This window comes from Ixodes scapularis, unplaced genomic scaffold (assembly GCF_016920785.2).
Source record: "Ixodes scapularis isolate PalLabHiFi unplaced genomic scaffold, ASM1692078v2 ptg000712l_1__unscaffolded, whole genome shotgun sequence".
Classification (NCBI taxonomy): domain Eukaryota; kingdom Metazoa; phylum Arthropoda; class Arachnida; order Ixodida; family Ixodidae; genus Ixodes; species Ixodes scapularis.
The window spans coordinates 143,809-284,373 of NW_024610026.1; the positions used below are offsets into that span (position 1 = coordinate 143,809).

At 47.4% G+C, this 140,565-nt stretch overlaps 2 pseudogenes; one reads left to right on the forward strand and one right to left on the reverse strand.

Moving 5' to 3' along the window:
- The first annotated feature begins 24,993 nt into the window (after positions 1 to 24,993).
- Positions 24,994 to 89,801, forward strand: LOC121046545 (annotated as a pseudogene).
- A 7,265-nt stretch (positions 89,802 to 97,066) lies between these two features.
- On the reverse strand, positions 97,067 to 97,690 carry LOC120839931 (annotated as a pseudogene).
- Between the last annotated feature and the right edge of the window lie 42,875 nt (positions 97,691 to 140,565).

Here is a 140,565-nt window from a genome sequence, read left to right on the forward strand (position 1 = left end):
CTGATGGCAGAGTCGGAAAATTCTTAAAGGATTGCAGAAACTCCAGCGACGGTGTTTGTTGGGACGAGGTTGTTGTTGCTTGACCACTCGCGTAGGAGCTGTTGCTCTGCAATTTCTTGTGTGGAGGTGGAGGTTTCACTTTCTTGGGTGGGATCATGCGTTTGGGGCAATCATTGCTCGTGGCAACGTGTGTCCCTCCACAGTTGACACATTTGGGTTGCAGCTTACAGTTCTTGGACTCGTCGTGTTCGTGTCCGCAACTGCTGCAGCGCTTGATATTTATAGGACAGACGTCGGCTTTGTGTCCAAGGAGGTGACAGTTATAGCACACCAAGGGCCTAGGTCTGTATGAGGTTACCCTAAAGGCCTCGCAGGCGTATCGGACGTAGTTTGGTAGGGACCGGCCTTCAAAGGTAATGAGGACCGTTCTTCCTGACTGGCCGATGATTCTGGCCGAGGAGATCTGGTGGGTTTTGCACTCCAGTTCTTTTGTTAGCAAATCAGGAGTCTCGCCGTTGTCGTATCCTCGCAGATAAATGACTCTCTTGATTTGCGAGCTTGAGGTTGCCACGTATGGCTTCATTTCAAGCGTTTTTCCTTTGAGGTCGATTTTGCCGATTGTCATGAGCTTGTCGATGGCTTTACGGTTCTTCGTGGTGATAGCGATGGTGTTTGAACGTTCATTCGTGTGAACTGAGCATTCCTTGTCGCTTACGCCGGTCTTGGTAATAGCGTCGCGGATGTTCTTGCTCGCAATGTTGTAAACGTCTTCGCGACACACGGGCTTGAGGACGACCGTGTACGTGGGTGTCTGTGACGTGGATTTATCGGGCCGGTTGCGTCGGCGACGTCTCGTGTGTTGCAGCCACGTGCCATCTTGGGGTGCTATGTTGCGCTTTTTGGACTCCCAGGAGACTAGGAAGAGGGAAGTGACGTCAACGACACAGCAAACACAGATTGAATGTTGACAGAAGAAAACGAAATCAACACCCAATCTACGTTTGCTGTGTCGTTGACGTCACTTCCCTCTTCTTACCGCCGAATTCAGAAACCTCACTCAAACTACACTCAAACTGAAGGGCCCCTCCACTTCCTCGAGGAAGGCGCAAGGACCGGCGCTGGCCAATCGCGACGGCGGATCCGTCCTCGCGATTGGCCAGCGCCGGCCCTCTTGCCTTCCTCGAGGAAGTGGAGGGGCCCTTCAGTTTGAGTGTAGTTTGAGTGAGGTTTCTGAATACGGCGGCTAGTCTCCTGGGAGTCCAAAAAGCGCAACATAGCACCCTTGGTTCTCTTGTTCCATGGGTGCCGCAATACCATCGCCACCGGCGAGATTTGGTGTGCCCTGGCTCGAAGCGTCGGTGCCAGGAGTCAAATGTTGTAACTCGGTGTTGTCGCTGGAGATTTGGTTCATGTAGTTATAGAACGCGTTTTTGTTCTGCAAGAACATTGCTATGTCTTTTTCGTGCTCTTCATAAGCGGTGTACTTCTTTTATGTTCAGCTCTATGCGAGCGTATTCTTCTTTTCTTTCTCTGAATGCCTGGAACTCTGCCCAGTCCTCGTCGGAAATAACAATTCCTACCTTCTTTGAGGTGGAAGCTTCCTCCTCCGTTCTTGAATATGGGCTTGCGAACGCCATGTTTCTTTTTGGGGGTCGAATCTTCCCCGCGGCTTGAGAGTCCTGTGTAGTGGGTGGGAGGGCCTGAAAATCCTCTTCGATGCCGTTGACTTCCAGAGATAGATGGGGGGTCGGGTCCAGGGTTTCTAACGGATCGTCAGGTCCCGAAATCGGGATCCGGCGGTGAGCTTGTTAGCTGTGAACCTAACGTTCGATAAGCCTTCTTCCTCTTTCCTCTTCCGGAAAGGGGATTTATCATCGACGGAAATAAAAGTAATGAAAGAAGTTTAGTTTTGACGGTCTTTGCATTCTTCCTTTGAGAGCGCAATGATTTCAAGCTTCCACCGTGCTATTTACAAACACCATCGAACTTGTTGTTCGCAAGGTAATGACGTCACAAGGGGGAACCATAGGAGGGCGCCACCAAAACATCTCGCCGCTAATTACAAAGGGTGGCATCACTCTAAACAGAAGGTCATTGAGGCACCCTTGTTCGGATTAGCCGCTTTTTATGAAAAACACGTATCGTTCCAACGCTAAGCTCGACCGGCACACTGGTCAAGGTCATAGAAACGATGGAACGCCGGACTATATTTTTTACACTACCTAGACGCCAGGCTTCACGTACATAAAGTCACCGCGACTTGTCTTGTCGTCACAACGCCATGCGACATCAGGACGACGCCTTGACGTCAACGTCGTCATCGACGTAGACAACATGCGTTACTCGACATCAAGACTGTGTTCTGACGTCATATTCCGTTGACAACGACGACGATGTCAACGCTGACGTTGATGACGACGTCACGGGACGTTAAGGCGATTGCGTCTTTTTCAATCCAACGTCATAAGGACGCTTGGTGCCAGTTCGGTGACGTCGTTGTCGACATGACGCCACTCGACGTCACGAAGACGGCCTGACAGCTTCACGACGTTGACTTTATCGTCGACGACGTTAAACGACGTCAAGACTTCGTCATGACTGCGCGTCGACGTTGATGCTGGCGAAGGCGACGACGTTACACGCCATCAAGGCTTCGTCGTGACGTTGACGCTCACGGTGACGTCAGGACGACGTTAACGTGAAGTCATAGCGATATTTAACGTTGCGTGGGGCGTCGAAGTCAACGTCGGCATTGAAGACCACGTCCATATCGTTTTCTGTGTGGCGCGCGACGTCATGACCACGTTACAAGGGCGACTTGATGTCGCGAAACAGCGTCGTCCTCAACGCGAGGCGATTTCACGACCGCGTCACAACGGCGACTTGATGTCGCGAAACGGCGTCGTCCTCAACGCGAGGCGATTTCACGACCGCGTCACAACGGCGACTTGATGTCGCGAAACGGCGTCGTCCTCAACGCGAGGCGATTTCACGACCGCGTCACAACGGCGACTTGATGTCGCGAAACGGCGTCGTCCTCAACGCGAGGCGATTTCACGACCGCGTCACAACGGCGACTTGATGTCGCGAAACGGCGTCGTCCTCAACGCGAGGCGATTTCACGACCGCGTCACAACGGCGACTTGATGTCGCGAAACGGCGTCGTCCTCAACGCGAGGCGATTTCACGACCGCGTCACAACGGCGACTTGATGTCGCGTAACGGCGTCGTCCTCAACGCGCCGTCACGACCGCGTTACAACGGCGACTTGATGTCGCCAAACGGTGTCGTCCTCGACGCGACGCGATGTCACGACGGCCTTACGACACCATCTTGGAGTCGCGTAACGTCTTCGGCGATGACGTCGTAATGTCGTCGTGTCGTGGTGCTTTGACGTTACCTCTGACGTCAAAATCATAAAAAATACAATATAGCCCCTAAGGGGCTATATTGCCCATATGATCTTGACCACGGCCGTGTCTTGACCTGTGTCGTTGCTCGATCGCAGCGAAGGTGGCGTTGCGATCGAAGTGGCTTGGCTCCACCTGATCGCTTTCCACATTTTGAGGTACAACTGAAAGCATGAGCGGGGCCTGTAGCTCTTTCCACTCGTTCCTTCTAGTCGGATGCAACCTGAGAACAATCTTTTAGCCAGGGGGGGGGGGGGGGGGGGAGGAGGGAAAGGGAACGCGGCGCAAAGCGGAAGCTGCCATATTAAAACCGCTTACGTTGTCAGCATAGGTTTTGCAGCGGAGAAGTTGCTACCATATACGGCGGACTGAGTTTTACTTTCTTTTTCGTTTTGGAACGAGAATGTATTGTTGTGCTAAATAAGTCCTCCTCCATACAGACAACGAAGTTTAATTATATTTGTCTTGTTTACTTGGTTTGAAACCCTAAAACCGGGTTTCTGGCGACTTATTGCTTCCATCATTTTGGAATAGGCAAGACAGTTATCTCGCTGTTCTGGTTTCGGTTCCGAAAGCAAGGCAAATCGCTCATAGTTCCCGCCCTCAATACGCGTTGGACACCTTCCACACTTTGACACCGGATAACTGGATGAACAAAGATTTACATTTACTTCAGAGGTAACTTTCGCCGCTTCCTCACCGTCGAGCAGCCAGATTAGCTGGCGGCAAGCCGCGGATGAAAGGCTTGAGCATCAACAGCCTATAGAGCCACTTCAACAGCCCAAGTGCGCTCAGTGCCAATGCGGGCAACGCGGGCTTCTGTCAACCCACGGGCGGACCCAATGGGAGGGGGCGACGCGGACGGCCCACCCTCTTCCAAATAATTGACAACCTCCCCCCCGCCCCCTTCTCGAAGGCCGATTTGACATGGGCGGATCCCCCGAAATAAAACCAACTACCGGCCTGCCAGGTGGTAGGAGGCTCGGTACTCAAGGACGAGGGTTCGAAATAGGATAGGTCGCACCCTAGCAGGCACACTTGTACTCTGAACTTGGAGAACCACTCCGTCGCTTCAACCGAGACTGAAGTTCGCGGCGGCGGTTTCAAAGCACAGCTTAGAACCAAAAGTCGGCGACGCGGCGCACATCTAGGGGCTGTCGGCGCAGTGTGGTTCTGCGGCGGTTAAAACAAAAGGCGCAACCCGAGTCCTGTTTACCTTGCTTTAAATTTTCCCTCCCCCCCCCAAAAAAAAAACAATAAAAATAGGAGTTCTAGATCCGCCCCCGGGTCAACCGGTAGCCCAGCACAATCCGTGAACGTTCCAGCTCTTCGCCATGACACGGCGTTGCAGAAAGCAGGGTAAAATACAACTACAGGGACCACCGAATCAAATGCACTGTTATCGTAAATATTGGCTTCTGATTGCGCCTTTGTAGATCATCTTATTCGTTTTGCTGGAGAGACGCAACCGACGGGCATAACAAAATCGTTTGCGTATTCCGCATACCTCGCAAAAGCACTTACCCAGTCACCTTGCAAAAAGCGCGAAACACGGAGTCCGCACCGCCCTGACTTCCCAGTATTTTACCTGCTTTAGAGCAGTTTGTACCTGCTAGTACGTACGTCGAGCGGCGGAAACATGTGGGCACCCTAGATATGTCTACTGAAACTGCAACTTGAAACTAGGGGCAATGCCAGAGAGAAAAGAGACAAAGTTGGGAAAGCATGCTCGCTCTCTCCAATTCTGAACTTTCAAGTGATTGTACCATGATAAATTCCCCAACACCTCTTTCCAAAATAAAAAAAAAATGCTATGTTCACTACGTAAAAAATGGTCTCAGTTCATGCATCCGCAGACAGGTAGGAAACGTTGCCCTAATTTATTCACACCGCATGACGAGCGCAACAAACTCACACGAGATTTACAAGAAAATATCGGTGGTGACTTAAGTTTCCCTGAAATTCTGTATGATCGGTCATTTGCAGGACCGAATCATCTACTCGGGCGGTGTGCGTCGCTGTGCAAACGCTAACAACACGAAGCATAAAAACGGCAGGTCTAGGACAACAATCCGGAGTCCATTGTTCAATTAAAACGACGTAATTTTGTTGAAAACGCCCGCAGCTTTTTACTCACGGTATGCGTCGAGAATCTTTCACACTGTGAAACGGAACGAAGGTAGATTTATTTTTAAAAGCGCTCGCTGCGTCCTCCCGGACCAGCTGAACCGGATCAGCTGACGACGACGAGACTGAACACGTTGAATTTCAACCCCACAATAACCAATTTGCGCTTCGTGTTAGTATGGGCTTCTAACTCCAAGCACCGCACCACACACCACGAACGTTTCAACTCTTTGTCGCATCGCCGTGTTGCACCAAACCTTTCTCTATGCACCAAACAGAACGAGATCGCCGAAGTCAACGGAGCGCTGTCGTGAACCTTGGCTTGTGCCAATACTGGAGTGATATATTCGTTCCCTCTTACGTGCGGGAAGCGTTACGTTGGGCAGACGGGGCGCTGTCTCAATGACAGGCTCCGGGAACATAACTGCAACGCCATTAACGCTAACTCAGGCCATCTGGGCATTCATTGTAGAGATTGTGGATGTTCCCCCCTTCTGGGCAATTGCACAGTACTGGGACGAAGCAGCAACAAACTAACTCGAGAAATCATCGAAGCCGCGAGCATAGACCTGCTAGACGGAGTATGCGTTAGTACCCCGTCGATTAGCTTATCAAGAAAAGAGTTATATTATTTAGGAAAACCTCCTCAGTAATTTTACTGTAGTAGGACTAGATCTTATTTTCTTCCATTTCTTTCCATATTTCTTTCCTATATTAATCTTTCCCCTTTCTTTTTATTTTTATTTTTCTTTCGCTGTTCTTCCTTGGTTAACATTTATTTCTTTTTTAGTGCGTAAGGGTGAAAGATAAGAACGAAGATTAATATATCCGAGAGTTGACAGTCAGCGCTGTGTGAGTGTTGTTTCTTTGTGTGTATCTGTTTTGATGGTGTGTTGTCTGTTGTGCGCTGCGAAGTATTAGCTTGGCTTGTGGTTGCGCACTCGTGGACCCTGTGACTCCCTTCGCTTTCAAAGCACACCCGACGATTACGAATGATACTTTCCGTCTTCCGGGACCATCACAGGGGCACTTCTCCGGTCACGTCTTCGCTACATGTGCTCGTAAACCGCGACAAACGGGTCAAACCGAAGCTGCCGAAGCAATCCCGGCGCCATGTTGAACGTGCGTTGTTGCTAGATTTTCTCCCACCAAACAAAAACAACGAAAGCAAACCGGCTCTAGCTTCCAGCGTACATCGGCGTTGCGCCGTGGCCAGATTTTCTCCGTCAGCTCTAACTTAAAGATGACCTACAAATGCAGCAACACTGGTATAATTAATGAAAAAACGGTTAAAGTACAGGTGAGCTGGTGGATATTTACCATGATGGAACTTAACCCGAGACTGGGGTAGAAACAGAAACTTAAAAGTAGAAGGGACAGAGAGAAGTGAAGAAGAGAACGTCTCAAACGCAGCTAAAAAATTTATTTAGTCCCACATCCTTGTGTACTCACAACCACAAGGTCACCCAAACACGCAACATGCCCCTTTCAAAAACACAACACACCAGGAGAAAAAAAAAAGCCATAAACACTGTCGCTGTAAAATATTGAACTGTTAATCCGCATTACAGCCAAGGCACGCCATGCCGAAGTCGTTGGACACCGGCGTCGCCTTCATGCACCGTGGGTGTGTAAACAAAAGCGTTCGGAACAAAATAGACATATGGCCATTTTGCTCCAAACGGTTTTGTTTGTGTTTTCTTCCGAAGCGCGTGAAGGCTAGTCCCCGGCACGAGCTCTTGGCATTCATGGTGCTACCACGGCGTTTTATTATCAATATTGTTCTTTACATAGAAACTGTACCGTTTGCAACCGGTACTACAAATAGAAAACCAACTATTAAGCGGGTTGTTAACACTGTGGGGTTGATCTTCGGTGAACATCAACCTGAGTGGCTGCTAGTGCTTGGGGAGTTTTCCAATTTCAGATACATTTATTTACTTCCGCCTCAGCCAGTAAGTTGGTGTCTTTCAGGGTCTGGATCTAATGAGTGCATGGCGCTATGTCTCATTGTTCAAGACTAGGCAATAAACAAAAACAAATGGTGTAGTTCTGTGTTAACGCCTCCAATTTGCACGCAGCGCACACAGGCTCGATTACCGCTGGCGGCGGTCGACCTTTTTCAAGATTTGGCAACACCGACGACATTGCCACACTACAACGCCAACTAGAACAAGGACAACTATTACAGCTACCGCAACTACATCAACAACAGACGTCATTTAAAAAAAAAAAGTAGTCGTTAGTTGTTCATACAGCAGGAGTTTAGTCTGCCAGAACATGGCGACATTGTAACCCACTGTAGATAAGCAATTTAGCCAGTGCGTTACAACCGCTCGCCTGGGGTCTTTAACGTGCACCACGCAGTAGTGATACACGACCGCACGCCGGTACGACGCTCATCCAGATCGAAACGGGCAGGGGTGGGGCTCGAACCCAGGAACCCCGGGTTCTGCAGCGCGAGCTTTCGCTCCACTTGTTCTAAGCTGATGTGCGCTAGCCCACTCGGCCACCGATCACCCTGACGTCATTATCAGTTTGGTAGGAAGACCTCATTAGAGCCATCGCAGTAAAAGACGAGGAAAATCGCAGGGCAATTGCGTTAATGAAAGATTCCCGGACCCGTCTATCTATGCTGGAACGCAAACTAAATGATGTAGAAAACTGCATTGGGCACTGATCGGCTCTTCTCTCGGGTCACGTGACATGACGTTGAAATGTAGTTTTTCCCCTATGCAGTTCGAGCTATGCTCGTAAAATGATGCAGTTGGCGGTGACGTCAAAATGTCGTCACGATGCACTTTGACGATGCAGTTAACTGAGTGGTCGAGACGAAGCCAGAGATCAATCTGCATTGTAAAAGATGGCGACCCTAACATATGTATCTCTACTCTAGGGATCGCTAGCGGATCGAGTTTGTAGAGATCACTGGGATGCTTTCGAGACGAGCGATGCGAGGTTTGTGGGTGAATACCGGCTGACCAAAGGAGTGACTCGCTGGCTGTGCAACCAGCTTCGCGGAAAGCTTTAGCGTTGTCGTGAAGGGCCCCGTGTGCTGACGGTCGAACAAGAAGTCCTCGCAGCTCTAAGCTTTTGCGCCGCTGGCGGCTTCCAGGGAACCGTCGGGAGCAACGAAAACATTGGTGTTCACCAGTGCTCTGTGAGTCGCGTGCTTGGTGATGGCACCAACGCTATCATCGATTGCCTCGGATCGAAGTGGCTGTGTTTCGAACAAACTCAAGCAGAGAAGGCGCTCACAAAAAGGAAGTTCTTTGAGCGATGCAAGTTCAGCGGCGTGATCAATGAATATTCTAAATACTCTTACACTATTCAACACGATTCTGTTTTCATTCGAGTGCACCCCATATAAGCGATTTGGCTGAGCGAAAAGCCAAGCAAGCAACGGCAACAGGCTTAAGTTGAGCTAGTTCGTTTATACTTCAGGTAGAAGAGAGGGAGAGATATACTTTATTTTAAAGCAACTACTTCAGGTAAGGCCATGGCTGAACTAGAATAAACATACACATAAAGAAAAAACCATACACACCGTGGTACTAACAGCTGATTATCTTTTTCCTCCTCTTCTGCTACAAACCCAACTTGAGAGAAATTTTCTCTTTTCTTCTTTTTTTCTTCTTACTTCACCAAAAATTTAACCCCAGAAGGAACATTTTTTCTTTCTCGTGCATCACGAGAGAAGTTGTACTAACGCAGTCATACATAGTCAAAAAGTGAAATTGGTCGTTAGTTGTTTATACAGCAGGAGGTTAGTCTGCCTGAACATGGCGACATTGTTACCCACTGTAGATAAGCAATTTAGCCAGTGCAGTACGACTGCTAGCCCGGGGTCTTTAACGTGCATTACGCAGTACTGATACACGACCGCACGCCGGTACGATGCTCATCCAGATCGAAACGGGCAGGGGCGGGGATTGAACCCAGGATCCCTGGGTTCTGCAGCGCGAGCTTTTGTTCCACGTGCTCCGAGCTGGTGTGCGCTAGCCCGCTAGCCCACTCGGCGACACTCCGAAATTCCCTGTAGGGAAAAAAGAAACGATGTAGTTTCAACTCAATCGCCACTGTTCGGCGACGTCACCGGCCACGTCACGGTGCAGTTCTCTTCCGATGTAGTTTGTTGGCGATGGAGATTAGGCTCCTTCCACCGGCGGCGTCACGATGCAGTTTCTCCACCGCTTTTTCCAGTATAGACAGACCGTGTACCAATTCGCCGCCCGTCGTCTGCAAGTATCGGAAATCTGACCGCGTGAAGCGTGATAAGGTTTGAACAAGTCGTAAATTAAATTTAAACCGCTTGTTTGTTATTAGCGCTTTGTTTTGGAAATCTTTTGTCACTTATAATAATTGTTAAAGCGTCCTCACGAAACCAACAGCCGACATACACAGATTTGTCAAAAGTAAATAAACATTAAAACACATCAATACAAATTCCTTGTAAAAAGAAATTGCAGTTTCCCTTATTTTCAAAATCTTATAATTTATGAAATGAATTACTTGGGCATAAATCGTTCACATATGTTTAGGTGACATTAAAAAAGACTTTTCGGGAAGGGAAGAACGCACTGCTTAAATCGCCTGGCTTAAATATCTCGTCAAATCAAATTGAGGTCCGATTGCATTTGATGAAGCGGATGGGATGGGGCTTGCTCGTGTTGGTCGCATCAAAATGGGGTCGTCTAGCCCACAACTATGTTTTATACTAATTCGACTGATTACTTCTGATTTAGATTGATCTTACAGGCGATGTATGTATAATTTAGTTTTAAACGGAGATACGGTGTCAATTTAAACGATTTTAATTAAATATTTGTTTAAAAGAGCAACAGAAAGTAATCCAAGGGCAGCCAGTAATTTTACTTCAAACTCTATAAATAATTTTTAATTGTAGAAACAGGATAATATCGAATTGGAAACCAACTTGCAACTTTAGTATTCTGTCATCTTGCCGTGACGTTAGATGTATAAATATCAGCGCATTTGCAGCTTGAGCCGGTCTTGCCCAGCGTCAGAAGCCGTCAGAAGTCTGCCGCGATCCTCCGCGGGAAAAAAAACGTTAAGTAGTCTTAAAAGAACGTGTCGGAGTTGAGCAGTATCCAGCAAATGTTTAAATAGTTCCAGCACGATATTTCGAACGATTCGCCATTCGCGTATGATTCGCCGGCATCATTTATGAGCGGTCTATATCCCCCACGTCTGCATACGCAATTTGCCGACAAGTCGACCTAGATGCAGCTATATAACCAAAATAATATGGAAGGCTTTTTCTTTTTTTTTTTTCACCATTCTGCGAACTGTCGCTTACCACAACCCGAACGCTGGGAGCCAGCTTTTGCGTTGGCCTTCTCAAGCTCACTTCCCTTCGCAAATACGTCTCGGTCGGAAGCTGGCGTGATGTCACTCATCTACATGTGATTTTTGGGTACTTTCGCACCTCATTAGTCAGCACTACCTCCCCCATTTTTTCTTTCAAGACTCTGGACCCTGGGAAAGTAGCGACATAGAAATAAAACAGCGCAAACGAACACAAGGACAAGTAGAAGAAGGGACACAAACACAGCGCTGACTCACGACTTACTTTCTTTCTCATATTTTTAAAACATATCAACATAAGAAAACAAGAAATGAAAGATAAAAGAAGAAGAATCCAGCATGTAGGACATCCTCTCTGTCATATGTATGTATATGTATGTATATGTATGTATATATGTGTATGCATGTATATGTATATGTATGTATATGTATATGATATGTATAGTTATATCTTTTGCTACTATTTACTTTCTTCGTTTTTTAATTTTTTTGTAATGGTATATAATGTATAGTTTCTGTAAAAACATCCTCAGATGGCATATGACAGAGGATGTCCTACATGCTGGATTCTTCTTCTTTTATTTTTCATTTCGTGTTTTTTTATGTTGATATGTTTTAAAAATATGAGAAAAAAAGTAAGTCGTGAGTCAGCCCTGTGTCTGTGTCCCTTCTTCTACTTGTCCTTGTGTTCGTTTGCGCTGTTTTATTTCTATGCTTACAATGCATCACCGACTAGCCCACCTCCAAATATTACTGAAAGTAGCGACATTGCCTTCCCTACCTGCTAGCCGGACTCATACCGATGCTAACATACAGACAATCACAACCACGCAAAGCGATTAGCTAATCTGTCTACGTTGCCCTGGAGATAGACATCAAAGCCGCCAGAGGGTTGTTCTAAACCTGTCCCGCCAAGATCATCACGGAGCATCATCGTACTAGAAGCCTTCCTCGCTAACATAAGCATCTTTGGCGCTGTGTATGCAATCAACTCATCAATCATGCACATCTCCACAGATCTCTTACAATCAGATTGTTCTCCTTGCGTATTTCAAAAACGTAAACTTATTTTCCATCGCCTCCAAGCGCCGACACAGCACGTGATGGCGACACGACGATGTCCGCTTGTTTCGCCGGTGTGTGGATAGAAAAATTTCGCTTTACAAAAAACGTTTCCATAAAGCAACACGTCACCAGCCAAGTTAGATCGGCTCACCAAGAACGGACGGGTAAAGTAGAAATTGCCCATTTAATTGACCAAGACGGCCGACCGTACCCGCTCATTCACACTGGAAGCGGATCTGCATTCGCAAAGCGGTTGCGAAAGCGGTTGTATGAAGATCCAGCACAATAGACCATTTGCAATATTACCCAAGCATCGAGGAGAATGCAGGGATTAATGTTCCACGCACCACACGCGCACACTTCCCCTGTACAAAAGATTCGAAGCAAATAACCAAAATATAGCGTTGACGAACGCGCGTGCAAGATGCTATTTGTTTTTGGTATTTGCTTTAGAAAAGTTACTACTGCTGACGCCCGCACGTGCGGCGCATGTAACGCCAATCCCTGCATTCTTCTTGATGCTTGGGCTATGGCTTGGGTAATATAGTAATAGGTCTATTGTACTCGCCATTGATGTCATCGAGTGCGCGTGCAATTGCACTGGATCTTTATACAACCGCGTTCGAAACCAATTTGCGAACGCGGATCCGCTTCAAGTGTGAATGAGCGGTTAAGCGCGATCCACACCAACGCTTCTTTTTGCGCCTGTAGGTCGTGCGGCTGCGGATGTGACGTATTTTCGTGACGTCGCGCCGCTTCTTCGCTCCTTCCGGGCGCGCACAAGAAAGTTGGATAATTTCAACTTCTTTCTCAACGCGCACAAAAACGCGCGGTGACGTATAGGGCGCTCCTGTGTCCCGGCCAATTGGTGGAGGGCAAGCTAGTTCCGGCTCTGCGTTTCTTCGCCGTCTGGCTGCCCTCTCCTCCCTCCCTTTTATTCTCTTCCAACATGACAACGCGATCTCTCTCTCTCTCTCTTTCTCTCGCCGTCTGGCCGGCCAGTCTGTCGCAGTTGCACTTTGCTTGTGCGCTCGTGCCTGCACGCGCGCGTGCGCGCTCGCCCGAAGTTTTGCCCGTCCAAACCAAAGAGCACGGTTCTGACTCAGAAAGCGCGCCCGGAAACAACAAAAACTTCACGAAATGCGTCACATCCGCAGCCGCACGACCTACAGGCACAAAAAGAAGCGTTGGTTTGGATCGCGCTTTAAGCGCGATCCAAACCAACGCTTCTTTTTGACTCGACTCGACTTTTTGACTTGACTCCCACTAGTGCCAGTAAGCTCGTGTAAAGAGAAAAATATTTTATCTGAATATCGTTGCACAGCTCCTTTAAGGCAACCTGTTTTGCATGTCTCAGAGACAAGTCTACAAAAAAAAGAACAAAAACAAAAAAACACTTGTTTATTTTTTTGTCCGCTGTTTGCATTCACAGAACCGTAGCTTTTCCACCTCTGTTCTTAGAAAGTAGTTCAATCTTTTAGGGCCGAAGAAGAGTGCCTTGATTCACAAATATTCGAATAGCAACGGTTTCCGAAATATACGAATATCGAAAGAAAAACCGAAGCACAAACAAATAAATGTTCGAATATAAAAGCTTTAGACATGTATAGACACCGAACATTTACACGAGGATAGTGCCGCGGGTAGTAAATTTAAAGGATTGATTGAAGAAGTCGAAGGTCAGCTTTATTTTGCAGAATGCCGCGGCGTAAATCCCCGCCTATTTCACATAAAACACCCGATGTCAGCACCATTGGTTGGTCGGGTCGGGCCACTCGCGCTGGACTGGTTGTGCGCTCTCCTGACGAGCTCTTTAATAACACGAGAGTTACTGTCGCTGCGCTCTCAAGTCGAGCGCGTTAACGTCGCTGCGCTTTGAGTCGCGCGCTCAAACGTCGCGGCGCTCTCATGTCGCGCGCGCTAACGTCGTGGCGCTCTACTGTCGGCGCTCTAATGTCGGCGCTCGTGTGTTGTGCGCTCTAGTGTTGTACAGCCAGTTCTGGCGTTACTGTCGCTACTTTCCCAAGATCCAGGGACTTTAACCCCTCCTCCGCCCCTCCCCCCTTCTCCTTCCTCCTCCGCCCCCTCCGTCGTATGCGTCAAATAGCGTAAACAAGTCAAAACTTGTAAGGCCACAAGCGCTCACTATTATTACAACGCACAACGCCGTAAAGGAGGGAGCCTCTGCCCTCGGAAACAACATTTGACGTCACGACCTATCCTAGTGCCGCCGCTGCTCGGACGTGCAAGTAGAGCTCCAGCAAGGGATTCGGAAATATACTGATATTCTTCAAACCTTGTTATCTCGTGAAAAAAAAAAAAATGGGTCAGATATATTTTTGTCATATTCAGGAGTGAATATGTAGTGCCTTGTGAAAGACTTACACATGTTTTTTTGCTGTGCTGATCAAATCTCTTTATTTTGCTATTAAAAAAATGAAAGCCGTTTACAAGTCCCTGTAACGCATAATTAGAGCGCAGCTGTTGAGGAGGAGGAGGGGAAGGGTACCAAGGGGAAAGTATATCCTTCCTCCCTCCTCCTCACCTCCTCATCCTGTCTGCTACTCTCTCCGAGCGGCGTCGCCATTGTCTCACGAGGGTCACGTGACCCTTAAGAGGTCACGTGACGATGGCGTCATCACTGACGTCACTGATGACGTCATCATCACTAGTGACGTCATCAGTGACGATGACGATGACGATGCAAATGCCGATGCAAATAAGTGACGTCATCAGTGACGTCACTGGTGACGACGACGACGTGGATGCCAATGACGTCATCAGTCACGATGCCGATGACGTCACTGATGACGTCATCAGTGACATCACGCGTCCCGTAATGCACCGCGCGATTACGCCGACCGCGACGGCGACACCGCTCAAGCCGGAAACGGGTGCCTAAGAGCTGCGCTCTAATATATAATTTGATTTCATTTAATCGAGCTATATTTTCGTGTATTACAATATTATGTTTCGACCAGACCGCCCTCTTTAGAAGCAACAATATTGCTACAACAGATTGCAATTTATTCGTCTGTTTAGAAAATTTTATTTACAACAGTGGTGTCATGCCCAGAACAAAGCCAAAACCCGAAAACGCGCTATGTACAGTATATACAGGCTTTCAAGCTAGCCAACCCCGTGCCTAAGGCGCGGGCACGCACCCGCCGCTCGGCAAAGCGCCCGTCCGCGCAATCACTCGCGCAAAGAGGCCCCCCAACCGGTACCGTACTCGCACTCGCACGTCCCGCCCCTGCGACGCCTCAAAGAGAGGGCCGCATCGCGTCCCGTTCCCCCTTTCTCCGCCTAACGCTGCGATCCTTGCATTGTTTGTACAGAACGTCATCGCACCGCACTGGGAGTCTGTCCTATGTGTTCTGGCCGAGAGAAACACCTTAAGTGGTGTGAAAGAAAACTCCATCGGAAAAACGTGCTCAGCGGCAAGGTCACCACGCAGCTGACATAAGGTCAGACCAGGCATGAAAACGCACCAAATGTGACGGTGATTTGCAACAATCCCGTGAGATAAAAAGTATGGCAAAAGCAGCAGTCATTTCTTGTTGCAATTTCTCACAAACTCTGATTTCTACCGCTCAAGCAGTCTGATAAAATATTTTCGCGTAACGAATGCGGGACGCAAGCCAATGCGTTATTAATACTCCATACGTTGAAATGTCGATTCATTATATCACCGGGAACCCCTTAGTATGAGTCCAATAGACATTTATTGTTAAACTAACAAAGCATCAAGAATAATGCAGGGAATGGTGTTCCACGCGTCGCACGTCCTGGTGCCCAGGGTGTCGAACCGGAACCGAACCGAACCGAAAACCGGAACCGAACCGTTATTTTTTGCCGAACCGAAACCGAACCGAACCAAAATGCTCGCCGCCATCTTGGAACTGAACCGGAACCGAACCGAAAAACAAAATAACGGTAACCGGTTCAGAAAACAGTTCAACGGCTTTTTTGGCAAGAAAAGTTAGTTACAGTACCTGCGCGCCTTAAAGAAAGGAAGAAGCAAACGCTTTGTATCGAGATTGCGAGTTTCCATCGTTCAATTCGTGCAATTACGCTTTTTTCAAGTGACAAAACTATTTATAGAAGGGTGAACAAAATAAAGAAACGGTCGTCCTACTTTGGGGCAATAAGTGCCCGGGCGTGCTAAATGAAGGCATACGCAATCACTCAATCAATCCTTTCGCTTTCCTCGTTCGCGGTGCTGGTGCCGAACTGAACTCAAAATATACTCTCTTACCGGAAGGGTCAATAAACGTCTACTCAATCTAGAAAAAAGAGATGTCCACACACGCGCGCGCGAGCTTAAGTTTTTTTTTTTCTTCTCAGTTTTACGTAAGCTAGAGCATGGACAGAACTCCTCCAGTCCGGCTGTTGCCATGCTCCATCTCTCCTAAGAACCAAACCTACGGGTCGTCAGGTCCAATCACGGACCAGTTAAAAAACACGTGGCAGATAGCTCCGCTGTGCGTATCATCGAGAGAGTAATATACCACTTAATTTCTAACTGGCTCGTGATTGGACGTGGCGACCCCGTAGCTTTGTTTCTTAGTCCATCGTAGGGTAACACAAAGTACGGAGAAACCGTAATTTCCGGTCACATGCGTGTAGAAGAAAAAAAGAAAACCTAGCAGCCGCGGAGTCGGCATACGATGCAAAAGTGTCGAACAGCGCTCAAGGCCAAAGGTTCCTTCTGTTTGGAGATCGTTGGCGTGCTTCTATCTTTCCATCAGTTTCTTCCCTCGTTTGAGGTGGCGAGGTGGCGAGGTGGGGGGGGGGGGGGGGGGGGGGGGGGGGGGGGGGGGCTAGGCCCCGTGAAGGCGTGAGAATGAAGCACACAAAGCTTTTTTTGTTTAGCGTATTTTTAGTTGGCAGGTCTCAAGGGAAGGCCGTGCGTATATCGCGTCTGCTAGGTCAAGTCGATATTTTTCTTTTTTGTTTGTTTTTCTAGAGTGCTCGCGTTACTAGACGTCTTAGGGTTAAAAACAAAAATGCCAGGAAAAAGGAGGATTGGGATGGAACAGACTTGTGCCATGTTCAATCCCCTTATTTGGTAGCAGGGACGAGGTTCATGACCAAAAAAGGAGAGGCCAGAAGAGGTCTTTAAAACGAGCGCGAGTTTTCCCTCTTACCGAGCGTCGAACATTACCAAAGCAGGAGATGTTGTGTCTTTGAGGGAAAAGAGGGAAGTGACATGTTCCTGGAGCGGACACTTTCCCTGGCGTAAGATGAAGTTATATAAAGGGGCGAAAATATTTCTGCGGGCACATTATCAGCGAAGAGCCACCCTGTGAACAGCGACGCCTCTGCCAAAGGTCACCCCTTGTAGCCAACAAGCCGGATCTTTCAACCAACCATCCAACCAACCAACCAACCGTGCAGGTAAGGAAGTGTCGATTTATGGCGATTTGATTTCTTCGGGGTTAACATCAAATGCGATGAAATTAAGTAGGTTTTGCTTTTCCTTGCTTCGTACTCTCTCCGTGATACGTGGTCGTTTCAGCTGAACAATTTCAACGCATTTCTTTTTGTTTTACAAACTGCTCGAAAAAAACAACAACAATCATAATTGTTTTCGCTTTACCTCGATTTTTTTTTATTCAACGCTGGAGAGAACTGTTCGCTCGCATTCTTATTTTACTTCCAGTTATAATTGACTGCGGTAAACCGGCCCATCTATTTTCCTTCATAACCACGCAAAGCCAGTCACTAAAGAGTTGTAGTAGACCGCACCGCGTCCGCCGTCGCGCTAAGCTTACCGAAGCTTACCACGACCGGAAACGAGCGCGCGCCTCTAGCCTTGACTGCAGAACTTCGGGCCTCGTTTACGGTCGCGGTAAACTTAACCGGATAGCGCACGCGGTCTACTACAACTCCCTATTGCAGGGGTGGAACGGCTGCGCCATTTGCGCCATTTTGCGCCAGACGCATTTGTCTGCGCCATCCTGCGCCATTTTGCGGAAACTGCGCCACAGCCAATACCTTGCGCCATTATGCATCAAATCGCACAACGTGCGCCAAACAAATTGTATTTTGTCTTGGTTTCGGTTTCTATGGACTCTATTGGCAACAATGAGCGCGTTTAGCTTGGTCGGCCTTGCAATCCTTTGTTCTGTTTATTCTCCGTGTGTATTCCGAGTCGGAAGCGCGCGGAAAAACTCGGGGTTCGGATTCCAAGCGCTACACCACCTGCGATTGGATTGCTATTCTTCAACCGTCAGCGGTTAAGCAAGTAGGCCAAGGTGAGGTCGAGTCGTTAAGCGGCAGATTGCCTGAGGCTCTGCGGCCCAGGATCCGTACGTGAGCGCAGTTGAAAACAAATGAGCAAAGGATTCCTTTTAGTACTTCATCGTTGGAAGTTGGAACCGCATTCCGGCAAGATAAATTGTGATTTGATAGAACTGAAACGCGGTCCGATGTGAAACCTTGCCGGCCAGCAGCTCTCAGGCGAGGGGTAGATCTGCTCGGCGTCCTTTAACCTTGCTCCTTATAATCGCTTTGAATACGATAAGTCTGTTAATCGTAGTCTGCTGCTTCGATATTGAGTTGCTCAATAGGATAAACTTGAAATTTGTGTCCCTGTTCCTCCACGCAACAGCACGTCCATTGCTTACGCACGTCACGTGGTTCGCACATATAATTACTATGTCGAGCACGTGAGTTGTGCGATAAGCAGTGTTGGTTTGCATTTTGAGCAGCTGAAAGCCACTCAGAAAATATCAAGGATACCATCTTCAGAAATATATGGTACTTGCTTTTTGGTTCTCATTAAGGCTCACAAAGTTTCAAGTTTTCGCATCTGCTACACTCTTATCCCATCTACCTAGGTTCCTAACCACTCATGCTCATCTGTGCTGCTAAGCACTATTGAAATTGCTCCCGTGCTCGTCTAAGACACAAGCAGAAGTGCAATGAAAACTGATCTGAGCTGCTCCTAGCCTGCTCCAGAATGTAGTTTCAGCTGCTCCCAACCTGCTCCAGAACAGCGGTTAGAACTGCTCCCGTGGCTGCTCCTAAGTACATTTCATGAGTTCCACCCCTGCTATTGTGATCTGCGGAAGAACGGTCTGACAATGGCGTAAACATTTTCTCTACACTTTAGACGACCTTATTTTCTCGGGCTCGATATTCAGCGAATTTAGAAAAGTGATGGTTTGGAGAATATTTCGCGGGCACAACGTTTCCCGAATCTTAATGGCATTCTTTGTATTCGTGACCACCGTGCGCTTTAGTCGCGTGATAAATTTTTCTCAATTTTTATCAAATCGCGGAATTCAAGGAAAATTTATTCTCGCGCACATTAGGTCGTTTGCAGTAATAAAAAAATTTAATGTGGCTTTGCACAGCGCAGACGGTGTTTCACATTGCCCAGTTTTGCAGTGCATACATTTGAAGGTAAATGTTTTCTACCCCCGCTGTTGGTTCGGTTTCCTACGCGAGCTGAAGATTATTTCTCCTGAATTACGATCTAAGCGTGCGTATACATGCACGCGTATACGTAAACTCCGTCGCTTGGAACAAAAATATGCCTTTATTTTGTTTTATAGGCGATCTGCAGCGCTATAGAGGCTAGGCGAGCGAGCACGTTGCCAGACAAAGTGACTTTTCTTCTCGAGTTCTCATGTAAATAAATAAATAACCTCGTGTTGCGTTTTTGCGATCGTGTCCTTGCTAACCCAGGTAATGTTTATCTTTCAATTGGAGCACCGCCTTCAGAATATTTTATATTACCTGTGTCGATGTAACACGTATGAAAATCATCACTAGCGAAAACAGTCCTGTTTTCTTATATTTCAAGAATTTCGAAAGTTATTTGTTAAAACAGGTTATATGAGGTTAGACAGCGGGAGCTATCTTCTACCTGAAGATGGCATCCGCTGAGCGGCAACTGAGCCACTTCAGTACACTCTCAAGAAAAAAGGGTCTCAAAAGGTGTATTCTTACACCCTTTGTCCCATATAATACACTCCAGAATTTCAATTCGACATACAGTGCCCTACAGTCGAACATTAGGCCCGAAACTTTACGAGGGGCTTGATAGCCGTGTGGTACAACATTTTAAACAGCTAAAGTACGTATCAAAGAACACATAAAGAAAACACCGAGTTTTTACAGTAGGGCCAAGAAAACCCCGATTATTTTTCTTTGTTATCAGTAAAACGTACATTAGCTATTTTAATAAGTTGTACCACACGGCTATCGAGCCCCTCGTAAAATTTGGGGCCGTCTGTTCGACTGTAGGGCGCTGTATGTCAAATTGAAGTTTGGGGGTGTATTATATGGGACAAAGGGTGTAAGAATACACCTTTCGACACCCATTTTTCTTGAAAGTGTACCACTGGTAACGCCAGGACTTCAAAGCGCAAAGCGCAGTAGTAATATGCTCCAGTTATACATTACTGCGGGATGTGCTGGCGCGCCCGTTCATATCGAAACAGCTGCGAAAATCAATGCCAGGCTACAGAAGATAAAGTTTAAATATCAGATCTTTCTTTCTAAAACAAGCAGTCCAAGGCGCAGAAACTCATTGGTTTTCGCTGCAAATAGCGATTTTTTTACTTTGACTAAATACTACTCGGGACTATTCTTTGACGTAGATAAGCTACGAAAAATACATTAGTTTTTCTTTCTATACTATGGCAGTCGCAGAAAAAAATACAGTAAACGAGCAGCGTTCATATCCTCAACTCGGTGCCAGAACAAAGTGCCACGTGATCTGGTGCTGATTCTATGCTGCCAACGTGAATCTTATGGCGAATTCCACTGGTCGTTTTGGAGCGCGCCGGGATCGACTTTTCTGGAGCGAGCCTATTTCACCGGGCGATCGGGATTGAGACCGACATGTTTCACTGGTCGTTTTGGATTAGCTCCCGCTCCAGATCTCGATCTGGATCCGATGGCGAATTCCATTGGGTGTTTTGGAGCGCGCCGGGATCAGTTCACCAGATCCGAAATTTAGCTCACAATCCGAACGGGGTCGCGCCGGCGATGGATCCCCCGTGGAACATGACCACTGCTCCGGGATCGGCATTTGCCTTCATGTCATTCAACTGCCGGGGAATCCCCTTTCCGCGGCCGCCGCGGTCGTTTCGAACACGTTTTCGCAATCACGGCGCTAACGCGTGTTCGACGCACGAGCGGCAGGAGTGGCTCAGGAGCTTCTAGCAAAGATTGCCGGAATGCCCGTAGCGCGGCCCCCAAAACCTTCTCTTCTCCTTCCTAAAAAACGAACCGGCTGTCGAGCCAAGGGGTAAAGACCCTGTCACACTGAGGGGACAGATGGACAACTCTATCCGACAACACGGGGAAGTCGTGTTGCCGGCGACCCTGTCACATCGCGGCAACAACAGTCGGGCAACATATTGCTGCCTCCCGGCAACAGTGTGCCCGATTTGTTATCCGACAACGCTGTCACACCGCACTGACGGCGAGGACAATACGGGGAACACTCTGCCATCTTGATTGTTTACCTTCGTTCGTGTGCGGCGCGGAATCGCTGGAAATGTGACTCTACACAGTGCTAGTGCGTTCGAAGGGCCGGGAATTACCACGGCACGACATCAACCAGTGGCTGTAATTCGAAAACTTGACACGGGGAGTAGTTTCCGCTCTTTATTTTACCGAGATGTTCATCATTCGTTGACAAAGCAGATAGCCCTAACCGAGGAAAGTGACATCGCTGATATATGTTCGGCATTTATGCCACCGTATGAAGTGTTTCTGTCCGGTTCTTTTATGCAATTCCTATTTCTACTGTGAAATTGCGTTAGCACCGGCAGTACCGCAAACCGTCTTTTGTAACGTGGTGTTGAGCTGAACTGACAGTGCTTCAAAACTGCGACACCGACACCATCGGCCTTCATAACAATCGGTGGAATAAATATTTTTCAACGCTGTCTACTTGTCTACCGCCTGCTATGTGATCGAGTCATTGCCCCAAAACATCCTGGGTATTTTTGAAACAAACCAGGTGTCTGGTAGCGGCTGGTTCCAAGTATCAACGTTTCGCAATCGCGGCGCTAATACGTGTTCGACGCACGAGCGGCAGGAATGGCTCAGGAGCGTCTAGCAAAGATTGCCGGACTGCCCGTAGCGCGGCAAAACCTTCTCTTCTCTTCTCCTCCCTGGAAAACGAACCGGCTGTCGAGCCAAGCGGTAAGCAAGCGGCCATTACCATTTCTTCTGAGGCGAGATCAGGCGAGATGCCCGCGAGAAAGGAAGTCACGTGTGTGCGCCGAGGGCTGACCCGGCTGGCTTCCGGTTGAATCCGCCAAAATCGGGGGAGCGACTTTCTCGGATCCAGATCGAGATCTGGAGCGGGAGGTAATCCAAAACGATCAGTGGAACACGTTCGTCTCGATCCCAATCGCCCAGTGAAATAGGCTCGCTCCGGAAAAGTCGATCCCGGCGCGCTCCAAAACGACCCGTGGAATTCGCCACGAGAAAAGTCGCTCCCATGATTTCGGCGGATTCAACCGGAAGCCAGCCGGGCCAGCCCTCGGCGCACACACGTGACTTCTTTTCTTGTGGGGCATCTCGCATCAGAAGAAAAAGAAGCACGTGGCGGGCTGGGCTCCTAGATTGTCTCGACATCAGAAGAATTCGTAATGGCCGCTTGCTTGCCCATTGGCTCGACAGCCGGTTCGTTTTTCAGGAAGGAGAAGAGAAGGTATTTGCCGCGCTACCGGCATTCAGGCAATCTTTGCTAGAAGCGCCTGAGCCATTCCTGCCACTCGTGCGTCAAACACGTGTTAGCGCCGCGTAGCGAAAATGTCTTCGAAACGACCGCGGCGGCCGCGAAAAGGGGATTCCCGGGCAGTTGAATGACGGGAAGGCATCCGCCGATCCCGGAGCAGTGGTCATGTTCCACGGGGGATCCGTAGGCGGCGCGACCCCGTTCGGATTTTGTGCTCCAATCCGGATCTGGTCGACTGATCCCGGCGCGCTCCAAAACGCCCAGTGGAATTCGCCATTAGCCACGCGCTGGTTTTGCTAAGGCAGAGCGCACGTGCTGAGCTCCAAACATTGTTCGAGTTCGGCTATTCCCGTCACCGCAGCGATTTGGCACGAGCCACTACCCGAATGTTCGCCGAGGCATAGAGTATTACAAGCAGAGTGCTCACGCAGTGCTCGTGTCTAATCCATGAACCTCATTCGACTCGCGTCACCATGGGTTGTGCCGTTCTGCGATTCCCCCGAAATACGTCATCAAGCTTTGCGAAGGAGAGATGGACAGAAATTGTCCGCTTTTATGCTCCAATCTTACCGCGACGAAGAAGCTTCTAGGGCAGTGGCGTGGCGCGAGTATGCTTGGGTAATAACTCTGACCAGTACGCCTGTGTAAATATAGGAAGATTGCAACCAGATATTGTTGCACAGCCCCTTAGCATGTGACCCTGTAGAAACATATATACTTCGTCTCACCCTAACATGGACTAACTGCGAAGGCTGTGCAAGCGCGAGCGGGTAGCCCTGACTGCCTTGACTCCATGGAGCACTCGCTGTGCGAACGGTCGCGCATGCAGCCGCCGAGGCTTAATCCAAAGTAATTAGCTCGCGCTTTTAGAATGCGCGGCTAACAGTATACTAAGGTGAGATAAAGTATAGTAACTATACTCCGTTTCACCTATGATGTACCGCAGGAAAGGGTATATAAGCGCGAGCTCCTTGCTCTAGGGCACATCCCGGCTGCACGAGTTTTCGCGCAGCAAGAGCAGCTGCCAACGCCATGAGCTCGCGCTTCTAGCCTTCGCTGCGGTTCAACGTAAGGTGAGGCAAGTATAACATCATTAGGAGACCAGAGCGCTGATGAGCTTTGCTCTTGGCTCCGCTTCATGTGTAGATTGAAGCTTGCACGGGTTCTAGTCTTTGGCTATGGCTACCGTCTATAGACCTTTCGAATAAAGGGCTTCAGGCCGGTGCCATCTTCAGCGTTCGTGCGAATGGCGCCTTGGTTTCTCAAGCGACGAACATGCGCGTGCTGGGCTGTGAAGATCGCACGCTGGGCTGTGGATTTGTAAACATTGGAAAAGTTTATACTCCGTTTTATAGACCTTTTCAATGTTTACAAAATCAGTCCAGCGTGCGATCTTCACAGCTCAGCACGTGCGTGTTCGTCGCCTCGGAAAGCGAGCAAAGCACGCGCCATACGCACGAACACTAAAAATGGCACCGGCCACACGCTCTTTTCTGGAAAGGTTTATACCACAACGCCGTCGAAGCTGGCTGCGCGAGGGCGTGGCTTGGTTCAGCAAACCATTGGCGCGAGAGCGCGTGCGAACGAAATGCTACATAGATCCACACGCTCGCGCTGCTAGCTTTGACGGCGTTGTACACCTTTCCAGTGTGTACAAATCCACAGCCGAGCACGCACATGTTCGTTGCTTGAGAAACCGGGCAAAGCACGTGCCATACCCACGAACGCTGAACATGGCACCGGCCTGAAGAGCTTTATTGGAAAGGTCTATATGAAGTATGAAACGGAGTATTCGCCTCGAGGTTCGATCGTCACGGGCGCCGTGTTGAAAAGTGGAACTACGCTCTGTTTTACACCTACTTTGAGGAAAGAGTACGCTACAGTCACGACGTCGAAGCCGTGAGAAACGCGAATGCAGGGCACGCGAGTTGGTGCACTGAAATCAACTGCAAACGCTAAGAGCTCGTGCCTTTACCCTTCTCCTGGCTCCATTTAGTTAGTGTGGATGGCTGGTATCCACCTGCTTTGTGGACACGAGAGAATCACCACGTGGTGCATGGAAAAACCATAGGTAAACAAAAGCACGTGTCCACGCTATTCATCTCGATCTCGAGGCGGATAGTGCGCTCGTATTTTAGGTCAGGGACGGCTTTCTGTGATATTTTAAAGAAGAGAAGCCTTCCCGCTGGGTCACTGCAGAATTCAGTCTCCGATTGTTATCTGCCTCACGAGTTTTAAAATAAAGTAGTGACTGTATAAAGATCAGAATAAAATTAACTCCTTGGATATAAATAAACTTATTTAGGTGGTTTCTTTCTTTCCAGGAAGATCAGATGCCCGCTCTAAACAATGGGACGAAGCAAGCAAAATCCCGTCCGGAAGTATTTCAAGTACGACCTGAAGGTGGACCAGTCGGCATGCCAGATAGGAGAATGCAACGTGGTGATGTCCGGTAACCATGCTGCCAACTTGGAGCGTCATATACACAGGTGCCACGCGAGGGAGCATGTTCAGCTCGAGTTGGAGAAACCGTCAACCAGCAAGCGTGCTCGGGACGACAGCGTCGAACTGCAGCCGAAGAGACGCGACCAACCGAGCGTCAGGGACGCGCTTGCCAAATCTCCTGGGGCCGTGGTAAATATCACCTCAAAAACTCTTATGGACGGTTGCTTAGAGCTGGTAACGAAGAACGGTCGCCCATTTCGTTTAATCGACGACAGCGGATTTCGGAAGATTGTGGATCCTATTCTGAAAGGCCTAAAAGAAAAGACGTCCATCAACTTTGAAAATGTGCGAGGTAAAGTGAATCAAAAGGCACAAGAAGCGAGAGATAATATATCTCGCTCTTTGAAAGACCGCCTCATCTCCCTGAAAATGGACTGTGCAACCCGCCTAGATCGGGCCATTCTCGGAATTAATGTACAATACATAAAAGATGGAAAGCTTGTCCTGCGGGCACTGGCCATGAAAGAATTATTCGAGAGGCACACGGCAGAGTACTTGAAGACTGAAGTGATGAAAGTCTTGTCCGCATACAACGTCAAGGTCGAGCAGGTGTACAGCATTACGACTGACAACGGGGCGAACATGCTGAAGACTGTAGAGCTGCTGAAGGAGTGCTCTGCCGAAGAGGCTGAGTCATCCGATTCAGAAAACAAAGAGTCCGATGAACGTGCGAAGTGCGCCGGGGAGTCACGTGATGCCGTCTTTGGGAGCTTTGAAGGCACCATTACCCTCGACGATGACGGCCCATTATTGCAGGGCATGAGATGCGCCGCCCACACACTGCAACTAGCCGTTCATGACACTCTGAAGGAACCGACCCTCGCTGATTTCATAAAAAAGAGCAGAATGATTTCTAAGAAACTCCGGAGCCAAACCACAATGCTGCTAATAAGAAAACTGAAGTTGAAGAAGCCGGTCATCGACTGCAGCACGAGATGGATGTCAACCGTGCTTATGTTGAGGCGACTTCTCGAGCTGAGAGAATTCTGCGACGATCTCTTCTCAGCTGACGACGAAGTACATTTCACCGAGGAAGGCTGGCTGAACACAGAACGAATCGTGCTTTCCTTCAGCGCAGCAGAAGCAGCCACGAAGGTTCTCCAACGAGAGCAGCTTACGATGGGCGATTTTTACGGCACTTGGTTAAAGTGCAGGATGCAGACATCGAAGGTCGACTCGCCCATGGCGACTGCGTTGGTTGCCTTCATGAAAAGAAGAGAGAAATGGCTGCTGGGGAACAACCTATTCTGTGCAGCAATTTATTTGGAGCCTCGCTACCACGTTTATCTTTCGAGTGATGAGAAGAGCCGTGCAAAGCAACACCTGATGAGGACCCGGGAGCAGATGAAGACTGCGAGCGAACAGCCAAGGGTACGCCTCTTAGACTCCCCGGACAGCTCTGACAGAGCGGAGAGGCTTTCCGCCGATGACGACCAGGAGTTGTTCCTGAAGGAGAGAGAAGAAGGCTCCTCAGAAAGTCGGACGAAGTCTTCCCGGAAAGCGTATAAATTGAGCGACTTCTCGAATCGTTCGAAAGGGAGCCCCGCATCAAGAAGGAAGCCAACGTCCTGGAGTTCTGGAGAAAAGAAAAACCTCGGTTTCCGGAGCTCTTCCAGCTGGCAGTGGTCGCACTCGCGGTCCCCGCAACACAAGTGACCGTTGAGAGGGCCTTCTCAGGCCTCAAGTACATACTCTCTTGTCAGCGAACACGGCTCACACCAACGACTCTGGACGACGTTCTCCTCCTACGTTCAGTGTACGCCAACAAGCAGCCCTGATTGCGTATTTATAACAAACAACGCTGAGAAGTCAACAGCGTGCCAAGCCTTTGTGTCAGAAGAAATCTTTAAATAAGTTAGAATTTTGATAATAAACTTGTTTATCATATTTGCTTGGGAATTAAACTTCTTCGGGGAACTTCTCGCCAAAGCAAAAGCAAATAGAGCTAGCAGAACTAAACTAAAATCACGCTAGAAATGGTGGGGATCTCAGCCTCTCAAAATTAATATACAGTGAATGATATCTCAATAATGAGAACAATGAACGGACTTTTGAAAATATGTTAGGGAGCACTGTGATTTTGCTACGCTATGCGCGATTACGAGCATGGAGCTTTCTTTACCGGGATGATGTATGTACAGTCGGCACGGAATGGAACGCGAACAGAGAGGGTCGACTGCTTTCAGAGCACCGCCGGCGCTAGGTTAAAGCTTGGGATGTGACAAGCAAGGGTCTAACACATCCTACTCCGATGTGTCAGACCCTAGCTTGACGAATTCCAAGCTCCAGCGTAGCGTCGGTGGCGCATTAAAAACCATCGACCCTCTGTTCGCGTTTCATTCCGTGCCGACTGTACACATGAAGAAGTGACAAAGACTTGCACTACGAGGGATAGATTTCATAGATCGTCTCCGAAAAGGACCCGTCACCCACACAGCTTTAAAAGTGCCTCCCTTAAAGGACCCATGAAACGAATTTTGGGCTGGAGTAAATCAATTTATATCGGGATTTTACTAATAGCACATCGTTCAGTGGGCCAAAAGAACAAAGGTAGAAAGTCAGAAGGCTGACTTTCGCTACGAAAATTTGCAAAACATAGCGGACTATTTCGTACCTCCTTCCCTTCGTAAACTCTCCGCCTTTTCACTGTGATACATCCGCGGACCCCGCACCGCGTCACCGGGCTACTAGCCACCATAACCGGGCCCCCGCAGCGCGTCACCAGGGCCCAAGCGCACGTCACACGACACCGGACCTCACTTAATCCCTTTACCCCTAAGCTGACATAGCGGTGGAAGCTACGCGCTTGCCGGACCAATCAGCCGTCTCCCTTTCATCACCTGACCTCATTCTCTGCGGGTCGGTATACGCGAGAGAGCATGATGACGTGGAAAATGTGTGGCTGGCCCAACGAGCTCGTAGCTTCCACAGCACTGTCAGCTTCGGGGTGAACGGGGTGGGGAAAGCAACTAGTCGAAATTTTGAGCGACGGGCTAATCTTCTAGGGGGACAATGGCTGTGTCCGGCTACACAAGCCAGATTCCGAGCAAGAGGGGACTCCCCCCTTTCCGACTTCTTGAACTGCTTGGTACAATGCGCGATTTATGAGTTGAGGAGGAAAGCTAAACAGAAAAAAGTTGAAAAAGCGTTTCATGACTCCTTTAAACCGCTGACACTTCTAAGGAAGTAAAGCTTCATAACACCATGCATGTCAACTATTTCTAAAGTCTCTTTCAGTAACCTTCGGGTTCCTACTCGAATCCAGCCCACCCAGCAACGCTCTGCATCGGCTTTTCCGCTCTTTCCTTGGGTCTCAAACAAGAAAGAAAGCCGGTGAAGCGGGCGAAGAAAGTAGGCCGTGGAGCGTAAAACGTGGTAGAGCTTTCTATTTCAATTTTGTATTCTTGCTCTAGAGCCCGGTCGCCCCGGCGCTCTCACCACCTTTCCAAAAAGCCGAACTCAAGGTCGCCAAAAAAGCGAAAAAAAAACAAAAAAACTATAGCGATAAAGTTGTTCCTCTTTCTCTGTGCCTCTCTCTCTCTCTCTCTCTGTCTGTCTGTGTGTCTGTCTGCCTGTGCCTGTCCGCGTTTATGGCTTTCATGCTGAAATTTTGCTTCTTTTACGACCACGTGACTCCGCTGAAAACGTCGAAGGCACTGTATGCGGAAACTTTGGAAGCTCGGGGCGCCACAGCGGTGCGCGAGAAGCGCCACTTCGCGTTTTTACTTTTCAGTCACCAGGTCGAAGTGACAACTGACAATGCTCGCGGTGCTCGATGTGCCGCCACATTTCAAGGACAGACTAACCTCGTGCTATAGCAGCTGTTTAAACAATCACGACGAATTTGACTTTGAATTTTTGTCGAGCATAAGCGCGTTTTCGTTAGTGTTTTGTGCTTCAACTGATGGACAGAATGCCAGCAAAAAGGTTCGCATTGGATATACACCGCTTGCGGCCACCTTTAACATCCGCCCAAATGTGCGTATGAATCGACGAAGGCGGCTTGTCTTGCTTAAATATAGTCCGACATAGCGCGGGCCCGCACGCTCTCGGAGCGTGTAAATATGTTGATTGCTCGCAGATCTCGGTCCTGTGCTCGCAGGCCAATGAAAGCAGCGCGTGGTGCGCTACGCTGCGTTCAACGTCGGAGCACCGTGCGTTGGAGTATGAAGGCGCGAGCGGTGGCTAAAGTCGGCTTCGTCACGCCGGTTACGCGGTTACGCCGCGCACGCCAGCAAACTGAAGTTGGGTGGAGCGCTGGCGAAGCTACAGACGCGAGAGCACTCTCAGTTGAAAGGGAGCGAAAGGAGTCTCCATAGTGCGCAATAGTGACTCCTCCTTTTCAACTGCGTGCTCTGCGCTCTCGCGTCTGCTGCTTTGACAGCACTGCGGCACTGCACCCAACTTGTAAGACAGCGTATACACTTCAACTTCTCCGACGGCGCGCCGCTACCGGACGCATGCGCAAAACGCTACCTCGAGCCCGCGCTTTTCTTGTTCCTGCGAAGCGCCGGTCGTGCCTTGCGTTCCGTGCGGACGCGCCTGCACCGTCGCGAGCGAGTGCATTGTTTGATCGTCACTGTGAACGCCGAATTGCTTTGTCGGATGGCCTGGACATACGATGCACGGATGAAGATGGTGATAGCATTGTTGTTACATCGCCTCCGCCGCAAGCGCAATCGGTTAGAAATTTTCGACGAGCCTACGACGCTTGGAGAGTACCACTGTACCACCACCTCGTACAGGAGCTCCGGCACAGCTACCCAGAGTACCGCTTCAAGTACTTCAGGTGACTGAAAGCTTGCTCTAAGGAAATATTTAACGCGTGGTGGTTTAGGGCTTTTCACTAGTGACCTTCGAAAGTCTTCGAGGCTGGTCCGGCGGCTTCGGCGCGGCCGGCGCGAAATGGCTCTACACCCATTTCGCGCCGGCGTTGCCCGTGCGCGCCAAATGCCGCCGGTCGTGCCGGCCGCGTCAAGACGAGTGCCTGACTTTCGCCGACGCAACGTCGCCGTGCCGCGCGCGCGCGCGCGCATCTGTTATCCGACTCTGCCAGAAAAGTAAGCCTTTTCATCGGTAAGTGGGATTTAAAATGTTTTAAAAATATAGCCGACTTTCAAATTTGCCTAATATCGTTTGATGCGAAGATTTCCCGCGACTTTATTTCACCTTCTCCTCGTCGGACAACTCGACAGACGTGCAACCCCCGGTCACATGCGGCAAATAAAATTTATATCGAGTGCACGGCTTAAACACGTACTTCGTATGCTACGACATTTCATTTCGTCTTCTTCAAGGGCTCCGCTTTAATAAAACTGATATCTCAGATAAATAGCACGTAGTCTAAGTAAAAGTGAATTCGTGTGAATATTTTTCATTGAAATTAAAGTTTGATAGTAGTAAACAAAACTGGATTTTTTGACGGACTATTTTTTTACATTTATGTTTCTATATTCCTGTTACTTCTGAGGAAACAAACCTAGCTACATTTTTTCTCTAGCGTAAAATATAAATAAAAGTGCAGTGGCAACTATACAAGCAGAAACAAGTTGCTCCATTGCGACTGGAGCAACGGTAAAAAGATTTGGAATAAATTAATAAACTTTAGTGGTTCGAAGCACTGGTGGAGCTGGGTGGAGCAAAAATAACGGTTCAAACCGGTTCGAACCGTTATTTTTGCTCCTCGGAACTGAACCTGAACTGAACCGATAAGCGTGAACCCAAACCCGAACCGAACCGTTAAGAATTTCGGTTCGACACTCTGCTGGTGCCAGCAGTGGTAACTTTTTTAAAGCAAATGCCTAAAACAAATGGCAACTTGCTTGCGCATTTCTAAACGCTTTATTTTGGTAATTACTTCGAACCTTTTAAACGGGGCAGGCGTGCGCGTGTGGCGCGTGGAACACCATTCCCTACATTATCCTTGATGCTTGTGTAATTTAAAAATAGGCATATTTTGATAACCGATTTGTTTACTTGATAACTGCAGAAACTTCATGGCAAAAAAAGCGACTTCCGTTTGCCCAGGAGTGTTCGCTCTGCGCTTGGCACCAAAACAGCGACCGTTGCACCGCGCTGTAGGTTAGCTTGTAGTCAAGCAAATGTTTTCGGTGGTTGACCCAATAGCCACTTGAAAGACTCATCTCCCACATTTTATTATCGGGATATATTCAATGACTTTTGTTGCGTCACGTGATGTATGAAGACAGAGTGATGGCCGAGTTCCGCTAGGGTTTTTCTAGTCGCCACTTTTTTTTTTTTCATCTTTATTTGAACTTTTTGTTTGAAAGTGTTTACTTTGAAACAATTTTTTTTATTTACTCCGCATGCATTGAGCTACGGGTGTTCGCGTATTCCGATAACGTTACCCTATTTTGTGCCGACGAAAATAGCATAACTTAGGCAGTGCGCATTGTCAACAAGTTTTGGAAATATAGTGGAAGTGATGTAAATTCGCAGAAATGTATAGGTTTCTGGCTTAGCGAGTGGGATCATAATAAGCCTAGTTTGTCTGAAATCCTTATTTGGGTAACCACGTCACTTCACCACATAGAATTCCTATAAACACGCTACTTCTACAGTGACCCGTATAGGCGGAATTCGCTGTTTAACTGCGCATAAAGCCGGATAAGCGTACAGGGAGGCATCTGTTGATTGTTACACATGCCACCGTGTGCAATTTAGTCGTTCTCATCGAGCTTACAGCATGTATTGCAGGTATTCTTCTGCTCGCGTGTAAATGTATCAACACTGCATCGTATTTTTTTCGATATTCTCTGGGAACGAACGAGTCAAACGAGGATTTTTAGCGCGTTATGTGGCAAGTTTTATTATATAGACACTTTTATTTTTGCGGCAAAGTGTAATCTTTTTTTCTTTATCTGAGAAAAAAAAATTTTTTTACGCGCGACGGGCAAAGTGCGCCAATTCAGAGCCTTGTCTGAATTTATACTGTTTTGTGTATGTGGAAGTGAGATTCAAGGTACCTACAAGAAGTTGTTTTTGGCGGCTTGTCTTTTGCGCACATGTTTTTTTGTTGTTTCTCGAATATTTAAGCAGCATTTTTCCACAGCAACTCTACAGGCACTTAGCGGTTCTTGTGCGCTCTCTCTCTCTCTCTCTCTCCCCCCCCCCCCTCCCCCCGTTAGTGTTGTATAGATCTTTCTACCTACAAGCCCGGGGCAGAATGTTCTCAAACGAATTTAAATGGCGAAAACTACCCTGTGTTCAGAAATGTTTTAAAAGTTACATACTGGAATTTTATTGGCTACGATGTTGATCGCACAGAAGGTTTTGTTCGTACCATGGTGTCTCAACACTTGTGAAAGAGACCGTTGACAGTAGAACATGTCTTTTTGGATTGATCGGAGGTACTTTTTTAGGATGTGCTTCAGTGTGCGTTGCGCAGGCTCAAAAATAGCTAAGGCTGATTCGCACAGTACTGTTTTCTTACGTTACTTATAGGTCACCGAAATATGCGTGTATAGAATGTCGCGTTCAAGGCTATCCCCTTTGAACACTGGTAGCCACGTTGAACATGGAGCAAATATGCCCTGAGGACTTGTATGTAAGCGTTCGCAACGTAATATAATGTTAGAAAATGGGGCTGCGTTAATTAAGGCATACCCTTCTTTCTGTACCTCTCTCCAGTAAGCTTCTGCGCATGATTGCACCCCCTCCTTTGGCCTTGCTTCCCGTTGTCGCCATTTTCGCAGAGCCAAATTGCTGGTCTAACAACAGTTTCAGTACGTATCTTGGCATGGAATTGTTCATTTTTCGCAATCTTTCTTTAAATATACGCTGGTTCGGGGCATAAAAGCAACGAAGGTTAATACAACGGCTCGTTTTGATGCATTCTGACGGGCAAAGGCGCTTTGGGCTGCCCTTGAATTGCAGTTCGAAAACACCTCCGCGAACGGCGCTCGTTATTGTAAAAGATAAAAAATTTGGGTTGTGTGTATGTTTATAAAGCCTAGAACTTGGTCTCTCTTAACGGGTGACGAGTCTACCAGTTGTAGATGAGAAATTTATCCAGTCCAGAACAACCGCCAGCCTGGGGTCTTTGACGTGCATCACGAGTACACGACCGCACGCCAGTACCACGGCCACTCGAGGGATCGAGTGGCCGTGCCAGTACGATGCTCATCCAGATCGAAGCGGGTAGGAGTGGAGATTGAACCTATAATCCTAGGCTCTACAGCGCGAGCCTTCGCTGCAAGTGCTCCGAGATGGTTTGCGCTAGCCCACTCGGCCAGTTGGCCACCGATCCCTCTATACTTATCCAGTTAAAAGAGGGAAAGTGTGCGGATTGAACACGCTTCACATGCTCTGAGTTGCTGTGAGCGAGCACGTGGATTGTGGTAGAGTAGCGCCTTGCTTCCCATGAATTTCTCCATGACGTCTCCATTCTTCGTGAGCCGATATAAATTCGCGGTGACGGATAACTTTATAAAGCTTCTTCTTGTATTCCGAAATTTCGCTATCCACACACTACCGAAACAAGCGTACATCTTCGTACCATCACCACATGCGATGCCGGAGCTTCGAAGCATTTAAAAAAAAATTTCCTGTCTTAAAATACGCAGGAACAAAACAATACACAGATCTAACTAAGCGTTCGGCGTTTGCGTGACGCCGCCATAACATTTGTTAACAGGAGGTAGACGGCTGTCCATGCTAAGGCTTGTGCCGTCTTGTGTTCTACATGCGCAGAGCTCCAGCGAGGTTGTCGCCCCTGCAGAAAGACTAAAGTTCTCTTAATGCATGGCGACAACGGTGACGACGTCAAATTGGTTTGTGAGATCGGTCAATTGTAAGATATCAATGGAGGTGGGCATAATTAAGGTATTGCAGGCACACAGTGCCAAGTTTGCTTATATTGGTGAGGAAAGCCTTCAGTACGACGATGCTGTATAGTGATCTTGGTGCGAGTTTAATGGATCGACCCTCTCGAAGCTTGGAAGATTTCAAAGGGCCGAAATGGCGATTGCATGGCAACAGAGACCGATGAGCCAATCGCCACTTGAGGTTTTGGCTGTCTGTATGTTAATATTTCGTTGTGCTTGGCTAGTAGGCAGGGGAAGGCAATGTCGCTTCTTTTCCAGGATGCTGTGGATTTAGCACACGTATACTCGAAGAACGCGGAGGGAAAGCTCGCGCTGCAAAACCCAGGGATTCTGGGTTCAATCCCCACCCCTGCCCGTTTCGATCTGGATGAGTATCGTACCGGCGTTCGGTCGTGTGTCATTACAGTTAGGGTGCCTTCATGTGCGCTTTGCTTAGGGTAGAGACATCTGGCTATTTTGTTCCCACTTTTACATTTATTTTTTGTTCAGAAGCGCGTGAAAGAGCGTGTCCCTGCACGCGTCTGTGACGCTGACTGTGCTATGGCAACATTTTGTTTTTGTCGATTTCTTTGTATTTTCCCCGTGAGCGCGTGCTGTCGGCATCGGGTACTACAAAGGGTGGCATCACTCTTAACAGAATGTCATTGAGGCACCCTAATTACAGTATGGTGCACGTTAAAGACCCCAGGCTAGCGGTCGTACCGCACTTGCTAAATAGCTCAGCTACAGCTGAAACACCAGAGGCCCACTGAGGCAGATTACTTGTGGTTGTGTAAACATTCACACACCATTTTTAGGGGCGAAGCCGTATGTCCGTCCGATGTCCGGCGTTGGGTGCTCGTGCTCACGAGCACGTGAGCACGTGCTGCCGTGCTCGTGTAGGACACAAAAAAAAAAAAAAGCAACCGCATCTCTACGTGGTGAATGATGTTGATTGGGGCGAAGCTCTGGTGGTGCTTGTCTGCGTAGACGGTGAGCCGCAGCATGCCGAGCCTTTCGTTCGTTTTCATCCATGACAGAAAGAGAATGTGTGGTATGGAATGTGGTTATATACGCATTTGAGCATTTGACTACAGCGTGACATGAATGAAAACGAACGAAAGGCTCGGCATGCTGCGGCTCAGAGTCTATGCAGACAAGCACCACCAGAGCTTCGCCCCAATCAACATCATTCAACACGTGGAGATGCGGTTGTTTTTTTAATCATCATCTCACGGGGGTGCATTTGTGTATCTCTAAACTGTGTGATTTAACAGCCCATGCTACCAGTAGTACTGCACTGTCTAAATATACCACCAATGGAGGAGGCACGAGACGCACATTGGTGTGTACTAACGTTTTGCTGTCCGACTTAAAAGAAGCACAATTAGTTACGGTATGTTTGATATCCCACTTTTAATGTGGTAGTATGGTTTTTAGGGGCGAAGTTCCTTGGGGCCTAGCCTTGTCCATCCGTCCGGCGTCCGTGCTCACATCAATTGCCATCCTATCTGTCTGTCATGAGTGAAACGTTTCATGTAGCCGCCCATGTCTATACAGAAGAGAGCGCTGCATTCAAATGCGTATATAATCGCGTTAAACTTTGTGCATTGGCTCAACGTTTATAAATGAGAGGGCGCTGCGGTCAAATGCTCAAATGGGTATATAACCACGCTTCATACCACACATTCTCTTTCTGACATGAACCGTTGACTTAAGCGGTGGAGATGCATTCCCACGGCTTCTAGCGGATCCAAGCTGATCCGCTAGAAGGACCACTGGCTCTGCATTCCACCGACCATAAAGCAATAATAATGAAGTCGAAAAGCAACCCGGAACTTAGCACTACATGTGAGCAATAAAAAAAGGCCAGCACCATCAGCACTAGCTATAAACAATAAAATTAGTATCATATCAGCACCACCAGAGGTTCACCCCAATCAACATCATTCACCACGTGGAGATGTTGTGATTTTTTTTTTTTTATGTTTCAGTACCCACAGAAGTTACCAACCTCCGTGTCCTGTTCCGAACTCCAAGCTCGGTGTCTTTGGCCTGGAACAGACCTCCTGCGGTGTTCGAAGGCTACAAGGTGATCTTCCGCGGCTGTACAACACTAGAGCGCCGACAGTAGAGCGCCACGACGTTAGCGCGGGCGGTACGAGAGCGCAGCGACGTTAGAGCGCACGACTCGAGAGCGCTGCGACGTTAGGGCGCGCGACTCCAGAGCGCTGCGACATTAGCGCGCGTGTCATTAGAGCGCCCGTCAAGAGAGCGCACAACCAGTCCAGCGCGAGTGGCCCGACTCGACACATCGCGTCCTTTATTTATAATAGGCGGGGATTTACGCCGCGGAATTCAGCAAGGACATTACGATTGAGTCGACAAAATGTTTGCGTGTGAAAAACCAACAAGTATCACAAAAACTGACAGCAAAACAAAACAAAAAAAAAAAAATGAATATAAGTAGCATTTTTTTCCGCAGTAAAAAACACATCGGAGCTGACCTAGGTTTATTTGTTCTTTGATTTTAATTGATAAAGTTCACCATCGACCTGACTAATTTTTATTTAAAATTATTTTAAAACGTTCAGAAGGAAAAAAAGCAACATGTAACATGCTTAACTGTATTCTGGGGTTTTCAAGATCAATTTCGGGGAAGGAGCTCTCGTGCTATGTGTCATACGGCAAACATTCATATTGTTACAAATGACAGTTGTACTAAACGCTTAATCCGGGAACCTGTGCCGACAACGAAAATGAAATGTGCGTTGATGTCAGCGTAGTAGAGGGATATTGCGCTGGAGCGAGGCCGACAGCATTCGGTGCGGCAGGCACCATTTCCTATGCGCTTCTCGGAATCTCGCCGCTATAAATCTTGACGCATGGGTTCTGTCTGAGGAGAAGTTTTTGTCGGAAAAAAGCTGACCTACGAATCCTACAATCAATCCTTTAAGTTTACTACCTGTAGCACTATCCTTGTGTAAAAGTTCGATCTCTATTCATGTCTAAAACATTTCAGTTCGAACTTTTATATCTGTTTGTGCTGCGGTTTTTTCTTCGATATTCATATATTTCTGAAATCTTTGGTATCCATATATTTCTAAGTCAAAGCGTCCTCACTCGGACCTAGAAGATTGGACTACTTTCTAAGAAAAGATGTGGAGAAGCTACGGTTCCATGCAAAATGCAAAAAACGGACAAAGCGATAGACAAGCCTTTTTTTCTTTGTAGGCTTTTTTTTTGGGGTATTCAGGATGAACATTGCCTTTAGGTTGTGTTCTATCAACAACAGAAGGTGACGTCGTCACCGCACCCGACGCGTTAACGAATCAGGATTTTGCAAAAAAATTCTCAAATATATTCCACAGATTTCCAGGAGACGTTTTTTCTGTATCCGTCAAAAGGCTGGAAAGTTCTGCATTATATAAAATTGCGCTGAGCTTTGCTTCGATGAGTTCTTTGCCGAGAGATTTTTAGCGGTGAGCTTTCTTCATTACGATCATGGACGTCACAATACTACTTAATATTATGTGAGGGGCGTCTAAATAGCCACTAAATAAATCGGAGCCCAAATGCCTGTAAAAATAGACGAAATATAGCAAAAAGGAAACTATTTATAGTATATCCGAGAGGCGCAGCGCAGCAGCGTGAAGAAATCTCAGACTCCCTGCTCCACCCAACTGCAGACATTTTCGGTACCTATATGCCCCACTCCCTTGCCCCTGCCCGTTTCGATCTGGATTAGCATCGTACCGGCGTGCGGTCGTGTATCACTACTGCGTGGTGCACGTTGAAGACCCGAGGCTAGCGGCTGTACCGCACTGGCTAAATTGCTCATCTACAGCTGGGTGACTCGTCGCCCTTGGAGGCTGACCAAGTTCTAGGCTGTATAAACATTACGATAACCCATTTTTTTGCCCCCTTTCCTCTCCGATGTCAGTAAACTATTGGTTAGAAAAAGTCGTACCCGTTTTATTTTTATTTTTTATTAAAGGCATATTTAATCAATCAAAAGTCACCAATGCTTCAATCCGATGAGTCGCACAATTTTGTTCTGACTGTGGAGCCGCGGGTACGTCCCGCATTTTGTGGTGTTCGTTCAACTGGGGTGCCCTCTCGCACGGCAAATCGAATGGCCGTGCCTCTCGTGTCGTGCGCTCAGCTGGTCGTGCGCTCTCGTGTCGCGCGCTCAACTGGTCGTGCGCTCTCGAGTCGCGCGCTCAACTGGTCCTGCGCTCTCGCGTCGCGCGCTCAACTGGTCGTGCGCTCTCGCGTCGCGCGCTCAACTGGTCGTGCGCTCTCGCGTCGCGCGCTCAACTGGTCGTGCGCTCTCGAGTCGCGCGCTCAACTGGTCGTGCGCTCTCGCGTCGCGCGCTCAACTGGTCGTGCGCTCTCGCGTCGCGCGCTCAACTGGTCGTGCACTCTCGCGTCGCGCGCTCAACTGGTCGTGCGCTCTCCACTCGCGCGCTCAAGTGGTCCTGCGCTCTCGCGTCGCGCGCTCAGCTGGTGGTGCGCTCTCGCGTCGCGCGCTCAAGTGGTCCTGCGCTCTCGCGTCGCGCGCTCAGCTGGTGGTGCGCTCTCGCGTCGCGCGCTCAACTGGTCGTGCACTCTCGCGTCGCGCGCTCAACTGGTCGTGCGCTCTCGAGTCGCGCGCTCAAGTGGTCCTGCGCTCTCGCGTCGCGCGCTCAGCTGGTGGTGCGCTCTCGCGTCGTGCGCTCAACTGGTCGTGCGCTCTCGCGTCGCGCGCTCAACTGGTCGTGCGCTCTCGAGTCGCGCGCTCAACTGGTCCTGCGCTCTCGTGTCGTGCGCTCTAGTGTCAAGCGCGCTACTGTCGCAGTGCCAACTATTTATGGTATATCCGAGAGGCGCAGCGCAGCAGCGTGAAGAAATCTCAGACTCCCTGCTCCACCCAACTGCAGACATTTTCGGTACCTATATATGCTCCACTCCCTTGCCCCTGCCCGTTTCGATCTGGATTAGCATCGTACCGGCGTGCGGTCGTGTATCACTACTGCGTGGTGCACGTTAAAGACCCGAGGCTAGCGGCTGTACCGCACTGGCTAAATTGCTCATCTACAGCTGGGTGACTCGTCGCCCTTGGAGGCTGACCAAGTTCTAGGCTGTATAAACATTACGATAACCCATTTTTTTGCCCCCTTTCCTCTCCGATGTCAGTAAACTACTGGTTAGAAAAAGTCGTACCCGTTTTATTTTTATTTTTTATTAAAGGCATATTTAATCAATCAAAAGTCACCAATGCTTCAATCCGATGAGTCGCACAATTTTGTTCTGACTGTGGAGCCGCGGGTACGTCCCACATTTTGTGGTGTTCGTTCAACTGGGGTGCCCTCGCACGGCAAATCGAACGGCCGTGCCTCTCGTGTCGTGCGCTCAGCTGGTCGTGCGCTCTCGTGTCGCGCGCTCAGCTGGTCGTGCGCTCTCGCGTCGCGCGCTCAACTGGTCGTGCACTCGCGTCGCGCGCTCAACTGGTCGTGCGCTCTCGAGTCGCGCGCTCAACTGGTCCTGCGCTCTCGCATCGCGCGCTCAACTGGTCGTGCGCTCTCGCGTCGCGCGCTGAACTAGTCGTGCGCTCTCGCGTCGCGCGCTCAACTGGTCGTGCGCTCTCGAGTCGCGCGCTCAACTGGTCCTGCGCTCTCGCATCGCGCGCTCAACTGGTCGTGCGCTCTCGAGTCGCGCGCTCAACTGGTCGTGCGCTCTCGCATCGCGCGCTCAACTGGTCGTGCGCTCTCGAGTCGCGCGCTCAACTGGTCCTGCGCTCTCGCATCGCGCGCTCAACTGGTCGTGCGCTCTCGAGTCGCGCGCTCAACTGGTCCTGCGCTCTCGCATCGCGCGCTCAACTGGTCGTGCGCTCTCGCGTCGCGCGCTGAACTGGTCGTGCGCTCTCGCGTCGCGCGCTCAACTGGTCGTGCGCTCTCGAGTCGCGCGCTCAACTGGTCCTGCGCTCTCGCATCGCGCGCTCAACTGGTCGTGCGCTCTCGCGTCGCGCGCTGAACTGGTCGTGCGCTCTCGCATCGCGCGCTCAACTGGTCGTGCGCTCTCGAGTCGCGCGCTCAACTGGTCCTGCGCTCTCGCATCGCGCGCTCAACTGGTCGTGCGCTCTCGAGTCGCGCGCTCAACTGGTCCTGCGCTCTCGCATCGCGCGCTCAACTGGTCGTGCGCTCTCGCGTCGCGCGCTGAACTGGTCGTGCGCTCTCGCGTCGCGCGCTCAACTGGTCGTGCGCTCTCGAGTCGCGCGCTCAACTGGTCCTGCGCTCTCGCGTCGCGCGCTCAACTTGTCGTGCACTCTCGCGTCGCGCGCTCAACTGGTCGTGCACTCTCGCGTCGCGCGCTCAACTGGTCGTGCGCTCTCGAGTCGCGCGCTCAACTGGTCCTGCGCTCTCGCGTCGCGCGCTCAGCTGGTCGTGCGCTCTCGCGTCGCACGCTCAACTGGTCGTGCGCTCGCGTCGCGCGCTCAACTGGTCGTGCGCTCTCGAGTCGCGCGCTCAACTGGTCCTCCGCTCTCGTGTCGTGCGCTCTAGTGTCAAGCGCGCTACTGTCGCAGCGCCCTCGTGTCGCGCGCTCGAACGTCGGCGCTCTAGTGTCGCGCGCTCTAAAGGCGCTCTCCCATCTTCCGCACGAGCGGCACCAGAATAGGCACATGCCTCAACGGAATCACACTGGACCCGAGACAGACGCAGATAACCTGCGAGAACCTAGAATCGCGCACCAACTTAGACGTGACAGTTTTCACGCAGAAGTCGTCCTCGTCGTCTGAAATCTTAGCCGGAGTTACATTGAGCGACATCTAAGTGCCAGGGAAAGGTAGGGCTCCTTCAAATGCTTCGTAAGGGGTGTAAAGAAAATGGGAGGGAGATGGAAGGACACAGGTAAATTGGCACAGTCGCAATTGAACTAACAAACGAAAACCACTATTGAGCAAGATTTTTAGCTTCTCTCTTTTTAGTACATGCTCGCTTGGACACAATGTCCCAGGAATGATATCAACAAATATTCCAAGCAGCCGGTTGTGAGCTCGAAAGTATTTTTTCATGCACCTGGTGGAAAGGATTCGCGTGACTTTTGCCTTATTTAACCTGAACATCTTCTGGGATATAATGTGTCTCCAAAAACTGTCTAAACAAAAAAGAAAGACCTACGCTACAACGGGCTCGGACACCGCAGTCACGAAAACGTAAAACGGGAGCGTTTTGCAGAATCCAGTGTTTGGGGGTTAGACCAACAATTTTGCGAAAATCTCGAAGTAAGACGCAGAAGGACACAACAAATCAAAGCAACGGCCTTTGTGCTCCTCCTTGCCCCCGCAGCATCCCCCGACACCTCAAATTGTGATTGACAGTTGCGCAGGGTGTGGCGAGCTCTGCGCATCTTATTATCGTTCCTCAGCCAGTCAAGCCTGTTCTATTACCTGACAAGAACGCCGAAGCACAAATCAGAAAGCGAGACGCGAATAACTAATAAGCCATACATTGTCTTCTTTAACTGTCGCAAACTCTAGATTACAAGTCTGTACACTGGATTTCTTTACGTCTGCTGTGACGAGCGACACGCATTGGCGAGTACTGACGAGTGACCGCTCCTAGTCTAGATGAAAATTGTGACACACAGGGCGCTCTCGGTGGCATCTTGCCTGTGCGCTCTTTGAAACCCATTCGCGCACCAGCGTTTGACTATGTTCTCTCAGGCTACGCTCTGGAGAGACCAAATTAAATTCACTGGCTCACCCTTGGTTCCAATGTCACATACAAGTATACTCAAATGTCTCGCCACGTTTCATGCCAGGCACGGGCGCCTAAGTGACTCGCGGTTCCCACTCGACGTAAGCCCTCACAAGTTTTAACTAGTGTTCTATATTTTGGAGGTTCATTTTTCTTCTAGTTTGGGGGTGCTGTTTATTGTCGAATTTTGGTGTCGGACAAAGAAAAATTAAAAACGTTCTTTTTTGATTTTGAGGTGGAGGAGGGGAGGATACGGACGGGAGGGTACGCCCCTTCTCGCTCTCCGTACCCTCCTCTCCTCATCCTTTCCCCATTAGCGTATAATTTTCGCTAAATCTCTGCTCTAAATATAGTGAAAATTTCCCCGCTAAATTTAGCGGGAAAATTTTTATACTAAATGTAGAAGGAGGTATGGAAAAAATTTTCCCGCCAAGGTTAGCGGGTTAAGTTTCCCCGCTAAATTGAGAGGGGGAATTGACGTCACATGACATCAACACCAATTGTTTCCCCGCTAAATTTAGTAGCAAAAGCTGCAACGTCTCACAGTGCAACGCGCGCGGTTGCGCTGACGCCGACGCCGCTCAACCCGGAAATGGGCGCCTAAGTGCTGCGCTCTAAAAACTCTGGATTGTTTTGGTTTACCGGGGCTTAATTCGGGCTTATACTAAAGTGCCTCAACTCGGAGAAAGTAGCGCCATTGCTTTGCCTGTCTACTATCCGGGCAAAAACAGGTACTAAAATACCGATGACAAAACCTCGTAAGCTGATGGGGTCATCTGCTTAGGCTGTCATGACAATTGCCATTTTGGTCCATTCATATCGTTGAAGGTTCGGAAGGGCCGTTCTGAACCAGTCGCACCAAGATCGCAGTGGAACATTATCGCACTGAAAGCGTTCCTCTTCAGTATAAGAGTTTTGGCACTCTACATGCAATCAACTTACCAATCATGTTTACCTCCACAGATCTCTTACAATGGCATTGTCGCTCTCGCGTATTTCAAGACGGGAACATTTTCTTTTTAACGCGGCCAACCACAGATGCCGCATGTGATGGTGACGAGAAGGCAATCCCTTCATTCGCCGGTGTATGGGTAGCAATATATCTGTATTCAAGAAATGACTTTATAAAGCGACCTGTCAAAGGAAATTTTTATTGGCTCGCCAAGAATGGAGGTGTCAAGAAGAAACTGGATGGCAATTCCATGAACCGAAATGGCGGCCATGAGAGAGTGTTGTGCTACTTTCCCAGAAAGCAATTTCATTTATTCAACCCTTAAAGGCCCAATGGGCATTACATAAGGGAGGGGGGGGGGGGGGGCAAGGAATATAAAATCAAAATACAGAACACCGCACGAAGCGAAAAAAAAAACATCAATTATACATTTGTACACGCTATAAAAATAGCAGGGGAAATCCACACAGAAACAAATGAGGTCAAAACTCACCAACATATCGTCTATGTAAGCACTCGACAAAAAATAATATTAAAAGAATAAAACAAAATAAGAAATATATAATAAAATATAAAAATAAGGTAGCCACCTATGAAAACAATGTAGATATCGCCTCACGGAACAAGCCGGTGTCACTAATGTCGACTATGGTGTTGGGAAGGTCGTTCAAATCGCGGATGCCTCGCGGGACAGCGGAGTTAATAAACGCATTAGTTTTACCGGTTAGGTGCTTGAAACTTTTGCTATTAGTGGTTCGATGGGAAGACCTGTTAGGAGGCTCAAGAAAAGGTATATTATTATCGTGATAGTAGAGCTTATGGATGAGGCACAGAAGAGCAATTTTACGGCGGTTTTCGAGTAGAGGGAGAGAACACAGATTTTTTAGAGTAGAAACACTTATGTTATACGAATAACTCGATGTTATAAAACGTGCCGTTCGATTTTGGATGGCTTCGATACGTTTGGTTAAGTAGACTTGATGGGGGTTCCAGATTGGTGAAGCATAATCAAGTTTTGGGCGAACGTAAGTTTCGTAGGCTAGTTTACGGAGTTGAGGATGTGCTGCCTTGAGGTTACGCTTAATGTATCCGAGGGTTCGAGACGCATTAGCAATTACGTTGTTAACGTGGGTGATCCATGAGAGGTTAGAAGTGAGGTGAACTCCAAGATATTTGTAAGAAGAATCAACGCTAACAGGCGTGTTACCAAGAGAATAGGGGAATAAGGAAAGGGTTTTCTTGCGAGTAAAATTATGCAATTTGCATTTTGACGTGCTTAGGGGCATTAACCATTTGTCACACCAATTATGAATATTGTCGAGATCTCGCTGAAGGATTAGATGGTCATTTGGATGATTAATTTTTCGGTATAGCACACAGTCATCTGCAAACAAACGTATGTTAGAGGACAGCGAATTAGGAAGGTCGTTAATATAGATAAGAAACAGAAGAGGCCCTAAGACGGTGCCTTGAGGGACTCCCGAAGTTACGCTAGAAATGTCAGATCGAAAATCTCCATTGACAGTAAACTGAGAACGGAGAGAGAGAAAGTTTCGAATCCACGAGAGAGTTAGAGAATCAAGATTGAGCGAGGAGAGTTTAGATATTAAACGAAAATGAGGTACGCGATCAAATGCTTTAGAGAAATCAAGAAATACGGCATCGGTTTGAGAGTTAGTGTTCATATTAACATGAAGGTCATGAGTTAATTCGAGCAGTTGCCTATAACAGGAGAAGCCTTCTCGGAAACCATACTGATATTCATAAAAGAAATTGTTAGATTCAAGATGTGATGCAACATGAGAAAATATTATATGTTCCAACAACTTACATACAACACTAGTTAGTGATATGGGACGGTGGTTTTCCGCTGAATGACGATCACAGCTTTTGAAGATCGGAACGACCCTCCCAATTTTCCACTCATGCGGGATGCAGCCGGTGGATAATGACTGTTGGAATAATAGACTGCATATTCAACCTGCAACTTCCTTAGTATTTTTTAATATCTTTGAATTAATTGCGTCGACTCCGGCAGAGGTGGAAATTTTAAGTTTATCTATTAAGTCTACAATCCCTGATGGTGTTATCAGGATAAGCTCCATATACCTAAAATTGAGCTCTGGTACGGAAGGTACGTTCAAAATATCCTCGTTCGTAAACGTTGATGTAAAGAAATTATTAAAAACCGAGGGGCATTCGGCATCGGGGATAATATTACCGTCGATGCTTGTCAACTGTATTGAACGGGATGGCTCGTTAGGGGAAATAAGCTTCCAAAACGTTTTTGGGTTGTTCTTCAACATTGTTGGGAGGTCGCAGCTATAAAATTTGTCTTTAAAGAAACGCAAACTATTAATATAAAGTTTGGCCCAGGCGTTATAGTTAGACCAAGCAGTTTCAGAATTATAACTTTTTGCCACCTTAAACAGTCTTTTCTTTTTGTTACTCATTGTGTTCAGAGTTTTATTATACCATGGTTTATTGCTGTTGTTACGAATGCGAACACGTGGAACAAAGGTAGTAGTAAGTTCGAGTAGCTTATTTTTAAAAAGACTCTTGTCACCAACTGTACGACAAGAAAAACCCATAACATAAGATTAAAAAAACTCCAAAAGACCAGCATTAATCGTATCGAAATCCGCCTTATTGTAATCCAATATAAATTGGGAACCAGTAATATTCCTACTAGGTGCAAGTGATACAGTCATATGAATCAGCTTGTGATCACTAAACCCGTCGATGACAGAGACAGACTTAACTATCTCAGGGACTGATGCCAGACAAAGGTCGAGAATATTGTTTACACGTGTCGATTCATTTATCATCTGAACAAGGTTGAAATCAAGAGTTAGATCGACAAACATCTGCGCTTCTTGGGAGGATGAACTTAGAGTAGACCAATCGACGTTGGGAAAATTGAAGTCGCCGAAGAGAAAAATATTGGCGTTGGCAAAAACGGCTTTTAAAACAGATAACACTTTCTGCAGTTCACTACAAAACGTTCCATCGCAATCGTGTGGCCTATAACAAACGCCAAGAAGGCACATCGTCACGTTTGAATATACCGAGACCCAAAGAATTTCAAAATGACTATCTACATGAACACTGTTACTACGCAGGTCTTTCTTTGTCGCAATTAACAGCCCCCTCCCCTTTTATCTAATCGATACCGACGATAAATCTCAAAGTTGAATATGAACGCGCTTAGTTCGTCTCGCTTGGAAAGAACGCTGCGTATGTTAGTGAAAGATATAAATAGGCTTTCCTCACGTCGTGTGTTTGCAGAAAAAGAAGGCTTCGTACAGCGCGCTCGATTAGAGTTGCACTTGCGTTGCTATCTGGATTCCTTTACAGAACCAGAAGCGGGGTCATATTCAAAAACCTTGTTATCGATTCTTAGCTTGTCAAAGCGAAGTTTGAAAGGAACCTGTTTTACTTTCGCGAATTCAAGCAGTTTATTTCTTGCGGTACGCACAGTTAAAGAAAAATCTTCCCTGATGGCGAAAGACGAGCCTTTTAATTTGTACCCCGAGCTCAATATACCTTCTCTGTCTTTAGACCGCAAAACTTTAACGATAATGGGACGATCTTTGCCGGGTGCAAACCTACCCAAGCGATGGTCCCTGTCGATAACATCAGTTGTAAGATCAATACCAAGTTGCCCCATACAAAACTCGATGACTTTAGCTTCGGGTGCGTTCCACGATTCATTTGGATTATCTGCAATACAGAAGAACAGCAAATTACAACGCCTAAGTCTATTTTCAGCGTCGTCGCAGCGGGCTTGTACGTCGTTAAGCTTGGATGTAACCGCTGTCAAATTCTCAATTGGTATGGCATTAGCTCCAGCTTCTACTGTTTTAGACCTTTTAGACGTTTCAGTTTCAATGGCAGTAACCCTCGTGTATACCAGCCGTACATCATTCTCTGTCGCTTTCTGTTTTTCCCGGAGTTCCTTTATCTGGGCAAGCACGGCGCTCTGCCCTTCCTCTATTCTTTGAACGGTAGCGAATACGTTTGCGAGGACGACGTCCATGCTTGCTAATTGGACTTCATCGAAAAGCCCGGGATTTGTTTCGACATCGCCCGACAACGTTAACAGAGAATTTCTCAAAGCTGCGGACATGGCCGCCCGACACCAAAAGCACACAGCACGAAGACGACACAACCAATCGTTGGGGCACGATACCACTACACGAAAGAATTCGTTGATTTTGAGGTTTCTAAATAACTAACCTGTAGCAGAAAGATGCGTGAGTGCTCCATCATCGACGTGGCATCGTACCCCAAGTGACCGGCGTGGTAGGCGGGCTCTTGTAGAGGACTTGTTATCGTTGGCGAAGACCAGTGTTGCCAGCGCTCGAACTGTAAATCCACCAAGATCGGTTGCGGGAACTGTTGATTTCCCCGCGCTGACTCATGGAAAGCAGGCCCAGTAGCGTTTCGGACACGTTCCAGTGTTCCGAGCACGTAGTCGTCGAAGTCGCCGGCGGTGGTCAAAAGCAGGATCTGTAGCAGAAAGATGCGCGAGTGCTCCATCATCGACGTGGCATCGTGCCCCAAGTGACCGGCGTGGTAGGCGGGCTCTTGTAGAGGACTTGTTATCGTTGGCGAAGACCAGTGTTGCCAGCGCTCGAACTGTAAATCCACCAAGATCGGTTGCGGGAACTGTTGATTTCCCCGCGCTGACTCATGGAAAGCAGGCCCAGTAGCGTTTCGGACACGTTCCAGTGTTCCGAGCACGTAGTCGTCGAAGTCGCCGGCGGTGGTCAAAAGCAGGATCTGTATCAGAAAGATGCGTGAGTGCTCCATCATCGACGTGGCATCGTGCCCCAAGTTTTTGACTTTAGTTCAGACATTTGCAACAGTTTCGTTCGCAACGATAAAAAAAAAAAGAAGTGACTAGAAGACCGGATGGACCGTGACTCCTAATGGCTTCGCGAAGCTACCTTTCGCATCACTTCCCGCGCTGCAAACGCCGAACACTTGGCCACGATGCTTCGTCGCTGCTGTCGTCTAGTTTGCTACGAGCGACACCGACACAGGAGTACGAACTAGCCTTTTGTGTAGTACGTACATCCTCCAGAAAAAACGTGCATGAACAAAACGAGGTCAGGTGTGTGGTTAGCGACAAAATATGGATTATTGCGGACAGTTGATTGGGGGTAGTGTTTTGAGTAAATACCTAAAAATTCTTTGCGTCAAGCTTCCGTTTGGTTATTCAAGTACAACCTGAATCCGGTCTTTTTTTTTTAAAGTTTAAGCTAATTTTGACAACCCCCCCCCCCCCCCGCAAAAAAAGAAAACATGTTTGGGAGTTAATTGTCCGTGTTTATCGGTATTTACCGAAACAAAAACTGAACCCCTATTTTTATTTTACAACATATTGAAACGCAGTCTTATGCCTCTCTAAGGCCCATCCACACAGTGGCGTCTAAATGTATTCGAGGACGTTGTGACGTCTTAGCCGAGTTACGACAGTGAATGACCGAGGCATTCGAGGTATGCGTGACACAAGGCAGTATATCAAAGAACAGCCAATGTGTACATGACCTACAGATCACTTGTGTCCAGTGAATTGCCATCTTGTAATGTCAAACATAGTTAATCCTTAATCACTGAATAACCATTACTAATATCTATACTTTGTTTGCTACTCACTACTACCACTTTTGAAATATCGACAAAATGTTTTTCTAACTTTATTCCGTCTTAGTTCCGTCCCTTCTATTTACAGGGGAGCACGTTACAGGGCCTTGAAACGACATTGGTTAGGTGGTAGGAATATTTCTTACTTTACACCAGCTTCCTGGAACTAGTGGGACACAAGAATACTCGAACGCAACACCACTGACCAAGAAGCGTCTTCGTCGCGGCGGAATTCAAAGGATGAAAGCGGAGTTTTTCTTTCTGCCTCTCCTCCCAAAGCCGCCTTTTGCCCCTTCGCGAAATCTGATAACGGAGCTGTGGGGATAATGGCAACAGTACGATCCCCGGCAATGCATCGTCGAGCTTTGCAATCCCAGCTGTGACGATATTCAAATGCTGCTCACACAATGGACGCGAAGACTGCGTACGCATTCGATCTGGGCTCGTGACAATCGATGCCTCGACATGCATTCAGGTAGTGGCCCGTGTCCAATTGCTGCAACGACGCCAATAGCCGAGCCATATTAATGTCTGGAACTTAGCGGGTGTCCTGTACTTTGCCAACCTTAGCGCGTGGTTATGATCAACATTGGCGGCATATAACCGGCTCCAGATCCCGTGGCCGGTTGTTCGGGCTCCGAGTTGAGAAGGTGAGCGGTGCTCATTTTTTTTTCTACAACTTTTATTACGTGGGGTGAAAAACGAACGCGTGTTTTATATGTCCTTAACGTCAGGGATCGGTTTTAAGCGGTATTTGCGCAAACTAAAAAATTGCTGCATCGCCCCTTTATATTGCTATTGATAATATACCCGGCTATTGCCCTCTAGTGCAAATAAAAGTATCTCTCAAACTAAAAGTTTTCTTCGTGGCGCATTTTGCTTGTCTGGTTGATGCGACACCTAATTCAAGCAAAAAAAAAAAATGAATCCCATTTTTTTTTTTTATGATCCGGACCAGTAAACGTTGCCCTGCAGAAAGCTAAAACTGCGTCAGAATATGAAGCTAGCGATGGGAATAAGATCTGAACGTTTGAGGGTATGACGTTACCTGATCAAAAAAAAAGAGAAAGACGAAGATGAATATAAAGGTAAAAGGCGAACACCTAAGTTTAAACTTCTGGAAGAAAACTTAAAGAAAAAAGAGAAAATGAGAAGAAGTTTGTCCGTACCTTCTCATTTTCTTCCTCAAGTTTTATTAGACAGTTTTCGTGGACCGTACGCTATAGCTTTGCGTACGCAAGGATATTGCGGGTCGTGAGTGCGCGTGCGCAGAACGCAATAGAAGGGCTAGCGTATTGCGTACTCACGCAACGCTGGGGATTTTGCGTTGCTGGTTAGCGGGCCTTGCGGGGCGCTCTCGAGAGATCTCGGACCCAACGAGAGCGCCACTTTCAAGATGGCGGTTGCCTCGACTGGCGCAGCAAGGGCGACGTGGTGTTTTCGAAATTCTGTGTTACATGAAATTGCGTGGTGTTCAGCTCGGTGGTTCTTTCTGGGGCCTACCGCGGTCGAATCAGATCACCCTGCAGCTGAAGGAGTGCGCAGTGCAAATGTTCGGCGCTCGCCGTGTGCGTCGACGCTGCGATCTGCTCAACGCTAAGCCTATTCCCACAGTACATCGCCGACGGACGAACGGCTCTAAAAGAAATCGCCGAAGCTCTCGCTATGCACTGGACATCAGGGTCATGAATTTCATTCCGCGATAGCATTGATAAAAGGTGCCGTTTCCACGGGACGACTGACGGAGGCTCTGTGATCGAATTTGGCTATGCACTCGTACTCGTAGCCTCTGTACCCCGCAGAAAAGCGCGTTTGACCAGGCAGCTGTGGCTTGGTTTCATCTGAAATAAAATGATTGGGCACTTTTTCTTTTTCAATATTTCTTTCCAGGAGCTTGGCTGCGCTATACGCACGCGGAATTCTACGGCTCTAGCAAATTTAACCAAGATCATGCGCGGTGTTCACTCGAAAACGTAACGCACAACTAAATTCGGTCCGAGCAGGTCATTTTTAGCGTACGCTATACTATTGCGTATTGCGTACGTAAGATCCAGCAACGCTATAGCAAAACTGTCTATTATCTATACTAACCCGCTCGTTCTGTCCTTACCTAAGTGTAATTTTGTCAAACAAGGAAATAGTAGTATGGGAGCCTGTGGCATTAATTCTAATCACGAACAAAGCTTTCAGCAAGAAAAAGAAAACAACGTTGTTTTTCTTGTGGACAAAACCTTTACACTGTTATAAATACCACAGGTGCCAGCAGTAATATTCGTTGTTCTTGACAAAATAAGAATGAGGTAGACGTCTGCTCGCAGAGAAATTTTGTCTTTTCCTTTTATTGTATGATCCAGGTAACGTCATGTTCTCAACCTTGCGCATCTTATCCAACTGGGTCGCTAAACTCCTCGAGCACAACTTTGTGCCCAAGTACAGTGTTCCCGAAGTTTGGCGAACGCGCTTATTAGACTCTAGCGACGCTGACGTCGCGCCGACCGAGGGGCCAATCATTTGAACGCTCATTTCTTTCAGAGCTGCCGAATGCAGCAAAGTTCATCGAGGCGCGCGTGCAGCACGTGAGCGACACAAAAAGCCCGCAGATTCAATGACTTCGCTGATGACGTAGCGTCCGTGTGTCCCTACATCCCTACACCAAGCTAACATTAGTGCTCTGCAGGTCGTCCCTAGGTGACCTGTTGACGCTCTACATCCCTCTAAAGTTTGTGTAAAAGAAAGGGATTAGAAACCTCGCTTGTCAAAGTTGTCGCTGACGTCAACATGACGTTTCGGAACTTTGCGAGGGTCGTGGTTTGAGCCCGAAATCTTCGCTTCGGATCGAGGCGAAGTTAAACTTTGTCAACATGGCGGTGCCGTACGCTGCGGCCGAGCGGATCTTGCGCCGCCACCGGCGTCGCTACCGAGACTACCGGAACACCTTTCAACTTCCCGACGACGACTTTCGGCGTCAATAACAGCTACCGAAATTCGTTCTTCGTTGACTCTGCGACGAGCTTCGTACGGAGCCCGGGTTTCGAGGCGGCGGACAATCGGGACTACCACGATCGTGGAACAACAAGTTCTCTGCGCGCTCCGGTTCTTCGAAATCGGTAGCTTCCAAGACATGGTGGCGACTGACGAGCACCTGTCAGTCTCCCCGATGACTGTGAGCTGGGCTGTCATCCCGCTCATCATCGAGCCTCGTCATCCCACTCATCGACTGGGCTCGAATGGACCCAAATGCCGTCGAGGTTGATGGCCCAGTTTGAAGAGAATTTTCGGCCGGTGGCTGAAATAATTTTGGCAACTCTAATAGTGGCTACGACGTGCAAATTATTGGCCCACCAACTCTCGACCTAAGTATCCTTATCTTTAGAACCTTTCTTGATATACGCTGTCAGATTTATAATTTTCATTCAAATTTTCTGTGACCCTTTACATGGCAGCAAGATGGTGCCATGTAAAGGGTCAGACTCTAGGGCATTTAACCCCGCAGGGGGCACCTGTGAAAGCAGGTGTTTGGAGAGTGGCGTCTCCACGGACCCCGAGCCATGCGGGTTCGCCCGCCCACGTATGGCTGTGCGTGGCTTTCCCGTGTCCGGGGAAAAGGGCATCCTGGTGGTTGAGCCGAGCCCGGGGTAGGTTTGGACCCTTCGGGGCCCCCCGGGTGAGGCAATACACCACTTCGGCCCCTGCTTCTCGTAGACGGGAGTCCTGGTAAGGCCCGGCCAGGATGATTCAGTCTAGTCGCCACTTCCACTATCCCCTCTCTGCTTTCACCCTTGTCTTCTCCTCCTTTTCACTCTTCTGAATTCTCTTCTTTCCTTTTCAACTCCTTTGGCGGCAAGGGCTAACCTTGGGTGGCGACAGACGCCTTGTCCAGAACCACTCTTGGTTATAGAGACTGGGCAGCACTAATAGAGTAACGTCTTCAGCCAAGCCATTCTTGTTATGGAGCGTTACCTATTCCCTTGTTGGGCTCGGTGGTGGGCGGTGCACCCCAGTTTCCGAAAACCCTCCCCCTTCATATGGGTTCTCAAGCTAAAAAACCTTTTGATCGGGCCCCGAAAAGGGTCCGCACCGAAGCACTGCAGATAGAAAAACCAACATACACATTTTCAAAGTTCCCCAAGTTTCTAGTCATGCACTCTGAGGATGAAAAACCGCTTGGCAAGTTGTCCCCTTTCCTCATTTCAAAAGTTCTTGAAGGAGTGATTGGGAAGAATTACAATGCAAAAAAGATGGCATCTGGTGATCTCCTAATGGAGATACACAGTAAGCAACAAAGTGATTCACTATTAGCACTAAACTGTGTGACTGATTACAAAGTCATGCACTGTCACACCTCATAGAACACTTAACACAATTCAAGGAGTGATCTCAGAAGACGACCTGCTCGAGTGTACAGAAACCGAAGTAGTTGAGGGCCTTTCCACACAAGGGGTAATCGCTGCTCGGCGTATTACCCTTCGCCGCGATGGTGTTGAACGCAAGACGAAACACATCATCCTCACATTTGAGTCAACTACACTTCCTGAAGTTGTGAAGGCAGGATATCTCCAGTGCCGCGTCCGCCCCTATGTGCCAAACCCTCAACGGTGTTTTAAATGCCAACGGTTTGGCCATGGGTCACGGAACTGTCGAGGAAGTGACACTTGTGCCAAGTGTTCTAGCAAGGAGCACGTTGCTGATGTGTGCGAGAATGAGCCCCACTGTGCTAACTGTAGCGGTAAGCACCCAGCGTACTCCCGATCCTGTCCATTATGGAAACAGGAAAAAGAAATCCTGACCTTGAAGGTTACCGAAAATATTTCATACGCTGATGCAAAGAAGCGTTTCGCCTTTGTATCCAAAGGCTCTTATGCCGAGGCCGTACGCAGGGGACCGGTACGGCCAATGGTTTCGACGGGAACGCAGACGTCTACGGACAGTCTGCGCATCCCGTCGAGGTCTCCGTCCTCGGGAGCGGTGCCAGTGACACCGCTTTCGAACCGTAAGGTGGATGCTGCCTCTTCTGCATCCACCCCAGGGCAGGGGCTGACCCCCCCTGCTCCACCTGGCCCTTTGGCCCCTTAGGGCCGAGGCCTACCCCCTCGCTCCTCTGCTCCCCAGAGGAAGCCCGGTGAGACGTCGAAGCAGTTGGCCCCTAAAAGTCAACCGACGACACCACCGGAAGAGCCCATGGAAGAGTGTGGGCTCAGATCCGACGACGAGGCTATCCTCTCGGGATCGGAGTCCTCCCTCGCCGCTCCCACTACCTCTAGTGGGAATCAGAATGACTGCGCGAAAAAGAAAAACGCTCCGCGCATAAAAATCGATTTTAAAACTTAGTAACCCGTTTTTACCCATTCTTGCAGTTTATAAGTTAAAGTTTATTTTAATTTTAGCATTGCTATGAGTAAACAATTAGGTATCATGCAGTGGAACTGTCGCGGCCTTCTTCGTAATATTGATGACGTTAATTTTTTTCTCGATGAGCTTCGTCCTGTGGCACTCTGTTTGCAGGAAACCCATCTGACCGACAAACACACATAGGTCTTACGCCGGCACCAGGTTTTTAGGAAGGATCGCCTTTCTCCTAGCCCTTCTGGTGGTGTCGCAGTTGTAGTGCAGAGCGGGGTTGCGTGTGCTCAGGTTCCTCTACAAACACCACTCGAGGCAGTAGCAGTTCGCGTTCTCCTTGACCGACTCGTCACCCTCGTCTCTCTACCTGCCACCCAACGTTCCATTGCAGCTCCACGAGCTACAAGGACTCATAGATCAGCTGCCTAAGCCTTTTTTAATTCTAGGTGATTTTAACGCCCACCACCCACTGTGGGGTAGTGTTCGTCAGGATTCCCGTGGTGGAGTTTTAGAACGACTTTTATTATCCTCCGGGCTCTGTCTTCTGAATAAAAAGGAGCCAACGTTTTTTAGTGCTGCTCATAACACCTTTACATCAATAGACCTTTCCATATCATCATCAGCTTTACTTCCATGCTTTTCATGGAAGGTTTTAGATAATCCATTTGGAAGCGATCATTTCCCCATAATTTTAGAAAGTTTAATACCCCTTCCTTCGCTTTCGACCCGCCTTCCAAAGTGGAAATTAGAGAAGGCTGACTGGGCTCTTTTTGGTTTAAATGCCGTACTGGATCCATCGCTTTTTCGCAGCATGTCCCCCGAGGAGGCGACGGTGTTTGTCACTGAATGTCTAATTAATGCTGCTGCATCTTCTATTCCGCAAACATCCGGCGTCCTACCCCGGAGATGCAAACCCTGGTGGAATGAGGACTGCACAGTCACTCGCAGGAAACAGAACAAGGCATGGGGTATATTTCGCCGTTATCCCACTGCTTTGAACCTGATTGAATTTAAAAAAATGTAGGGCCAAGGCACGTTGGACACGGAAACAGGCAAAGAGGACATCATGGGAAAAATATATATCTTCTCTAAATAGCTTTGTCCCAGCTAAAGAAGTTTGGGATCGCCTGCGGAAAGTCCGAGGAGATTACCAATCTTTCCGAACTCCTCTGTTTTCTTCCCCCTCTGTATCCCTGAAAGATCAAGCAAATGTTCTTGGGGAGCATTTCCATCTTATCAGTAGCTCCTCTAATTTTAGCGAAAAATTCAAGAAGTTCTAGTCGACTGTTGAAAAGCAGCCCATCTCGATGTCGGAGGGTGGTTCATTTTTTTACAATAGACCATTCACAATGTGTGAACTCAAAGTCGCTTTTGGTGCAAAGAAGCAGTCTGCACCAGGGCCAGACAGACTCCACTATGAAATGTTGAGGAAACTGTCCCCTGAATCTATGAACGGTCTGTTAACTTTCTTTAATCATCTATGGCAAGCTGCTGCCTTTCCTCTTTGCTGGAAACATGCCCACATAATCCCTTTTTTGAAACTTGGGAAGGACCCTTCCATTCCTACGAGCTATCGTCCCATCGCACTCACAAGTTGCTTAGGGAAGACTTATGAGCGGCTTGTGAATCGTCGTCTTGTCCATTTCTTAGAGACTGAGAATTTTTTTGATGTAAACCAGTGCGGCTTTCGGGAGGGACGAGCGACCACCGATCATTTGGTTCGCCTAGAGACCGCTATACGTGAGGCATTTGTACACCGGCAGGATTGTGTCTCGGTGTTTTTTGATTTACACAAAGCATATGATACCACATGGAGGTATGGAATACTTCGTGACTTGTACAACTGTGGTGTACGGGGCCGCATGCTTCAGTGCATACAGAGCTTTTTCAGCGAAATAACCTTTCAAGTCCGATTGGGCTCCACACTTTCAGATGTTTTTTTCTCAAGAAAATGGTGTTCCTCAAGGAGGAGTGTTGAGCGTTACCCTCTTTGCTGTAAAGATTAACAGTCTAGCTAAGGTTATGCCATCATCAGTAACTTACTCTCTATATGTGGATGATGTGCAAATCTCTGTGTCTTCCTGTAACCTCTCCAGTTGTGAACGACAGTTGCAGCTTACAATCAATAGAATGTGTAAGTGGGCAGACGAAAACGGCTTCAAATTTTCTCCTGAAAAAACAGTCTGTGTTCCTTTTTCACTACGCCGGGGATTGTCTCTTGATCCTTCCTTGCATCTTAATAGCATTGAGATATCAGTCCAACAAGAACACAAATTTTTGGGTGTTATTTTTGACAAGAAACTTACCTTTGTACCCCATCTGAAGAATTTGAAACGGAAATGCTTGATGTCATCAAGCATCCTAAAAGTGCTATCGCATATGTCGTGGGGTGCTGATAGGCGCTGTCTTCTACGACTGTATAACTCCTTAATTCGATCCCGCCTCGACTATGGTGCAGTAGTATATGGGTCAGCGCGGCCATCCGCTCTTAAGATGCTTGTCCCAGTACACCACCTTGGACTACGACTTTCTACAGGTGCATTTCGCACATCTCCTGTGAAGAGTTTGTATGCTGATACGCGTCAAATGTCCCTTGAGAAACGGAGGCAGTACCTCAGCGTCTCTTATGCTTACAAAGTATTTTCAAATCCAAAGCATCCCTCCTACAGTGCCCTTCACGCTTGCAGAAGTTCACAGCTTTTCGAAAACAAGCCGAGCATTGTTAGACCATTAAGCCTCCGTTTGCAAAGTACTTGTCAATCCCTTAATATCCCCCTCCATGAGATTCCCTTGCTTAAAAACACTCATAGGGTTGCTCCATGGGATGTTCTGCCGATTTTCTGTGACTGGTCACTCGCAAAATACAGTAAGAGGGTCATTTCACCACAAATCCTCCGGCAGGAGTTCCTCTCCTTGCAACAAAAATATGCAGACTACCTGGAGTTTTATACAGATGGGTCCAAATCGTCGTCTTTTGTAGGGTGTGCTTTCTATTCCGCCTCCTACAGCAAAGCCACACACGTTGACTCTAGGGCAAGCATTTTCACTGCAGAGCTTTATGCTATTTTACTAGCGGTCGAACATATACTCGACAATAGTATTATGAAAGCTGTAATTTTTGTCGACTCACAAAGTGCCTTATTGGCTGTGTCCTCCCTGATGCCCACAAAGAACCGCCTTGCACAACATCTACATGGTAAGATCAATAGCGCCCTGCGACGCGGTCGGGACATTAAGTTCTGCTGGGTGCCAAGCCACGTTGGGATTTTGGGCAATGAAGAGGCGGATAAATTGGCGGTGTCTGCCCAAGGCTCTTCTATAACATTCAATTGCTTACCTTACCAAGACTTGAAACCACTTCTGAGGAAATCTATTTTTCTCAAATGGCAGCTGGAATGGGATACAGAGAGGAACAACAAACTTCACATTATCAAGCCCGTTCTGGGCGTTTGGGAGAGCTCTTACAACAGGGAACGTCGTGTGGAGGTTCTTCTATGCCGTCTAAGAATAGGTCACTCCCGTGTGACACATCAGTATCTGCTTCGTGGTGAGGATGTTGCACTATGTGAACATTGTGGAGAGCTTCTGACCGTGTTGCACATTTTGTGGCATTGTTCGTCCCATCAACCACTCCGTCAATCATGTTTTCCCGAACTTTATAGGGATCATCTCCCATTTCATCCCTCTTTTTTGCTTGGTGATAAACCTTTAGTTTCATTCAGCCGTGTCTTAGACTTTTTAAAACAAACTGGATATTTATACCATTTGTAAATATGTAGCCTCAAAGTAAACTTTTGTTATAATATTCTCTAAATACATTAAGTTTGGCGCATTATGGCCCTCGTTGCTGCTGCGCCAATAAACTCCTAATCATCATCATCATCATAGGGCATTTAAGCAAGGTTTTGTTTCACCATGCACAAGGGCATGCAACAATGTTTGGGGGGGTTTTCCACACCGCCAAGCGGTGCATCATAAAAATCGGCATGTGAATGCAAAAATAGTGTGATTTTAACTGCGGTCCCAGCAGTGGCCCGCCGCAACCTTGGACTCTCTCCACACCAAGGATTCCAAGTATTCGCTCCTCCTTCGGAGTCAGAGGCGAACCTTGGGGTAGCCCTCCTCCCGTGCCCCTCCCTTCAGCACTTAGGATACCTGTCTTGCCCTTTTCTACTCTAACTTTCGCACTCCAAAACTGCTGCCACTCCGCTCGAGACTTCCCTTAGCGAAAAGTCGTTCAAAATCAGTACACTCGAAGTGTACTGAAGTATACTAAAAGTATACTTTCAGTGCGGTCTTTGTACTGATTGTATACTTTAAATGTACTTAAAGTGCACTTATAGTATATTAAAAGTACACTCGAGGTGCACTTATGTTATACTATATATGTACTTGGGGTGTACTAAAGGTATACTATTTTGTTTCATAAAAGTGTGGAACTAGTACGATTTCAGTACATACCCCAAGTTCACTATTAGTATACTTTAATTATACGGATTTTGAACGACTTTTTGCTAAGGGTTGTCCGCCGGCCCCTGGCTGTTTATACGCCGCATAAGCTCGGCCCACTACAGAGTTCGCCGATCTGTGAACTCTGCGGTGAGCTTCGTGCAGGCCCCCGCCAATTGTGGGTGGTCCTCCATAAAGCCAATCAAAATATCAAATTTTTTGAAGGACATTCGCGGTTTTAATGTGTTAGATATTGAAAGACCCGGCGAAGCGGGCGGAGAAGGTGACGGTGCCTTTTTCTTACGCGTTTGTCTGGCCGTTGCCACGATTGCAGACGACATTTTGCCAATCTGTGCAGTGATGGAACTACTGCCACCTTTTGTGTCAAAGGGCACCAGAAACGCTCAGTCGACTCAAATACCACTAAAAATATTGTCCGAAAAAAGTTTACATGCCTGCGTCACGAAGGCGACGAACTTGAAAACGAAACTGAAACCACTGAAACTCTCATCGAACTTGCACCCGTGGTGGGGTTTTGGTACTTCCGTTTGCTTTAAGACATATGAGAAGTGGAACTGAAGACGCTGCAGACGACAGGCTTTGCTCGATATTGACAGTGTGGTGCTATTTAAGTTGTCATCGCGAAAATTGAATGCAAATGAACGAATTAGGTCTAATATAGCACTGACACCACTGATCTTTTAGTAGGCTGTATCGTGGATAGAGGCCTGCATAGCTGGGTTCGAGCTGCACCGACAGCACTCATCGCTTGACACGAGCTAATGCATGCTACGGGAGAAACGAGAATGCTGAATTTTCGTACCTTAGCATGTTGTTCTCGACCATGAAACTTCTATCGTGTTTTCTGCAAATAACAGTTAATATTGTGGGCAAGAATATTAAACGCGTTAGAATACCAATCTTTTTAAAATAAATGTGGTGTGGTTGAGGGTCGAGGGCGACTCCTTTGGGCGTAAACTGTGATGTGTTTAATAAGACAAGGGTTACCGAGAGTTATTGTGGAGTCATTCGTGATCTCCAAGTCATCAGAGCTTAGCAAACGATAAGTTAGAAGACCTTTATTGGGGACATTAGCATCGTTTTACCCACTTGTACATTGTAATTCTGGTGAAAGCGTTTTCTTTGAACTGCTAGTGTGGAACTAGTACGATTACGTGACGAACTAAAACTCGGAGCTTGCCGTTCAGTCGCTGAATGTGTCATTTATTTAGCAACCGAAGCAAGCGACGTTGGTGGAGTCGGTGATGCTCCGGCCCATTTTTGAAAATCAACATTCGAGCGCTTGACCAATGTATATTTGATCGCTAAGCACCCGACATAATTATTGCAGCACATAAAAAATATTCGCCTTCGAGCACCACTTACAAGATTAAATATTCCCACTTTTGCCTGTTTCTTTCTTAGACTTGCGTGTATTGCCTGTTGTCAAGCAATGTCCTCCGGTGATGCCACCGACGGGTTTCCGATCCGCGATTCAGACTTGCACTGTCAGAGTTCTAATGCATCGCACCCGCGGAGTGCTGCACGGAGAACCGGCCCCGAACGAACTTGCCGAATGCACTGAGTGCAGTGGATGCTGTCGCCACAGATGTTCTACAAGAGCACCGACCTCAAATCGAAACAAGCGCATTTCTGTTCGACGTGATGGATGGGAATGTGAGAGTGTAGTTGCTGCCAGCGTTTATCTATAAACGCAAGTTGCTGCAACGTGTAACTTATATTTCCGATGACTTCCAGTTAAGCAACTTGGCTGTCAGAAATATTTACAGACGGCATAAGTGTCCGAAAACAGCTGACTACAAAACAGCACGCACTAGAGAAAATTGATGACACTGTACGCGCAAAAGCTTGCTCTGTTTTCAGCATGCTATTATGAGCGAACCACTGAAAGGATACCCCTACTGAAAAAAAACATTTGAAATTCAAACGGGTGGAAACTGGTAAATCAAACGGGTGCAAACTTGTCGACCCGTTTGGATCAAACGTGTTAATGAGATACGGGTAGCCGTTTGAAACGGTACCCGCTCGAAACGGTACCCATTTGATACAGGTGCCCGTTTGATACAGGTGCCCGGTTGATACAGGTGCCCGTTCGACCTTGCACGTGACCGCACGTTTGAACGTGCCATTCGAATCGGGAAATTATGCGCTAGCCCTAAACGGGGATCGTCTGGTTATCTTAAACTTTTTTAAGACGTTCCGAAACTCATAAACCTATGTACAACATGGAGGAAACACGTAGAACAAATGTGCTCACGTAGGTACTAGCAAATGGACAGAAAAACAGACACAAAAGATTGTTTTCAATTCTCCTCAAAGTTTATTACGTCTTCTGTAGACAAGTACAAACGTGCAAGCGATCTGTGAAATGTGAGAGGCACTCTAAGCTTTTATACAACTGCGAAGATAACAAAGCAAACAAGAACCGAGGTAATTCTAGACTATGAAGGTAGACTTTCGGGAAATTATTCGCCCGGCTGCTGCGACAATGGGCCTCCTGCGTTGCCCAGGGGGTGCTGCGAAAAAGGACTTGTTAGGACTTGTTTTGGGTAGTACAAATTTTAGCGTCTCAAACTGTCACGCAATCAGAAGCGTGCCTGCTCTGGTGCGGAGCGCGAGATCACGATGAAAATACAAAGAAACAACCAAAATTCGAACGCCGTCAAAGCTAAGACGCTAAGAGCGTGAGCCAAGAAATGCCGTTTCACTTGTTCCAAAGTAGACATGAAAAAGAAAAAAAAAAAAAAATGAACGCGTCGCGACGCAGGTCTTCTGACGTTACCACCCAGAGATAAGAGACGCGTGCCCTAGCGGTGGTGTCATGCATTTGGCACTTTCGATTGTCTTGCAACGTTGAGTCTGGCCGATTTCTGGCGTCCAAATGTGTTTTTTTTTCGTTCTTCAGCACCACTTAGAATTAAAAAAGCTCAACCAACGTGCCATAAGTTGTGCGAGGCTCAATCAGGTGAGCTTGTACTACCCAGAATGAGGGCGCTAGAGTTTGTTCAAAGCTTCAGCGCAGGAGGCCTATAGTGGCTGCATAATTATATAGATAATCTGGAACAGTACGAGTAGAAGAACGGTCAATCGTTGCCAAGAAGCAGGTTGGAGTGCACTTAGCATAAAAATAACGGACTTGAAAGATGTAAACCGTGATATTTGTCGACACGGTCAAAGCAGGACAACCACACAAACACAAACGAGAGGGAATCGGCTCCTTGGAAGTTTCAACACGATGTGCCGCACAAGCAGTCATTTGCCGAACCCAACCAAACCTCAAGAATTCCTGACTTCTTTGAAGAATCGCTTGTTGCCCATACAGACACAGGACTTTTTCGAACACTGATAGCTTTGGTGCACATCCAATACGTTGTCAAGAGACATCCTAATAAGACCGCAGGGCTAGGCGACAGATCAAAGCAGGTGGACGCGCGAAGTTCGAGCTGGAACTGACAACAAGCAGACAAAGAAAAAAGCGGCTGCTAGGCGCACCCTTCCGGATCTCGATGCTTATCAGCGTGTAGCTCGCGCGTGGCCGCGAGTCACGTGACGGGTGACAAGAGAGGAGGGACGGGGCGAGGACCACAGGGACAGTTCCTCTCCCTCTCCCCAGGCATACCAGTAAGTTGTGTTTTTGTAAGCTAAAAAAAAAAAAAAAAAAAAAAACGCGCGCGCGCATTTTAGCACGTTCGAATCTTGGAAATGGCGGCGGGGCGGCCAGAAGCTCGGCTTGCGCCCGAGCGAAGAAAGTACTCAGCGCGAGCTCGTTGTTTGACTGCTGCAACGGCGGGCGTGCTCTCGCAATGCTCGATGTTCTTGCAGCCGCGTGTCCGCGTGCTATCTTCGCGGCGTCTTGAATTAAAGTGAAACGGAGTCTAGACGTACATTCTTTCACGCGGTCGCGTCTTCTGCGAGAGAGATTCGGGCTAAATAAGTACATTGAGGCAACTAAGATGGACAAAGTTTTAAAGTTCTGTCAAAAATATCGGCTCACCAACGTCGCGCGTTTACGTAAAACAACAACAAAAAAAAAGGTGTTAGTTTTAGTTGCAGTATAAGCGAACATCAGCGCAATTGAAATATAAATATAATTACTTGCATTACGCGGACGATCTGAAATCGATTAACCGGAGCTCCCAGCCTTCCGGAAACATGGGCTGCCACGGCTCGAACAGCTAGGCGTGCCCAGGCCGCCGATCTGTACGTTCAATATCAAACGGGCTCCGGAGAGCCGTTTGATTAAACCGGTACAGTTTGCAACATGGTCGCCGGTTTGAGCAAGCGTGCGACAACTTTGCCCAAACCAGTCGCCCATTTGCCCAAACGAGCGACCCATTTGCTCTGACAAGCGGCCCATTTGACAAAGGAGTGACCTGTTTGCCCAAATAGGTGACCGTTATGGCTCATGCGGGGGACCCCTTTGAGCCATACGGGCGACCCCTTTGACAAACTGGTGACCGGTATGGTTAAACTGTTACCGCTATGGACCCGTTTATTTTCATATAGGCGCCAAATGGTTTTTTTCAGTTGGGACGGCTTAAATCTAGTGGGTTAGAATATCTGGCAATACGTTTCGTAAGACTTTTTATTTCCCTGGTGAGGGCGTCGAAGAACGAGAACTTTCTCAAACAAAATGCGACGGGGCAAGATAGCTGGCTTTCAATTATGATTTTGCTCAAGCCTTGGGTAACGTCTTTATGTTTAGCTTTCCCGGACGCTTCGTGAATGCGTCGTAGGTTTGTGCTGTCGGAGCTTTGTTGACAGATGTTCCACTTTTTACCTGCACTCGGATGATGTGAGATAACGCGGCCTGTGATGTGTGTGACCTAAACCTTTCATTACACACTGGTAGGTTTCTGCGCCTGTACAGCACATAGCGACTCAGATTTCACAAATAAAGCACGGGTCGTCGGTTCCCCACTCCGTGAAATATCGGACGCTTACAATTCAAACTCACGTTGGAGTTTGTAGCCCACGGGACGCGATTTCTAGCAGAAACTCTACTTGTTCTTTCAGTTCCGCTGTGCGAATGCCGCATCGTAGCAGATGAACTCCCGTCATCTGCTTCGCTCCTCGCCTGAGCGAGGCATGACGGGATTGACGGCGCTGGGGAGCTCAAAGACAACGAACAGCAAGCGAGCGCCGTGAACGCTTGCCTCCCTGCTCTGTCTCGTGCTCTCGTGTACTGCCTAAGGATCACGGGGGATTTTTCGTCTCTTTAACGTCAAAAGTTGCAAAGCTGAAGCGTTTTTGAATAGTGGGAGGAGGAAACTTCGCGGCGTTCGTTCGGTCACACCCCCTGCTACGTCAGAACGCAAAGAAGGTTTGTGTTCCACAAATTTAGCGACCCCGGTATGTTAACAGGCCGGAGTGTGGGGTATTTGCAATTCGTACATTATTTATCCGAACCGAAAAACCATGTTTGATTATCTCGAAAAAAGTCGGTATAGAACCGCGTACAATATAAAAAAAACAAAAAAAAACAAAAAAAAAAAACAGCATAAACAGATTTATTAGAAATGATATATATATAGGGTGTCCCAAGTCACCAGGTTCGATCTAAATTTGACAGTCAAAATTGACACCTTCACGTAGCAATCTAAGCTCTTCTTCGAAGGTGTATTTCGCAAGTCGGTTTCCTTGTAAAATTACAAAGCGTAGCTTCCTTTCTGTATAGACGCTTTCAGGCAGCTGTGCATGGGCGCCGCCATAACCGACCTTCAGGATTTGTTCCCTCTTATTCCGTTCGCTCCAATTCATCATTACCACAACAGGACAGGTTATTGCCATTTTAAGTGTTACTGTGTCCTTCTCCCCAGCATAGGTCCTTGTGGAGACTCGTCAACGCCCGCTTCAGTGGATCGACATCTCGGTAAGACAAGAGAAGGTCGGCTATGGCGGCTCAATCTGGCGCACGCTGAAAGCGTCTATAATATAGGGCCCAGAAACTTACCAGCGTCTACGGCGGGCGGCGATGCAGACGCCCGAGTCGAGTAGCGGGGTGTGTTTGGCGCTCGTATTGATAGATGGCGCTACCTCTTTATCAAGACTGCTGGCGACCACAGTGGCTTATTAAAATTAACATTTCCTTTTTGTAATGTACTATCGGGGAAAAATGTAATAGGAACAGAGGAGCGCGTGGCTCGAGGTACAGGCTGCGCCGCCTAGTAGTGAGCCTAGGGGCGAGGGTGTGCGGCCTTTCCCCGATGTGTATAGACGGTTGCAGACAAGGCGACTGGCCGCCATCATCTCCTTGCTGGTGAGGACAAGTTCGTGCAGTTGTAAGCTTGCCAAACCTATGTTAACGCGCCAGCTGCGCGTGATTGCAAGCACGGGGCACCAGTCGGGGCGCCATGCTTGCAATTGTCTATACGTCCTTCGCTTGGCACTTCTTAAGCTTCGGCATTGCTCCTCTTAGTGCGCTGAAAGCTGTCACCGCTGTCGTTGCTCGCCCGGCGAATGCCGTGCGAGGAAGCTCGGCGCTAGTAGCAACTAGAGCACGCGCCCAGCGCTGCTACTAGCGCCGAGCTTCCTCGCGCCGCAAGCGCCGGGCGAGCAATGGTAGCGGTGATAGCTTTCAGAGGCGCAATGCCCGAGCGAAGGACATATACAAATCGGGGTAGGCCACGCACCCTAGCCCCTAGGCTCACTTCCAGGTGGCGCAGCCTGTACCGCGAGCCACGCGCTCCTCTGTTCGTATCTTATTTTTCCCCGATACTTCCTTTGGTTTAAAAATAAATGCGGACAATGAAATCAAAACAAGAAAAAAGTGTTTCTATAACGACGGCGGTTTTGCTACCAACGAATTCCGTCTCCTGACTTACGCTGGTCAGCTACTCCTTCGGATGCTGCTCCCGACGCCATCTATCAATACGAGCGCCAAAGGCACCCCGCAAATCGACTCAGTCGTTTCCCGCCGTTGACCCGGGAAACAGGGGGCTTGTTCGAGGTCTCAATGTTCTGCACGCCGAACCTTCTACGCCGATTATTCCAGAAGCCCACACGTGTACACAAGGGGCTCCGCGTGGCGATCTGCAGTCAGTCTCGCCCCAGCTTTCGACTCTGCTGTTACGCCGACTTCGACGCCAGCGACCTCTTTTGTACCCTTTTATTTTTGGCACAAGTCCGCCACATTAAACGTTTATTTCTTCCTGTTTATTTATTGTTTTTTTTTTTTTTTTGGTCACCACCCGTGACAATATTTCCTACTTCTGCTTGTATGGCCTTTTTTGAGCTCTGATGAAAATGTTCAGTATATCGGGTCTCCCTTTTCTAGCATTAACTCTGAGAACCCTGAAGTACAATTTCGCGAAACAGGCTGCAACGTTTCGAAGGCGTGTCCTCCTTGGCTGTGCTGTACTGCACCTCCTGGCTGTAAAAAGTGAGAAATGAATTGCCTTGCTTAGACATCCCTTCAAATGCATTAAATGCGCGATCACAACTGAGTTTTTAAAGAGCACCACTTTCTATCCTAATTTGGTGGAGATATTTCCTCGCGAAATTTATCGGCGAAGCTGTGCTGTCACGTCACTCGACATTATGACGAAACGTTACCCCTGAGGTCCCGTGACACTGCAACGTGGCGTATTACCATGATGTGACATCGCACTGTGATGTCACTTGACACAAAGATGTCGCGTGATATTGTGACGTCATATGGTGAGACCAACGCGAGAAAGACATTTCCGTCGAAGGTTTTCAAATAAACCAATTTTCGGTATTCACTGGACGCAATTTTTGAGCGCACTTTTCTCTGGGCGTGCTCAGTACGGGCTCAACATATAGGCAAGTAGACCAACCGGGCAATAGTATAATTGGGATCAGTTTTGTGTACAGTAGCTTTGCATTTTGCTCCGGTTCCGTTCCGGTTCGGTTATTCATTCGAAAATAACGGTTCGGTTACCGGTTCCCTCAAGCCCGAACCGGTTAAAAGCGGTTCTTAACTTTAACTTAGACCGCGGCCGCCATTGCATTTCTTGCGCTAAACCAACCAAAAAGTGCACAGCCCTCAGCCCTAGAAAAAAGTATAGCAATAATAATAAGAAAAAAATATTGTTGACCAGAAGTCTCTTTCTTCATTAATCTTAAATTTATCAAAACGCGATTGAATGCAAATTATTTAGTCATACGAGCGTTTGGGAAGAACACCATGTTGCAGAACTCACAGATGTGAAGTGAAACAACTAGCATACAAAATGACGCCGCGACAGTAGAACACACCGAACTCTCAAACTACCGTAATCAAATAACTGACCGGAAGATCACAAATACAGCAAAAACAAAAAAAGTGATTCAAGCAAAAAAAAAAAAAAAAAAGAGAAAGAAAGTGAGGAAGAGAGAATGAGAGAGAGAGAAAACAGGCGGCATGCTATAGTTGACTAAACCAAAAGAAAACACCAATAATTTCCTCGGGCAGCGTCAAAGTCCAGGCGACTGGCGGCCCGGCGACGGGAACCTCGCCGCTTCTGTGGCGGCTCTTTCTTGCCCTTGCAGAACAGACACATGCCAACAGCCGTTGATTTACTCTTTTTTCATTTAATTTGTACCGTTTCTTTTTATTCCTTCGTATTGTAAGCCAAAAAGAAAAACACATGTATAGATATGATAGCAGTTTACCCTCTTAACACTGTAAATATACACAGCTTTGACCTGACGGAGAGTGCTGGGCGCTACGTGTCATCCCAGTAATTCCAGCGACGTAATCGTTTCACGCAACTACTCGCCACGCGAGTCACTGCTCCCCTCCCGAAGGCAACGTGACAATCACGCGGTATCGATGTGACTCCGTTGGCTCGTAGCTTTCGCTGCGTTCCATCGTGAATGAAAACGGATCGTAGGCTGCGTTTCCATGGATGCGACAGTAACGCACAGAATCACACGATCCCAGTCCCTCTCTTTCTTCCTGCCAGGTCGCAATAGTAATAGTCATATGTGGATTCGATGCTCTACTGCTGCATTTATATACCCGTGACTACAGAAGTGTAGGCCTCCGCGCCGACGCCAAGTTGTGCTTCCTATACACGTTTAATTTGTTTATTTGTTTCATTATTGTTCAGTCGTCCTTCCGTCACTGTAGGTTCTGTAGACAACAATGTGCCGCTCACACCACCGTCGCGAATATTAAATTCACGTCGCGTCGACAACCGCAAAAAAAGACAGGGCTCACATTTCATTACGTCGAACCTTTTTCCAATGAATCGGTACGTAAGATTCCGGCTCGTTCCGGTTCGGGTGCAATATCAAATTTTTGTTTCGGTTCACCGAAAAAAGACGATTTAGTTACGGTCTTAAACAGGCTTCACGTGCAGCATAAGACGCTTTACACACGCGCCAAATTACAGCCGCCATTGCTGACCTTCTCTTGTCTTACGGAGATGCCGAGCAACTGAAACGGTAGTTGACGATCCTCTACAAAGGCCGATGCTTTAGAAAAGGACACAGTTGAATCTAATATGGCAATAACCTGGCCTGCTATGGTAACGATGAAGTGAAACGGAATAATAGGGAACAAAAACTGGAGGTCAGTTATGGCGGCGTTCATGCACAGCTGCAGCAAAGCGTCTATACCCCGTTTCACCTTTCGTTGTAACGCAGCGAAGGCTAGAAGCGCGAGCTCATAGCGTTGGCAGCTGCCCTTGGTGCACGAGAGCTTGTGCCGCCGAGATGAGCCCTAGACCAAGGAGCTCGCGCTTGAAGCCTTTCCTCCAGTACATCATAAGGTGAAATGGGGGGATCGGTGGCCGAGTGGTCTAGCGCACACCAGCTCGGAGCACGTGGAGCGAAAGCTCGCGCTGCAGAACCCAGGGATCCTGGGCTCGAACCCCACCCCTGCCCGTTTCGATCTGGATGAGCATCGTACCGGCGTGCGGTCGTGTATCACTACTGCGTGATGCACGTTAAAGACCGCAGGCTAGCGGCTGTACCGCACTGGCTAAATTGCTCATCTACAGCTGGGAGACTCGTCGCCCTGTGAGGCAGACCAAGTTCTGGGCTGTATAAACACACACAGAACCCAATTATTTATAAGGTGAAATAGAGCATAGTGGCGCGGCGGCATGGATGGCGAGGTTTCATTTCACATGAGTGTTTTCTGCCGTTGCAATGGCCAGTGTGGCCTGCAACGAGGTGGTGCGCACAATCGGTTACAGCGGCTTCTAACAACAATTTTAATGGCTTAGTTTTCAGTTTATGTTAATAAACCTTAATAAAACAAATCAGAAACCGTTTAAAATGCTAAATAAACATTTTTGCTTATTTGTTTATGTTTTCTTTTTTTTTTTAACTTCGTTGTCGCGGAGGAAGAAACCTCGGATCATCCTCGGCAGCGTCACGAGCAGTGTCTTCTTCGATGTAACAGGGAAATTATAATGGGCAGGAGGCGGCATTCCTATGTCCCCCCAATACACGACCTACTCTATACTAACGACTACTCCATCTAAAAACACTCCAGTAGGCACCTCCCGCAGGGCCGAGTTTCAGCGGCGCCTCGTGGCAGGTCAGAAACTCGGTATTTGTTTCGTCTTTTTCCGCTCTGCACTAGGTTGTGTTGGCCTCTATGGCGTTGGCGGCGCGCGGGCGGTGCGATTACGATCTGGTGTTGGCTGCGCAAACTAAATAAAATGCGAACTAATTAGCGAATTGGTTTCCTTCAGTATGCCTTACATAGAAAAAACATGTTACAGCGTGAATGCGCTTGAAAGCAGAAAGCGCGAACAGGTGGCACGCACCCACGTTTAACAGAAGAACCCGAGGAGGTAGGAGTTAGGTAGGAGGAACGAGTTTTCCTGCCCCTAGTGAGAACGCCTCACACTAGATGGCGCTAAAACTCGGCCCTCAGCCGGGAGCAGGCTCTTCCATAGGGAGCGCTCAGATGGAGTGGTCGTAAGTATAGAGTTGGTCGTGGTCCGATACACGAAGCGAGGTGTAACGGAAGTGGGCGGAGCCACGAACTCTTCTCAACCAATGGGGAGCTCGTCAATAGGTGTCGCTATTGAAATTTGTGGCAAAAAACCCTGGTTGCATGGCATTTCCATGGCAACCCGCTTTGTTTGTCCAAGAAATCAATGGCATGGCGGCGTCCACTGAATCGATGTTAAACAGGCGAGATTTGGAGCCCAACACTTGCCTGACCAGTAGGAAGTCGGCGTGTAGCGGACGCTCTCGACACCGATCCAGGAGCGTCGTCTAGAACGAGTCGTCATAGCGCGGCTTTGGAAAGCGATGGCGTGTCAGTCGTCGTACGCACGAACGCTCAGAATGGCACCACGGGTTGAGAAAGCCACAAAAACCCTGCTTCCAGAAGGTGTTGGTTTCACTCCGCCGTGGCGAAAATGCTGGTTCGCATCGAAATACCTTTCAGTGCGTCAATCAACCCTAACAAAAATCTGTAGTTAAATTCTTTTGAATTTTTGCAAAAATATTCCAAAAGCCGGGAATCATAATGATAAAAAAAACTGCTCCGACTTTACTGATTAAATTGTTAATCTTGTTGAGTAAAGTCGGAGCAGTTTTTTTTATCATTTTGAATTTTTGTTAAAAATTTCCTGGAGTCGTATTGAATTTCTTTTTAAACTTTTTTGATGTTTTTTAGAATTTGTTTTGACAACTTATTTAACTCCTAGTTAAAATTGGCCACTTAATTTTTTTAGAATTGCTTCTTATATACATTCTTTTGAATTCCTTCTTACATAAATTTTGTTGAATTCTTTTGACGGAACCGCAGATTTACGTTTAAGAAAACACTCAATTTTTTAAAATATATTTTTGAATTTCGTTAGGAAATAGTGTCTTTTTGGTACATACACATCCCACAAATAAGCAATGTAAACAAACACAAACACCATCAAGCACTCAACACCAGAAACACAGTCCTGTTGACAGCACCAGAGCCTTATATAGCCTACATATTGAAGGTAATCATTTGGCCGGTGACCACCTCAGCACTTGCTACGTTTCCATGTCTCCGGTCTCCTTCTCGAAAGTCTGCCTAAGGGAAGACACTGTTTTGAAGTTCGTGGACTCTATCTTTTACTAAAAAGCGTCGGTACAAATAATAATAATTTCGTGTAGTCGCTAAAACAACGTCCACAAAAACGGCTCATAGAACAAATGTTATCGCTTCTCTGCATAGCACCACTCAGGACGAAGCCAGTTAAGGCGGTTGCTCCACTTTAAAATAGCTATTTTGCTCTTCTTTACTAGTTGAATAGGGTCAATAATGCCACGATAGTCATTTACAAAGTGAGAACGGCTGGGCGTGTTTTTCGAACGCCTGGCCTCCAGCACGCACCCCATGCCTTCCTTCGTGCTTTGACTGCGCGGTTGAGCTCGAGGGGCGCAAGACGTCGAAGAGTTGTCAAGGATAGAAGGCTCGCGCTGGAGGCAGGAAAACGGAAGCTCCTCCCTACGGTTCTCAACTTGTCAGAGACTATTGAGAAACTTAGTAACTTTTGACATTTAATCAAGACGTATTATGTTAAATAAAAAGTCAACAGAAAGTCTGTAGCTTTTCTTTTGAAACTGGCTACAGAAAGTCGACTGAATAATTTAAACACGAAGTAAACAGAACGTCTGCAGTATTTCTGATAACATTTTCAACAGGAAGTCAACAGAAAAACATCCAACGTAGAGTTAATAAAAAGTCAATAGCTTTTCTTTTGACTCAGGCAGAAGAAAATCATAAAAAAAATTTCAGCACAAAATCAACAAATTTTCTGTTGACCATGTCAACAGGAAGTCAGTCAAAAGAAAGTAATCAGAGTGAACAAGAACTCAACACATTTTCAATAAAAAGTAAAAAAAAAAAAACATCCGTCATATCGGACCCCGCACACGACCGCAGAACAAATAAAATAATAAAAAATGTCTCTTTTTATAAAATAATATAAAGAAATAAAGTCTATAGGTTTCCTTTTTATTCTTTAGAAAAAGACCTACAAAAAACGCCGTTACAACTTCTTTTTAGTTTTTTAATAAATAAGTCTACAAAACAAGATCTATTGTTTTTCCTTTTGAATTTTTTTAGAAAATAACCTACAGAAAAACGTCTTTACAAGTTCTTTTAATTTCTTTATAAATAAGTCTACAAAAATTTCAATATTTTTTCCTTTTGAAAGTTTTTTGACAATAGTCAAAACAAAGTGCGTGTATAAAGGAATTCAGTAGGATCGCGGAAAGTCGATAAGAAGTCTTAAAAATTTAAAAAAGAATGTTGAGACCCGCTTTTGTAAGGGAAATTGAAAGCCAGCCGCGACAGCGAGCAGACAAAGCAGACCGCAGGCACGAAAAGACGTAGCCTAAGCCTAACGCAGTCGACTGAGCGGCGAGCAGACGCAGGGAGCTTGGTTAGATTTAGTTTGGACAAGAGCGGTTCGGTGCGCAAGGCAGTCTGGGATTGGGCCCTTTTTCCGGCGTCGCTGGACATGACGCCATGCCGAAACCTGCCCTATTTAAACGTCCTTGGGATGTAAAGACTCCAACTAATGTGGCCGACCCAAACCTCCTTAACGGCGTTTGGAAAGTTAATGGAGAGTTTCAGAATAGGGGGCCGTAAAGCTTGGGGGCCCCAAAGAAATGAGGGCTCATCAATGCGCATGCGCAGAACCCAAACTCGGTTTGGAATTTTGGGTTGGCGCTTGAGGCCGGGTTGTGTCGGCCAACATGGCGGCGCCCTTTCCGCTCGCTTCGGAGCAAATTCTTCATGGTCGCTGCAGTATTAGCTACGTTCATTGCCAATGAATAGTGCAACCGCCTTTCGCTTCGCTTTATCTCACTCAAATCACAAAGAACGAGCGGTGGGGTCGCCCCATTTTAAAGATCGTCCCCGATTTTGGCCGTTTCTAAGCCTTAAACATACGCGGTAACCGTTGACATGGCAACGTATTGCTACTCCGTGGCTCCGAGTAAATTTTGTTTGTAGCACGATACCTGCATCTTGAAAACAAGCATTTCAAGGCTTCAAAGTCGCTCTGGCTCAGATCTAAATAGTGCAGCTGCTCGCAGAGTATGCGCGCTCGCGTTCGTCTCAGTCTTGGCATAGTTGAAGGCCTAAATCTTCGGCTGCAGATGGTCAAAGCGCACACTAACGGCCAAAAAATTTGAGAACGAAACATACCCCGAAAAATTCGAGAACGAGCACAGGAGGAAGAAAATAGAACGCAGGAAAGAGCGCTGACTCCGACCTTACGCATTGTGAAAGAACGAGAAAGAGGAAGCTTCAGACATGAAGCCCACGCGCACCCAAAAGGTAAAAAAAGAAAGAATAAAAACAGATACATTACTAAGTTACAGTAGAAAAGGAGAAAACTGACATTATTAGGGTGCCTGCATGTCTGTCTGTCTCAGGGTGAAGACATCCATTGTTGCACTGAATGTGCCAGCGCATGACGCTCTCGCGCACTCGCTGCATGGCTTGGGCGGTAAAATGGCGTCTATGCATTAGCCAAAGCTACGCGCTCGAGCTGAGTGACACCGGATTGCGCGCACTTCAAAAGGCATGAAAAACAATTGAGCGGAAAAATGGCTGAGATGTCACCACTCAAGCAAAGGCGCGCGTGTGTATGAAGGCACTCTATACATTATCAAATCACGACAAATAAAAAAAAAAAGATGAGAAAAAAGAAGACAGAACAACATAGGGTGCCTACATGTTTGTCTGTCTCAGGGTGAAGACATCCATTGTTGTCCTGAATCTGCCAGCGCGTGATGCTCTCGCGCACTCGGTGCGTGACTTGGGCGGTAAAATGGCGTCTATGCATTAGCCAAAGCTACGCGCTCGAGCTGAGTGACACTGGTATGCGCGCACTTCGAAATGCATAAAGAAAAAGATTGGGCGGAAAAATGGCTGAGATTAGTGCCACTAAATAAGCTACGCTTTAGAGTAACGACACTTCGCCATATTGTGTCTTAAAATCATGGTTGCCAGTTATCTGAAGCTTTATCTGAAATCACAGGAAACACTTCTCCGCCCTCTAAAAATGTTTAAACAGTTCGCGATAGAGCAAAGCAATCTTAGATGACCTTCCTAACACCAACTCTAATGCTGAGGAAGCCTCCCTTATGAATCAGGACGATCGGCAGTTGTGTCTGCTCTGCATACGAGCCAAAATGGCGGCGCCCACAACAATGTCGAGGAACGGAGTGCCGATACTCTAAGCGCAGCTCATTTAGTGGCTCTAGCTGAGATGTCACCACTCAAGCAAAAGCGCGCGTGTGCATGAAGGCACTCTAAAACAACAACGTGGGCTTTTTTTTTTTTTTTTTTTTTATTTGGGAAAATGCAAGAGAGGTTAGCCAGAAAATGCATTCCGGCTGGCTACTCAGCATGGGAAGGGGAAAAGGAAGAAAGATAGCACTAGAAAGGCATACGTTATGGGTTGCTTCATATCTGAAGGTTCCTCTTTTTCTTTCTTTCACAATATATAGGTTGGGAGTCAACGCCTTTTCCTGTGTTTTGTTGTCTTCCTCCTGTACTTGTGCGCTGTTTTAGGTATGTCTTAAGTACCAGATAGCTCAACTCTCTATGCTACTACAAGAACAAGCGTCAAATTAGAGCGCTACGGATTGGATTGTTTCGGCTACACCCAAAGCGGGATGGCCGAACGAGTCGAGGCCGATCCAAGGCCAGACGAAAATGGCAGAAGAGAAGGCTCCCGCGCGCGTTCGCTTCTCAATCGACGATGGCATTTATGTGCTACGCGAGGTGTACGCCACTAACCCATTCGAGGATTCCAAGAGATAGACTTCAATTGCCGAAAGGGTTTCCGTCTCCGAAGCAATCGGAAGAATTACTCCACGCGGGCCATCCGCGATCAGGTTGACCTGCTGCTGGCAGAGTTTAGTACGAAGCTCAGATTTCTCGGTAAATTTTCGTAACGTAACGCAAAAAAAAAAAGACGGGTCTCTGTGAACGAGTTTTTAGCCACGGAGTAGCAATACGTTAGCATGTCAACAGCTACTACGTATGTTTAGCCTTAGGAACGGCCAGAATCAGGTACGATCTTTAAAACGGGGCGAGCCCACCGCTCATTCTTTGTGACTTGAGCGAGATGAATTAAAGCGAAAGCCGGTTGCACTATTCATTGGCAATGAAATTGGCTAATACTGCAGCGACCATGACGAATTTGCTCCGAAGCGAGCGGAAGGGACGCCGCCATGTTCGCCGGCAGAACCCGGCCCCAAGCATTTGGGAGCCCCACGCTATTTCTCGAATTTCACGTTGGGGGCACGCGCCGACCCAAAACCTCTAACGTAGTTTGGGTTCTGCGCATGCGGAGTGCTGGGACCCTACTTTTTGGGGCCCCAAAGCTTTGGGACCCCCTATCATAAACCTCTCTATAACTGTCGTGCTGCATCAGCTACAGGATGGGCTAAAAGCAAGCTACACCAACTAGCGTTGTGCCTGTGACCGGGGAATGGCCCGTCGAGTTCGCAGATCATTCTATTGGCGCACATGATAGCCTGGTATTTGAGGACGTGCACTCTCTTGTGACCAGAGAAGTAAATCTTCTGATTCAGAGATGGTCGGCAGATGGGTCTTGCTGTGCCATTCCAACTGGTGTTACCCTTCCTATTATTTGAACCACAAGCCACGATAAAGTGTCGTTCCAGCGGAAATGTTTTGCGTTTTAGTAATTTTTCACTGTTAAGAAGTTCGTTCGTTGTCCACAATGGCGCTGCATGCAAAAAAAGAAAAGGCGAGCGTGCCGCGTTGCGTCGTCACAAACCCTATTCTATAAGCACGCTGCGTGAGATGTCGTTGCGTTGGGTACCCCAAAGCGTTGTGTTCCCCAAAGCGTTGGGGCCCCCTATTCTAAAACTCTCTAATATTTTCGAAAGGGGGGTATGTGCTCATTATCCCTATGCCCGTCTGCGGAGACTGGAAGAGTACCTTCTTTTGTTTTTATCCGTAGTGCTCACACAAGCCTCTTCCGATTAGCCTCTCTTGCGCTCGCTACAGTTGGTACTCAACCAAGGAAAGTAAAAAAAAAAATAAAAAAAAAAGAGCGGCGTAATGTTTTTGAGAAAACAAATTCCGAAGAAGGGGACAGCAATCTCCCTCCTTCAGAATCTCCTGAAGAGTTCTGACGCGAATGCTGAAGCAAACAAGCTCCACCGGCCGGAAAAAAGAAACCTCAAACCAGTCGCTTGCGTACTTTCTCTGCTTGTCGTCTGCTTCAAGAACGTGAAAACGCCACCGCCCTATGCGCCAGCTTTCCCGCAATGTTTCTCCTCCTGTCACGTGATTTCCCGCCGCGCTGTGAGTGGCAAGCGAGAAAGCTGCCGCTTTGCCGTGGCGAAAAATTTCCAACCTGGTAACCATGCCGCTCAGCGGCTGCGGCTGGCCAGAGCACCACGACAGCAGAAATCGCGCCGCTCTAAGGCCAAAATCGCATGTAAAACCCGCTTCAAGCGGGTTTCACATGCGGCGATTCCACGGCCGAAACCGCTGCCGCTAGCCGCGCGGTGGCACAGATCGCGAGATTTCATTTCACATTAGCGTTTTCTGCCGTTGCGATGGCCAATGTTGCTTGCAGCAAGCAGATGCGCACAGTCGGTTACAGCAGCTTCAAACAAAAATTTTAATCCCTTCGTTTTCCGTTTCCCCTTTAATTTCACCTTAACAAAACGAAAAAAGCGTCGCAAATACTAAATTAACCTTGGTCTTATTTGTTTATGGTTCTTTTTTCAAACTTCGTTTTTGCGGAGGATGAACCCTGGGATCATCCTCGGCAGCGTCACGGGCAGCGCCTTTCTCGGATGTAAAGACTCTAACTGATATGGCCGACCCGAACCTCACGAACCGGTAGTAGTGCAGTGGTTTCATACCGGTCTTGCCGATCACTTTCACGGCCTAGTCACTGTTGTGTCGAAAGAGAATAAAGAAGGAGTAGTCTGTGTGAGAAGACGAAGAAGAAGATGCAAAACCTATCTCAATGACGGCGTTCCTTCTTGATTTAACTTGGCTACACCACATAATGGCGCCGAGGTAAAGTGGAGATATCTTTATATATCTTTATTAATGCTGCAGCGCATGCCATGCGAAGACAAGAATGAGTCATGCAACGCTGCCGCCGCCCCCTTCTTTGCTTGAACGTCCTGGAAGACCCGCGGTTCCATGCGACCAATGGCGACGCATGTTCGAGAATTACCTCGACTGCGTCGATGAGGCTTCTCTTACGTCGAAACTGAAAAAGGCACTGCTACTACATGCCTTAGGAACAGAAGGACAGCGAGTCTTCTTCACGTTGCCTCACGTCACTGCCGCTTCCCTTGCCTACACTCCCTACTGCAACGACGTTTACGGCAAGTGATGCTGCATCCATATAAATTGTTACCATTACTACTTACGTGTATCAGGATGCTATTGCGACTCTGGAGGCACGCTACGCCGCGACGTACAACGTCATTACAGAACGCCGCAAGTTTCGCCAGCGTACTAAAGCTCCTGGTGAAACTATTGATTAATTACTCACTGCATTACGGGGACTTTCTCAGACTTGCAATTTCGGCTCGTCGTCCGACGAAGCAATACGTGACCAACTGGTAGAAGGCGCTTCCATGTCTCACGTTCGTGAAAGACTCCTTTTAGAAGGTTCTGTTCTTACGCTAGAAAGAGCTTTGAAATTGGCTCGCAGCGTGAAACAGTCCAAAAAGGAAGTACAAACAAAGGAAACTCCTGCGGTTGTACAGAAACTTCGCAAAGCCGGAGGAAAGAACTCGAAGTTAAAATTCCAACCAGGCGTCGGCACATCAGCCAAACATCAGAGAACATGCTACCGCTGCGGATCAGCAGATCACCTTGCAAATGCTACTACGTGTCCAGCAAGGAACAAAACCTGTTCCAAATGCACAAAGCAGGGTGACTTGAACTCTGTTTGTCGCTGCACAGCGTCAGTAATGGAGGTGGTGAGTACAAGGAACTTCAGTTCGCTTGAAGAAAGAGAAGAAACTGATCCTGTCACGAAAGTCACGGAAGTTGCAGAAGTTCGCAATCCAGGTAGAACAGCAAAATGTAAAATTCCTGCTTGACACTAGTTCTGCAGTTTCTATCCTTTCTCACGACATCTACCAGAAGAACTTTTCTAGTCAGCATCCACTTCAACCAGCTGCAATACACCTACAAAACTACTCAAGGCAACGCATGCCACCACTTGGATGTTTTGTGGCAACAGTTACCTACCAAGGTTCTTCAGCCCAACTTGTGCTTTACATCGTGACACAAGGAACAACCCTGTTTGAACTGTATGGACTTTCAGCATTGCGATTTCGCATTGAGGAATTTACATTGCAGTGCATGGAAACCTCAGCACCAACTTCCACTGATTTAAAAACTATCGTGGATTCTACCTATGCTCACCTGTTTACTTCAGGTATAGGTCTTTCAAAAGGGTACGAGCACCAAGTCAAGGTGAAGAAAGAAGTCGCTCCTGTGGCGGTTAAACTCCGTCGATTGCCGCTGACGGTTCGAAATGAAGTGTCTAAGGAACTTCAAAGGTTACTAGACATGAACATAATAGAACCAATCAACGCATCTGAGTGGGTATTACCCATTGTTTTTGCAAGAAAGAAGGACGGAAAACTACGACTCTGCGTGGATCTCCGTGCTCCAAACAAAGCGATTGTCGTCGACCGGTTTCCCCTACCGAACACGGAAGAACTGCTGAATGCCTTGCATGGAGCCAAGGTATTCTCCAAGCTGAATTTGACATCAGCTTACCATCAAGTCCCTCTATCACCTGAGAGCCGCGACCTTACCGCCTTCATCACTCATGATGGCCTCTACCGCTTCAAGAGAGTGTGCTTTGTTCTGGCGTCAGCGCCCTCCGCTTTCCAGAAATTGATGTCAGACATCTTTGTCGGATGTTCGCGAGTTTTTTGCTATCTCGACGACATCATAATTTTCGGTGTTGACGCAGACGACCATGCAAAGAACCTGCTGAGGGTTCTACAGCTCATTTCAGACACTGGTCTGAAGCTAAATGACAAGTGTGTCTTCGGAGTAACAGAATTGACTTTCGTTGGACATACGGTCACTCCAGAAGGTGTCACTCTTCTACAAGCAAACGTCAAGGCCATACAAGAGGCTCCTGCGCCAAAGGACCATAATTCCTTGCGCTCTTTTCTGGGACTTGCTGGCTACTACGCTAGGTTCCTTCGCAACTACGCTGATGAAGTAGAGCCACTAAGAGACTTACTGCGTGGTGAGAAAGCGTTTGTTTGGACAAACGAAGCTCAGCTGTGCTTCAAAAGAATCAAGCTGCTAATCGCCCACTGCAGAGCACTTTCTATGTTCAACCCAGAATTGCCAATCCTCGTTACGACGGACGCATCTGCATATGGTATTGGCGCAGTCCTCCAACAAGCAAAGGTATCCAAACTGCAAACCATTGCGTTTGCTTCAAGGACGCTTTCACCAGCAGAACGTAAATATTCTGCTGGGGAACGAGAAACCCTTGCGGACATTTGGGCGCTAGAACATTAGAATGTCTACCTTTGGAGACGATTTTTCACCCTCTTCACAGATCATCAGGCGCTAACCGCATTACTGAGCTCACAAAGCACGGGTCACCGTCCGCTCAGAATTGCTCGATGGACAGCACGGCTCCTAAACTACAAATTTGGATGTAGCAGACTGCTACATCAAAAGATCCTGTGCTACAAAAAGTTCTGCCCTTCCTTGCTATGACATGGCCATCAAAGGTCAAGCTGGGTAACGATTTCCTACCATACCAACACGTGAGATCCGAGCTGTCAGAGGTCGATGGATTCCTTCTACGGGGAGAACGGATAGTAGTTCCCCAGGCAATGACTTCCAAGATCATCGCCCTAGCACATGATTCACATCTAGGAATCGTCCGTACGAAGCAACGATTGAGGCAGTGGTACTGGTGGCCAGCTATGGATGCCGCTGTAGAACGTGCGGTTCATGGTTGCTTAACTTGCATGACTGCTGACAAGTCTGCAAAGACTTTTGCTGCTCCTTTGCATCCAGTACCACTTCCCGCACGTCTTTCGCACAAGCTTGGTATAGACATTGTGGGTCCAATTGAGAGAGCCTCACAACGTTATCGCTTCATCATCACAGTCATGGACTATTACTGTCGCTGGCCTGAAATTGGTTTTGCCAGTACGGTAACATCAAACTCAGTGACCAGCTTCCTACTGACTCTTTTCAGCCGTGAAGGTTATCCGACTGAGATTGTCTCGGATCATAGAAGCCAATTTACATCGGAAGAGTTTGAAGGTTTTCTACGGGAGCTTTGCATTCGTCACAACTTCTCATCGGTTTACTATCCACAGTCTAACGGAATGATCGAAAGATTCAACAGAGTTTTGAAAGGTTTTATTCAGTTCGCACTTCTCGAAGAACGAAACCTCGAGGAAGCACTTACCGAATACATCGGTGTTTACCGTGCAACGCCACACTCAGAGCCGTATATTGGGAGAGTTTGGCCAGTGGGTGTGGCGACGAAAGCACCGGAGAGAAGAAAAGTAAATGAAAGGGAGGAGAGCGCCGAATGAGCGAGAGAGAAAGAAGGGAGCGGAGAAGAGACGACCGCCATTTTTTCGCAACGCTGTCAGAGGCTGGTCGGAGAAGAGCACTGCTGAGGCTACGCGTCGTCTGCTATCACTCTTATCTACGTCCTGGATAATGGCCTGGGTACAAGCGGTACTCCTCAATGTCCCGCCTAAGACACGGGATATAAGCAGCCCTGTGAAGAAAACTATCCGTGAAGCCTCTGAAAGCGGCCTAAAAAGATCGAAGTACCACCTGTAAACGGCCCTAACCCGCCCGAACGTCTTTATGCGGCTCACTTGACAGCCGCCGAAGCGCACCGTCACGCTTAAAAGAAAAGAAAGCGCGAATGAAGCACAAAAGCCCGTAAAAGCCGCGTGTCTCCGCGTCTCCCCCTCACCGCTGTCGGCGGCGGGGCGCACGTTCGAGCCCCATTCCCTCTCTCAAGTCCCTTTCTCTCTCTCTCTCTGGAAAGTTGAAAACAAAAACAAGAATTTTTTTGCGAGTCCTACCGCGCATGCTCAGCCCGCGCAAAAGGCGTAGCTTGGCCGGTAGTCGCGCGAAATTGCGTTGTCGTCGTCGCGTTCTCTTGTGCGCGCAAGCCGCACCGTTCAAAAAGGGAAGTTGGTTAGAGATCTACGGCGGTGATGTATTCATCGCAAGACATCAAAGGTGTGTTGCGAGGTCAATGCCACGCAAGCAACTGCGAGTGCGATGGCTACAGCAGGGCCCTCGACAACTGCAGCCAACCTGCGGCTCCTCACCAAGCGACGTGGTGCGTTTACTGCGGCCACAGCCCTGTACAGCACGCACGGATTAGTAAGTGCCGCTTTTATTTCATGTTTTTCTGCGTGTGTCAGTCGAGGGGCACGCGTGTTCGGAACACCGTTGAGTACCCGACCGCTTCGGTATGCACTTCCGTTGCGTTGTTCCGTGTGACGCTACCGAGACGTATGCCGTTATTGCATTTTAGTTTTAGTTTCACGTAGGGGGAGGCACTCACTTGATCGAATGACGTTTTAGCGAACGCCCACGTTTCCCCGAATGACACTTTAGCGAACAGTCGGACGCCACGAAGCGGCGTTTTCGGGTGGGCCAAATGGGTTCACATTTTTGTAATAAGCCGCCGCAGACTCGCCGGCGAAGCGGCGTAAAGCGCAGCACGGCGGATGGGTTAATGCGCGCCGCCGTTATTCGCTAAAACGTCGATTCGCTCAAATGTCGCTGTTCGCTAAAATGTCACTGGCTCATGTGATATGGACCCCGATGTGCGTGTCATCTTAGTATGAACAGTCGATTGCCGCTTGCTGCCGCGGGCGTGGATATTTTTGTGGGCTCCCAGCGCCGGGTGCCTGGTAGAGCAGCATGGGAGGGGGGGGGGGGGGGGGGATGGTGATGGTGATGGCGGCGGCGGCGGCGGCCCAAAGGATTGCTACCCGTTTTTTACGCGTATTTTTATGTTTGACTGTCTTGTTCACCCACCATTTCCTGGTATTGTCTTTTTTTTTTCTTCTTTTTCTCCCCCATTTGGCGGCGGGCAAACAGGCGCATCTGCGTACGAGTCTCAACCTTTCTGTCTAGCCTTGCACGCTGCCGAGTGAGTAACCCAACTGTGGAAAGAAAAATTATTATTAATATTATATCCTCTGTGAGTTCGTGCTGTCGGCATTGAGTACTGCATAAAATGACATTACAACAAAAAAAACATAGGCACCCAGCACATACAGATACTATGTGCTTGTTGCACCCCCCCCCCCCCCCCCAAAAAAAAAAAGAAAAAAAAAGTTAAGTTATTTAGGAGTCCTCACGTCTTGTTTTTTTTCCTTCTGGGTTGCATAATTTTTTTTTTCTGAGGGGGCAGTATTGTGATGATTTTACACTCGGCCGTCAATGTCAAGCTTGTTGCACAGCTTTTTAAACTAACAGTGGAGAAAACATTCCACAAGTGACTTTGTATAACCTTAGACAATTTACAGCCATGTTTATTTCTACAGCTCTTTCTGCCCAAGGGAAACAAAGATGGTGCTAGAGCACCCATTCATTCGTGCCTTTTAGATAATACTGTGGGCTTGGAAATTTAAACAAATGTTTAATGCCAGCTGCTGACCAGGAAGCTAATACTGCCAGTAAAAACATTTGATGTTCTCGTGTGATGCCAGATTCATACCAGTTCCATAAATTGAAGTTATGAAAGTGTCATTTTTGCTGCCATATAGATAAAAAGACCACATGAGGACAGCATAATTGTAGACATTGACAGTATTTATGACTATACGACATCAACAATGACATTTCTGACTTCATGCAGCTTGATTATTTGCTCTGTTTGCAGGTATATTTGAAGGCGAGTCATGCGATCTGTCTGACAACATGCAAGGGTCTACTTCGCAAGGTGCCATCATCAGTACCTCTGAGGTCATGAACAACAGCACCTGCACTGCTGCTGAAATTCTGCTTGGTGAGTACCAACATGCATATGTTGTGGTTAACACAGTTGTTTTGCAATAATTGAATCAACTTCCTGTTCACGTGGTTAAAAAGTCATTAAGGCAACAACTGTCGCCTTGATGACACGGGCAGGATTCCCTTGATTGTACTGTTAACTTCAGCTGTTGAACAACGAAATCATGTATGTACATAAATTCATAAACAGCATTGGCACAGTGCACACATTAGTTAAGCATAAAAAGATGAACACTCCTAGGGATAGCAATTGGAACCTCTCTTAACAGGCTTTCAGGACAGTCAGTAAAGGGCCTTCATCTTGCAATTATAGTTGTAAATATAAAGGGGGACTAAAATGTTAAGATGAGCTAGTTAATAAGTTTATATGTTCCTGCACAAAGAAGTCATGAACCGAGAAGGCTCGAAACATTTGTGTATTATTATCCAGCTTGCCTGCACCCCTGTATTAATTGCATCAACATCATAACCTTAATGTAGGCCTCACACTTGCCGGTCGTAATGCTGGTGGGAGTTGTTGAAACCCGTTTGCTCTACTGACGTCTTAGGGCTCCACTGGAAATGGAGAGGTCCCTGGTTTGAAACCAGGACCAGGCGGATTTCTTCAGCTGCACACCAGTCACCTAGCTGCTGTTGGAGATTTTGCATTTGTCCTTTGTCCCCTCGTTCCCCTTCTCCAGGGATAATTTATCGTTTATTCTTATCCAGCTTGCCTGTACCCCTGCATTAATTGCACTGGCATGGAACATTCAACACTGCATGAGTTACGTCTGAAAGGTTATTTTAAAAAAGCCGCCTTTTTATAGCTATAAGCACATATTTTTTACAGAAGTTTGTAACGACATCAAAACTCTGACATGTCTCAAATATTATTATTCCCACTGTCATGTATGTATGCTACTGTCATTTATCAGTCATGTATGGTTGCCCTTAACCAAGATCTAAAAAAGCAACTCTTTGTGCAGAGTACATTTTGAAGAAAGCAACAAGGCAGTTAGTGTAAATAACATGCTTTCCATTCAAGTGAAGGCCACTGGAACTCGCAGTACACAGGTGATAGGTTCATAATGAGTGCAATTAGAACAGTTATAATACTTGAGTTATATACTTAAAGAGCCCTTGGTCTCAGGCTTGGCCAGTTTGCTGACATGTTTAACACTGCTGTTTTTGTTTTGTGCCTCTGTCAACAATGCTGAAGATCATACAGTGGAAACAACCGACGGGGACGATAACATGGAAGTCACCCTGAGCCCAAGTGACACTGCAAACATGGAAGCCGCTCAGAGCCGAAGTGACACTGCAGACGGGACCAGGACGCCAGCCAGCTTGGAAGGACAGCATGTATGCTCTCAATGTAACTTTTTTTGTGAAGCGTACACTTCATTTGCCAGACACATGACGACTTTTCATCGTGGCACTAGTAGTGTCTTTGTGTGTAGTAAGTGCAGCTGCACATTTGCATTTTTGAAGCATTACAAAGAACATTTCAAGATATGCAAAAAGAAAACTTCAGCTTTCTCGAGTGCTAACTGTAGCTACAAAATGGATGATGGAAATCTTTTAGAACTTAGTTGTCCTGAAGGGCAGGATGCCACACAAAGTTCTACTATAGCTGATAGGCTGTCAAGTCTGTGCAGGTGCCTGGAAGGACAGCACAGGTGTCACAAGACAGTCATCGACATTGTTGTTGAGAGAGTTCATGAAATGTTCGCGATAGCTGGAGTGCCTATTAACACCGAACACATAAAAACTGACCGCCTTCGAAAGCGGCACTATCAAAATACAGGTGTCTTTGTGCCTCCTACTCAAGTGAAGCTCTTAGGGAATGCAAAAGCCTGTATTATAAAGCTATCAGATCTTCTTCAAAACCTTCTGAGTCATCCAGAGATTGTTGCCTATGTGAGAAGTCCATGCAGACCTCAAAATGATTCTGTCTTAGGGGATTTTTGGGATGGAGCGAGGTTTCATTCACATCCCATTTTTGAAAAGCATCAGAAAAATATCATCTTACTGAATTTATACTACGATGATATTGAACTTGCAAACCCTATCGGCACAAAGAGAGGTAACCTAGGTAAACTTGGTATTTTTTATGTGACACTGTTGAACTTGCCTCCTCATGAACGCTCCAAGCTGAGTAATATCTTCTTGTTGGGAACTGGTCACACAGCAAATTTGAAGAAGTATGATGCACGGCTGAAGTTTTTTGAAGATTTCATAGAAGTGTTGAGAGCGCTGGCCGATGAAGGGTTAGTTTTTGACACAGACAAAGGACCAGAAAGGTTTTTTGGTGCTGTAATGACCTTCACAGGAGACGCTCTTGCTACTCACTCTTTGGCAGGTTTTAAAGAATCGTTTAGCCCAACAGTGTTCCGCTCATGCCGTACTTGTCTTGTACCAACAGCAGACTATGTACAGTACACTCACCATGGACAATGTGTTCTTAGGTCGGAGAGTGAAGTCAAGGCACAGGTGCAGAGGCTTAAAGAAAGTACTTGTGTTGCAGAGCGAAAACAGCTTTCAAAGGAATTTGGCATCAATGGAGAGTCCGTTCTGACCTTGTTTCCTTTTTTTCTTTTGACCAAAGACATTTTGTATGATCCGATGCACATACTGCTGGAAGGTATTATACCGAAAGAAATTTCTCTTTTTCTTAACGTTGCAGTGAGGGAAAGGCATTGGTTTTCACTCAAGGAATTGAACGACGCAATCTCCAATTTTAAGTTTCATCGTGCAGTCAGTAGAAGCGACAAGCCAAGACTGTTCGAATCTGATTTAAAAGTGGTTTCTTCAGCGAGTGCATCCCTTGTGTTGATCCTTCACATCCCTTTGATCCTTGACGGCTACCTCCCTGAAAATTCTCCACTTCTAAAAAGTCTCGTTCGGTTAGCCCAGATTACACAGTTGGTTTTGTCTCCAGTTTTGACTGCAGAGGCAGTTGGAGACCTTGAAGAATTGGTTGCCAACCACCACGAAACATTTGTTGTGTGTTATGGGAAAAGTGCAGTCTTTCCTAAGCTCCACATGTTGCTTCACGTGGTTGAACAGATAAAAACTCATGGACCGGGGCGGCATCACTGGACCATGCGTATGGAGGCCAAAAATGCTGTTCCAAAATCGAAAAAGATGTTTAATTTTAAGAACATACCATTTTCGGTCAGTGAATTTCTCCAAACTAACATGTCTCACGCTCTTTGGAATTCTGATGGGAGTCCCAAAACTGGACATGCGACTACAAAGCTACCTTCGATTGCTGGTGTGCCTTACACTCTTACTCAAAGCTTTTGTAGTGCTGGACTGCCTGAATGTGGCATAGCGAAGACTGCTCTTGCTATGCCAAAGGTCCTTGTTAAAAATGTGTTACTTAGGGTAGACGATGTTGTTGTCATTGGAGCTGCCAGTGAAGCACCCTGCTTTTGCAAGATACGCGACATAGTTTCGTTTGAAGGTCAGGTCTTCTTGAAGTGCCAGCTCCAGACCACAACTTCCTATATGGAAAAGGCAAATGTTTTTGTTGGAAGTGATACTCTTCATGTGACCATATTTACACCCGAAAGTTTGCTTCTTCCATGGCCTGTTTTTTGGTACTCCAAAGAAGGAAGCGTTTATCACATTCCTCAATGTATTTCATCTTGCTCCCACATAGAAGCAGTGTGGTAACTGGTCTTCCTACTTACCGATGGTTTAGTAAGAAAAGGTACCCCTCCATTACCAGTTCACAAAAGAGAACTTAGGGTGTGTATTTAGGGGCAATTACTTGTACATAGCGGTATTATTGTGTGATGAGCTGCGAAGAATGCTTTCACATGCAATCACATTATGCTTGTTGTTCTCGCGAATGCACTATTGTATGTCCCTAATTTGTTTCTTGAAGATAAAGAAAAATGCAGTATAGTTTTATGCAGGCAAGTTTTAAAAGCAGGCTGTTGTCACAGAATACCTGATTGTGTTAAGCTGTTAGTTGGTGCTGGTTCTCCTGTTGTGACATGTCTCTTTATCACATTTCTACATGGTTTTATAATAAATTTGCATCATTACCGTCTGTCTTAAGTCACTTCGTTTTTTTGGAAACGCACAATAAGGTACTGGTGAAATGCTGTTCTTTTTTAAACCTTATATTTTTATTGTACATAAATTGACAATTAGGACTTTCATATTTTGTTTCTTCATATAGAGACCTCTTCCAAGTATGCACTGGTCTTCTGATAATCTGCTGCCCCAGTTCTCATCAGTGGTTCAGCCATTACTGAAAGGATTGGATATCAGCGAAAAAGACCACCGTCAATGCTCCAAGCGCTCCGCCACGAGCTCATTCATTTTCTTAAGTAAGTATTAAAATTAAACACAATAATATCCTTATTAAAAAAATAGTAAGGGCTGTTAATATATTCAAGCAGATCTGCCAGTTTGGAAGATAAATTTATTTTTAGAAGTGGCGCTGTTTACGAAGACTGGTAATGAACAGTAAGGCAGAATGCGGTACAGCTCACCATATAAGGATGCTCTGCTCTTACCAACCGTAGAATACCGTGCATCCGTATTAAGTGCCTACCCCCAAAATATTACACATGAAAAAAAATATGCACAGTACATACATATATAAAATTGATGACTTCACATGTGCCCTTCCCCTTTTTTTCGTGATTATCTTCAAATTTTGAGTGGGCACTTACTCAGTATTTTACGGAATATACCAAAAATATGGCTCAGCTTGTTCTGTTCTATGCTTCTTATTTATTCCACTTCATGAGTTCTATTGCAAAAGACTCTTTACTTATTTCAAAGAGGGCTTGTTTATTTTACTGTACAGCTTCACATGCCCTTTATAGCAGTGGAATTTCAAGCATTTGTTTTGTGCTAGCTTTCTTTCTTTGCCTCGATGTTTGCATTGGCAACATTCAGAGGGGATATACAGTGTATTCTATACTGATGGCAGCAAAGCTCAAAGATCCATGTGTGTTAAAGTTCACATAATTGTCACCAGGAGGTCAAAATCAATCCAGTCATCTTGGACATCTCTTAAAGCCAATTCATTGTGTTTGGATATAGAACACAGCCCTTTCCTATATCTTCTATTTCTGTTGGTCCTCACCAAGAAGATGGCAGAATCGTATTGCTCCTGGCCAGAAGAACATGGTAGAGTGTTATGCTAATAAGGCTTCTGTCTCAATTATTTTTCAGCGAGAATAAACTAATTAAAGATGGTAATTGTGCCATGCGGCGATGGAAGTACTTTGCATTAGGAGAGTCACTCGCATCAACTTACCCAAACATGCTCTGGGAGGAGGCCCGAAAAGACAAGAAAGGGCGAACTAAGTCACCGAAGGTAACTTCAATAGCAGTTTCCAAGTGAAAAATATTCAAAGGTGTTAAGGGACCCTGAAATAATAGCATCAGGCACGCAAAAAAAAGAAAAAAAGCTTGTAACTTTAGCGCAATGGGTCGGCGCAGTTTTTTCAGCATATGGCGGTTTTGCCCCATATGACGTCATGCACCCTGCCCCTAATGAAGCAGCGTTGCGTTCAAAGCCTACCTTCCTGTCTGCTTGGAAGAGGAGCCCCAAATCACAGCCAAGTGATTGGCACTCGTGACGCCCGTGACATTCTGTGGGGCGAATTCTGGTATGCTCGATTCACATACCACGATGTAAGCAAGAGTCACAAGCTTCCCCTTTCCCTGTTCCACCATTTTATGGACACCCTTTTATGATACCTTTCAATGTTCTCCACTAGTCAGGTATATATTTGCGAGGGGAATCACCTGAGCTAGTTGGCCGTACATATTTAGTTTTGTTTAACCAGCTGGGAACTTACAGAAATATAGAGATAGGAGAAAAGACACCCAATCACTCTATATTTCTGTTAAGTTCAGCTGGTTCCACAAAACAAATAATATTGTGCCACAAAATAGTCTACATTGAAGTAATTCAGGAATCAAACATTTCCTTAAAATGGTCTATAGATTTAAGTCCTGAATTATAAATTGTTGTTTCATTCAATATACTCTTCCTTAAAGTGTTCATTCAATGGATCTTGGCTATTTAAGCCAGCCAACTCACACTCTGTTAAATGATTATTACGGTGATTTGTGCAATTTCCTTTTATAAAATTTTCAGAGTGTGTTCATGACCAAACTGTCTGAGGCAAGACGGCACAGGGCTCACAGGTGGGCAGCTAGAGAGGCTGCTAAGACTCCTGTGGTTCAGAATGCAGTTGTGCCACCAGAACTGGATGCTGAATCTGCATCAAACGAGCTGACAGTAAGTTGTGTAGTGAAAACTGTGCACATCATGTAGCTACACTCGATATGCTTACTCCCCACCGTGAAAAAATGTAGGCGTAAAGCAGCATGTTCTACGACACTGGTGGTGCAACACACTACATCGGCCCATGTATCTGTAGCTTTATGTCGGGCGTTCTTTTCCTGGCCACACGGCATAGAAGCACACTAAGCAGTAGCCTTAACTGCAAGTAGTTGAAAGACACTTGTGAGTCTTGAGACACTTATTTTCTGGAAAGGTGAAAGAACACTAATAATAATTTATTTCTTTAGGCACTTAGTAAAGCTCTTGGTCCAGCTGGTCCATTCAACAAAGAAAGGCTGTTTTTGCTGCTGCATGCCACGCTCGGGGAACGCAAGACCAGTCCTGTGGCTTGTCTGCCGTGCTACTTTCTTAATGAAGATATTGTGAGTATCTTGGATAATAGTGCATGCTGTTCCAAATGGCGTTGCACTGATTCACACAATGTACTTTCTAATTGCAGATGACTCTAGAGGCAGAGCTAAGGTTTGGCGACAACGTGGCTAATCTTTTGCAGAGACTATCGAAGGTTAAGCAACTGGTATCTACTATCTGTAACCGGCAGATGGACTTTGCCGAGATCGACGATTACCTTAGGGGAAGACATGCTAAATGTGCACTCATAACATTGGTAAGCTGGTTGGTGAGCGAGATATTTGTGCAAACAAATCAAAAGACATTTGTTGTCATTGGCTATTATTTATGTAGTTTAAAAGGTTCCACTTGATTTGTATAAAGCAGCTGTAAATTTTTTCTGCAAATTCCTTGGTTTTTGGATGCTTTCACCATCTTAGCACTGGGAACTAGCTAGACAGGCCAAGGGCACAGACAGCTTAAGTTAATTTTTTTTGGAACTGCACTGCAATACCATTGTACAGGCGTACCAGTGAAACCTAAATAGATGTCCGAGGAAAGTATTGTACAATGTTATATATGTATAATGTGTAGCGTTTTTTCTGAAAAAGGAAACACCTTTTCAGAGCGATGTCTCCGCTGAGGACACAGCATCTCCTGGCCCAAGATCATCTGGGGCATATCGACAAAAATCGTCTCTTGTGGAGGGCCTGGCGAAATCATCGAGCTAAATGACGCTACTTTGGAGAAGGCTCTACTCCTTTGCCTAACGGTGTATTATGTCAAGGACATAACATACCCCTCGGCATTTGCGCAAACGTTGGGGCTCGTGCAAAGTGCGATAAGCAATGGTGAAAAATTTCCCCGCTGCTGGGCTAACAGCAAGCTCGTAAAGATTCTCGAGAGCATGAAGGTTACGTAAATGTACATATGTTTACTGCGGCAAAGTCACTGCAGGTGTTATTTCACAGAGGAAGAATATCCCTGGCTTTAACGTAAGAAAGTACTCGTTCATCTTACAACGCAAGTGCATAAAAAAGAGTAGTTTTTTGCAAATGCACGATTAATGTAACAGCCTGATGACGTACAAATCAAAGTATGCTTGTGCCATTCTTTGCGGATCCCAGTAGTATGTGATAACATGTTGCAATGTTTGTATTTATTATACAGTAATGGGCACAAGTAGATGTGTTCGGATTGCTGAACGCTAGCGCAAGACGCAGATTGTGATGCTGTGATATTTTCTAGTAAGAAACTGAATACAGCAGCTCCTGATCTCTTTTTTTTTAGTTAATACTGTAATACAGTTTGTGTGACTTGCATAACTTACCTACATTCGGTCACATTTATTTCAGTAAAAAGAGTAATAAGTACTGTGTTTAACAGTAATAAATATTCTTAGGAATGCAGAATCTTGATCTCACTGTATTTTTTGTTGAAAAGTGCTTGTGTACAGCTATTCCATGCTTCGTACAACGAAAAAGGGCTAACTGTGATAGTAGTGTGAGTTCTTAATGTGTTCGTTCGTTTGAATTTCAATAAATGGATTATACACCCTTTAACAGACTGTGTGGGCTGTGCTGACAATTACTTAACTTAATACTTTATTGCTCTAAACAACTTAAAAGAAAAAAAAATGACGAAGAAGAAACATACACCACGAACTGGTGCTAACTTTCAACGGATTTATTCAAGCCTGTCAAACCGAGCGCTATAGTCTCTTGTGTATGGGATGCTTTTATCACGAAAGGTTGGCGTGATAGACAAGACTTCACAGATGCGCGCTGGGTTTGACTGACTTTATTAAATCAGTTGAAAGTTAGTGCCAGTCCGTGTTGTGCGTGTCTCGTCCTTACTCTTTTTTTTTTTTTTTGCCCTTTTAAATTTTTTTAGATCTTGATGAACCAATTAGCCCAAACCAAAGCTTCAATTCAGCAAATACTTTATTGCGCTTGAAAAAAAAAATTGAATATGATGGGTGTGCCGCTTAGAGGAAAACAGTTATGTCTTAAAATCAGCTGTTCTTTTTTTTTTTGTGTGTAATGGAAGCTAATACACTCTAAAAAAAGTTTGTGCGTCTATTTTCACGCACGACACTCGGAGAGCCAATCACCACATCTTACGGAGGCTGCTCAGCGAGTGACAATGCCGAAACATATGTTTAGACCAAAAAAACGCAGTCTGAGTTGTGACATTAAGCAATGCAAAACGTCACGCTTGCGTTGCTTAATGTCACAACTCGAACTGCCTTCTTTGGTGTAAACATATGTTTCGGCATTGTCATTCGCTGAGCTGCCTCCGTAAGTTGATTGGCTCTCCCAGTGTTGTGCGGGAAAGTAGAGGCACGGGCTTTTTTTAGAGTGGAATGCATAATTCCTGACACTTTTTAATGAAACTATTGATGCCGTTAGCAGAAATTGAAAAATCACGTTCCCGATAATCCTGCATGTGCCTAACGCTACAAGCGTTAGACATCGCATACTTAAGGGCGCTAGCTATTTGGCTCTATAGCATGTTACACTCGGGTATTTAATAAGCTCACATTTTGAAGGCTGGTAATATACCATATACGTTTCTGGAGCAGCAACAAAGGTATACGACGAAAACGTCCTTGTGTCGCTCGCCAAGGGAAGGGCGCCCGTGCACAACCAATTATATATCTACAGTTATCCGAATAGCCCGCAGAAGAAGGTGGTTTGTGCGTTGGGTCACGTTCCGATTCCGCGGTTGTTTCTTCTAGCGTGCCAGAAAACGGTTTATATTTTGCAAAACTATGCTTTTGTCACTCTTTCAATGTCTGGTTACTCTTATAATGCTTTTTCGCAACACCACTCGTGCAAGATTTCTCCCATTTCCCCCATCGGTCAACGAGTTTAGCAAGCAATTCTTGTATATATAAGCATACGACAACACGAGCATTGTATGTGTGCGGTTGTGGCGTAGTGGCTATGGTGTCTGATTTTCACTTCGCGGGCGCGGGTTCGATTCCCCTCATGTGACGTATGTTGTGTTGCTGAAACTTGTGTTCCAGATCCAGAAACAACTAGTCGGAGTATCATGCCGGCTGTCTATGCCCCGAAGTACGCGGAGAATGGCGCAAAAATGGCGTTGTGCATTATTTTGCCGCAGCCTAAGTTTTAGGCCGCATAATCGTAGGCCGCTTATAGCCAGGAAAATTTTGATCTCAAATACCGCATGAATTGTCACGCATGTCAGAGGGCCTGGTAAATTCAGGCCGCATACCCGATCCGCGTGAGAACGGGCCGCTTGAATCTGGGCCTCATAACAACGGGCCGCATAAGTTGAGACACCTAAACAACTGCTTGTAAGCGGCGAAATTTTGACCCGCTTTCCTGCCTATATGCGTGCATTTTAGCCAGGATCTAACTAAGAGTGTACGGGCCGACTTCTTTTTCGCCTGAATAAAAGTTTGTGGCCGTACGCCAAAAAATCTTCATTTATTAGTTTTTGAACCCACCGAGGAATAGCAGTATGTCATTTTCTTGCCAGAGCCAGCGATATAAAAGGAAATAATCGAGATTTAGATGCCGATCCCACGCATTCCGCCGGGAGAATGAACGAAAATGGCGGCCCTCCCCACTCAGCTGGGAGTAGCCGGGAGTTCACGCGCATGCGCTCATGCCTCTCGCTCTGCGCCGCGTGCTGATTGGCTCACTCGGGAGGGAGAGAGTAAACTTTATTGTGGGAATGGAACTTTCCATATCCCAGCCCTAGTCCGGGCCTATGCGGTTGGGGCAGTCTCCGTCCCATCCAGCACATTGTGAATGTGGTGGACAAAGGGGGGGGGGGGGGGGGGGGGGCACCACAGCCTCTGAAGTTCTGAGGGGGGAGAAGTTTATTCCTGCCAGCTGCTTGGCGTACGTTCAGGGGGTAGGTAAGAGAGAGATTGCTGTCGACTTTGGTGGAATCCAATGCATTCCCAGAGTGTATGCTGGTTGGATGGGTATCCTCCGCAGTGAGGGCATGAGGGATAGCGTGGCATTTTGTGTATGTAGTGGATATAGTTTTGGGTGAGGATGGAATTTGTCTGTGCTCTACGAATAAGGGTTGCTTCTTCTCGTGTGAGTTCGTGAGGGTGATGGGAGGAGAGTGGAGGCGTTGCGCCTTTCCTTTAGAATTTGTTGCCTGGCTTTGCGAAGTATTTTTCTTTCTTGTTTGGGGTCGTATTCCTGATCACAGAGCCAGGCGAGAGGGCTATCCGGATTTGGTTCGCGGGTAAGCTTATATGCTTGTATGTTTCCTCTTGATGACTGGTGTCCTGGGACGCATTGAATTCTAATTTAAAGTAGTGGGTACTTGTGCATGTGATGTTGCAGCCGGTTCTGTATTGACGTGGGGAGTCTATTCTTCAGAAAAGCCCTGCATGCGTCCTGGCTGTCTGTTCTTATGATAATTTTATCGTTGTTTTTGGTCAATTTGGTGATGGCAGTAGATATGGCTAGTAGTTCGGCGAGCCTTGGGGATGGGGTGTCTTGATATCTTCGCGGTAAGGTTTCCTCGATGTTCCATACAGCTATAAGGCCATGTCTTGCGTTGTAGCTTGCATCTGTATATTATGTTTTGGTGCTAGTATATTCTTCGTCCTTTTTCTCTAGGCGCTGGACTCTGTCGTTTCTTCTGTCTGCATTGCGTTTTGTATGCATGTTCTTGGGGATTTGGTCTACATGGATTCTATGTATTTGTTCCCATGGGGGAGTTTCCAGTGGATAGGAGGAAGGTTTGTTGTTTCATAGTTTAGTTTTGTAAGTATTCTTTTGCCTTGAAGGGATGTTACTAGTCTTTGTTTTTGTCCTAGTTTGTGGATATCTACTCTGTCGTCTAATGAATTGAAGAGCCCGCATCTTTTATATTGTAGGTGGCTGTAAAGCGGAGGACGCCCAGTGCTAGCTTAGAGGCTTTGCGCAGAGTTGTTTCGAGTTTTTTCTGTTGTAATTTGGTGAGGCTGATATATGGTAAGTGGTGCATGACTCTAGAGTATATTAGTGCTTCTATGACTTTCCTTAATTCATGCTCTTTCATACCTCGCTTCTGTCTTGTGATCCTGCGAATTATGCCAAGAATTTGTTCTATTAGTGCTATGAGTTTACTTAAGGTGATGTTATGTTTACCGTCTTCTTGTAGATAGTATCCTAGCACTTTTATGTGTTTTTTTCTTGGCAATGGTTCGTTTTTTTATTGTTAAGCTTATCATTTCTCTATACTCTGAGGTTCTAATTGCGGGGGATCGAATTATTACTACATATTCAGATTTCTCTGCAGAGCATGTAAGTCCGATGGAGGCGGCGTACCTTTGCACTGTGTCTATACCCCTTTGCATCGCTTCTTCTTGTTCTCCTGCAGATCCTTTAGTCGTCCAGAGGGTAATGTCGTCTGCGTATATGCTATGTTCGAGGTCATCTATGACGTTAAGCTGATTCGGTAGGTTTTTCATCGCTATGCTGAAGAGGGATGGTGATATAATGGATCCCTGGGGTGTCCCTCTGTCTATCGGGTGGCTGTCTGAGGTGTAGTCGTCCAGTCTTATTTTAACTCTTCGGTCAGAGAGGAAATTTTTCACGTAGTTGTACATCTTGTGTCCGCGGTTTATTTCTTTTATGTTCTTCAATATAGCCGCGTGTGATGTACTCGGGTGATCGAGTATTTGTTGTTTGATCCTGATTATCATGTCTTGCGTGCTGATGTGTTTTCTAAATCCCATCATTGCCTCCGGTAGTGATTCTTGACTTTCCAAGAGCCATTCTAGCTTCGTTAAAACCATTTTTTCCATTACCTTTCCCACACAGGATGTTAAGGAAATCGGCCGATAGTTGTCGATAGAGTTTGGTTGTTTCCCTGGTTAAGGGATTGGTATAATGATTGCCTCCTTCCATTGGGTTGGTTAGTAACCTTCGTCCCATACTGTGTTCATTTCTTTAAGTAGAAGCGTTATATATTCGTCTGGGAGATTTCGAAGCATTCCGTATGTTATGCCGTCCTCTCCCGTTGCAGTATTTCGTTTGAATTCACTGAGTGCGCTTCTTAACTCCCCTTCACAGAAATGGCTGTTGATTCCTTCCGCGTCCTCAATATTATATTCTGTTTCTGTGCCAGGGAAAGTTATTCCGTTTTTGTTAGGTTAGAATTTGCGTCGTGTTTGGTAATGGAGGCATTGTTTATTTGTAGTGTGTTTTGTTTTAGGTTGCCCTAATAAAGTTCGAAGGATTTATCATACTCTCGGGGGTGTAGGAGGCCGTTTAGTTGATCGCAAGTTTGGAGCCAATTTTCTTGTTCTAACTCATTTGCGTAATTGTATGCTTGCTCTGTGATTCTTTGGATGGCTTTCTTGAGACCTTTTCTGGATTTCTTCTTTTTCCAAATTTTAACAATCCTGTTGCGCTTCTCCCATAAGCCAAGAAGATGTGAGTCTACGTACGGCGCTTGTTCACTGTTTGCTATCCATTTGGTGTTCTTTTTGTAGCTGCTCTGTATTTTATCTAGCCCCTGCGCCTACGTAAGGTCAGGATTATTTTCCACGGTTTCTTGAAGTTCTTTTCTCATTTCGTCCTACTTGGTGATTTTGCTTTTTGTTCCCGTTGGTGTTTTCTTACTTTTCCTGCGTGTTTTTATAGTAATGTTGATAATATAGTGATCACTACCTAAGTTTTCTAGCTGGTTTTCCCAATGGCACGTTGGCTTGCCTTTGTACCAGGTTAGGTCCGGGTTGGTGTCCCTTTGCACGCTATTGCCTGGTGGGTATCGTGGTGTCATTCATGAGAGTTAATTGTCTGTTAGTCATGATCTTTTCGAGTTTTCTACCGTTAGGTGAAGAATAGCTGTAATTCCATCCTAGATGTGCGCTGTTGAAGTCACCTGCAATTAGTATTGGATATTTATTGTTTTGTTGTATAAATCGATCTAGTTCTTTAGAATGTTTGAACTCTTTTTTCGGTGTCCAATATGCGTTTAGGATTATTATATTGGTTTCTATGGTATGAATTTTAATTGCTACGTGCTCTTGTTCTTCAGAATTGAGGTGATTAATGTCTATTTGTATAGCCGTAATGGATTTACGAGTATACGTTATTGTCGTTCATTGGGGGGAGCGGGGTTATCACGGTTCTTTTTTGGGAGGCTCCTTGCGATGCTTGGTTGGGAGTGAAGGTCGTAGCCCGGTATGTTGAAGACTCCGTTACTTTCTTGTACCAGTATAATGTCTGGCTGTTCTTTTGATTGATGTATGTATTGTTTTAATAAATTGACCTTTTTACGCAAGCCGCGGTTATTCCATTGCCAAATTAATATTTCGCCATTTGGGGAGTTGTGGTTCGGTTGTTTTATCTTATTCATGGTTCTTAGTTGTCTCAGTGCCCTGGTTGGTATCTTCTGTGATAACTACTTTGTATGGGCTACTTTCGACGTCAAGGCTCGGTGTTTGGAGTCTTTTTCTCAAAGAATTAAGTACGGATTCTAATTTAATGAGCGAGCTTTCAAGCTGCCTTTGTCCGACTTCGAGGTTGACGAATTGTTCAGCAAAAAGGGTGTCTCTTTTCTGGAGTTCTTGTTGCATATTCTGTATGATTGCGTCCCTTTTTTGAAATTCCTTTTGAAAGAGTTCGTTTCTCTGTTGTAGTTACCTTTGAAGGGAGTCTAGCTTTCTAAGTATTTCCATTGTGGTTTCATTTTGTGTTGTGTTTGTTTCAGTCACCGGTTTGTCCAGGGTGATACCTGCCTTCATTGCTCTAAGATGTTGATTTGTGACGGCGTTTCTTTAGCTGCGGATAGCACGACCGCATATTGTTTCTTCGGGTCTTCTGCGGGGGTTGACGAAAGCTGGATGTTGGATTCGTTTGCTGCTGGTTAAGGAGATGATTCACTCATCCTCCAGCTCCCTCTATTTAAGGGGGGGGGGGGGGGGTGATGCCGTCGTCTTCTGTAGTGCCGGTGGGGTTTCCCTGAGGGGCTGCCGGGGCCTTTCATTCTGGTCTTTCGCTTGTTGGTCTCGGTGGTCGTAGTTTTGTTCTTGTGAGTTTTTGCTTCTGCTTCTTGATCTTTCGGTGTCTCCGAGCATTGCGAAGCTGTTGCGAGTCGAAAGCCTGGGCCATTGGGTGCCTGAGGTGCTCCTGTCGTGGCTGTGCTGTGGTTTGCTCTGAGTGTCCTGTCTACTTCTTGGGTTTGTTACGTCTACTCGTGGAGCTATATTTGCTTGGCGTTAGCTTCGGATGCGCATTCCTCCTCTACGGTTTCTGTCTGCCTCTTGGCGTACTGGACATTGTAAGTAGTCTGCCGGGTGTTCTCCTCTGCAGTTCATTGGATTTCACAGTTATGCTCTGATATCCCGTTTGGGTCAGGTGAAAGTTTAGTTTCGCATTGTAAGCATCTCTGGTAGTGTAGTTTGTTTGGGCAGACATCTGCTCGGTGACCTATGGTGGCGCAGTTGCTTCAGAGGAGGCTCCTTGGGGTGTAGGGATGGAGCCTCATGACTACTCTGCTGTAAAGAGCGAATCTAGGAAGGCGGGTTCCCTCGATGACGACAAGTACGGAGTGGGATGAGCTTATTCTCCGAGCTTCTAGGACCTTGGTTCCTTGGATCTCAAGTTCATGTTGAATTTCTTCGTCTGGGACGGACATTTAGATGCCGTGTATAACATCTTTGACTGTGTTATTTCCACTGGTTTTATAGGCAAGAATGGGGTGTTGTTTGTTGAGGACTAGTATTTGGCGTATATGGAGGAATTTCTCTGCTGCGGTCGTGCGGTACGTGTCTATCGCAATGAGGTTTTGAATGACTCTCACTTTTACGTAGGTGTCCCTTTTTTCTGCCGCGGTGAGTGCCGCCGCTTGTACAAGGCTTCGTCCTATAGCATCAGGTGGTAATTTACTGAGGTCTGTGCCGTCTGTGAGTTTGATTATCACAGTTATACCGGGTGAAACAAGGAGACGGTAGGCTGTTTAAATCGACCGGAAAATTCGGTTTCTTAACCTATCGCGCTACGACTTTGTGCAGCGTTGCCCACAGATGGTGCATTTTTTTTTGGTAAAATTTGCAAAGAGCGAACTTACCTGAGGAAAAAGTAAAGAAAGAAAAAGGCTTAGCTCCTATGGAAACGCAGCGACGCCTCCGGTCTGCAAACAAAACGGCGCCGCTTCGCACGGGAGACAAGAGATGGCGCAAGCGGTCGCGACGCCAACTGCCGCCAACGAACGAGCAGACGACACAGAGAGTCGGCCCTTTTGCAGACAAGGAACTGCAGTTCCTTGCTGTTACCGCGCCTGTCTTTTTTGTTTCTGCGACTGTCGCCGCCTGCGGAACGCGCTCCGCTTTTGAGTCGAAAAGATCGTCTGCTAAAAAGGCCCGCTCTCGGCGCCGTATGCTCGTTCGTTGCGGCGTTCGTTGCGCCATCTCTTGTGTCTAGTGCGAAACGGCACCGCGTTGTTTGAAGACCGGTGGCGTCGCTGCGTTTCCATAGGAGCTAAGCCTTTTTCTTTCTTTACTTTTTCCTCAGGTAAGTTCGCTCTTTGCAAATTTTACGAAAAAAAATGCACCATCTGTGGGCAACGCTGCACAAAGTCGTAGCGCGATAGGTTAAGAAACCGAATTTTCCGGTCGATTTAAAGAGCCTACCGTCTCCTTGTTTCACCCGGTATGTTCTTTGAGTCGTTGGTTTGACGCACCTACGACTTTCCAGTCTTGTCCTGTGGCGATTTCTTCTGTGTCCATGCTTGTTGGAGGTGTCGGGGCGGGACTAGCCAACATGCCGCAGGGCGGTAGTCGATTCCTTGTTCTTACGCCGGGTGTTAGGCTTGTCTCCGTTCGGCCATGGGATATGAGTAAAGGTCTGGTGTCCTTTGACACCGGGCTTGGTGGTGCCTTTACTCACTTGTCGTGCCTGGTGTCCTTGTGCTAATTTCTTTTCGTATGGCCTTTGCTCGCGGCGAAGATTTATAAAGTTTGGCTAAAATTATAGGAGCTCTCTGTTCTGCCGTGCGGTCTCACCAACGCTTCTTCTTTTCCCGGGAAGAGAGCGTTACGGCGACGAGGTCATAGACTGACCGAACTCTCCCCATATACGGCTCTGGCCACACTCAGCTACGCGTGTGTCACCAGCATTTCTGTTGCACAATCGGCCCACAGAACGAAGCTGAACATTGTCGGAGGGCCATCAGAAAACTTCTTCACGGACCCGACAAGCGCGATGAGTGAGCTGAAAGAGAGAATCAAGAAGCGACAGTGCGCCTCACAAGAGTAGGCAAACGACAAGCGGGGTGCACGTATATCGGCCTTTCAGCCAAGCGACTTTGTCCGTGTAAAACTGGCGGGACATCATGTGAAAGGAAACATCCGTTATTCAAAACCAAGGAAAATACTAGATCGTCGGGGACCTAACGCATTCCTACTCGACGATGGAAAGGTCTGGAACGCAAGCAAGCTTTCTAAAGTTCCATGGGAAGTCTTGCTACAGCTTACCTCAGAGAAGGATAACGGGATATCACCTGCGATCTCGTGGAACCCGTCACAAGGTGCACTCCAGCCACACGATTCTCTTCCGGTGGGAGAACAACAGCGACTGACATTACAGCCAAATGTTCCTGAAACCGACCGACAAGAACCGCAACCACTTCGTCGGAGTTGCCGACGGCGACAACAGCCGGGAAGATTTGGCGACTATGTGACATGAGCAGTGCCATGGCGAACTGGGATTTTGGTTAAGTGATTAATTTCATTTCTTTTATTACTACTTATTTTTGCCTTTTTGATATGAAATATGCATATCCTTTTGAAAAAAGGGGGAAATGCTGTGTCGAAAGAGAATAAAGAAGAAGTAGTCTGTGTGAGAAGACGAAGAAGAAGAAGCAAAACCTATCTCAATGACGGCGTTCCTTCTTGATTTAACTCGGCTACACCACAGTCACCTCCTCCTAGAGTTTCTCTTTGGTTCCATGGTTCCTAAATTCTTTGAGCTGCGCGTCCCAAAGAACCTGACGCTTCGACACTTCACTTATAAGCAGTTCATTGGACTGGGCGCGATACATTTTATTATTTGGTGGGCGATCTGTGTTATAAAAGACACGTCAGTGTCGCTTTGTTCTTTTTTGTTTATTTTTCCCACTAGCACTCGCACGAGCCTCTTCCGGTTAGTGTATCTTGCGCTCGCTGCAGTTGGTACTCAATCGAGGAAAGCAAGAAAGAGCCGCGTAATTCACTGAGAAAACAAATTCCGAGGAAGGGGATAGCAATCCCCCTCCTCTATTATCTGCTAAACAGTAGCGACGCCACTGCTGAAGCAAAAAACTTGAAACAAGCTCGACCGGCCGGAAAAAAGAAACCTCAAACCAGTCGCTTGCGTATTTTCTCTTCTTGTCGTCTGCTTCAAGAACGTGAAAATGTCGCCGTCCTATGCGCCAGCTTTCCCGCAATGTTTCTCCTTCTGTCACGTGATTTCCCGCCGCGCTTTGAGTGGCCAGCTGGGAAGCTGCCGCTCTGCGCGGCGAAAAATTTCCAACCTGTTGGAAACGTGCCGCTCTGCCGCTGCGGCTGGCCAGACCACCACGACGGCAGAAATCACGCCGCTCTGGGGCCAAAATCGCTACATGTAAAACCCGCTTCAGGGTTCGAGTTCGGGCGCGGTTCATCGACTTTCGGATAGGTTCCCAAGACGTGCAATATTGCTGGTGGAGAATTGACGTTGCTATAGCACCATGGAAGCTCGACAGCCGTATGCTCTGAGCAGCCCTGCACTCACTGAGTTGTGTGGGCGCCAATAAATATGTTTTATTGCTTGAAAAAAAAAAAAAAGAAGTTCAGACTTTCCACTCTCGTGAAGAGGGAAGACCAGCGGAGCTGTACTCGATACACTGCCGCATCGCGCACCCGCCCGTTTCCCGCTTCTTCTCGTCCGACAAGCCGCCGATCGTGGATACGTCTCCGGTGAACCAGAGTCGGTCGCACGCTGCGCACGTGACGCCAAGCGGGTAATCCATGAACAATCCACGGAACCTCGCCGTCGCGCCCGGAAACCGGCGTGGAGTGCAGTCGTCGCCGGGTCTCGCGCTTGTGCTTGGCCTCCGTGGCACGATCGTCGTCCGTGGCGTCGGCCCGCCGGCGCCCTTTACATCGCTGGTTCTGTTCTCGGCGGAGGCTTTCCAGCCGAGCGATGTGCTCTTCTTAGGCAAGGGAATATGAAGCTCTCGACGGCAGTGGAAGTCGAGGCGATAGTGGCTTTGCGGCTGTTGCGGACTCATTCGCCCTGCTGCGTACAGTACGTCGCCGCTCCTTCCGCAGCCAGTCTTCTTTCCCCGAAAGGGCGCGCGGCCGACCCATCCTTAGCTCACACGGAACTGATAAGAGCGTAGGAAAATGCGCGGAAAACAGACGAGGACGAAGTAACACTCGTGACGAGCGCTGCGCTCGTTACGTGTGCTTCTTTGCCGTCGTCTCTTTTTGGCGCTGTTCCCTACGATAAATTCCCACCAACGCACCCAGCTATCCATTCTTCTACGATAGCTGGAAAGTTTGGCGTCATTTACGAGCGATGGCGGCAACTAGACTGGCTGTGTGCTTGCCGCCGTCGCTTATAGATGGCGCTAGCTGTCCAGGTAGGTTTGAGTTGACATACCGGACACGATCCTTTGAAACCGAGCCCTTAACAGCTCCGCTGTAAAAACCTTTGTTAGCGCTGCACGTTGTTGTCTTGACAATCGTGAGCTTTAAATGCCCTGATTTAATACGTACCTCATTTCTTTACAGCTCCCGGGAAGTTCACAGTAACTGCTACGGCAACGAGTCCTTCATCCATTCGGCTGCTCATAGATCCTCCCAAAGAAAAAACGGCAACTTGGACGGTTGTTCCTCGCAGTGCTCATCCTCTGAGAACAAGTACGAGATCAACTGCGCTCCAGATAACGTGGACATAGAGGTGAAGGGTCTAATACCAAGTAGCCAATACACCTGCCGTGTGACATTGTCCAACAACCACGAGGGTCAGCGTGTCGAGACAACGAAAGAGGTTGGCGCCCTTACACCAAACCGTAAGTTCGGCTCTCCGCTTGTGGTATACGTGCTGATTGAACGAAGCGTTTTTTTTTGGTGTGTTTGGTCTACAGTTCTTATGTGAGGACCGACCATACTTGTGTGATGGCCGCCCTGCCAGCTTGCACAGTTAAAAAAAAACCTTGAATGGACAAATCTGCGGAGCTACCTCAGCTTCGTCGTTCACACCGACCAGGTACAAAGGGGAAGGTTTTCTGTGTTTGCAGTTCAATTTATCGGCTTCCATTATGTACACCACCGTAGACGAATTCAGCGGTTTGCGCGCTTGACCTTTAAGACGTTTAATGAGAAGCTATCGTTAAATCAAACTAGTCCGCCGCTGAGCTATCATTGTTTATACAGACAGACCATCGTTTCCTCTCTCTTCCACCAAGTTTATGTCTATCTCAAAAACCTGACTTTTCGGTTACGTGATGCATACGCCGGGGAGAAATTCCCGGGATTTCTTTCTCGTGTGAATACCGCTTAAAGTAAAATATACTAGGACTATTTATTTTAAGTTCCGATGAAACGTTTTACGAAGAACAACGGTAACAAAATTATTTTAACATACGCAGAATGAGCACGCAAACTTTATATACTCTATAACACAATTACCGCAGAAATTAATGCCCTTAATATCAACTGAAGTAGGATTGTAAGTTGTGCCAGTTTGTAACGGATGAACATGATAAATTATAGTCTCAGTAAGCATAGACGATGACGAGGAAACGAACACGAGAGGACAACGGCTATTCGCAACTGAAGTTTAAGCGCGAAACACATGTACGACGAAATCGTCCAATCCGGCGTCCGACCGCGCAATACGACGGTCGGAGGCGAGGGTTTTCAACGCTCTCCGATGCTACGAAAACCCTCTCCCCCAAGGTCATTCCGGCAGTCCGCACGTCGGATCGGAAGGTTTCGTCGTACATGTGTTTCACGATTTATTCTATGAAACCGAAACAAAGAAACTTCTTAAACAAAGTACACACATAAAACATTAAAACGCACACGCTTACCAGGCAACCAGAGGCTGCAAAGGTTTCGCCTAACAAATTGGAATTGAAGTTAGACCGAAAGTGCCGTATCTCTTTCTCGGATAGCGGCACCGATGGCTCACTGACACATCTGTCTGCCCACGAAGAAAGAAAGAACGCTTCAACTATTTCCCGAGCCATTCTGTCTGGGCGTTTACCAATAACAGTCGCTTTTAGAAAAGGAGGTGAGACATGAACAATCCCTTTTATGAAGCGGTAGGGGGCCCCTGACCGTAGCCATAAGAGAATAAACCTTCCATTTAAACTCCTTTGTGTCTGGCTTACAGAAGATATTCCAGACGACAGGGGTATCCGGTAGACGACACCCGATGCGTAAGTCACGCAGAGTTTTTTTTTTGTTTTGTTTTTTGTGCGCTTAGCTTGGGGACGTTTTTCCGTGCCAGCATGAACTCTCGCGCCTGCTTGGATCATCTTCTGTGGAGCTGAGAACGCAACAGAGATTCCATACCAACCTCTGACCTGCTTTTGATTTTGAGAAGGCCGATGAAGGTAGGGGACTGCCACCATTAGACTTCCCTACACCTTCCTTTCTCTTGTCTATACCTCTTGCCTGTTTTGGAAGGGAGCCGGCCACCTCAGCCAAAAGGCGCAAAAGCAAACTCCGACATCCTAAGTCTATTCCCCTGCTGCATGAAACTGCCTTTCATCGAGTGTACGCATGACTTCTTGAGAGCCGATCCAAGCCCTGAAATGGCAATACCCATTTTACTATTTTTGTGTGGGTAAACACCTTGTCAAGTATCGCCTTCATAGCGCGCTAACTAAAATACCAACAAGCATTTCTTTTTTTGAGGAACAGCTACAGAATTAGGAACTGGATAATCCCCTTATTAAATTCTTCAAACGTTAAACGCTTTTTTTCCCGAAAACTGTCGTAGCATTTACCTTAGTATTAACCAAGCCGGCACTGTCGTGGAAGACAAAACAAATCATCCACGTAGCGAAGCGTCTTCCTGACGGAGGTATCCTCAAGAGCGCTTCCAATAGCTCTATCCACTTCTCCAAGAAAAAGATCACTTCGAATCGGGCCACACACGACCCTATACACACGCCCGTTTTTTTAGAAATATAACTTATTTAGCCAAAACATCATCAAATTGAGTTACAAAAGCGAAACATAATGATCAATGCTTTTAAATAAATGGAACATCACGTCAGAGGTGCCGTCTTAAACGAATCCGCAGTCACTAAGCATGACCGGTGTTCTGGCATATAAAAACCCATCTGTTTTTGCCAGGAACCCTTCTCAGTTACAATAGCCCTAAACGGCCAGAATTCTTTTTGTGTTTTGCTCTCCAAACACTTGCAGGTTCAAACCTTCAGATTTCTTAAACTTCGTTCCCATCTGATTCAGGGCTTCAGGGCTTAGCTATGGCACAGCTCATGTCCCCGCACCATTGCCCTTTTTAATTGCAACATCTACACGCTTGAAGTTTTTGTGAATAGCGACATCGAATTGTTTTTACCAAACATGTCTTTAAACTCCTCTTTGTCTGACACTAATACGCGCAACTCATTGTCTATCATCTAGTTGACAAAATGCCTCAGTAGTCCTACTTATCCACCAGGTGCTTCCAGACCACGTAGGGAGTCCTCACACCCGGAGAGGCATTTCGACAGTCCTAGTCCGAGGCCTTGTAAAAAAACTTTCTTTCAAGATTCACCAGCTCCGGAGGTCTCAGGACTGGCTCGGGTCCAAACTTGGGGCCGACACGCAAAGTGATAAACCATCGAATGCATGCGATGTTTTTTGCTTTCTAGGCTCCCACACTGGCCAAGCACTTAACCAAACGATATCTCTGCGGCCTCTAGTTTCCTGGCAGGCGTTCGTTTTATTTTGTGTTTTAATATTATGGTTAAGAAGTTTCCTTTGTTTCCTTTTCAGAGAACAAATTTCGCTGGTATGCCAGCCGTTGCCCTGTCGTATTCATTCCGTCTTTGTCGTCCGTGTTTACTGAGACTATTTCATCATGTTCGGTTAACATTGTCACGATGGACAAGAGCAGAAGCGGCAAAAATACCGTTTCCAACTGAGACTTTATTAAGGCGAACTTGCGCCAAACAAAATAAAGAACAAGCGCAGAGACAGCAAAAAAGCAGGTGGCAATTTAGCTATGTAACAACAACCGAGAGCGAGACTGACTCGACAAGGTCACACGCAGCTCCTTACGTAGTGCGAGCCGGCATCTCAAACATTCGGCTCAAGCGTCCGTGGCGACTGACGGTGTTTTTTAAACTCGTGATTAAGTAACTGAGATTGAAACGGCAATCTATTTTTTCGAGAAGGAGCAAACAAATGCTTGTATCAAGTCATTGCAACTGCCTTAATATGTCGGTAATTTTATGAAGTAGCTACAATATGCACCTACATTTTTTTTTTTTTTTTTTTTTGAGGGCAGCTTTTAGTCGCGTGTTTCCGGCTTAAGCGGCGTCGCGATTTAGCGAAAACATTTCCCGCCATATTAAGCAGGGAATCGTTTGCTGTAAATTTAGAGGGAGATTTAGGAATACTTCCCGCTAAATAGGAGGGGAGCAGAAGAAGACGAGGGGAGGGTACGGATGAGGAGGAGGGGCATAGCCTCCTCTCCGTACCCTCCCCTCCTCCTCAAGAGCTGCGCTCTAGTTCGGCATTCCAAGGGATTGTAAACGTCTGTCATTTTTTATGCAAAATATTTTATGATTAAGTTCTTCCCCGGATCAATGGAACTTAAAAAAAAAAAAAAAAACTTTCGTAAGCACTAAAAGTGAAATGGCACGCTGGTTTTTATTTGAATTTACTGGTCTTACACTCGAAGGGCGTGATAAATTACTTGCGTATGTTTTGTTCCAGGTGCCGACCATCAGTCAAGTTACCTATGACTTATCTTCTTAATAATTTTCTTATTTTATTTTCGTTGAGATCACCAGAGAACAGGAAAGAAGGCAGTTGGGAGACGCCGCATCTCTACATTTCTACATCCGTCCATCACTTAGCATTGGTCTCCGCGATGCAGCCATCTTGTCTTCCAACGCGCAGTGACAAGTCAGAATACAAGTTCCCATCAAGCTGTTCAAACTGGTGCAAATTATGTTTTCGCGGTGCTTGTCCGCATGTTCCACATTGCATTTTTATATGAACGACCGTATCAGAACGCAGCGGACTGTTGAGACCCAGCATGAGAAGAGACGAGCGTCTTTAGCCAGTCAACGAACTACAATACTTCACTCGTCAAGAGCATGAAAGAACACTGCCCAAGGCCTGGTAATGCGTTTTATTCAATCTGGTTATCGTTTCCTTCCTCGGATCCCCACATTATTGAATCACTCGTCAAACAAAAATTATCATTTAAAGGGCAACTCCGGTCCATACTTTCGATTTTGGGATTATGGCTGTTTTTAGTGCAGTTAGCGCCCCTTAATTGCAAGGTGTAATTTTTTTCTCGTTATTGTGCGTAGTTTTAAAAATATCGACGTCTCAAAGTTTTGTTTGGGGCGCGGCCGACGAAACCGAAACTAGCCGCTCGAGGTTCCGGCAACACTGGAAATCAGCCGTTATGTGGACGTGACGCCAAGATCGTTCTCGTTCAGCGAGTACGCAGTCCAAGCGGCACCTACCTCTGTTGCGCTAGCCGTCTAAAGATAGAAGGTAAGCTGATTTTTTTTTTAAATTCTGTATACGTGGTAGTTATCCAGCATATGTAGCAAGAGTTAGTGCGTATACCCAAAAGCTAGCGACTGAAAAACCCGTCAACTCGTTCGGTGGCGTACTCGGCGGCCGCCGCCGCGCGTGCGCTATGCCGTGCCGTACTCGTTGCTTGTATACCCAAAAGCTATAGCAACTGGAAAACGAGTGAACTCGTTCGGTGCCGTACTCGGCAGCTGTCGGCGGCGTGCGTGCGGTCTCCCGCACTCGTCGCTAGGCCTAAATTGTCATCGGGGCTCCGTGGATGGAGCGGCGTTGCTCTACGCCGCGCTGCCAGTGACGTACAGTGCTGGCGCTTTCGCGCGGCGGGTCAGTCCCAGATACTAAGCTTTGAGGCTCTCCGGCGCTTTCCGCGAAAACCGCGCAGACGCGTGTCAAGCTGTAGACGTCTGTTTTTTCGTTATTTTTTCCTCAGGCGCGTAAAGGCCGAATTTGTGAGCTACGACCCTAATTCACCACATAAGTTCGTCCAAGTAGTGAATCTTTGTACAAATAAAAAAAAAAAAAGCTTGCCGCACTAAAAAAAAAAGTTTTTTGGGCAGTCATTTTCTTCTCAAAGCTAGCAAAAGTGTTTGTGGGTGATAAAGGAAAACAGAGAACGTTAGCAAGGTGAGAGCACTTTCTTTCCCTTCCGCATTCCCACCCCCACCCACAACAATTTTTTTTTATTAGAATACATAAGATTTTAAGTTTTCCTTCGTAACTTCTGACTAAGGCAAGTGTTTTTTTGTTTTTTTTTGCATTTTTAAATATTCCCAAGCAGCACATAAACGTGAAGAAAACGTCGAAAGAACGTGGAAGACGTCTGTAACGTGACGTCGTAAAACGTCGAAGGTCCGGACGTTACCTTCCTTCGACGTCGATGAAACCTTTAAATGTCCGCGAGAAAAGGTGCACAGGAGGTCGAGGGGACGTTCCAAACGACGTTTGTTGCACGTCACATGCACGTCTCAGTGGGCCGTTCCGTCCTCCCTCGACGTTTATGATACGTGTGTTTACGACATCCGGACTACCAACGACGTTCACAGAACGTCGAGAAACCTTTCCAAATTACGTTCCCTAGCCGTCGTGGGAAAACGTTGTGCCCCCCCCCCCCCCCCCCCAAAAAAAAAAAAAAAGTATTTTTTTAGTATCATTGCGAAGGCAAGCTGCTATCATGCAAGTACGAAGGAAGTAACTAAAACACAGATTTGGTACGAACTGTATATTTGAGCATGTTCAGACACGAGATGCAATACGGAGCGCCTCCAAAAGACGTCCCTGGATGGGCCAGCCTCAAAAATATAAAATAACAAACAAATTCACGTAAATAAGTGAACAAGAGACAATGTCACGCGGTGCAGAATGTTCCACCGCTTACCTCATTCTGCTTCTGATTAATGCGCTGACGCGCATGCTTTAGCCGCCCCATTGCGCGTAGCTGGTACTCTCGCTACGTGCACGGGAATAGTTTCAGAAGGGGGATTCCGTCCGCTGGACGTTCTTGATTGGGATCGTCGGAGGCGTCTGAAGGGTCTTGATCGGAGACTGGACTTGACGCGCCGTTATGTGCACTGCCACTTGTTTTCTGGGGGGCATCATTCATATCCTCACAGGCACCTTGATCCGAGCAGCAGTGCGATTGAACGTGTGAAGAGTTATGGCCTTGAAAAAGGTCCTCGAGCCGTGGCTGCATGCGACGGCGTTTTTGGCGATCACCGACTTTTTCATGGGGGTGACTTGAACGACTCATCCAATCGCAGCACTTATACTGTATGCAGACTCGGAAAAAAAAAAAATCACGGCTACATAGCAGCCTGCCTCGTAGACCCGTAGACGTGACGGCCGGTGCTAGTGACTGGCTTTCGGAAAAAGCTGGACCGGGTCCCAGAGCTGTTCTCTCTGGGCCAATTCGAAGAACAGAACATTCAGTGAAATATTTTGGGAACGACTGAGAAATACGTGCACCCGGAACTTAGGCTTGTCAGTTCGTCCGTCGCTATCTTCCCCCACTTTTCGCTCTCACCCTCTTCTTGCCGAGTTTCCCGACGTATCGCATGGGGCTCTATGGAGTTGCCACTGGCTTCTCCTCTGCCTACCTTTCCCCCTCTCTCTCGCGCCGTGCCGGCTGTTTTTTTTTTTGTTTTTTTTCGTTTTTGTTGTGTTTTTTTTTTTTTCGCCACGTAAGTGCGCACTGGGCTTGAACGCTTTTTGGACCGTCATCTGGGCCATTCAGGGGTTGGCATCATGAATGTCAATTCCCACACACCGTTGACAGTATCTACCGGATTTCGTCATTGCCGGGCATTTTATTTTATTTATTTTTTTGAGTCAACTCCAAAAATGCGCAAGTATGCAGTGAAGTTGTGCACTGATATAGTGTGTGCTGGCATGCGATTTTCGTTTGGGTACGTCACCAGTGGCAACGAAAGCCAGATCTGTACTGACAGTCACGTGACAAGACTTTGCGCCCCGATCTACCGAAAGCGCTAAGGCTCTGGAAGTTGGTGTTATGGATGAACTGTGATGTTGATGCGAATTTTTTGGTTGTGCGCAGGTGAGCATGGGTTACAAAATAAGAAAAAAAAATTGACGAACCTTAAAAGAATCTCGGGTGGTCGCGGAGCAGTATGGATGCTCCTAGGAAAGGATGCAGGCCTGAAATCACCTGGAGTGGGGATAGTGTAGCGGCGCCCCTGAGGCGCGTGCCAGGGCCCAGGACCCATGGAAGACGACAACGCGCGTACAAAATGCAAAAATAGTACAATTCGATCCGTTCTAGACGCCATGGGCTTTGCAAATTAAACCCGTAACAATATTTTAAACAAACCAAAATTATAACAACCACACCTAAAAGGTATGAAATTTCCAACCTGCTTTCATGTTATTTCTTTTTCTTCCGTAAACATTGAGTTTTGTAAATGCCCTCTTTAGCGTCATCGATTTGCAATTAATAGCATTTTGAAACTTTCTCTCAAAAAACTCTCAAAAATTAAGTTTTCTTTGCGGCTCTTGAGCACTGTCACCTTGACCACAGTGATTCTGCGGCTGGAGATTAAGATGGAAAATCTAAAAACGTCGAACAAAACGTGAGGGGTCGACGTTGCCAGCACGTCTTGTATGACGTTTACTACATTTAGGTGTGAACGCGACGTCACTGAAACGTCACTGACGGGGCAATAATGTAACGTCACCCAGGACTTTATTTTAACTTTGAAGACACGTGAGTGTTCGACGTTGCTAAAAGTTAAAACGTCTTATCGTAACGTCGTGGTGACGATGACGACGTTAAGGTTGAAACGTGACGTCGCCAGCACGTCACGGACAGGACGATAATGGGGCGCCATTTATGAACTTCAGTTCAACGTCAAAGAAACGTGAGCGTTGGACGTTGTGAGTACGTCGTGCATCGACGTCGTGGGAACGTTGACGACGTTTGAGTTGAAATACAACGTCGTCACAACGTCACTGATTGGACTCTAATGGAACGTTATATAAGGACGTCACCTCAACATCGAAAAAACGTGATCGAAGTCATGCGGGACGTCACGGACGTCCGGGACTTTTTCTCGACGTTTCCACGACGTTTTGTGCTGCCTGGGTTATATTTACCTCCAGCCGCACTCGGGCAAATTAGGAGTCCTAACTTACAAATCCGAACTTTCGCGATTTCTTTAAAGTCCCTTGTGGTATTCACAAGCGCAATGTTAATTAATACTGCTGCGTAACGGGTTCGAACGATTGGGAGGCGAATGTTTATATCGCATGAGCTTCACGCGCCGGCTGTTCGCTAGTAGTCGTTACGGACCTGAATACTACGCACGAGATTGCGTAGTAAACAAGCAGTGACGCAAAGCAGAACATTGTTTTCGTTTTCATTACAAACTTCAGTGTTTGGAGCTAGTTAGTGGTTGTACTCTACATGCCCACCATTCCCCATTCAACAGACATTCAATGGAGCGTGAATGCTCAATCTTCAACACTGCACTTGACAATGACTGTTTTATTTATTGATCAGGATACTTTTATCATGTTTACCTTTTCTGTACATGTACGATGGGCAAAGAGCGACGGCACGGCATCCTTTTAAGCCTCGACGCCTTCGCTGACAAGCCACAAGCAACCAACACCTGTAGGTTTCGTTCGTAACTCTCCGGCGAAATATGATCGGAGCAGAGCTTCGATCTGGGGGTCGACGTCCAAGGCTTTCCAAAGTCCACTCGTCGAACAGCGTTCACCCACACCTTCTCCAATTTCCGATCCGTTGGAAACTTGTGAAAAAGCACCTCCGGGTTGCGCAGCGGCTTGTTTGAGCAGCCCACAGCGCTTTAAGTTGTACTCGGCATCTTTCGAGGAACAGCTGCGCAGTCTTGGGCGCACCGAGTTGCTCGCTAAAACGGGTCTAGGAGTCCTCAGAAGCAAATAAACAAAAAGCTATACCGAAGCTACACGGGCAACATGTAAAAGCAACCGCTAAACACGCAATTACAAGCCGAAGTAGCGGTGGTAGCGGCACAAAGAAGCGCGCGCGACGGCTGCGCCGTGCGCCCGTCCGGAACGGAGGAAAAAAAGAGGACGACGTTGACATCACGGCCCAATGTTGCTTTAGCGATCGGCAACCCGCTGGCCGCCCGCTAAGGAGCAGCGGCTTGCGGCGGGTCGCGTTTTTATTATCGGCATTAGTTGAGAATGCGGCGTCCCACGGACGTGAAATTTTGGCTGGGGTCGTATTTTGTGTCACTAAAGCGATATCAGTAATTTAATTCATTTTGAGTTTTGGCCGGAGTTGCCCTTTAAAGATGCTGCGTATTGGCAACACGGAGTCAATAAGAGAGAGAGAGAGAAAAAAAAACACAAAAAGCAAAGAGAAAGCAGACCCGGCATGTAAAGCTGTTTAGAAAAAACAACAAAAAAACAACATATTTCATCAATTTTGCCTGAAGGCTAACAGGTCCCACGGTGTTAAATTTTGAGCGCCGAGGGTAGGTTGCAGTCGTAAACTTCATTCATTATCACTGTAATGGAAGCAACCGTCGAGTGCATTCTCAAATATTTGTCTCTGTGTGTCCATTTGTTTTTGCCCTCATTTAGTGATTTTTTAAGCGGTCCTCCTAAATGAATGGCAGAGCACTGGTCGAAACACTCGAATAACGTGTCCTACAGAACCCTTGGCAATGGTTTATTGCTGGCTTACTAAACATGTTAACTATTCTAATCTAAGTGCAAACATCAGAGACTTTTCTTCTTTACAACAGCTTTGCTCGGATAAAAGTGCATAACTCTTTCTGCACCAAATGAACATGAAATGCGAAATAAATCAGTTGGTTTATTCACAAATGCTCTGCATGTTGCAACATTATTTTCGCGTTTGTCACGTCTTGAACCGTGTTATGTCATTAAGTTTAGAAACCTGAACGGAGACATTTAGTCTGCGTTGGGTTCGCAAACAAGAGGTTGCGAAAATGTCAGAAGTATTGTTCGTCAAAGCTGAAGCGTTGAAAATTAGAAAAACCGCGGACAGGGTTGCAATTTGATTAGTTTTATTTTTAACGAGTCCCACTGATCTACGCGATGTGTCAATTAGCATAATCCAACAACGAATATAAAGATGTACAAGCGTAATGGGCAGTCACATGCGCAACCATAATTCCTGAAGGACATATTAGAGAGTTTTAGTAATACGTATAAGAGCAAACGCAAGCCTCCTGCGTTAGCGTTAACGCTGCGTCCTCCACACTGCGCATGAGTCATACATACGTCCTGCAGCGAGCTATGCGTACGTACGCTCGCTATCGCTTTTTGCGAGTGTGTACGTAGCGGTCCCCTGCGTGCCACTCTCGTTGCTCTCGTCGCGCACGGGAAAGTGCGAGACTACTCCGGTTTGGAAAATGGCGGCGGTGAGGCAAACCAGTGAAAGTGCTACGCGCGTTGTACGGGTTCGCTTCATCATTGAAGATGACCTCAACCTTGTGGAAGAAAGAGAAAGAAGAAGAGAAAAAGGGCGAGGCTCGTGGCGGGCAAGCACACGCGGAGTTCGGCGCTTTGACAGACGAAAGAGCCGGTGCCAAGCAAGGCCTCCAACTGAAGACCCGGACCACTGACAGCCTTGGCCCTCCTCTTCATCGGACTCTGAACTTCAGTACAGATAAAACCTTTTCGCAATAGTAGCGCTTCCTTGTGTGATTTCCTCGGAGCGAGTGAAACTCGGCCTGATCGGGTCGTATTGATCGGCGACCCACAACCTCCCCAAAGAAATCAACGCGATGAACCCTTTCGAGCGCCCATAAAGATGGGTGTCGGTAGCCAAAAACGTTGGCGACGTCGTCGAACTCAAAAAGGTGTCTACCGTGCGGTCGGTACGCGAGCGGCGCGACCTATTGCTTGCATACTTTCAAGAAAATGACGAGGCCAACCTAAGATAGTAGGGATCCCACAACACACTGGAGCGAAATATAGATCAAACTGCTGGTCGCACAGCCCCAAAAAAAAAAAAAAAAAAAAAAAAAAAAAAGAAAAAAACACGTTCACAACAGGCAACTGGAAAGAGCTTCACGCACATTGTAGCAAAGCGAAAATATTCGCGGTGTTAAATTGGGTTCACCGAATACCCGCCTTGGATTGTATGAGGTAGTTCAAAGGAGCACATCTAGATAGCGCTGCAAGTCATTACGTAACGTTACGTATGCGTTTGCCTTCCGCCATACTAAAAGTGCGCGTTCAATGCGCTCCGTAACGTTACGTCGACAGGTAGCGTGCGTCATACGCCGTACTGACGCAAGGGTTTTTACGCTATTCTAAAACTCTCGATTGATGAAAATGTTAAACACTACTGTATAAATCAGCACAAAGTGGGAAACGGCTAGTTTTCGACCTTGTGCAGTTATGACATTAGAGTATTGAAACCAGCTCTTGGGACCAAGTAGCTAAAATTCCAAAAAAGTAGTGGTGAGAATAAGTGCCGTAAGCCACACCTACCTGCTAAGTGCGGGTGCCCCATCGATGAATCTTGTCACTTGAATGCAAATTTCTCAAATGCTTCGTCACTATTCCGCTTTTAGAATAAAGGCACGTTAAAATATATATTTGTTTCGGAACGGGGGGGGGGGGGGGGGGGTTAAACTTGAACAAAGCTCCTAGAATCGCTTTTGAAAACATCGAAAAATATATAAGAAAACGATTTTATTTATACCTTAACACACAGCAAGTAGGTTATTAACTGTATCCGCAATATTCTCAAGATCTAGTGGTATTGCTTCAAAAACGAAAGGGCGATAAGGCGATAAGTCATGGGTATTTGTCCGTCACTCCATATTATCGAAACCCCTACAACGCAGAGCAAGCAGCATTTTGTCTGTAATGGTCGAAGAACATTGCAAGCCCTGGGTATGTGTCTTCAAAGGAGTAGTCGATGACAGACTTGGCGAGAAGGGGCTGAAGGAGGCCACCTTCACAAACGGTATTTTTTTTTAATCAACTACTTATTTATTTATTTATTTATTTATTTATTTATTTATTTTACCCTCAGGGCATGAGCATTACAGAGGGGGAAGTGGTTGCATGAGTTAAAAAAAAAACACAGACACAGATACACAGGAAAATACAATCAGTGAAGATCAGAAAAAAATGCGTTCCAAGGCTTTTTTAAAAAGAACATGATCTATGATGGAGACTACGGGTGCAGCCAGGTGGTTCCAGTCAAAGGATGTAGACGGTATGAAGGAATGGTGAAAGACGTTGGTGCGAGCATATGGGATGCCAACTTTGTGTTGATGGTCAAGTCTAGGTGAAACGTAAAGAGGAGGTATAATTAAATTATTACGCAGCGTGTCATTAGTGAAATAAATTTTATGAAACAAACTGAGACGGGCTACTTTTCTACGGGTTGATAATTCAGGGAGAGAAAGATTAGATTTCATAGTGCTTACGCTGGCAGTCCGATGGTAATTTGAAAATATAAATCTAACTGAACGATTTTGGACGGCTTCAATCAGATCAATTAGTACAGACTGACCAGGGTCCCAAACAGAACATGCATATTCAAGCTTTGATCGTACGAGGGTTTTATAAAGAATTAGCTTCAAAGACTGGGGTGCTAAAAAAAAATTCCTTTTAAGAAAACCTAGCATGCGATTAGCGTTGTTAATGATGTAGTTAATATGAGTCCTCCATGATAAATCAGATGTAATATGAACTCCTAAATACTTATAGACCGTAACTAATTCAAGGGGATGGTTATTTAGCGTATAATGGGGCTGAGATGAAGTACAACGGGACACTCTCATAACCTTACATTTGCTGGAATTTAGTACCATAGACCATGAGTCGCACCAGTTTGTAACAGAGTTAATATCGTTTTGTAGTATGTTAGAGTCAGAATCATTAGTCATTTCTCGATAAATAACGCAATCATCAGCAAATAAAGACATTTTTGAGGATACATGAGAGGGTAGATCGTTAAAGTATATAAGGAATAATAACGGACCGAGCACAGAACCTTGAGGAACACCTGATGTTACTGATACCATAGCAGAGCTTCTGTTATTTACGCTGACAAATTGTTTACGATTCGTTAGAAATGATTGTATCCACGTGAGAACCGCCTGATCAATATTTAGTTTACTAAGCTTGGACAAGAGCAAGGTATGAGGCACTTTATCAAAGGCCTTAGAGAAGTCTAGAAATACGCAATCTACTTTGGAGCAAACGTCAACGATAGAATGAAGGTCGTGCGTGAATGATACAAGTTGTGTTTCGCATGAGAATGTCTTTCGAAAGCCGTGCTGGAAGGGGCAAAAAAACTTATTTGATTCTAGAAAATTGACTATGTTAGAATAAATGATATGCTCTAAAATTTTGCTTGGGACACTGGTCAATGAAATCGGGCGAAAGTTTCGAGGGTTGAATTTATCACCTCCTTTGTGAACTGGGACCACCTTGGCTACCCTCCAGTCGTCTGGCAAAATACCTTGCTCTAAAGACTGGGAAAATATGCTCGCAAGAAGAATGGAGGAGTACATTCTAGTATTCTTCAAAAACTTGGAGTTTATACAGTCTATACCACATGATGAGGATATGCAACTGCATACTAGGAGGAAGGGCAGTGGAGAAAAACCTCAACGTGAAGATAATCTTGGTGACAGGACTTTTTGAAGTTATTATTAAATATTGCCGCGCGCGCAGCTGGCCAAGTAGGCAGCACGCGCGTGGCCTAACGGTGATCGCGCCTGCCTCCCACGCGAAAAGCCAGGGTTCGATTCCTGGGAGTAAGGTGTCTTTTGTTTATCCCAGCAATTTAGTTTTCGGGTAAATTCGAGAACCCTGTTAAAGCTTGTTCGAGGTCTGAATGTTCCACGCGTCGAACATTCTACGCCGACTATTCCAGAAGCTCGCTTGCGTGCACAAGGGGCTTCGCGTAGCGAGCCAGGGTCAGTTTCGCCCCAGCGTTCGACTCTGCTGTCACGCGGATTTCGACGCCCGCGACGCTCTGCTTTCTTCTGCTCCCGTTTTATTTTTTTGGGCTCAAGTCCGCCCAATTAACCGTTTAGTTTCTTTAGTTAATATTGCCACATCAATTGTTGTTCGTGAGAATATGAAGACTACAGAAACAATATCGCCAAAGTATGAGTCGCATTTAAACACCAAGCTTGCGCGATGCCATAGCTCAAAGTGGCGTTTTGTTACATGCTACAAAACATAGTTTACGTGACTAATATTTTCGGGGGAGGGGGGGGGGGAGAGGGGGGGTTATATTACGCATTCCTAAAGCGCTTGACACAAAAAACCAATCGAAGTTGAGGTTTTCGGTGGCTCCTTCAGCGTTCGCCTGATAACAGAGCGAAAAGACAAAAAAGCGGTTTACCGAAACTGTTATTTTTTTTTTTTCATTTTTTAACTAAGCGACACAATATTCAAATAACTGATTCTTGTGACTCTTGAAAAACGCAAGAGTAACAGTAGAAACCTACACGTGTAACGTGATTCGGATTACTCCTCCGGCCAGTTTGGTGGACACGCGGTCTCGAACCAAAGTGAAATCACGCCCGACAGTACTCTGCTGCCTTACCGTTTCTGATCTGAAGGGGAAAACCAACTCACCGAGAGCGGAATGCGCTGACATAAACTTGTTTTCCTTTAACTCCAACTGCAGTCGACGCTTCGATCCAACGGATCCTCTCACGCAGTGACAGAAAGGCATCGTTTCAACGCTCGAAGACTGTGCGTTTGCTTTTACCCATTGAACGCACTAAGCTAAGTGAATGCAAGGTATTTTAGAACGAAGCTGTCTATGGCGAGGGTTCCGCGAATTTTTGATGTGCGTCAAAAAAAAATCACAACGCCATTTATTTGTAGTCGTTCCAAGCGCTTGCGTGCCTAGTTTCCTTCCGCTCTCCTGGAGTGGCGGTCCCGTCGCGCGTGTCTACTTTCTCCCGGCTCCTCTGGGCAGCGATCGTTCGTAGATTTGTACAAAATGTTGTGTCACGTATGTGCCGTAAGATAAACAGTTTCCCTGGTCATCAAACTTCATACAGTAGAATGGCTCATGATTAGTTTTTCTGTGGGTGGTTCGTTTATTCGATGATAGCGAACCCAAAAAGACAACGAGCGCAATGATCATGCAACTATCGCGCCGCTTGCTTGGGTTCCTCAGATCGTGTCGACTGCGTGATGTGAAAATCGCAAACGATTAGGAAGAAAAGGAGGGGTCAGGAGAGAACGCTTTTCTAAAGTCCGACTGCTGTTGGACTTAAAGCGAGACCAAGTAGACCTGTTATCCTTTCAAAAGACCCCTGACAGGACAGCCGTAGGCGCCTAAGCTTCTCGTCTCGTTTATTCGAAATGCAGGCTAGATACGTGTGAAAACGGTTCTGTGCCGTACCGCAGACAATACGAGATTTAGAATTGTTCGCTCTTCCGGCACAATAGGCTCTGCAACAAACGAGGTATCTCTGTTTACGTCTTGTAGTCACCGGCATTTTAAGAAAGTCATGACGTTCTCTATTCTCTGCGCACTGATTTATAATTAATGCTTCGACGCGTTTACCTACTAATTCCAGAGTCTCATTGGCCGAAACGATAATAGCTAGTCCGGGGCTCACCAGACTTTGTGTTTCTAAATCTCTCCGTGGGTCATTCAAACCGCTGCATTATGCGTATATTCGAGACGCTCATGAACCCACCTGTTGTATTGTAGTTGGCCCAGACTTCAGTTATGCTTTCCATGTAAAGATCTATACAGAAAAACGAATGTCAAGTCGATGACGAGGAGGATGATGATGGCAGCAATGCCCACCCTCACGATGGTTTTGTTGCGATTCCAGGTGAGCTCGGTCGAGGCCGTCTGTCGGGTAATGTTGACGTCCACTGCACCGGATGTGTGGTCTTTCTTTTTGGTCATGTTCGTCTCGGTCACGGTGATGCATTCGATGGAATCCCCGCGTTCCCGTCCATGAAGCTGAGGCATTGCAAGCAGGAGCAGACAATAGCATCTATGGGAGCACGGGATCACGCGCAGCCGACGGGGCACAAGGCACGTGCGAACCAGATGCGCGACGTGAGCTGAACCAGAGCCTCGTATCTTGGAGGCCCTGATCTTTTCCCGTATAGACTTGGTCGTGGGTCTTATGTAGGCTGCTCTGGCTGATGAGCGAACGGCACCTAGCGAGAAATAACACCGAACTAACGGGAACATGTCCTTTCGCGATTCCTGCTTTTCCCTTGTGGCTCACCTCATTGCACGTTGCCGACGGTTGCCGCAGTACCACAGAAGTAAAACGAGAGAAGTTGCGTTGGTTGTGACCTCATAAACAAAAACGGGAGCCACGACAGGGCCGCATGAAAAACTGTGACTTGTAATGGCTTAACGGTTCATGTTCTTGTTGCATTATTTCTCATTTTGTACATGTCGAACTAGACACTAATTTATTACCTAAAGGGTGCGTACTGGTGCCTACACAAAAATGGCTTTTACCTGGATGATCGTTGAAGATCAGCAGTACGAGACTCGGCCTGCGACACGTAAGCAATTCTAGTTTTTCTGTATACGAGCCTTATTAAAGCCTTACGTTCTTGTTTCGTGTCCGGAAGACGTAGGCAAGCACTTTGTTGTGAAGGAGATCATCCAGGAGATAGGAAGCGCGATTCTCACACCTTGGTACCACAATCGCTGAAAGTTGCGAATAGTTGCCCTGGGCATCTAGGTTGAACACTTACATTTACGCTTTAGATGGCTTAGAAAATGACGTATCAAAGTCTGATTGGTGTAGGAAATATCCTCAACCAATCAGACGCACATACGTCACTTCCGGGACCTTTTAAAACGCACATCTGAATATCGAACCGACGTTGGTCCAACCTAGTTTTCTTAGTGACTCTGTCGTTACTTTAGCCATAAAGGTGTTTTCCAGATTGCTCCTGCGAAGGTCCTAAGCAAACGCGTAAACCAAACATCGCGCGTTCATCAAACATTCTCAGAGCTGTTGAAGGGGCAGTATGTAGTCATTCCATCGTTTCCCCCCCCCAAAAAAAGCGAAGCCTCTGGATGCTCTCTTACGCCAATAAATCCGCGCGAGTTTTAAAAGTACAGGATAAAAATCGCAGCTAACCAATTTGAAGCGACTTCTCGCCTGCTTAAACCCTAGCGTTCTGCATTGAGCTGGCGCATAGCACAACGCACCATGACCTCCTCTCTATGCCTCTTTCATTATAGAGGAGGCACAGCAAGCAGATAATCTGGCCGCCGCCTTGTATCTGCACGTGCGAGCAGGCATGTGCGATTGCGAATTCTCGAAGCTGCATCCACGCGCACGCTACACGTGTTTGCACGCATGTGGCGAAAGCCAAGCCGCCAGGCTCGCAGATGTCAGCCCTTCGCCCGCCCTCTCGAGGATGAACGAAGATCCAGAGGAGCCGAGACGGTGGCGGAGACGGCGGCAGGGACTGTCGTCCTCGTTGCTGCTGTGACCGAATTGTCCTGGATAGTGTGCTCAAGCATCATGAAGCTTTAACGAAACAAGGGAGTGCGAAGTAGGAATGATTTTCTTCTGCTGCGACATTTAAAAATACATTTCATTGTCTTTGCGCTCGTCCAAATCTCCGTCACCTGTGATATGCCGTGACCGCTTCGCATTTGTAGCCAAATAAATTAATTTTAACACACAGACCAACGTCAACGAGAAGGCGGAGGGAAAAAGCTTGTAGAATCTATTGCTTATTTTTCCGCCATGGTGCGACTAGCGCCCCGCTATCTTTAGAGCGCTGCATTTGGGAATAGGCTCAACGTTGCTAGGACTACTTAGTTGGGAAACTACCATATAGTCTCGTTTGAAAAAAGTGGCTTCGATCCGTACTCAAGAACCGAATTAATGGTGATTGCAGCGACGCCATTTCTTCCGCAGCGGCCACTCCGGGAACTGCACGTGTGCATGCATCGGTTCAGGTCGAGTCGCGCAAGGGCCGGAGGCGGATCTCGCATTGCCACTTCGCACGAGAAATATAAATGAACTTTCATGTTTTGACTAGTCTCTAAAGGGTGGCGCTGTTATCGTATTTAGTTTGGTCTCGGTGGACGCGAGCGGTCCGGGCTTCAAGGGTGAGATTCCCAACTGAGCATTTGAGTAACGTTGAATAGACCCCTTCAAAAATTACCCCCCGTTACGGTCAATCTGTGAATGCCGCAAATTGGAGTATACACAAAAATACCAACAAGACGACAAGTCTATAATTGATATAATACTCGCTCCTAAGAGACTATATAAATTTAATAGACGCCAGTTTTATGTAGCCTTTTGCGCACGCTACTAAGCAGTATTTTGAAATCGACCGTGGTCGTAATATTTAGAGGGGCCAATACATCTCTTTTATGCTATCTTGGAATATGCGGTACCAACCACGCCGTCTATTTTCCGTTTCACTTTATGTTGTATTGCAGCGAAGGCTAGAAGCGCGAACCCATAGCGTTGTCAGCTGCCCTTGGTGCACGAGAGCTTGTACCGCCGAGATGTGCCCTAGAGCAAGGAGCCCGCGCTTGTAGCCTTTCGTGCGGTATAACACAAGGTGAAACAGCAGCTGTGCACGGCCATCGCCATAACTGACCTTCAGTTTTTGTTTCTTCTCATTACGTTTACTTCACTTCATTATTACCATAGCAGGCTAGGTTATTGCCATCTCAGATTTTAATCTGTCTTTCTCTCCATCATTGGCTTTTGTGGAGGCTCGTCCACACCAATTTCAGTGCCTAGGTATCTCGGTAAAACAAGAGAAGGTCAGCAATGGCGGCTGTATTGTGGCGCGTGTATAAAGCGTCTATAAGGCAACGTTTCTAGAACAGCTCAGTTGACAAGCTCCGCTTTAGCCGCGCTTCGGAAAGCCGGCTATTTTTTTTTTTTTTGGTGGGGCGGTGTCGAGGGGGCGTAGAGGTGAGGAGAGCGGATTAGTGTGAGGAGCATTGGAGCTACAAAGGTTCGATATGTGTAGAACTTGATTGAGGCCGTGTTCGAGTTTTGCTTCAATGTGTTGGTCGGAGCCAGAGTGGACCCAAAGGGTAATGTCATCTGCGTACAGTGAATGGGGATGGTGAGGAGAGTGGCGCAAGTGGGATTAAGCTGAGGTTAACGAGCATGGGCGAGAGGAACGCTCCTTGTGGCGTTCCGCGGTCTGGCATCTGGAAAGAATCACACTGGACATGGTCCAAACAGATGGCAGCGGTACGTTCTGCGAGAGAGTTATATACATAGTGGTAGAAGTGTAGGCATATGTTTTGGGACGCGATTGCCTGAAGGATGCTATGGTGTGAGATATTGTCAAAGGCTTTTTTTTTAGATCTAGTGAGAGTATAGAGGTGTAAACTTGTTGCGGTGGTGTATGTGGAAATCATGGTGATACTGTATAAGGGCGTTTTGCGTAGACAAGTTGAGCTGAAAGGCCGATCATATTGGGGGTAGGTTTGTGTGTGTTCAAGGTGCACATTTACGCGATTCTGCAGCACGTGTTCGAGAAGATTGCTGAGACAGGAGGTAAGGGAGATAGGGCAAAGGTTGTGCATGGGGGGCGGGGGGGTTCGTGGTTCGGGGATGAGGGCGCTGTTGGAGTTTCCCGAAGTGGAAGGGAGGGTGTGGGTAAGCCAATTTTGGCTGAAGAGTTGCACAAGATGCTCTAGAACCTCCCCATTGAGCTGACGTAAGAGGACGTTTGTGATGCTATCATGTCCTGGTGTGGTGTTACGTATGGGGGTTCTGCAAAGGTGAGGGGGGCGTCGAGTTGTGAGTTGGGGTTGCCGGTATATTGTCGCGAATGACAAGTGATGAGGCGATAATAACTGGAGAAACTAAATGTTTATGCGGGCGTCGAAGTCGGCGTGACAGCAGAGTCGAACGCTGGGGCGAAAACTGACTCCGCTCGTCTTGCGGAATCCCTTATGTACACTCCCGTGGGTTTCTGGATCGTTCGGCGTAGAACTTTAGGTACGTAGAACTCAATCAGACAAGAATGTTCTCGAACTTTCCAGAAGGCCAATGTGAAAGAATGAATAAAAGGACAGTCCGCTAACTGGAATCGAACCCACACCTTCCGCGCGACAATCAAGGACGGGAATCACTCGGCCACTCGGCCACGCACGCGCTTGCTCGCCGACACGCGTGGCGTTACTCTCCCCCTTTAAAAGCCCATCGCCTCGATGCGACTTGCCGGAAAAAAATAATGGCAAACTACGCAGACTTCCCCAATATTGCCATGCGCGTCACCAACGCGCGTGGCAATATTGTGGAGGACCAACAGGGTGTGATGAGGGAGCTGGGATGTATATGGAGCGGAGGGTGTCGCACAGGGCGATGGGTGAGAGATGAGTGTCCGCTATATTTTGTGCGGTTTGGTAACGAGATTGGGTCTTAGCAGTGCGCGGGTCGAGTAGGGCACGGAAGATGTGTTAAACCTCCTTAGTGGAAAGCTGGCCTCGCATTTCGTCGCAAGTGTTGTTCTAGTTGTATCGGCTAATGTGAGTGCGTGCGTCTTGATCTTAGTGCGGAGGGTTTGCAGTTTGAGGCGAAGGTTGCGTCGGGCGTCTATGTTTCGCCAGCGCTGCTCTTGGCTGGCGTAGGCCTCCCAGAGGTTACGGAGGTGGCTATACACATATTCCGCTGGTGGAGCAGGGTCGATTGTCTTGGTTGCGATCTGTTTAGCTGAGAGAAGGTAGGTCGTCTATTGTTCTAGGTCGGAGTCACAGGCGGTGGTAGGTGGGAGTGGGAATTCGGTACGGAAAACATCCCAATCTGTGTGTGTGCTGGTGGTGGAAGTGGAGGGGTTGTGGAGATGCTTTTGAGGGTAAGACAAGTGCTGATGACGTAGTTATCGCTGCCGGATGTGTGGGATGTTGTCGAGGTGTGATGCGTGAGTTGTCCGGTGCTAAAGGTGAGGTCGGGAGTGGTGTAGCGCTGGGCACTGACGCCAATGCGTGTGGGGGAGGAAGCGTCGGTGCGGAGGGTAACGTGCAAGGAGTAAGTGTGTTCTGTGACTCAGACTCAAGCGCGGTTCTGTGACTATGACTCAGACGTTTCTGTGGCTCAAACGCGGTCCGCAGCCTTTTTAGTGCGCAATCCGCGCGGCACGCGGCTCGTGGTTTCTGTTTGCCCGGAACACACCGCGGCTTTGCGCCATCAGGCTCCAGTCGCCAAAGCCCCTTCATGTTTTAAAAGTAGCGCAAGTTGCGTCGATGCACGAGGCGCGTGCACCGTGCAGCCCTTGGCAAGATCATGGCGGCACAGCGCAGCACTGAGCTTGATTTCAGACGCCATGTTCTTCCCAGAAGTGGAGCGCCTCACGTGCCTTGTGTTGGAGCGTTTAAGTGGTTCGCAATAAGCCATATCACTGGCACGAGGACATCGAAGACGAGGAGAAAATCGGCCAGAGACGTCTTAAAAGGGAGCGCGTGGCAAGGAGCTGGCGGCCGGGGGAGCGCGTGGCCTGGGCGCGAGACGAGGCTCGTGTTTGGAACGGTTGGAAACGACACGTCAGATCGCATCGCTTGCAGCTTGTAGATAATGTAAATAAACGTTTGCTTGAATGTAACCATCGACGACTACCACAGGTTCCTACATTGGTGCCGAAACCCGGGAGGAACGACTGAACGAAGGGAACCTGGTGGTTTACAGCAACTTTTCATCAAGCCAAGCAAGAACGATCGACGATCATGGACGTCCTCAAGAAAAAACGGGAGACGCATCGGATGCAAGTGACACGACTGACTGGTGAGGCCGACGCGTTACTACTCTTAGCTACGCCAAGCGTCAACGATCTCGAGGTTCTAATTGAGCGTATTCATCTGGCCCGCGACCAACTGAACGACGTGGACGCGGCGATCGAACCTCTGATCACAGGACAAGATGCAGAAGCAGAGTTCAGTCATGCGATCGAGTATTCGGACAAGATCGTCACGTACCTCACCAAACTTAAACAAAAGATGAAGAGCGTGGAGGGCAGCCACCCGGCAAGGGGACCATCGAGCGGAGATCGGAACGGAGGATCCTCGGTGACATCAAAAATCAAACTCCCAAAATTGAAACTAATCCAATTCAACAGGCACCTAAAGGACTGGCAACCCTTAACCCTTCTGGCAGCAATTTGATACCGCCATTCATCAAAATCCGGAACTCACGCCGTCAGAAAAGCTCAACTATCTGCGATCAGCTCTGACCGGCGATGGAGCAGCCGCCATCGGTGGATTGCAGCCGACCGCTGAGTGTTACGCGGACGCTATCGAGCTTCTGCAGCAGCGGTTCGGGAAGCAAGAAACGCTTATCCAGGACCACATGGAAGGTCTCATGAACATACAGCCAGTGCCACCACAACGGAAAACCCGAGCCCTACGGCGTTTATACGACACTCTACAGGCGCACATCAGAGGCCTTAGAGCGTTAGGGGTGGGCGAAGAGGCGTATGGGGCTATGCTCTACACAGTTCTTTTGCGAGTGCTACCGAGAGATATCACTCTCGATTTCAACCGGAAGATGTCGGCGGAGGAGACCGGGAATGCCAACGCCGCAAGGGCATCAATGACAGACGCCAGTTTGGAATCCGCCCCACAGCAAGTACATCTGAGGGCTCTGCGGTTTCTCCTCGACTTTCTACGCATCGAGGTGGAGAGCCGCGAAAGGACATCAAAACACCAGCTGGAAGACGTCGTCGGTAAGCCCAGACCTTCTTCTCTGATGCATGGCTCTGTGAAGAGGTCAACGATCAACGCTCAGACTCGCAGTTCCACCGCGGAGGCATTGCACGGCAGTGTGAACGTCTTAGAGTGCTTCCTTTGCAAGTCAAAAGCGCACGGAACACCGGAATGTAACGCAAGAATCGGGCTAGCAGAGAAGAAGCGTAGGTTGCAAGCAGACCGGAGGTGCTTCCGCTGCACGAAGGCCAATCACATGGCAAGATTATGTCGAGGAGCACCCAGCTGTGGCAAATGTCAAGGCAGGCACGCGTCCACCATGTGCGACCCGAATTACGCGCCAGGAAAAACGTCCACCAGATCAAATGAGACAGAACCGAAGGAACCGGCACCGGTCGCTATGCATGTACGTGGTAGGAACAGCAAGCCGGCAGTGCTCCTACAAACGGTTACTGCGTGGGCAGAAGGTACAAACAGAAGGAAGCTTGCCCGTATTATCTTCGACAGCGGCAGTCAGCGCTCCTTCATAACTGAAGAACTGTCTCAGCGACTGGACTGCAAATTGCTCGGGACAGAGATCCTCACAATAGGCGTGTTCGGGGGCGAAAGCACTGAACGTACGTTTCGCAGGGTTCAAGTAACTTTGCGAGACCAACTCTACAACAAAAGATATGACATCGACGCTCTCGAGACACCTACCATATGTGAGCAGGACCTTCCGAGCCGAAATGAAGCCATCGTGGCAACTTTAGAAGAACTTGGCTGTCCCGTGGGAGACAACATGACCGGACTGGAACAACGCGGCGTCGACATACTGCTGGGATCAGACCACTACTGGGAATGCATCACAGGAAGAATTCACCGACTGAGTGGACGTCTGACTGCAGTAGAGACCGTATTCGGATGGGCGGTTCAAGGACCAACGATGTCAACCTCCGCGGTTATTAGTTGTTCCCAGGCGGTCGTGGTGAGAACGGCGGTGCAAGAGCCCCAAACCTTGCCAAGCTTTAAGCAATCCTGGGAACTTGAGAGCATGGGTGTCATCCAAGCATCGGTGGAGGATCCTTCGGACAAAGACGTCACCCGAGACTCCGAAACCAAGATCACCAGGACCAAGGGGACATACAAAGTCGGCCTTCCATGGAGGGTAGACTTCAGGTTGGCAGACAACAAGGTTCCTCGGATGCTAAAGAAGAACTGTGAAAGCGCGACGTGGCACCACTTGCCTGGAAAGAAGAACCCCGTCGGCCTCATGTCACGAGGTCTTCCCGCATCTGGATTGGTCTCCGATCCCCTCTGTTGTTCGGGGACCAGTTGGTTGCCACTGCCAGCTAAAGAACGGCCCAAGGAGAAGCGCGAGGAGCCACGTCGAGATAACCTCGTGGAGAGAGGATCGAGAGCAGAAGTGTTTGAAGTCACAGTAACGCCCATTCCAGAGTTGATCGATATCTCGCGATTCAGCTCTGCTTCAAGGATCAACAGAACAACGGCTTGGATTTTTCGATTTCTCCACAACGTCAGGTCAACTGAAAGACGAACGGGACCACTGACAGCCGAGGAGATCGAGGCAGCGCGAACTCACTGGATAAAGGAGGCGCAGCGCTCGGCGTTCGCTACCGAGCTTCGCTGCGCGACCAACTCTACGAAGACTCCGCCTGGTTCACCCCTCCAAGACTTCGCCACTTTCATTGATCAGCGTGGAGTACTTCGCATTCGAAGTCGCCTCCAGTCCGTCAGCATGACGTATGACAAACGAAACCCGATCGTCCTGCCCAAGCAGCATCGATATTCAGCCTTGCTGGCAATCGACGCGCACCGACAGCTGCTGCACGCGGGAGTCAGAGATACTCTCGTGCAGCTCCGTAACCAGTATTGGATTCTGCGGGGCCGAGAGCTGGTGAAGAAAGTGGTGCGTGCCTGCGTGACCTGTCAGCGCTTTAGCGCGACCCCCGCGAGTGCCCCCACGGGACCCCTGCCGGATGCCCGGACAACACGAGCGGACCCTTTCGAGGTAGTCGGCACGGACTTTGCGGGCCCCCTCTACGTCAAGGGCAAGGACCTCACATGCAAGTCCTACGTGGTGCTGTTCACGTGTGCAGTCACGCGGGCTGTGCACCTGGAGTTGGTTCCAGACCTGTCGACCCGGAGCTTTCTCTTTGCCTTCCGTCGATTTGTGTCGCGCCGAGGGCTGTGCCGCGTAATTTATTCCGACAATGCGTTGACCTTCAAACGAGCGTCGAAGGAACTCACGGAACTGTGGAAGACGTTGCGCCACCCAGACGTAGTCAACCACTTTGCGAACGCGGGTATCCAGTGGAGGTTTATTGTCGAGAGAGCTCCATGGTGGGGAGGATTTTACGAGAGGCTTGTGCGCTCGGTAAAGGTGTCTTTAAGAAAGGTTATCGGAAGGAACTGTCTGGACACAGAGGAATTGACCACCGTTCTGATTGAGGTAGAGGCCGTGTTGAATTCGCGGCCATTAACGTTTGTGCACGACGCGGTCGGAGAGGGGACCCCGCTGACGCCGGCCAGTTTCCTAGTTGGAAGGCGGCTGACGACACTTCCGCCGACGGGTGGGGACACGCTCGCTTCCACACCGAAGGAGCTTCGCGTGCTCTGGCGGCAGCGAAAACAACTGCTTAACCGATTTTGGGGAACATGGAGGGAAGAGTATCTTCGAGAACTCAGGTCAGCGTACGCCACTCAGAACAGGCAGTCTGCGCCCATCAGACAGGGTCAAATTGTTCTGTTAAAAGAGCCGCTTCCACGCCTGCTATGGAAGCTCGGGCGAGTAGAAAGGGTGTTCCCCGGCCGAGATTCTCGGATCCGGTCGTGTGAGATCCGAGTGCATCGCGGCACCATATTGCGAAGGCCAGTGCAGCTTGTGTATCCGTTGGAGTTAATGGAAGTTTAGAATGGACTTCCATCCATTCGGTGGGGAGTGTGTTGGAGCGTTTAAGTGGTTCGCAATAAGCCATATCACTGGCACGAGGACATCGAAGACGAGGAGAAAATCGGCCAGAGACGTCTTAAAAGGGAGCGCGTGGCAAGGAGCTGGCGGCCGGGGGAGCGCGTGGCCTGGGCGCGAGACGAGGCTCGTGTTTGGAACGGTTGGAAACGACACGTCAGATCGCATCGCTTGCAGCTTGTAGATAATGTAAATAAAAGTTTGCTTGAATGTAACCATCGACGACTACCAGAGGTTCCTACGCCTTGTGCGAAGGCGGTGAGTAAGGCTCTTTATGAAAGATTTTTTTTGAGTTATGTGCTGTTTTAGGCAGATCTTCTTTCTTATATTTTGTTCTTGACTGCGCATTTATATATTGTTTTGTTAAGATCAACAAAATCGATTTGCGACAGTGTTGTGCCTGTGTCTTGCTTCATCGGATTTCTCGACTTTTCCGATTTTTTAATTCTCAAGTATGCACTAACTAGCACGAACTTGAACATGAAATATGCAAATAAATATACCATACTAAAAATAAGCTCGAGCATGTATCTCTAATTTTCGATGTTGTTAGTGTACGTGTGTGTGTGTGCGTGTACGGGTGCAAAGTGGAAGAGCGAATCACCATTGGACGTTTTTTTAATTATTATCATTTCAGACAGGCGTTATGTGTTTTTAAGAAGTGCAAAGAATTCTTCAACTTCAAACAGGCTATACAAAATTTGCGGGCTGAAATGTTTAGCAGCAAGGTGCTATTATCGCATGCAGATCCACTTATTTCACTGTTTCGCTAAAGACCGGCTGCGTATCTCCGTAGCCGGTGGTAAGCCGCGCCAGGAGACTTCATTAAACGGCATTTTGCAAATAAAAAAAAAATATACAGATACTTAGAATTGCGAACGTGTGGGAATGCGAAAGCATCACTATACGTTGCATATTCTTACAAGCTGTGCGCAGAGCAGAGCCGTGCCGAGTGACATCTTCGTGTGCTGCGCGGGAGGGCTCTGCGGCCGGCAGCCACGGCCGTTCTGCAGAGCCCAGCCACCATCTCCCTCTTACAAGCCGCCGGGCCGCTACGCCATGGGGAGGGCTTCTCTGTGGGGTGGCGTTACTGGGAACGATGCCGTGCTCCAGACAATTTGAGTTTATCAATTTGATGCTACGTACTACGAGCTTCACTCCATGTGACATGTGATGAAAATCGGGGCTAACTAATCCTCGTCTGCTTAAATCTTAGCGTTCTGCATTGAGCTGGCGCATGGCACAAGACAACGCACCATGACCTCCTCTATATGCGTCTTTTTTTATAGAAGAGACACCACAAGCAGGTAATCTGGCCGCCGCCATGAATCTGCCCGTTCGTGCAGGCCCGTGCAATTGCAAGCTTCTTAAAGCAACGTCCACGCGCACGCTACACATGTTCGCACGCATGTGGCGAATGCCGAGCGGCCATGCTTACAGTCGGCAGCCCTTCGCTCGCCCTTTCGACGACGATCCAAGATCCAGAGGAGCGGAGACGACGGCGGAGACGGTGAAATGGACTGTCGTCCTCGTTGCTGCTGTTACCGAATGGTCCTGGATGGTGTGCTCAAGCACCATGAAGTTTTAGCAAAACAAGCGAGTGCGTTAAAGTAGCAATAATTTTCTTCTGCTCCGCGACTTTTAAAAATCAACATTTTTATTGCCTTAGTGCTCGTCAACATCCCCGTCATCTGTGATATGCCCTGACCCCTCCGCATTTGTAGCCAAATTAATTAATTTTAACACACTGACCAGCCCCAACGAGAAGGCGGAGGGAAAATATCGGAGAATCGATTCCTGGTTCTTCCGCCATGTTGCGACAACCAACCCGCAATCTAGAGAGCGCTGGATTTGTAAATAGACCCAACGTTGATAGGACAACTCAGCTGGGAAACTGCCATAGAGCCTCCTTTCAAAAGGTGGCTTCGATGCGTACTCAAAAACCGAATTAACGGCGATTTGAACGCCGTCATTTCTCCCGCAGCGGCCACTCCGGGAACTGCGCCTTTGCATATATCGGTTCAGGAGCAATTGAACAAGGGCCGGTGGCGCCATCTCGAATTGCTATTTCGCAGTAGCAATATAAAGTAACTTTCGTGTTTTGACTATACTTCGTTTCAGCTTCGGTGCAGACGCAGCCGATGCTACAAGCGCGAGCATGTGCCCCAGAACAGTGCTTGCACTGCACGAGCGCGCGTGCTTGGCAGGGATGCTGAAAGCCCGGAGCTCGCGCTTGTAGCTTTGGCTGCGTCTGGACCGAAGCTGAAACGAAATATAGTCTCTGAGAGGAAAAAGAAGTGATCGGAACTGCTACGCGTAATTTTCGACCTCTGTACATTTTCTCTTTTATGCCATTTAATCGGTTCTTTGACTTCGTTGATCCTTAGAAGGCAAGCACTAAGGCAACTGGCACGCTGCCACCGGATAGAAGATATGCTTGATGGCCCATCGTTTTCAGAGAACGATGTTTCCATCACTGCTGTGCACTGTCATGAGCAAGGTATCCACGATCCATCTCAAGACGACAGGCACCCTAGCTGCTCTGTCCCCGTAAACATGGACAGCGAGACCTCTGACGATGGATTCCAAAGGGTCATCAGGAAACGTACTCAGCCAACGAGTGCCCACTCCTCTTCGAGTGTCGAAACCATCTGCACACCAAAAAAGCAAGTCAACTGCCTCACTGTCATTTTTGTGCCTGTGGCACAGGAAACCAGGCTAAGAACACTCAATAGCTTGAAAGTGTCTAATACCCTTGAGCAGCTATGCCAGGAGTGCATCATTCAGGTACGGTACAGTAGCCGACTAAATCTGATTGCCGTAGACGTTCGGAATGGGCAAGCGGCACAAACTCTATTGAACACAACCGAGCTCTGCACTGTCCCAGTTCGAGCGTATTTTCCACTCTCAAGACCCACGGCTTATGGCGTTATAAAAGGAGTAGCCGTCGAAGTCACAGACGACGAAATCGCTCAACACCTTCGCACTGAAGACATATCCAGCAAGGTTGTTCATGTTCGTGGACTTGGAGGCTCCAGCACTGTAAAGATTGCATTCAGCAGCAGCAAGCTACCCAGCTACGTGCTACTAGGTCACGTGCGCCATGTCGTGTCACCTTTCAAAGAAAGATCATTACAATGCCACAACTGCAACGGATTTGGCCACAAAAAAGTGGCTTGTCAACGTCCCAAGGCCTGCAGCCGCTGTGGAGAACACCATGATACACTGAACGCCGAATGTCAATCAGCGACAGTGAAATGCACCAACTGCCAGGGAAATCTCCGAGCAACATCGCATGACTGTCCAAAATGGATTAATAAACAAATATTCTCACGTACTCGAGGGAAAATGCAGGGGCATTCCCCGTTGCAAAATCTGCCTTGAGCCTTCAAAGTAAACAACGGTTTGATAACATTCAGCCGTTATCAAAAGAGAACATAAAAACCAAATCTGAGTCCAAAACATACAAGGCAAGCGGCACAACATACGCGTCCATTCTCATCGGAGATCGTCAAGTAAAGCAGGCTATTAACACCTCACCGGAGAGCATTGGTCCAAGGGATCAACAAGAGACACTGCCAAGGACTCAAGCTCTCACAAAGACGCCTCCTCAACGTCCACCCGGTAGACCGGCCACTGAGAAAGGGAACGACGAGTCCGCGGAATCCCCCATCGCCATATCACCCCCCTGGGTTTCTATCTTTGGGACAGTTGCGAACATAACCCTTGCTATGCTGTCCAAAATTGAAACATCATGGGCCCGCATAATTACTTCTGTCCTGCAGACAATGCTTCCTATTTTGGGGGCAAACTAAGGGTGGCAAGAAACACTAATGTACAATGTCATGGGCAAACAAGCTCCCCCGGACGAAACCCTTCATCACAAGTAAAGAAGAGTACCCCTCGACAAAGACAAAGTCCACCTTTCCCATCCCTTCTCAGTGGAATGTGAACGGCTTGCGAACGCGTTTATCTGAGCTACGCCAACATCTTACAACTGAACGCTTTGAAATCATTGCTCTTCAAGAAACGAATGGCGTTCTCAGGGAGGTGCGGCTCTCGCCATATGTGTTCTACTACAGTAACCCTGTAAGCATTAATGGCAGATCCCGAGTGGCTGTACTTGTTCGTGCTAATATACATCATACCCTTCTCGACCTTTTGGACTTAAGTTCGGACATTGAGGAGTATGCCGGTGTGATCGTTAGAATTGGTAGAAACGACACAACGGTTGTTTCCGCTTATATCGCGCCACGTGCTGTCTGGAATTCGAAAGCACTAGAGAAAATTCAGAAGCGAAGCAAAGGTCAGCTCAATATTTGCGGCGACTTTAACGCACACAACGAGGCATGGGGTGGCAAACTAACATACTCCAGGGGACGACAGCTAGAAGCCACAATGACAGAGCTCCAACTCCGAGCCCTCAATGATGGATCCTCCACGTTCCGCAGGCAAGGATGTAAACCCAGCACCATCGACTTGATATTGGTGTCACGAGGAATTTTCGCCTCGTGGACTGCGCGACCGGACACGGCAGGAAGCGATCATGTGCCAATAAGTGTAAAACACCCAACCGCGAGTCCCAAGAACCTTAAAATATGCAACGTGACAAACTGGGACCTATTCCGTCAATATGTTGGGTCTGCCATGAATAGTGGCAGCATTGAAGATTTAACGACCTGCATTGTGGAGTGTTTACGACTTGCCACGCGCACCGTCACACTTCCTGTTACGCGCCCATCCCCGGATCTGGAGTGGCTAAACCTCCGAGCGGCCCGACGACAGGCACAGCGAAGGGCGCTTAGTACAGACGCCCAATGGGACTGGTCACGCTACAATCGAATTGACGCCCGATTCAGGCGCCACACGAAGCAATTGCAGCGATGGCAGTGGAGACAAGATTGTACATCCCTTGGCAGCCCATGTGGTTACAAGCGCGCTTGGAGACTTGCCCGAGCTCTCACCGGGGCTAAGGTCCCACGGCATCCCATTGCCAGTCTTGCAATTGATACCGGTAGACCCCGTAAAGAGATAGCAGAGGTCTTAGCAGATTAATTTTCTCGACAACAAGCAGCCCCACTACCACTTTCCGAACAACTCATAGAAATTACAGATACACCAGTCAACCCTTCTCCAGACAGAGAGGTGATGCTGGCGAACTATTCCGACTTCACCCTGACAGAGCTCACGGAAGCGCTGGGCCGATGTAAAAAAAAAAAGTGCTCCGGGACCAGATGGTATAACTACCAAGCATTCAGAAATGTGGACCCTGTCTACCACGCAGACATTCTTGAAAAGTTTAACATCATCTGGAGAACCGGCATCCTTCCAAATGTGTGGAAGAAAGCCACTATAATTCCAATACTTAAACAAGGAAAGCCGGCTGCACAGCCTTCGTCTTACAGACCTGTTTCATTAACAAGCTGTGTGGGTAAAGTCCTCGAAAGAATGGTTCTTGGGCGCCTTACATGGCTGTTAAATCAAACAAACGCATTTCGTCCTGAAATGGCCGGTTTTAGAGCAAAAAGATGCACCGCAGGCGTCATCGGAGACCTCGCCTCAACCCTCGAGGAGGCCAAAGCTACAAAAAAAATGGTACACTGTGTCTTCCTAGACATCAGTCGAGCTTTCGACAGCCTACCCCACCTGACTATCATTCAGCGGCTACAACAACTCGGGATAGGTGGAAGGACTCTTTCCTTCATTCGGGCATTCCTTTTTGGAAGATCAATCCGTGTCAAAGTGCCTGGTGCTGTCAGCACACCTCGCCTAGTGGACCGAGGGGTTCCACAGGGCAGCGTGTTAAGTCCGGTATTTTTTAACATTGCGATGGCTGCTCTCCCCGATTGCCTCCCGGCTGACCACTCCGCACTCCGAATCAGAATGGCGATACACGCAGATGATGTTGCCATCTGGTGTATCGGACCCTCAAAGAACGCAATCGGCTCCAAGTGGCCCTAGACGCCACGGCATTGATGATAGCTAAACTGGGCCTCACTTTGTCGGCGGAAAAGACCGCTTCACTCCTTTACCGACCGACAGGCCGAGCACCCCAGAACGCCCTGCAGTTGAAGATTACTGGAATACCTGTGAAGAGAGTCAAAACTCACACTTACCTTGGAGTCATCGTCGACGACCGCGTGACTTGGCGGCCAGAAGTTCAAAAAACATTAAACCGTTGCCGTCCACTACTTTCTGTCATACGACAGCTAGGAGGATGCTCTTGGGGGGCATCGCAACATGCTCTCCTTCAGCTCTACAAGGGCCTTATAATGTCCCGGCTAATGTACGCGCTCCCTCTCCTGGCCATCGGAAGAGCCCAAGTTCGAGCCATAGAAACATTTAATCTCATTGCCCTTCGTTGCTGTTTGGGACTCCCCCCTTCGGGCGAAAACATCGCGACACTTGTGTCGGCAGAAGAATGGCTGCTTTCACTGAGACTGCAGGAAAAAGCCATGCGCAACATCGCTCGCATGAATAGCTTGGCCCTGGGAACCAGCATCTGGCGTCACCTGCGGAAGCGACAGCATTCTCATCTAGGGCACCTGATGTCAAGATTTGATCAAGAGATAGGAGGCCCTGGAGAGTTTCTTCCACCTGTGCCTCCGCATTCAACACGTCTACCACTGCAAATATACGAGACAATGTCCATTCCCCAACGAAAGGAAAATGTTCCCACATTTGTTGCTCGTTCGGTTGCCCTAGAAAGCCTTAACGAGGACTACGAAGACTGGACCCATGTTTTTTACGGACGCCTCTGTTAACCGAACTAGGCAGACAGTCACAGCTGCAATCACCATTCCCGAAATGAACTATGATGTCGCAGGCAGACTCAATTTCATGACGTCATCGACAACAGCGGAACTCGTAGCAATATGGGGAGCGCTAGAGTCAATTAAGAATATTGAGCCAACAGGAAAAGCGGTGATCCTAACTGATTCAAAATCTGCGTTGCAACAACTTCAGCGTGTTCAAAAACCTACACACCTCGTGGCTAGTGTGGCACTAGAGGCTGCAACGGTAGAGGACCTCGGATGGACCCTCGCCATGCAGTGGGTCCCATCTCATGTCGGGATTCCCGGTAATGAGAGAGCGGACACTCCGGCAGCCAAAGCCCATGACGACCAAGACCCAATCTTTCTGCTCGATCGTTTCAACGAGGCACATCGACTGATCCGTAGCTGCCTGCAGAAGTCGCATCCTCATCCAAGAGTGGCGACGAACAAGCCGCCTCCAAGCATTCCCCGCAACCTGCAGCGAGCCGACGCTTCACTCCTGCATAGACTTCGAGCTGGATGTCCATATACGGCTAAGCGGCTTCACAGGATGGGCCGTAAGGAGTACCCCAGCTGCCCAGAGTGCGGTGACCCAGAAGATGCCGAACATGCCCTTCTGTGGTGCCCCGCCCATGCGGAGCCAAGAAGAGTTCTTCTTCAGTTTTATGCCTCTGAAGGACTCTCAAGAAACAGCATGGAGGAACTTTTGAACCCTGAAGGATTACGAGGGGTAACAGCAAGAGCCTTCCGAGCACTTCTTCGTTTTCTTCGGGAAAGCGGCCTTGCAGATAGACTTTGATTTCTGCTCGGAGGTGACCACTGTCGACACTCTTTGAGCACCTCACTGGCCAAACGAAAGAGGTCCCACAGAGCAAATTTGCGACAGGTTCGTGGCGCGCTTCGCCCAGTGGCGCACGCTTCAAGCACGGTGCCGCAAACTAAAGCGAGCGCCACCGGGAAATGTGCGTCGTTTGTTTGTCGCGGGTTCACTTCAAGGAGAGGGAACCCGTGAGTGAAACGTTAGGGCTACATTTTTACATTAACCTCTTTTTTTATTTTTTTTTTGTATATTTCTCTTCTCCTCTTTCCTCTTTTTGTCCCTTTCCCAGATCCACCAGGTAGCGACTCGCCCCATGAACGGAGGCCCACACATCTCCTGGTGCCCCTTTCTTCTCGTCACCCCAAAAATAAACAAACAAACAAACAAACTAGTCTCTAAAGGGTGGCGCAGTTATCCTATTTAGTTTAGAGTTCCTGTATAGACCGTTCCATTAGGGTCATAGCAGAAAGGGTAAAAGAGAAAAAGAATGCACTCCCCCTCTCACCCCATATGTCGTCCGCTCCGCCGAGTGGGCTGTAGCTAGCGTCCGGCTGGCGTGCCAACTCTGTTTAAAATCGCGTCATTTTGGAACTTTCAAGCGCAGATGCGCAGATTTTGGTATGCCAGTTGTCGTGTAATATTATGCTAGATAAAAAGACTTACAGGGTCCAATTGCGCTGTTACCAGCGTGCAAATAAAAAGAAAAATAGGGGAAACTGTGTCAGATTGGCCGGTCTCTTTGGCAAAAATAAATCCGGTTGCTGTATTTTTTTTTTTTACTATACAAAGTTTGTACTGGTGTAGGCTTTTAGCGACCATGAGTGGAAGTCTGAAATAATAAATAAAACGTGCTCGCCTGCCGCAATACACGCAGTAGCTGAGGGTTAGTACTGCCGGCTGACTCAACTGCTATTTAAGTAACGGAAAAAAGATATGCTACCCTATCGAAAATTCCATCAATATACGTAATTTGGGACACTGACTGGCAGTCAGCAGCCTTGATGGAACGTGATGGACCGTCAGACGTCATCTGATGGTCCATCAGATGACGTCTGACCGCCGCTGCCAAGGGAATTTCATCAACAAGGGCAGCATTTATATAAGAGTAAAGCTATACGCACTCATAAATATCGCCAAATGCCTCGATAAAACAAAATGTTCGAGAAGAAAAAGAAAAAAAAAAAGCAGGACCACCACGGATCGAACCCGCGACCACTTGCGTACAAATCGGACGCCCTAACCCCTATGTTACGCCATTTTTTTTTATTAATTTCCTGTTTAACATTGGTGGCATACATAGTTATCAAGATAGACTAAAAAGGTAAAACCGTCAGCCTTCCTGGCCAATGTCACAGCTAGAAGTCTTTGATGGAGGACAAGTCCTCCAGAAGTGGCAGCCACTCAGGTTGAGGCTGCTGCTCCCTGTACAGCTCTTTAAGGAAACACATGTGTTCTACAAAATACTTATACACTGGCCGCACATCGATATCTGCATGACGTACTGCCATACGACATCGCCATATACTGTGCAGTCCCATGAGCATGAACATATCATAAGGCACAGAAGCAGCTTCTACAGACAGGAACCGAATGCCGTGGGACGTTAAAGGGAGGTCTTTTTTATAGTCCTTTGAAGGACGTCCCAAAAAAACACTGCGTCCCAGCAGTCCAGGAACACATGTTCAATGGTCTCTGGCTTCTTGCACAATAAGCAGTTTTCTGACCATGCTACTGGTATGCCCTTTTCAAGTAACCAAGCTTTTACAGGAAGCGATCCGCTATGTAACTTTAAAAAAAATGTTTTCGTGCACGCGGGAATTACCATTTTCTTGACTCTTTTTAGAACATCCTTCCCTGTGCCTGCACTGTACAGCGATCGATACAAGGGTGTGGGAAAAAGCAACTCGATCAAGTCCTTCGACAACCGCTTGCGTGACACGCCAGACAAATATTCTAAGGAAAAACGTGTTGCCAAAAACCGATAGGCCCCGATAACTTCCTTCAAATAACCCTGAATACCAAAGCAGACTTCATCGTTCGTCGCTACTATAAACTCGGGCAGCAGATTGCGCAGCCTTACCTGAATTACAGTGCGTAAAAAAGGGTCTCTTTGGTCTCGAAGAAAAAGGAACCTGTGGACCAGCTGTCTAATAAACAAATGCGAAAGGCCGAGACCGCCGGACTTGACTCGACGAAAGAGATTTGATCGACTTGATCTTTCCCACGCCGAACACCAAATAAAAACAGCAAATACCCGATGCATGCGCTGAATATTGATCCGTGAACAATGCAAAACTTGCAAAACATACCACAGCTTGGCAGCGAAAAAAATGTTGCACACAGTTGCACGCGAAAAAATGGACAAGCACTTCCCTCCCCATTTCAGAGTCTTTGCACGAAGAGATTCAGTTTCATCGTGCCAGTACTGGTCGCTAATGCGATAATGTTCCAAAGGCACTCCGAGATAACGCACCGGCGTGGGGGACCATACAATGCCCTCAAACACAGTCGGCACGGAGGGCCAATTACCGTGCCAAAACCCGGTACACTTGTGCCAGTTTACCGCGCTACACGTGTGCTCACAAAAGCTTTTGGTTACCTCAACTGCTCTTCGAACACTTTCTTCGTCGACACAAAAAATAGCTACGTCATCTGCGTAAGACAGAATGCGCACTTCGGTAGCTTGCAGCCTAAACCCACGCAGATGACTATCATTGATAATGCTTAAGTAAAAAGGTTCAATGAAAATACAAAAAAGTAACAGCGAAAGTGGACAACCCTGTCTCACTGACGAAAAAAGCCTAATACGCTCACTGACACGCTTGTTGACAACAAGGCTGGTGGCGCAGTTTTTATACGCCATTTGCACACCATCGCATAAAACGGAACCCAGATTCACGTGCTTAAAGACAGAAAAAAAATTTGGTGAGACACGCGATCGAAAGCTTTTTCTAGATCAACTTGCAGTAGTGCCACCTTACGGTCCAAACTATCACAGCATTCTAAAATAGGCAGCCGGCAACGGCCAGGCGGCGCCAGCAGGGTGAGAGCGCACGGTTATACCCTGTCTCGTTGTAACTTGGCAAACGGCGAACGATAAGCCCCCCATAGCGTGCCGGAGGCTTCGAAATGCGCCACATATATGAGCGTAACGCACACACATTGGAGCATGACGCAGCGAAAAGCCTGATACTTCTTCGGAGTTGAGGCGCGCTCCGGTGATACGCAGTCACGTTCCGATTGGCCCGCCAGGAGCGTAGCTTCCGCTCTACTGGCACGTTACGCGATCACGGCTTCCTGGGATACCCAGTATTTCTTGCTTCAGACACTAGGCTCAGCGGCGCCACCAGAGTAATAGCTCACGTTTGAACAATGCAGCCGCCACTCCCAGGGGTACCCAATATTTCTTGCTTCAGACGCTAGATGGCGCCAAACCAAACAGCATTGCAGGTTGCCTATACTACGTGCAACATGAATGTTTGTAACAATACTTCTTCCCTTGATACCACACGTCTGGTGGGGGCTGACAATCATATCTATAACACTTTGTAGCCTGTCAGCGAGAATTTTCATGAAAATCTTATAATCAACATTCGTCAAAGTTATTGGACGATAAGAACCAACGAGACGTAGCTTTTCGCGATCATCACTTTTCGGAATAAAAATGGTGTGCGTGTACAAAAAAGATGGAGGCAAACAATACAAATCGTACGCTTCCCTGAACACTCCATACAAAAAAGGTGCAATTTGGTCTTTGAAAGCCTTGTAGACCTCCCCTCCTAAACCATCCGGACCGGGCGATTTTCCGATTTTTAAATTTTCGATCGCCTTTTCGATTTTCCCCAACATTATTGGCTGTTCTAATCTCTCCCTCACGTCGTCCTCTAGTTTTGGCATTAACGGCAAAAATTTTGTCTGGAACCCGTCTTTATTGGGGGCACGAAGACTAAAAAGCCCCTTATAGCAGTCTACGAACGCGCATTCGATTAGTTCTTTATCGCTGGCTACAGTTCCGTGGTACAAAATTTCGCTGATCTCATTTTTACTGGCGTACGTCTTTTCTACCCCGAGGGCTCGTTTTGTTGGTATCTCGTCAAGTGATAACCGTTTTAATCGCGCGCGCACCATGGCCCCTTTGTACCGTTCCGTATCGAGAGCCTCAAGTTTCTTTTTCAAACTCATTATGTCATCAGAGAAAAAGCCGGGCATACGACATTCTTCCTGCAGCAACCTTTGTAACAGTTGGCTTAACTCTTTTGTTTCTTTTTCGTGTTTCAATATGCTAAACCGTTCAAGTGCTCTCATTTTTAAGTCTTGTTTAAATAATTACCATTTTTCTCCGAAGCCTCCCACTTTTCTGCTGGCGAAATCGTCGAGACTTTTACGCACCCCCTTTAGAAAAGGATCATCTTCTAAAAGCTTTGTATTAAATTTCCATAAATCCCAATTGAACTTTTTAGGAGATTCTCTAGGTGAACAGAGCATAAAAAAAACAAGGCAGTGGTCACTGAAAAGAACATGATCTACTGAATAAAACTTGCAGGCGCCGATGATTTCCAGAGAGACGTACGCTCTGTCCAGGCGCGCGTGACTCGCTCCCTGAAAGTGCGTGAACTGTAAGCAGCTCGCTCTTGACGCACGGTGGGCGACGTCTTCTAATTCGCCTAGCTGGACCAATTCTCTCAAGAAGACTGCGCTAGGATATCTGTACCTTGCGCTGTTAGATCGGTCGCCTGGAGCAGAAACACAATTGAAATCGCCTAGGAAAATGACAAGGCGGTCAGTCGTAACATCCTGGCTAATGTTTTCGAAAAATACTAATCTATCTTCTACCTTATTCGGAGCATAAATGCACAATACGCGAAACTTGTAACTTGAAAACAAGAAATCACACACTATCAATCGTCCGACCTCGCAGCTAATCACTTTTTCGACATTTCCGATAGATTTTCGAAGAAACAAAAGGCAGCCCCCCGAAGTACCAACAGCGTGACTGACACACACATTGTACCTCGACTCGAATAGGCGGACCATGCACTCCGTCTGGGCCTCGCTCTCAATATTTGACTCTTGTACCGCAACAATATCGAGATCTTTTTCAACGAAAAGGCGGTTCAGCTGACATTGTTTGCGCCTTGCACTTAAACCTCGTACGTTCAGAGTGCCCACGTGTAAGGACCTTTTAAGGATCATAAGAAATTAGAGTGAGGCCAGACGAAGGCTACTGGACTTACAAAGGGGGCGTTGAAAGTCGGGATGAAAAAAAAGCTCACTGCGTCGGCTCGTGTTGCCGAGTTGGAGACACAGGCTGAAGCTTGTACCGTCCTATTTTCCCC